Source organism: Ursus arctos, unplaced genomic scaffold (genome assembly GCF_023065955.2).
Source record: "Ursus arctos isolate Adak ecotype North America unplaced genomic scaffold, UrsArc2.0 scaffold_20, whole genome shotgun sequence".
In the NCBI taxonomy this organism is placed as follows: domain Eukaryota; kingdom Metazoa; phylum Chordata; class Mammalia; order Carnivora; family Ursidae; genus Ursus; species Ursus arctos.
In genome coordinates this window covers 23,370,549-23,514,727 of record NW_026622875.1, presented here as the reverse complement: position 1 = coordinate 23,514,727, position 144,179 = coordinate 23,370,549, and the positions used below count along the sequence as shown (strand labels likewise).

The 144,179-nt window shown below is 44.3% G+C and overlaps 2 protein-coding genes and 1 long non-coding RNA gene across 3 annotated transcripts; 1 reads left to right on the top strand and 2 right to left on the bottom strand.

The window, feature by feature from the left end:
- Positions 1-75,162: 75,162 nt before the first annotated feature.
- On the bottom strand, positions 75,163-86,300 carry LOC113253993 (uncharacterized). Its single transcript, XR_003315622.4, has 3 exons — positions 86,207-86,300; positions 83,913-84,196; positions 75,163-75,388 (listed from the first exon to the last, which is right to left on the bottom strand). It is a non-coding gene; the product is annotated as an uncharacterized LOC113253993 (long non-coding RNA).
- A 70-nt stretch (positions 86,301-86,370) lies between these two features.
- MRPS22 (mitochondrial ribosomal protein S22) lies at positions 86,371-109,929 on the top strand. Its single transcript, XM_026497135.4, has 8 exons — positions 86,371-86,571; positions 100,620-100,783; positions 101,856-102,020; positions 103,900-104,043; positions 104,357-104,440; positions 105,673-105,818; positions 108,683-108,791; positions 109,794-109,929. The coding sequence occupies exons 1-8, from the start codon at positions 86,400-86,402 to the stop codon at positions 109,887-109,889; spliced, it is 1,080 nt and encodes a 359-aa protein (XP_026352920.3). The 5' UTR covers positions 86,371-86,399; the 3' UTR covers positions 109,890-109,929.
- A 411-nt stretch (positions 109,930-110,340) lies between these two features.
- On the bottom strand, positions 110,341-141,820 carry COPB2 (COPI coat complex subunit beta 2). Its single transcript, XM_026497134.4, has 22 exons — positions 141,697-141,820; positions 134,723-134,860; positions 130,424-130,510; positions 129,918-130,044; positions 128,926-129,074; positions 127,228-127,374; positions 126,090-126,189; positions 125,312-125,454; positions 124,881-125,080; positions 122,937-123,047; positions 121,152-121,240; positions 120,961-121,067; positions 119,732-119,875; positions 118,754-118,884; positions 118,344-118,551; positions 114,379-114,489; positions 113,192-113,406; positions 111,684-111,776; positions 111,411-111,591; positions 111,180-111,248; positions 110,957-111,028; positions 110,341-110,714 (listed from the first exon to the last, which is right to left on the bottom strand). The coding sequence occupies exons 1-22, from the start codon at positions 141,697-141,699 to the stop codon at positions 110,619-110,621; spliced, it is 2,721 nt and encodes a 906-aa protein (XP_026352919.1). The 5' UTR covers positions 141,700-141,820; the 3' UTR covers positions 110,341-110,618.
- Positions 141,821-144,179: the final 2,359 nt, after the last annotated feature.

Genomic DNA, 144,179 nt, shown 5'->3' with positions numbered 1-144,179 from the left:
ATAGATGTGGTGGTGGAGGTAGTGGGGGCAAGGAGAGGGAGAGAGTAAGAGAGACAGAGGGACAGAAAGAGAGACAGACAGAGAGACAAAGATAAAGACAGAGACTGAGAAGTAGAGGGAGAGAGGTAGTTAGATAGTTAAGGATGATGCCATAAGAACTAGGAAGATCGGTAGGAGAAGAAAGGGAAGAAGAAAGGGGGGGTAAACAGAAGGGGGAATGAAGCATGAGAGACTGTGGACTCTGGGAAACAAACTGAGGGCTTCAGAGGGGAGGGGGAGGGGGATTGGGATAGGCCGGTGATGGGTAGTAAGGAGGGCACGTATTGCATGGTGCACTGGGTGTTATATGCAAGTAATGAATCATGGAACATTGCATCAAGAACTGGGGATGTACTGTATGGTGACTAACATAATATAATAAAAAAATATTATTATAAAAAAAAGGATGATGCCCAAATTTTCAATTTAGTAATTGAAAAGGTGGAGTTCACATTAAACCAGAGGGCAGGAGAAAGACTGTGGTAGGCATAGATTTGGGGAGAAATCAGGATTTCAGTTTTGGATATGCTAAATTTGAGGCACCTATCAGACCTCCAGTGGGAGGTGTTAGGTGGACAGTTGGAGATGGGTCTGGAGTTCAAGAGAGTGGTCTTGGCTGGGGTCATGGAGCAGGCTAGGAAGTCCCATACATTGCTGTGTGACCATGGTGCAGTCCCTTTCCCTCTCTGGGCCTCAATTTCCCCATAGGCAAATTAAGGTGGGCTAGAGCAGATGTGTTTTAAGCAACACCTTCCAGCTCTGGTATTTTCTGATTCTAATAGGAGAGTAATGGAGCCAGGAGCTGTAGGATGCTCACATCTCCTCCACAGACGTGTCTCCCTCCCTAGATGATTTTCTCTTAAGATCATCTACCCCAACAGATTGCCCGACCACTAACGCCAAGGGTTCAAATCTTGGAGAACACTATAGGGAAGGAGCAGAGCCATCCCCAACTCTACCCAGGTCTAGGGCACTCTAGGCTCCTTCAGAAAGACTATAGGTGAGACACCCAGTGGAGGCACATGGGTGAGCAGAGGCCAGCCAGGCAGTCAAGTGATTGGAGTGTGGGCTAAATTCTAACCACTCTCAGCTCCTGATCTTCACTTGTGACCAAGGACAAAATAGAATTCTTCCCAAATCAGTGACTGTAACTTTATTTAATTTTGTTTATTTGTCTCCATAATAAATGTAACAACAGCTAATAGTTATGATTGGTAACTGTGCTCTAGGCATCCTGCCAAGTGCTTAGCCCGTGTTTTCTTATTTAACCCTGACACCAGCGCTATGGAGGTATGTATATCCCTCTCCTCACTTTAGCATTTAGGAAGCAGAGGCTCAGGGAGGTTACTTAACTTTCTGTAGGTTACACAGCAGGAAAGTGTTAGATTTGAGATTTGTACTGAAATATACTTAATCCAAAAGAATTTAATTAAAATACATGAGAAAATTTGGGCTAAGGAAAAATTCAACAGGGTACAGAAAACCAGGCCCTATAGCATAAGGTCCTATACAGTTGCTGAGAGAAATGAATATTGACTGAGTTTCTTAGCAACCAAGGCAAAAAGGGAAATATGATCAGATATAGGATTCCTAATATCCACAATATTAAAAACTTGAGTACTCCTGGTGTTGGGACTGAGAGGACTTTTGGAAGTCAGCATCGTGGGGATGAGCTGTGGTATGAGAGATGATGCTGTCAGCAACAAGATCCTTTAACAGTGACAAAGGGAGTTTCATGAGGACGCTTGGCACAGTGCCCTTTGAAGGGGATCAATCAGTAAAAGTGACTGCAGGAAGAGATACACAGGGTGTCAGAATCAGACCCTTGGGAAGAGGCCATCTCAGCACCTCGGGCACTCAGAGGCGCCCCACCAGGCCTGAAATAGTGGATGGGGGTCCTTTATTGTAAACCTTCATAACCCCCTGAAACCACAAAAAGGCCAGTCTACCTTCTCTTTTAGCGCAGGGCTGGCGTCGTTTTCTGGGGACAGATATTACTGTGGGAATCCAGGTCTCTGTCCCTCCATTCAGCTTGGGGGGTGGGAAGTCCCAGGTCAGGATTCTGTTCCCAGCCCTGCCCACTGGTATGCAGCCTCCAGGATGTCAGGACCCACTGCTGCCTCCCAGGCACAGCTTCCCCGGGAGAGCCAGCGACCCTAGGAGCCCTCCACCAGGAAGATCCTGGCTGGGAGACAGGCAGTGACTTTGTCCTTCTAAAGCATGGAGAGCCACAGAGCCAGGTACCTCCTTGTGCAGAGTGCTGCTCCATCAATAGTTGTGGAAGAAAGGAAGGCATGAAAAGCCCATTGGAAGAGATTTTACATTTTGTCATGCTCTCTGGAAACTTCTCTGTGAGTATAGGCTTCTAACCTTCCCCTTCAGGCTCATGGCTCCCAGCAGGTGCACTGTCTCTGGGAAGGTGGGCCAGTAGCTTGGAAAGTGGGGCTGTCCCCTAGTCTGGGGCCAGGCAACCACACTTGTGGGACTGTGGGTGGGTGGGGCAAATGGTAGCAGGAGTAGGTCTGTGAAGTCAGCAGCTTTGACTTAGAATCTTACTCCATGTGTTGGCTGAGAGGCCGTGGATGGAGATGCTACTTCTCTGGTCCTTTGTTTTCTCTTCCATAAATTGGGGATAGCAGTACCTACTTCATGCGCTGTTGTGGGGATTCAAAGAGGTCCAGCCCCTGCCTGACACAGCGAAGGATCAATATAAGATCCTCCTTCTTTAAATTCTGGCTCAGCCATTACAAGATGTGTGAGCTTGAGATGTCACTTTACCTCTCTGAACCTCAGTTTCCTCATCCGTAAGATAGGAATAATAACACAGATAGTGTAAGACTATTAGGAGGACTGAAAGAAATAGCACTTAAAATAGCTTCTACCATAGAGCCCGGCACACGGTAGGTCAGTCAAAGGTGGTTATAGTTGCTGTTATGATTATCAGAGACTAAACTGTGTCTCATAGGGTGTATGTCCACGAAAGAGATAGGTACCCAAGGGCCCAGGCAGTCATAACACACGTCCTGGAGGAGGTGGCCTTGGTGCCCAGCCAGATCAGGTTGGGGTTACATGGATCTCAAGGAGAAGGCTGTCACCCCAGGGCACGGCCTAATGTGAGCCCAGGCAGAGGGCACGTGAAGGGGCTAGTGTCTGATCTGAAAGGGAAGAGAGCATTTTGGGAGAGAACACACGTCTTTTAGTCAGCTGTGGGAGCTCAGGAGGGCCCAGAAAGGCCAGCAGAGGAGAATAAGGGTCACTCTGGTAAGGCAAGAATCAGCCCCATTCTACAGATGTCAAAACTGAGGCCCATGGAGGACAGATGGAATACCTTGCTCAAAATGAGTGAAGAACTTGGCCCTGGAATGTAAATCCCCCGAGGGCTGGTGCTCAGACTGCGCGCTTTCCTGGGTTTTTAATTAACACAAAGACCTCCCGACACCGGGGTGGGGAGGGGCGTAGCTGACTGTGAAGAGCAGCACCGGGGAACAAGCAGGGGTGTGGAGCTCCGCTAGGCCGTTTGGAAATGAACACAGATGAGACTGAGTCTCTCTTGGGCTGTTATGGAGATTAATAGCCACAGACAAGGGCCCTCACGCATCACTAGGGAGAAGATTTCAAAGACCCTTAAAAATCATTGGGAAACATTTCAAAAGGAAACTGCTCGCAAAGCAGCCGGAGGCCCGCCAAATGCGCTGGCGTATAGCTCACCAGGCGATGCTTGTAATCTAATTGCCTATGAGCAAGAGTTTAAAACAATATTTACGATGTGGAAAAATAGCCCATGATTTGATTTGTACAGAAGAAACACGCCTAATGAGTAAATTAGATTTTGATCTTGCTGGCTCTGGTCCTGTGGGTGGAGCCTAGCCCTTTGGAAGGGCGAGGCTCTCTACAGTCCACCTCCCTCCGCACCCCTCACATCCTCAGCATGGTCCTGTGACAGCTCTGTACCCTGGTATGACGTGCGAGACCAGCACCGTTTCCCTGATGCCTGAGCGTAGCAGCCCAGAAACACATCCTCCCTTTTTCTTGGTCCTGCCAGTCCTTCAAACCCCGCCTCTGCCGCCGGGAAGCCTTCTGGACTGCTCTAGCCTGCTCTCTTTTCATCTCCAAGTCTGAGAGGCTGTGACACACAGTTGAGCTTCGATGAGACAGAGCTGGCTCTTGTTTAGACATTAACTAGCTTGAATCGTTTTTGCTTAGTGGGCTGTCTCATGAAGGCTGTTAGATGTTCCTTTGCAATCTGAACTTGTTCTATTTCTCACCTTATTTGATGAAGGCACTCAGGTAAGTATTAATTGCTTTTGCCGACCAGTGTCGATTCTCTTCCTTCTGGAAAGAGTATAACGATTTCCCCTGGGGAAAGTATCCACCCCCCCCCCTTCCCCACCGCCCCGCCCCGCCCCCAGAGCCAATCCAAGGTCCAGGTGGTCTGGGCAGGGCTGACCAGACTCCTCCCAGCTCTAGGCGCCTGTGGTGGGCACGTGACCCAGAGCTGGCCAATCAGAGCACCACTGCTCTTGGTTGCGGCGAGGTGTTCAGAGATGCGCGTGTGGCTCACACCAGGCTAATGAGACCTCCTTGGGGAGGCTGCCAGAGCTACCGCGAGAGAGGTACGTTCTGCGCTCTGGAATTGCTAAACTAGGAGAATCAAAGAGTGGGGGTCCTGGTGGTCATCTGGTCACTTCATGGGGGAAGCGCCTCCGAAAGCGAGGCCAGTACATGGGAAGTGCAACTGACGAACACAGAGCAATTCTTAGGTCTGTGGTCAAGCACACTTGAATCCAGTACTTTACCGGCTCTCGTCTGTTTCTCGTCTGTGTGAGTTGGGTTTCAGTCTTTCAGAGACCAGTAGTTCTGACTTACACAGAAGGCACAGGACTAGTGTCCAAGAGTGAGGTGTAGATTCTTCTAGAACTGAGGGAAAGGTAGAGACTATCCAAATCAAACACTCATGGACATAAATCTGTGACTGAGGCCAATTTGCCGGACTTCTCCTGACCGCCTGCTCTATGTTGGTTCTTCCTCTAGGTACTGGGGACACAGAGAAGAATTAGAGCAGACCCAGCCCAGAGGAGCCCACAAGCTTGGAGGGGAGGTAAGAGCAGCAGCTGCCAGCTGCAGCCAGGGGCTGAGAGGAAGTGCCATGTATGCTGTGGAGAATCACTCCAAGGGCTCTGGGAACACCTTGATGGAAGAGCAGACAAGAGATTGGGAGGGTGGGTAGGGCTTCACCAGGGAGGTGAGAAGGTCCCCCAGGAGAGGGGGAGAGGCTTGATTGTGAAATTGGTGGCAGTACCAGGACTGAGGCTCCTTGCCCCAGGCCCCTGGAAAAGAGGCCCCTAAACTGCTGTTTGGCACCTGACAGAGGTCTCCTGGCTGTGTCTCCTCCTGCCCACTCCACAGCAGCCCCCTAGGCTGGGAGATGAAGCAGGAGAGTGTGGTGGTTGTCTTGGGTCATGTGTGGGCATTGGGGGCCAGCTGACGGAGATGGGGCTTTCCAACCATATGGTGAGACGGGGACGCAGGTGCCAACACTTGTCTCGGTGAGCCAGTCACGTTCATCACGGCATTCATTATCCACGGCCTTTGTGGCATCAGCAACCATTCTATGACATTTGCTGGATATTTCCTTGTGGTAGGTAGGTACTATGCTGGGGGCTTGGCTCCCACCTGCCTTGGCTCCCACTTTTCTGAATGGTGCTTAGAAAGGCTTAAAGAACCGAGTGCAGGCCTGCCTCACCTGGGTCTGCTTGGCAACTATGGTGATACTATTACTATGAAGTAAATTGAGCTGAACTCAATCGTTTCAGTCACTAAGTGCCTACCATTTACTGAGCCTGCCTCCCTCTCCACTCAGCTGCCAAAAATAGAATAAGAAGCAGACAATAGCTAGAAATACAAGTCTACGGGGCGCCTGGGTGGCACAGCGGTTAAGCGTCTGCCTTCGGCTCAGGGCATGATCCCGGCGTTATGGGATCGAGCCCCACATCAGGCTCCTCTGCTGTGAGCCTGCTTCTTCCTCTCCCACTCCCCCTGCTTGTGTTCCCTCTCTCGCTGGGTGTTTCTATCTCTGTCAAATAAATAAATAAAATCTTAAAAAAAAAAAAGAAATACAAGTCTACCACCCTTTCTTTTCTTATTTTTTGGTTAAATTCAACTAGCCAAGGTATCATTAGTTTTTGATGTAATGTTCAATGATTCATTGGTTGAATATAACACCCAGTGCTAACCATATCACGTGCCCTCTTTAATTCCTATCACCCAGTTACCCCATCCCCCCACCCACCTCCCTTTCCACACGCCCCAGTTTGTTTCCCATCATCAAGAGTCTTATATGGTTTGTCTCCCTCAGTGATTTCCACCCAGTTTCCCCACTCTTCCTCTATTGTCCTCTGCGCTATCCTTACATAGCATGGGATGCATGCAGTGATGTGTGCGTGCATCCATCCGTGACAGTAACAGAAACGTGCAGAGAAGAGTGGGATTAGTTCAGGGTTGGAGATCAGGAAAGCATACTGCGGTGCTGACGGCCAAGCAAGACTTGGAGGCTGGGAAGGATTGTCCGTCAAACAGGAAGCGCTTTGTGCAGTGAGATCCTAATAGCAGGGTTGGCATTGAAGATAGCTCCCATATGTCATCTCCTGAGAGGTAGATTCCACTGCCCCATTTTACAGAGGAGGCTGTTGTGGCTTCATATGCCTAAGTAACTTGCCAAGGCAGAGCAGGGCCAGGATTCAAACCTGAACTCTGTAATGCAAAGTTAGGGTGGCTTTCTCTATGCCTTGCTCCCTTTGAGGTACCTGTGGCTTTTGTTACCCCATCACCGAGTCTGCAGAATGGAACCTCCCATCTGCTGGGCTGACACCATCCAACCCTCAGTAGATGCTGATGTCACAGTGCTGGGAGTGGTGGTGGAGTGTGCACCCCACCCCCACTTCACAGGTATAAGGGAGGCAGCCTGGGAGGAGAGCTGGGTTCCTGCCTCTCAGGCCTGGCTCCCCACACTGTCCCACTTCTCTGGTTGTGGGGATGGATGTCAGACTTCAAAGGGAGCAGTGCACTGTCCCTCCAACCTCCAGTCCATGAGAAAGCGCCTAAGTCCCAGAACAAAGGCCTTTCCAGACTCCCGTCACCTGCTCGGCACTTAGCATGGGGCTTAATTAAAGGAAACAGAGCTTCTTGGAGTGAGAGTGAGGAGTGAGTGAGAAAGTCGATAACACTAAAGACACCGCCATTAATAAAGCCAGACTCACTGCTAATATCCCACTTGAATTCAAAACAGGACAAATAATTGGAAATCTGAGCAGGGTGAGTGGTGGGGCCAGTGGTACAGATGACAGAGGTCTGGCAGCTGTGGGAGACCTTCTGTGTGGGGCATGTGGCCGGGCAAAAACTCCTGGAGGGAGTAATTCAGTCCTGGGGCTCAGTGCCCTCTTTTTGGCCAACAGCCGTAGGCTGACACCTGGATGTGGCAGAAGCTCGTGCTGAATAGCACTCGAAATGTGCCAGGTGCTGTTTTCCGTTCTTTACAAGGATCAATTTAATCCTTAAAAAATATAAATCCTTTCTAACTATACTAATTAGATGCTATTGTTGTCCCCATTTTACAGATGAGGAAACTAGTGCACAGAGGGGTAAGGTCATTTGTCCAGGCTGAGCTGGGGTTTTGAACCTCTGTGCTGTGACCTCCAGGTATATGTGCCTAGCGACCAGACTACCCTCCTCCGTTGAGTGAGCTGGCCTCTCATCCCTGGTTTACTGGAAAACTGGGCAAGGACTGCCATCCATTCGCTCAGCAAACATTTGTCAGGTGTAGTGCGATCTTAGCAATAACAGCAATAACCACTGTGTGTGGCTCCTATATGCAGGGCACTGAACACCTGACATGCGTTCTCTCTCAACCCCCGATCGCCCATACGGTGGGTGCTTCTGCCTCAGTTTTGCAGGGAGTGAATCTGAGCCTCGGAGAGGTTAGGTGACTCCCTGTGGTCCCATGTCTAGTTAGTACCAGAACCGAGATTCAACCCTACATCTTTTGGTTCAAAGTGCAGCCCCTAAACCACTGCTGGTGTCAGTGCGTATTACCAGAGGGTGCTCGTGTAGAGCCCGGGGAGGTGTACTCACGGGCGGTTGCCATGCTGGCTGGGGGATGCTGCACACCTGGACATGAGCATCCCCAGTGATGGGCAGGAGCCACGTATGGTCCACTGAGTGCCATTCCCTTAATGTCCTCAGGCCATAACCCAGGGACATTGCTGTATCCCCACCTAACCCCTTCTGTTCCTTATCTTTATCCTGCCTGCTCTCCCATGTGTTCATAGCCCTAAAGCTGGGGATGGCCACCTGGGGAATTCTGTGTATTCTGGACCCTGTGTTGGGGGATTGGGATGCATTCTTCCTAGGTACAGGGCTCCCTGCTGGTGGGTGACATAACCCACACTGATTCAAGAGGCAGTGCAATGGAATGAAAAGGGCATGGACATTGGAGTCAGGCAGACCTTAGTGTGACTCCTGATTTCTGAGCCTTAGTTTCTCCATCTGTGCAATGGGCCTGCAGTTCCAGCGAATGGGTGGAGAAGGCTGGCCTCTCCACTAAAACCTGAGGCAGCCTCACTGTGGAGAGAGAAGGGAGAGTAAGAAGAGGGTCAAAACCTGTGAATTCTGGAGAGCACAGGGAGAAGAACATGGACCCCTCCCCTTAGGTCATCATATTGGAACAAGGGGCTCCTTAGAACTGGAGGTGAGCATATGTAGGGGAAATGAGATGTGGGCATGGGGGAGGAGATAGGGCCTCACTGCTCTGAGAGTGCCGAAGGCCAGAAATGTCACGTAATCCAGGAGACTCGGGTCACCTCATGCATGGAGCCAGGGGATCAATGAGATGGCTCAGAGCACGGCTTCATCTTTAGGGTTGTTATCCTAGAGGACTTCAAGGCATGTAGCTTAGAGAGTGTCCCTCCCCTGTGAGCCTGTCTCCTTGCCTCTACTAAGTTAGAGAAAGGCTCACACTCAATCCTGATCTGAAATATCCTCACCTCATCTGCGTGGCAGTGTGGACAGGAACGCTTTGGGGTTTTTGGTGGGTGAAGGACAGAGAAGGGGAGAGTGGTCAATGCATAGATGGAAGGCTCTGAGACCACTGCCCTTGAGAGACCCTCCTCATTTGATACTGAGTCTAATGATTTTGACCTCTGAGTAGTCCAGATGTGATAGCCAACGACAGGGACTTTGTGTCAAGGACCAGAACTGGATTTACACTTCAGCCATAGTAGAAGTGAATTCAGTGTTCTACTGACAAATGGTTAACAACCAGCTTTCTGGGGTTGGAAAAAGTCCTGATCTACAGCATTTGACAATTTCTGTGGTATACATATTCCCACCATTGCTGAGCTTTTTTTTAATAATATATATTTTTTTAATAATACTTTTTATTACATTAGTCACCATACAGTACATCCCTAGTTTTTGATGTAAAGTTCCATGATTCATTACTTGCATATAACACCCAGTGCACCATGCAATACATGCCCTCCTTAATACCCATCACCAGCCTATCCCATTTCCCCACCCTCCTCCCCTCTGAAGCCCTCAGTTTGTTTCCCAGAGTCCATAGTCTCTCATGGTTCATTCCCCCTTCTCTTTACCCCCCTTTCTTCTTCCCTTTCTTCTCCTACCGATCTTCCTACTTCTTATGTTCCATAAATGAGTGAAACCATATGATAATTGTCTTTCTATGCTTGACTTATTTCGCCTAGCATTATCTCCTCCAGTCCCATCCATGTTGCAGCAAATGTTGAGAAATCCTTCTTTTTGATGGCTGAGTAATATTCCATTGTATATATGGACCACATCGTCTTAATCCAGTCATCTGTTGAAGGGCATCTCGGCTCCTTCCATGATTTAGCTATTGTGGACAATGCTGCTATGAACATTGGGGTGCATATGGCTGATCTTAAGTTACCAACCTGACATCACTGAACATTAAGTCGGGGAGAGGTGTTAAAGATTGTTTCTCATGAGCCCACACATGCTGGCTCCAGCATGCTTGTGCACAGATTCACCATGAGACAGAGGAGGCTCAGACTTCAGGGCTGCTCATTTGTAGGGCTCCTTCCAAGGCCTGTACAATGTGTTCACATGGGCATAATGTTTTTGTACAGTTTGGAAAAGTTAGATGTAGTAACTGCATTGGTTAAGATTCTTGCTTCTTTCCACTCCTTGTGCTGAAGGACTTGGAGTAGCTATGGGCACATTGTAATTTGTTGTGATTTCTTTTTTATTGTAAATATATATTATTTGTGTACCTAATTTTGATTTGTAATTTTATTTTCTTTTTCTTAAAGAGGGCCTCCAAACCTATATATACTTCCAGCTGCAAAGCATGGGTCTATCCTGGGAGTAAATTCAATTGCGACTCACCCTCCAGAAAATTTTGGTTATTGTTACTCTGTACCTTAGAGACACACTGGTGTATATAAATTCATTACTGGATATTTTGATCCAAACTAACTTCCTAGAATGCGACTTTTGTTATGCCAGAGCTCTGCTCAAAACACTCATGGCTCCCCTTGAGCCCTTAAATTGGCATTCAAGGATCTCCATAGATTGACCATCTCCTTCTGAAAATATCTTCTTTAGTCCCTCTTTATCCCCCCCCCAAAAAACTGTCTCCCTTGTGACTTTAATTAGGTTGTTTTCTCTGCCTGGATCACCTTTTCTGTCTCCTCTCTTTTGGGTTTGCCAGATGCTTTTTCTGTATCTATTGAGATGATCGTGTGTGTGTGTCCTTTTTTATATTAATATGGTGTATTACATTGATTTTCAGGTGTTAAACTGACCTCGCATTCCTGGCATAAATCCTACTTGGTCATAGTGTATAATCCTTTTTATATTTTGCTGAATTCAGTTTGCCAGTATTTTGTTGAGGATTTTTGCATATATGTTCGTAAGAATTATTGAACTTTAGCTTTCTTATGATGCCTTTGTCTGGTTTCAGTATCAAGGTAATTCCAGTCTCACATAATGAGTTGAGAAGTGTTCCCTTCTGTGTTTTGGAAGAGTTTGTGATGGTTTGGTACTAATTTTTCTTTAAATGTTTTGGTATAATTCAGTGAAATCCTCTGACATTGGGCTTTTATTTGTGGGAAGTTTTTAAATTACTAATTCTCTTTTCTTGTTATAGGTCCATTCAGATTTTTTATTTCTTCTTGAGTCAGTTTGGATAGTTTGCATCTTTCTAGGAATTTGTCCGTTTCAACTAAGTTATCTAATTTGTAGGGATATGGTTGTTTGAAGTATTCCCTTTTATGGGGTTATCTGCGAGATAGAGTGTGTTTTGTTCCAGACTACTGCAGTAAAGTGAATGTCACAGGCGAGTCAAATGAATTTTTTGGTTTCCTAGGGCATATAAAAATTACGTTTATGCTCTATATTAAGTGTGCAATAGCATGACTAAAAAACCAATGCACAGGTAATAATGAAAAAACTAGTTAAAAAATGAATGAATGATGAGGGGCGCCTGGGTGGCACAGCGGTTAAGCGTCTGCCTTCGGCTCAGGGCGTGATCCCGGTGATCTGGGATCAAGCCCCACATCAGGCTCCTCCGCTATGAGCCTGCTTCTTCCTCTCCCACTCCCCCTGCTTGTGTTCCCTCTCTCGCTGGCTGTCTCTATCTCTGTCGAATAAATAAATAAAATCTTTAAAAAAAATGAATGAATGATGAGAGACTGTGGACTCTGGGAAACAAACTGAGGGCTTCAGAGGGGAAGGGGAGTGGGGGACTGGGATAGGCCAGTGATGGGTATTAAGGAGGGCATATATTGCATGGTGCACTGGGTGTTGTACGCAAATAATGAATCATGGAACATTACATCAAAAACTAAGGATATACTGTGTTATGACTGACACAACAAAATAAAAATTATTATAAAAAAATGAATGAATAAATAAAAATACTTTATTACTAAAAAATGCTAACCATCATCTGAGCTTTCAGCAACTTGTAATCACTGATCACAGGTCACCATAACAAATATAATAATAATGAAAAGTTTGAAATATCACAAGAATTACCAAAATGTGACACAGAGACACAAAGTGAGCTAATGCTGTTAGAAAAATGGTGCCTATAGGCACTCAATGCAGGGTTGTCAAACCTTTAATTTATTAAAAAGTGCAATGTCTATGAATCTCAATAAAATGAAACCCACTGAAATGGGGTGTGCCGGTAAGCCTTTCTGTTTCTGTAAGATTGGTAGTGATGTCTTCTCTCTCATTTCTGATTTCAGTTATTTGAGCCTTCTTTTTGTTTTGACCAGTCTAGATCAAATTCAGTCAATTTTGTTGATCTTTTCAAAGAATGACTTTGTATTTTGTTGATTTTCTCTATTATTTTTCTAGTCTTTATTTCATTTTTCTCTAGTCTTTATTTCCTTTCTTCTGCTTGTTCTGGGTTTAGTTTGCTCTTCTTTTTCTAGGGGAAAGTACTGGGAAAGACCCTAAAAACTGTGTAACCCAATATCGATGTCTTAGGAGATTGGCTGAAGACCCAAAATTAAAAAAAAAACAACAACATTATAAAGATGCCAAACACATCTATGCAGATTACTGAAAGGTAGCAGAAATGGCCCAGTGACTACTCACCCCCATCATCTATCTCCAGTCTACATAGAAGAAAATAGAGTTTTGCAAGGAATTCAGTTGTCTTTGTGTCCTCCCATATCCCCTACTTCATGAGTAAGAAAGAGATGCTTCCCCCAGACACATTGACAGGACTTCAGAAGTACTTGCAGAGATTGGTAGTGGGCTGTCAGAAGAGGAGTTTGGTACTACCCCCTGGCAGGATATTTGCTGAGCTTCGGAAACCCATGGGCTGTCTTGCTGCATGGAGAGAGGGAAGGGCAGTGAGAGTGGTTATAACATACATCACCTGGAGTTTGGGAGTGGTTGTGAACATGGAGACTGCTGTCTGCTTTTTTCCAGGGACTTGGAAGGCTGGCTGGAGTGACCTGTGGTGACTAGGGGAGGGGCAAGGCCGGGGCAGTAGAGCAGCCTTGCATGAGCATTTCCTATATGTTATGTGGACAGACTAGGGCTCAGGCTGTCTTGACGAGACCTGCCTACTGGGAAGAGGGACTCTGAGCAGTAAAAGGCTATGAGGAGGACCACTTAGGAAAGTGCTGAGAAAGGGATCAAAGGGCCAGAGAGTGCACGACCATCAGTAGGAAGCTGTACTGTGCAGTGAGTAGGTGTCTATGAGAGCCTACAAATGCATTCCCAGTGGGTGGGTAGGGTGGTCAACATTTTGGCATCTGATGTTACAATGAGGGCAAACAGCCAGCCAGTAATGTCTTAGGGAGCTATGATCAGGAGTTAACTCCTCTGTTCTCCTATGTGCACTCCCTTCAGTATCTAGGTAGGTTATATGACCTAATCAGCAAGTCCTCTTAGGAGCTCTGTGTGACAAAGAACATCAGGCACATGGAGCTTGATTCCTGCCTTGCCTCATTTGCTATGCCTTATGCCACTGACCAGGAGTGATAAATAGGAGATCCTCAGGCCAGCCTCCCATTGCACAGACAGGGTAATTAGGGCCTAGAGAGGGGAGAGGCCTTGCCCAAGATAATACGTGCAGGCTCCTGAGAGGCTCCTGTATGAGAGGCTTCTGAGCCCTCCAACTCCTGGAAGCTGTGGCCCTTTCCTATCCATTCAACACAGACAACAGTCATTGTAAAAGGACACAAGTTGGGGAGGGAGAAGCAGGGAGGGAGAGGATAAAATGTAGATTCTCTGAATTTTATTTTCATCATCAGAGGTTTCTCAGGGAAAACGATAGTTCCATCCTAGACAGGGAAGTGGAAATGGCCTATGCTAATGTGTGCAAGTTGTGGAAAATGCTTTATTTTAACCCTGTTCCCCAGAAGTCATATTCATCTATTCGAAACTGCCAATCAACCTTCCAGCAAAGGAAAACACACGCACACCTCTGCACAAATGGCTTTGATTAGGCTTAGCTGTAGGTTTAAGAAAATTTAATCATCTTAACCTGTTTAGTCTTTTCCCTGATGAAAATCATCAGTCAGATTCCAGCATGAGCCTGTTAGAACTGAGCGGCTGTCAGCACCGTTGTTTATGTTAATACGTTATAGGCATGAAATGGAGGAGAGTGGAGTTATGAGAAGAAGTCCTGAGTGAATTAGGAGAGTAGGGGTCTGTGGCAGGCCCCCGAGGCTGACAGGCGGGGCTCGGGAAGGACTGTTTATTTATGCATCTCAAGCTACAGTCTCCTCTACCTGTTGGAAGGGATGTTGAGCAACTCCAAAGCGCATTTCTCTCTGTGGTCAGGGTCTGGAACCCTATAGATGCCATGTGCTAGCTGTGCGACCTCAGGTAAGTTACTTAACCTCTCTCAATGTCAGTTTCCTCATCTGAGAGATGGGGCTAACAGGAGTAACTAGCCCACTAGATGGCTTCATAGATTACTGGCACGTTGGATGAAGGCGTGGTACTGATTAGCAAATGCTCAGTCATACACTCCGTGGCATCAGCATTATCCCTCTTTCCTGATGCCAGCCAGCAACCTCATGGTGTTCTCTCCTAGTACCCTGGACTCTGTGGGCATCGGCCAGTGGCTGATTCCCACTCAGTGTGAAATGGTCTGCTGGGCACACATTGGAAAGGCCCTAAATCTGGAGTCTTGATCCATCTCTGTTATGAGGACCTAGGTGACTTTAGGGAAATCACTGCTTCTTTGGATTTGGTTTCTTGGTCTACCACATGAGACCTCTCTTTGTGCCCATCATCCACTTTCCCCTTCCTCCTAGAGAAAAATCCCAATGCCACCCAGCTGAAGAGTTGCATTTCTCAGCTTCCTTATAGTTAGGTGTGCCGGGTGACTACTTTTGGCCATTGAAATCCAAGAAGAAATGTTATGTGGAACTTCTAGAAAGTCTTCCAAAAGAGGGAGAAGAAATAAGTCAATGTCTATCAATATGTGAATAAACAATGGCCAAGCAATGAGATTCTGCTGATACACACAACATGGATATATCTCAGAAGTGTTATGCTGAGTGACAGAATCCAGACACAGAAGAGTAAATTCTAAATTATTGCACTTTATGTGAAGTTCTAGAATAGGAAAACTAATCTATAGTAATGTCAAAGGGGGGCATCGATGGCAAAGAAATATGAGAGAACTTTCTAGGGAGATGGAAATGTGCTGTATCTCAAATGTGGGTGTTTAAATTTGTCAAAAATTCATCAGGCTCTATACTTAAAATGTGTATTTTATTTTAGGTAAATTGTACCTCAATAAAAAATTTTTTAACTAAAAAAAATGACAAAGAGCTTCCGTGTCCACAGATGTGATGGCTGGAGCTCTAGCAGCCATCTTGGACATGAAAATGAGGATTAGGCCCCACTAATTGAAGAGCAGTGAACTAGAGGGAGCCTGGGTCCCTGTAGACTTTGTGGAGTCACCATACCAGGCCTAGACTGCCTGTCTCTGGATTTCTTTATGTGAGAGAGAAACATTTCATCTTGTTGAAGCCATTGTTAGCCGTTGCTATTGCTCTTGCTTATGTGCAGTTGAACCGAGTCCTGACAGAAGGAAGATGACTGTAGGGCAACAGGAAGGCCAAGAGAGAATGATTAGAATAGTCCTGAGCCTGTTATTACTACTGTGATTATTATTTGTCTCTTCTTTCTCTCCCTGGTATGCTGCTGAGGAGCGCACCAGCAGATGGCAGGTGAGGTGGGGACATGGCGCTGGGACAACTTTCCCCTGGGGCCATCTGACAGACTGAGCCCAGGGCAGGCCTAGCTTTATTCCTTACCTCCCCACCTCTTCTGCCTACTCCTTCTGCCTTTAAACCCCCATCACAGAGAAATGGACTGGAAACTAGAGTGGCCCTTAGAGAGCTTTATGCACATATCTTTGGGGTGGAGTTGCCTGACTCACGGAGGGGGGGGGCTGTCTCTTCCTCACAGGGTGGGTTCCCCTCTCACAGTGGAGAATTCTGAAGCCCAGAGATGGGCAGGAACTGGTCCAGGCTGCATTTGGCAGTCTAGTCCCATTGGTGGCAGGGCCCCCTCCAGTGCCCTTCCCCCTGTGTTACCCTGACCTCTGGTTATATGCAGCTCCAACAGGAGAGATAGGAGGTCCCAAGGATGCCCAGCAGGCCTGAGGTGGAAGTGGACTGACTGCCTTGAAGCTGGGCCTGGAGCTTGCCTCCTTTTTTCAGTGCTACGCCAGTCACGGGGCATGCCAACATGTGCCTGCATGGGGAGCTCATGCTGTGTGTCTGCTTCAGGCTGGAGTGCAAGAAGGGATGGGTCATGGGGTGCCCTTGAGAAATGAGGCAGCAGGGGTGGGGGTGCTGTTCCCCCAATCTCTGGATTGTAGAATAGGGACACTCCATCAGCTTAGGCCTCGTGAAGGAGAGGAGGTCCTGGTGTTTCTATAAACACATGCATATACACACTCACATGTGCATACACACATACAGGCTTGCACATACTTCCAGCAGGCACATGCATGGTTGTACACACACAGATGCACGCACATTTACGTATATGCAAGCACTCACCACACTGAACATCTAGGAGCCTACTTGCTTCCTCCCCTTCAGCTGCACAAACTCTTACTACTGCTTAAGTACCTCTTTTCCAGGGAGGCTTTGTCACATCTGTCTGCCAGAGACCCTCCCAGCCCCATGCAGCTCTACTCTGAGCCTTTACCACACTGTTCGTAATAATAGTTCTGATGTCTTTTCTGATAAACTGTGAACTTCATAAGGGCAGGATCTGTCCAGCTTGGCCACCCTGTATCCCAGCACTGGACCTGGCACTTAGTAGGTGCTTAAATAATGTGTGTTGAATGGATACATAAATATACACATTCATCCCTCTGTGTCTTTCTCCCATGTGACTGGGAGCTCCTTGAGAATGGGGTCTTATCTTGAATATCTCTGTAAAGGTGTTCAAGAGTGCTTGTTGAGTGGCTAAAGGAGGGGATAAATGCCTACTACACACACACACACAGAAATTCTGAAACCTTCCTGTTCACTCAAACTCCTGTGTAGTAAATTAAAGATGGCCCTACCTTTTATCTTACTATTCCAATTGAAAGTGTCATCTGATCACCTTTTCCTTGCATCTGGGTTGGCATTAGTGACTTAGAATGCAGCAGAAATGGGGTACCTGGCTTGCTCAGTCAGAAGAGCATGCGACTCTTGATCTTGGGGTTTTGAGTTTGAACCCCATGTTGGATGTAGAGATTACTTAAAAATAAATAAACAAACTTTGGAGTGTAGCAGAAATGATGTCCTGAGTTTCTGAAGCTAGATCATAAGAAGCCTCGCAGCGTCTGCTTGGGCATGTTGAAATATTTACTCTTAGGACCCAAGTGCCATGCTATGAGGAAGCCCAAGCTGACAGATGACACCAACTTTCTGGCCATGTCGTTATCTTGGCATATTGCCTCAGCTGATAAGCAAAGATGAGCTCCCCCTGCCCATTAAGCTCTACCCAAGGTGCATATTCATAAACAAAATTAACAGTGATTGTTATAAGCCACTACGTTTTGGGGTGGCTCATTATGCAGCAGTATATAACTAGAACACCATCTAGTCACATGTATGTGTGAGAGGAAGTGCTACCTGAGGTCTTTCAAGGGATGGCTGTCAGTCTGCACAGGTTACATCCCTGGACCCCTTCTCAGGGGAAGGAGCAGATAGGGCAGCTGTCCAGGACTCTGAGTCGGCTTGGGATGGGCAGGATGGAAGAGAGGGCAGCACCCCAAAGGATAGGCAGAAGGTGTTTGGGGCTCTCATCACTGTCTGGGCCAGCGGCTGTATGAGGATCTTGTATACTCTCTAAGGATTTCATATACACACATGTACTTGAAGCATTACTCAGAAGCTGGTGTTAGAAGCTCTCTGTACTAAGAACCTAGAATCCACTTATCTTCCTGCGTCCATCAGTGACTCCTCCTCCTCAAAGCCCCCCCTCCCCACCTTGCCTGGAGCAAGAGGATAAGAGATGCTGGTGAGAATTGGAGGACAGTAAGCCATGGGCTTGTAAAGAGCCATCTGATGTGAGCCCAGCACCCTCCATACTGGCAGTTTGGGCCAGATCTAATGTGCTAATGTGTACAAGTCCATGATGGTGAGGGGTCTGGGTCCGCACATGTGGTGTGGCTGGCCAGCTCACACCCGAACTTACTGACTCCTTGGCCCACCTTCTACTTCAAGGTGTCTAGAATACAGAGAGGCTCTCACAAATGCATCTGGCCTGTGGGCAATGGGAGGGATCTCTGACTGACAGAGATTCCCAGAATTTAAAATCAAAGAGTCACTCCTTCAGTCAAACTCTGTCATTTCCAGGATCCTTTCAGAATGTGAATTTTTAAGGAAGAGAAAACCTAAGAAGTTTCCCAATATGTAATATACTAAGTATTGTACGTAATCTACCAGGGGAAGGGGGGTAAGCTGTTGTTAGTTATTAATACTTTAACATGAATTAGTATACTCATTTCTTTGAATTGAGGGCAGAGTGCAACAATGAGAGTTAAGTACATTCATGGATGGGGGAGAATTACTGAAAAGAAGAAAGAGAAAGAAAAGTGATATTTTAGAAGAATATTTACCAGGAGCCCAGATTTGCTTAAGTCTAGCTTTGAGACAGAAAATGCCTGATATTTTTGCCCCAAATGTCTGTAGAAGGACTCCCATTTCTGAAGCAAGGATGCCTTCAATATCCTGGACAACCTTCTAAGTGAAAACAGTGTTAGGGCAGATAAAATATTTCTAAAATTATAATACACCACTGAGTTGACAAGAAAGTAGGGAATCCCAGAACCTGAAACTGGATGCTGGAACAGAACACAGTGATAGCTTTAATCCAGGATTTGCCAAACACTGTGACCAGAAGCCTCCATGTCGGTGCTGGGCTGGGAGTGGGAGAAAACAGATAAATCCTGGGGCCTGCCCATGTGAGCAGTTTATTTTGTTGATTGATTGATTGATTGAGAGGGAGGGAGAGAGAGAGAGAATCCCAAGCAGACTCCCCACTGTGTGTAGAGCCTGACATGGGGCTCCATCCCAGGATCCTGAGACCATGACCTAAGCTGAAATCAAGAGTCAGACACTTGAGACGCCTGGGTGGCTTAGTTGGTTAGGTCTCTACCTTTGGCTTAAGTCATGATTCCAGGGTCCTGGGATCAAGTCCCATGCCAGTCCCACACTGAGTTCCCTGCTCAGCGGGGAACCTGCTTCTTCCTCTGCCTGCTGCTCCCTCTGCTTGTGCTCTCTTAAAAATAAATAAATAAAGTCTTAAAAAAAATGCTTAACCAACTGAGCCACCAAGGTGCCCCCCATGTGTGCAGTTTAGTAAAGGACCCCTGCATAAAACTGGGACTCTAAGAGGTACACCTTTAATAGAAGAGTAACCAAGAAATGAACCCCACTCCACGGAAGAGAGAATAAGGACAACTTGACTCAGTGTGGATGGGGAAAAGAATGCCTGTTCTGAGAATACTTAACCAAAAGTTGATTCTGACATGGGTACATGTCCAAATTCATGTGTAACCTGAAATCCTTAAGCAGAGAGTCTAATTAAAAATGGTCCCTGGTCGGTGCTTCCTATAGGTGACTGGCAGGAACAAAGACACATTGTTTCTGCAGGAAGCCAAGGTCAGCACAGGCTCAGAGATTTTCCATAGATGTAGAGTTCCAAGGAACATTTCAGTTCAAGTCAAAAACCATAAAATCATAACAGGACATAAGACATCATGAATGAGAATTAGCAGAAACAGTGGGCTGCAGACTGAGACCAATAACTTCAGATACTGAAATGATCAGACATGGGAAATAGCTATGCCTAATGTGTTTTCAGAAATAAAAGAAAGGTTTGATAATATGAGCACAGCAAAGGACACTGTTTTTAAATTAATTAATTCTTTTTAATTTTTAAAAAAATTTAATTCCAGTAGAGTTAACATATAGCGTTATATTAGTTTCAGGTGTACAATATTCAGCAACTCTATGTGTGGCTCAGTGCTCATCATGAAAAGTGTACTCTTATTCCCCTTTACCTGTTTAACCCATCCCTCCACCCACCTCCTCTCTGGTAACCTCTCTGGTAACCAGTTTGTTCTCTGTAGTTAAGAGTCTGTTTTTTTGGTTTGTCTCTTTTACTCTTTATCCCTTTGTTTTGTTTTTTTAAATTCCACTTATGAGTGAAGTCATGTGGTATTTGTCTTTCTCTGACTTATTTTGCTTAGCATCATACTGCCTAACTCCATCCATGTTTTTTCAAATGGCAAGATTTCACTCTTTTTCATGGCTGAGTAATAATTCCATTAATTATAGCCCATGCTCTCTTCTAGGATTTTTAGGGCTTCAGATCTCACATTTAGGTCCTTAATCCATTTTGAGTTTATTTTTGTGTATGGTGTAAAAAAGTGGTCCAGTTTTATTCTTTTGCATGTCACTGTCCAGTTTTCCCAGGACCCTTTGTTGAAGAGATTGTCTTTTCCCATTGCATAGTCTCACCTCTTTTGTTGAAGATTAATTGATGATCATATAATAATGGGTTTATTTCTGGATTTTCTATTGGGTTCCATTGATCCATGTGTCTGTTTTGTGCCAATATCGTACTGTTTGATTACTACAACTTGTAGTATATCTTCAAATCTACGATTGTGATGCCTTCAGTTTTGTTCTTCTTTTTCAAGATTGCTTTGGCTATTTGAGGTCTTCTGTGGTTCCATGAAAGTTCTAGGATTATTTGTTCTAGTTCTGTGAAAAGTGTTGTTGATATTTTGGTAGGGATTGCATTAATGTGTAGATTGCTTTGGGCTGTAGAGATATTTTAACAATATATGTTCTTCAATCCATGAGCATGGAATGTCTTTTCATTTCTTTTTGTCATCTTCAATTTCTTTCATCAATGGTTTATAGTTTTCAGAGTGAACAGGTCTTTCACATCCTGGATTAAGTTTATTCCTATATATTTATTATTTTTGGTATAATTATAAATGGGATTGTTTTCTTAATTTCTCTTTCTGCTACTTATTAGTGTATAGAAATGTAATAGATTTCTGTATATTGATTTCTGTATATTGACTTACTGAATTCATTTATCAGTTCTAGCAGTTTTTTGGTGGAGTCTTTAGGGTTTTCCACATATCCTATCATGTTATCTGCCAATAGTGAAGGTTTTACTTCTTCCTGACCAATTTGGATGTCTTTTATTTCCTTTTGTTTTCTGATTGCTGTGGCGAGGACTTCTAGTGCCATGTTGAATATAAGTGGGGAGAGGGAACATCTGACCTTAGGGGAAAACCTCTCGGTTTTTCACCATTGAGTGTGATGTTAACTGTGGGTTTTTCATATATGGCCTTTATTATGTTTAAATATGTTCCCTCAAAACCTACTTTGTTGAGGGTTTTTATCATGAATGGATGTTGTACTCTGTCATAATGCTTTTTCTGCATCTTCTGAAATGATCATATGTTTTTTATCTTTTCTCTTGTCGATGTAATGTATCGTGTTGATTAATTTGCAAATATTGAACCACCCTTTCAACCCAGGAATAAATCGTTGTGAATGACTTTTCTAATGTATTTTTGGATTCAGTTTGCTAGTTTTTGAGGGTTTTTGCATCTACGTTCATCGGAGATATTGGCCTGTAGTTCTTCTTCTTTTATTGTAGTGCCTTTATCTGGTTTTGTTATAAGGGTAATGCTGCCCTCATGGAATGATTGGGAAGTTTTCCTTCCTTTTCTATTTTTTGGAATAGTTTGAGAAGAATAGGTAAATGTTTGGTAGAAGTCTCTTGTGAAGCCGTCTGGTCCTGGACTTTTGTTTGTTGGAAGTTTTTTGATTACTGAGTCAATTTCAGTGCTGGTAATTGGTCTCTTGAGATTTTCTGTTTCTTCCTGATCCACTTTTGGGAGGTTTTATGTTTCTGGAAATTTATCCGTTTCTTCTAGGTTGTCCAGTTTGTTGGCATATAATTTTTCACAATATTCTCTTAACAATTGTTTGTATTTCTGTGGTGCTGGTTATTTTTCCTCTTTCTCTTCTAATTTTGTTTATTTGATTTCTCTCTTTTTAAAGATTTTTGGATGAGTCTGGCTAAAGGTTTATCAATTTTATTGATCTTTTCAAAGAACCGGCTCCTAATTTCATTGATCTGTTCTACTATTGTGTTTTTTTAGTTTCTGTTTTATTTCCACTCATATCTTTATTATTTCCTTCTTTCTACTATTTTTGGGTTTTGTTTGTTCTTTTTCTAGCTCCTTCAGGACTAAGATTAGGTTTTTTATTTGATATTTTTCTTGCTTCTTGAGGTAGGCCTGTTTTGCTATAAACTTACCTTTTAGAACTGCTTTTGCTGCATTCCAAAGATTTTGTAATGTTGTGTTTTCATTTTCATTTGTCTCCATGTATTTTTTTATTTCCTCTTTGATTTCTTGGTTGACCCATTCATTGTTTAGTAGCACATCATTTAACCTGCATGTATTGTTTTCTTTCCAGATTTTTTCTTGTAGTTGCTTTCTAGTTTCATAGCATTGTGGTTGGAAAAGATGCATGGTATGACTTCGATCTTTGAATTTGTTGAGGCTCATTTTGTGGCCTAATATTTGATTCATTCTGGGGAATGTTCCATGTGCACTTGAAAAGAATGTGTATTCTGCTGTTTTACGATGGAATGTTCTAAATATATCTGTTAAGCCCATCTGGTCCAGTGTGTCATTCAAAGCCACTGTTTCCTTGTTGATCTTCTGTTTGGATGATCTATCCACTGACATAAGTGGAGTGTTGAAGCCCTCTACTGTTATTATATTACTGTTGTTTACCTTCTTTATGTTATTATTAGCTGCTTTATATATTTGGGTGTTCACATGTTGGGTGCATAAATATTTAAAATTGTTGTATCTTCTTATTGAATTGTCCCTTTTATGATTATGTAGTGTCGTTTGTTTTAAACAGTCTTTGTTTTAAAGTATTTTGTCTGATATAAGTATTGCTACCCTGGGTTTGTTTTAACATTGATTTGCATCATAAATGTTTCTCCATCCCCTCACTTTCAATCTGCATGTGTCTTTAGGTCTGAAATGAGTCTCTTACAGGCAGCACATATAAATGGATCTTGGTTTTTGTTTTGTTTTGAGAGAGAGAGAGTGTGTTGGGGGGAAGGGGCAGAGGGAGAGGGAGAGAGAGACTCCCAAGCAGGCTCCATGTCTAGCCCGGAGCCTGTCATGGGTCTTGATCCCACGTCCCTGAGATCGGGACCTGAGCCAAATCAAGAGTCAGATGCTTAATTGACCAAGTCACTCAGGTGCCCCAGGTATTGTTTTTTTTTTTTAATCCACTCTGTCACCTTATGTCTTTTGATTGGAGTGTTTAATGAATTTATATTCAAGTAATTATTGATAGATATGTATTTATTGCTATCTTGGTACTTGTTTTATGGTTGTTTTATAGTTTTTCTCTGATCCTTTCTTTTGTTCACTTTCATGGTTTTCTGACTTTTGTTAGTGATATACTTGGATTTCTTTCTCTTTATTCTTTGCATATCTATTACTGGTTTTTGATTACCATTAGCTTTATATATAATATCTTGAGCATTTAGCAGTCTATGTTAAATTGATGGTCACTTAAGTTTGAACCCATCCTTTATTCCTTTCCGCATCATACTAGGTTAGATATAGCTGAAGAGAAAAATTAATGAACTGATATAATTATTTTTTTGTTTGGTTTTTGGTTTGGGGTTTTTGTTTTTTGTTTTTTTGGATAAGATAATTCTCAAAAAGTTATCTAGTATCCAAAGTTATGGACAACAAAAAAGGAAGGTTAAGAGACATGAAGAATAGGGCATGAAGGTCTAATATATATTTACTTGGTGTTCCAGAAGGAGATGATTGTAGAAATAATGGGGAAGAGGCAGTCTTCAAAAAAAAAAAAATAGTGGCTGGAACTTACAAGAATTTCTTAAAGACCCCAAAACTTATATTTAAGAAGTACAACAAATTTCAACTAAGATAAATAGAAATTCACAGCCACGTATATATTTTGGTGAAACTACAGAACATCAAAGACACTTTACTTTTAAGTGTGTATATAACACACTCTTCTGTATGTTGAGTTGACTCTTGAACAACATGATTTCAAACTGCGCAGGTCCCCATATACACAGATTCTCTTTTTGATTAATACAGAGTGCTATAAATGTATTTTCTCTTTTTCTGATTTTCTTAATACTATTTTCTTTTCTTTAGCTTACTTTATTGTAAGAATACAATATATAATATACGTAATATACAAAACAATGTTTTTTGACTGTTTATGTTATTGGTAAGTCTTCTGGTCAACAGTAGGCTATTAGTAAAGTTTTTGGAGAGTCAAAAGTTAAATGCAGAGTTTTGACTGTGTGTGGGATTGGTACCCCTAATCCTGTGTGTTGTATTGTTCAAGGGCCAACTGTGTATTTCAGAATAAAAATTTTTTCAGTGGCTCTCAGCTTCTGGAAAGAACAGATGTGGCTAAAGGAAAGTGGCTAGAAGTGTCTCTGAATACAGCTCTGTAGCACTGGCTATAACTGGCATGTAACAGTGTATCAGTTTCAAATATACCATGGAATGATTTGATATGTGTATACATTGCAAAATGATCACCACAGTATATCCATCATCTCATAGTTACAAACATACTTTTCTTACGATGGGAACTTTTAAGATTTACTCTCTTAATTTTCAAATATTCAGTATAGTATTGTTAACTATAGTCACCATGCTGTACGTTACGGCCCCAGAATTTATTAATCTTGCAACTGGAAGTTTGTGCCTTTTGACCACTGTCACCCATTTACCCCACCCCTGCCTCCTGTCTCTGGCAACTAACTGTCTCTGTTCCCTTTATCTATGAGGGGTTTGTTTTGTTTTGCTTTGTTTTTTAGGTTCCACATCTAAATGAGATAATACAGTGTTTGTCTTTCTCTGTTGGACTTATTTCACTTACCCTAATGCCCTCAAGGTCCATCCATATTGCCACAAATGACAGGATTTCCTCCTTCTTTTATGCCTGAATAATATTCCCTTGTACGTGTATAATACCACATCCTCTTTATCCATTTGTCTGTTGATGGACATTTAGGTTATTTCATTGCCTTGGCTAATGCTATAATGAACATTGGGGGTATAGATACCTCTGAGGTGGTGATTTCATTTCTTTCATTTCCACTCAGAAGTGGAATTTCTGGATCATATGGTATTTCCATTTTTAATTTTTCAGGAACCACCATACTGTTTTCCACAGTGACTGTACCAATTTCCATTCCCACCAACAGTGTACTAGGGTCCCCTTCTCTCCACATCCTCACCAACACTCATTATTTCTTGTCTTTTTGATAGTAGCCATTCTAACAAGTGTGAGGTGATACCTCATGGTGGGTTTGACTTGTATTTCCCTAATGATTAGTGATGTTGAGCACCTTTTCATGTACCCGTTTGGCCATTGGAAATGTCCAGTGTCATCTTTGGAAAAATATCTACTCATTTACTTTGACCATTTTTTAATCAGATTTTTTTTTTTTGCTATTGAGTTGTATGAGTTCTTTCTATATTTTGGATATTAACCTCTATTGAGATATATAATTTATGAATATTTTCTCTCATTTGGCAGATTACCTTTTCATTTTGCTGATGGTTTCCTTTGCTGTTCAGAAACTTTTTAGTTTGATGTAGTCCTCTTGTTTATTTTTGCTTTTTTTGCTTTCATTTAGTATTAAAAAAATTATCACAAGCAATTGCACTACTGGGTATTTACCCCAAAGATACAGACGTAGTGAAGAGAAGGGCCATATGCACCCCAATGTTCATAGCAGCATTGTCCACAATAGCTAAATTGTGGAAGGAGGCGAGATGCCCTTCAAAAGATGACTGGATTAAGAAGATGTGGTCCATATATACAATGGAATATTACTCAGCTATCAGAAAGAACGATTTCTCAACATTTGCAGCAACATGGACAGGACTGAAGGAGATTATCCTGAGTGAAATAAGTCAAGCAGAGAAAGACAATTATCATGTGGTTTCACTCATTTATGGAACATAAGAAGTAGGAAGATCGGTAGGAGAAGGAAGGGAAGAATGAAGGAGGGGTAAACAGAAGGGGGAATGAACCATGAGAGACTGTGGACTCTGGGAAACAAACTGAGGGCTTCAGAGGGGAGTGGGGTGGGGGATTGGGATAGGCCAGTGATGGGTATTAAGGAGGGCACGTATTGCATGGTGCACTGGGTGTTATAAGCAAATAATCATGGAACATTACATCAAAAACTAAGGATATCTGTATGGTGACTAACATAACATAATAAAAAATCATATAAAAAAATGATCACAAAGACTGATGTCAAGGAGCTTACCACCTTTGTTTTCCTCTAGGAGTTTTATGGCTTCAGGTCTTAGGTTCGTCTTTAATCCATTTTGATTTTTTTTTTTTTTCCATGGTGTGGAATAGAAACTATCCTTTCTCTATTGTATATTCTTGGCACTTTTGTCATAAGTTAATCAATCATATAAGTGTAGGTTTATTTCTGGGGTTTCAGTTCTGGTCCATTGAGTTATGTGTCTTTTTATGCTGATACCGTACTATTTTGATTACTGTAGATTTGTAATATGGTTTGAAATCAGGAAATGTGATGCCTCCAGCTTTGTTCTTCTTTTGCAATATTGTTTTGGCTATTTGGGGTCTTTTTTCATTCCATACAAATTTAGGGATTTTTTTGTTCTATTCCTGTAAAACGCCATTGGAGTTTGAATTTCAGTACCATTGAATCTGTAGATTGCTTTCAGTGATATGGACATTTTAACATTATTAATTATTCCAATGTATGAGTATGGACTATCTTTCCATTTATTTGTGTCTTCATCAGTTTCTTTCATCACTATCTTATAATTTTCAGTGTACAGGTATTTCACATCTTGGTTAAATTTATTCCTAGGTATTTTTTTTAAGTATAGTTGGCACACAGTGTTACATTGGTTTCAGGTATACAACTCAGTGATTTGACAAGTTTATACCTTCCTAGGTATTTTTTTTGATGCAGTTATAAATGTAATTGTTTTCATAATTTCTCTTTTTGAAGTTCATTGTTAGTGGATAGAAATTCAACGGATTTTTTGTATATTGATTTTATATCATGCAACTTCACTGAATTTATTTATTCTAACAGTTTTTGGTGGGGTCTTTAGGGGTTTTTATATATAATATGTTATCTATAATTAGAGATAGTTTCATTCTTCCTTTCCAGTTTGGATGCCTTTTATTTATTTTTTCTTGACTAATTACTCTGGCTAGGACTTCCAGACTATGTTGAGTAAAAGTGGCAAGAATGGACATCCTTGTGTTGTTTCTGATCTTAAAGGAAAAGCTTTTAGCTTTCCACCATTGAGTATGATGTTAGCTGTGGCCTTGTCATATATGGCTCTTATTATGTTGAGGTACATTCCCTCTATACTCAATTTGTTGAGAGTCTATCATGAATGGATGTTGAATTTTGTCAAATGCTTTTTCTGCATCTATTGAGATGATCTTATGATTTTCATCCTTCATTTTGTCAGTGTGGTGTATACCATCCACTGATTTGTAGATGGTGAACCATCCTTGCATCCCTAAAGTAAATCCCACTTGATCATGGTATAGGATACTTTCAATGTGTTGTTGAATAGAGTTTGTTAATATTTTGCTGAGGATGTTGCATTGATATTCATCAGGGATGTTGGCCTGCAATTTTCTTTTCTTGCAATGTTCTTGTCTCATTTTGGTGTTAGAGTAATATCGGCCTCATAAAATGAGTTTGTAAGTATTTCCTCCCCTTCTATTTTTTGGAAGAGTTTGAGAAAGATTGGTATTCTTCTTTAAATATTTGGTAAAATCCACCAGTGAAGCCATAAGGTCCTGGACTTTTGTTTATTGGGAGTTTATTGATTATTGATTCAATCTCATTGCTAGTAGTCAGACTGTTCAGATTTTCTATTTCTTGGTAGGTTGTATGTTTCTGGGAATTTATCCATTTCTTCTAGATTGTCCAATTTATTGGTGTATTGTTCATAGTAGTCTCAGGATCTTTTGTACATCTGTGGTATTGGTTGTAATGTCTCCTCTTTCATTTCTGATTTTGAGTTCTCTCTTTTTTTCTTGGTGAGTATAACTAAGGCTTGTCTATTTTATTTATCCTTTCAAATATAAGCTCTTAGTGTCATTGATATTTTGTTATATTTTTAGTCTTTATGTCATTTATTTCTGCTCTAATCTTTGTTATTTCCTTTCTCCTACTAACTTTGGTGAAAGCTCCCACTTTTAACCACTCCTCAATCCTACCTTTCTAGCCAGGAGGCAGGAGGGCAGCTATTTATCAAAGACTGATTTCATTATCTTTAAGAAAAATCAGAAAGACTTTTTTTTTTTAATTGAGAGTTTTCTGTGTTGATTATATAAACCTCAGAGAACCCCAGAAAGCATGAAAAAGGTCATAGAAACGATGCTTGCCTCACTACATGGGAGCACAGCCTGGCATAGGGGAAGCCTGACTGGGGATAACCCTCTCAGGTTATAGGAGAGCAGTGTGGTTACCATTGGGGACTTCCCAGCAGAGGCCAGGCTCCATCAGTGTGAGACATAAGACATGTTCATATGACCCAAGTCCTGTGCTTGATGCATTTTCCAAGTGGGGCCTGCTGCTGGGGATGCTACAGAGAAGGGACATTGATTGGAGTAAACTTAGAGAGAGGATGTGTGGGATGAAGGTTGTCAGGGTAGTAAGGACAAAAGGGAAGAAATGTTGGGCAGGGGAAACCAAAAACCTCCTGGAGTGGTACAGGGTAGTGACTATGAATTTGCTGGGTCCCATGGTGGTGAGGGAGAGGCTGAGAGCAGGGGAGGCAGATCCAGAGGTGTCTTGCACCAGAACAGGAAGAACACCAAGTGACCACACGCACTTAGTGAACAGAGAACGGGAAGCACGCACACATGACAACAGTAGTCACAATGTGGCCAGAGGCCAATGGACAAAGGCTAGATAAGGGGCATCCAGGACCTGTACCGGCACTGGGCAGAGGCCAGTAGAGGGAGAGCTAGGGGTCCCTTCCTTTAACACCTGCAGCTTCCATTTCCCCTCTGGGGACAAAGAAGGTGGAGAAAGGGAAGGAGTGCTGGACTGACTGGGAATTGACTGAGAAAATCTGGTAGAGACTGGGTCTTCTGTGAAATTAATGCCAGCAGTGGACAAAGGGTTCAAGAGCTAAACAAGGTGGGGAAATAAAGAAAGGCACAAGTTTGTCCACTGGGGTCTGGGTGTGTAAATTCACACTCTCCTCTGCAGTGTGTTCAGCTTTACTGCTCCGTGGTAGGTCTCCTCCCTACTGCAGAGAGGGAGCTGAGGTGCAGGGGGTGAAGTTGCTTACCCAGGGCCCAGCAAGTGGCTGGGCTTGGACTTGAGCTCACATCTCTGTGATTTCAAAGTCCCCGTTTATTCCCTTGGTCTCATTGTCTGTGGTCTGCTCCTTGGGGATCCTGGGACAGCATATCCACTGTATCCCCAGCAAAAGACCCCCAAACCCAGAGAAGCACCCCTGGCCATGCCTGAGGCCTGGTTCCACAGCTGCTCAGCACCATGCCCTGTGGACAGAGCTGGATAACATGCCAAAGGAAGCAAGACTGCGTGAGCCCTTTCCTCCCCTTTTAGCATAGCACTGAGCCCTGATTGGAGAATATTTCTGGAGGCTGCTCAAGGGCCAGGCCCCGTGCACAAAACACCCGAATGATTTGTCATCTGAAGACCTGAAAACATGGTGGAGAAATCTTGATGAGCCTATCATGGAAGATGATGCAAATCCCCCAGCCTTTGGTGTAGACATCTCCAGCCGAAAGATACCACCTCCAGATGTGGTGCCCTCTAAAAATAGCAGGTAGAGTCATCTCCCCTGGCTAATTGCTCTAAGTGGTCCCTCAGTGCCATCTGGAAGTGGGTCTCGTCAATGTACCAGGACGTCACCCCAATTATGTGTGCGATGGCTCTTCAGCGCCGGCCCCACAACAGAGAGGCGGCAGCTGTCTCCACTCAGCCCCTCTCCCGCTGGCACCCGCTTTGCCTCCGATGTGCACTGCACACCCTCACCCCACAGGTCCTGCCAGAAGAAGCCATTCCCCCCTGGAGGAAGATCCTAAGAGCCTCCAGGAGGCAGAATTCTGGCAGAACGAGGCCATTTCTCTCTCCCAGGCTGCAGGAAGGCAATTAGAGCGGGTGAGGATGGAGTCTGCTTTCTCTTTTCTTCGCTCTGCGGGAAATGCGGGCCAGGTCACGCCACTGGCAGATGCTGCCGCGCTGAGTGTGCAGCACCCGCTCTGGACGGCTTTCCTGCCAGCGCCTCTGGCAGCCAGGATAGGAGAAGTGTGTGGGCCCAGCTCTCCCGTGGGTTGCGGGCATTTTAAGGGCAGCGCCTGTTGCAGGCAAGTCTGGGAGAGGCACTTGGCTGGGTACCTGGGCCCAGCTGGTTTAGGACTTTGGACAGGTTTTCTCCCCACCTCAGCCTCTGACCCAATTAGCTGGTCTCCTTTCTCTGTCCACTGGTCAGAGGAGTGAGAGATGGCAGAGTCCTCAGAGGTCACCTAGCTCTCGAAGAGGTGCTGGGAGTGGAAGTGCATTCTTGGAAGGGGCATGGTCAGAAGAGGTTAGATCTAAGTGAATGACTTTGAGCAGCATGGAAGAGAAGAGAGGAGAGGGAGCCCAGTCCCTGGCTTGTGACCCTTTAGCCCTCTGCCTACCTGCCCAGCCCTGCCTTGCAGCGACAAGGAGGGAAGAGGGCAGAACATCTTCCAGGGAAGCAGGTGGCACGGGATTCCAAGAATGGCCCATGGAATTAGAATCAGAATGCAGAATTAGAATTAGAATCAGAAACAGAATGCAGAATGTTGGAACTGGAAATGTTCTCTCAAGGTACCAGGTCATGGTACCAATTATATCTGGCAGAGTCTTTGATCAGAAAGGACCTTATTGTGATTTTTCAGAAATAGGATTCACAGAGGGAAAAACATATACATTGCCACCGAGAAAACTAGAAGAAGAGCTGAACATAGACCAAAGGGCTTGAGAAACCCAGCCCTGGCTGTTTCCGCCGGTCCCCCCAGCTGCTGCCCCTCTTCTCTGAAGGCCTGAGTTTCTAGGTGGAGCAAAGCTGTGAGCACCCTAGCCTGGAAATGTGCCCTCCTGCCCCGCCAAGAAGAACTGGCAGTAGTGAAGCAGTCGGGAAGCCTCTGTTCAGCTCACTGCAGCAAATATTCCTGAGCGATATGCATGGGCCAGGCCTCTTGCAGGTCCCAGGTGCAACCTGTCCTCAGAGGACTGTGATCGGGCAGGGGAGACTGTTACAGCAGAGTGGGCAGTGCTGTGGCAGGGGGAAGAGCCTTATGTGGTTCTGCTTTGTCTCTGTGACTTTGCACACGTTGTTCCCTTACTCCATCCCTTCTCTTCCTGGAGAACTCTGCTTGGTCTACAGAACTCAGCTCTAGCTTCACCACCTCCTCTGGGAAGCCTGCCTTCCTTCTCTTTCTGCTGTGTCCTCATTGCCCCTTCTCAACATGCATGCATATATACACACACCTGCCCGTTCACTGGCTTCCCTCTGTCAGGTCATACTGTGTGCCTCCTGGCTAGACTTTGAGCCGCTTGAAGTGAATGGTCATTTGACCAGTGTGATGTCTGTGACATGTAGCTACTTAGGAAATGTTTGTTGAACAAATATGTGGGAGCCAAAGAGGGAGGCAACACTGAGTAGCTACTCTGACTTTTCCCCACCATGATCTGGACAGTCTTAAACTATAACACAAGGCACACTCCCTGTGTTTCAAGGAGGGGCTTCCTGTTGGTGAAGGAGTGGGAATGACCCTGTGGCTGAGGTCACCTGGCCGAGGAGCCACAGGGAGCATGCTGTGTGTCAGACTCACCTGGGCTTTGGGGCAGGAAGTGAGTATGGTCCAGTTCCCAGCCTTAGGGAACATGCAGTCTGGTGGGGTGGATAGGAGCTGGTCTGACAGGGCCACCAGACGGTGGCTGGTGACCATCACAGATGGTTCTAAATGTCAGAGCAGCCTGAGTAGGGAGAGCTGGTGGTGGCTGTTTGGCCTGTGTTCCAGAGGAAGGGGCATTAGTAGAGTTTCAGCAAGCTTGATGAAAGGCAGGGGTAGTCTAAGTGGAAGGAACAGCAGGGACAGAGGCAGAGAAGTGGGAGCCTGCAGGGCACGTTAAGGTCAGGGAAGTTGTGTATGGGAGAGCCCAGCTAGATCTCGGAACTGAGGGGGAGAGGGATAAAGACGTTAGCCTGGCGTCTGCAGCTGCCAGAGCTGGAGGGACCCTCACACCCAGACTGTCCTCTGTGGAGGGGAGCATGGGCCAGAAAGGCTAACATTCCTGCCAGGATTCTGGGCCAGACTGGGGGTACTTTGAGTATCCCCATCCAACAAGTTTAGGCCCTACCCAGGGGATAGTATGCACCTTCATACGAAGCAGGAGTCCGGGCTGGACAAGCAGGAAGGCAGGTCCCCAGTGCAGTACCACTTAAAGTTGGCCTCTGTGAGAGAACAGACCACAGGACTTGGATTCCTAGATAGCCCCTACAAACTTGAAAAAGAATTTTCTGGGAGCTTTATGTACTGACATGGAACTCTAAGAAATGTTAAGTGAAAAAAAACAAGCCATAGAAGAACAACCTGTATAGTATGAAACATTTCTGTAAAAAGCAACACACACATAAAACAAGCGTAGAAGTGCTTGTAGATGTTAGTGCATAGAAAAGCTCTGGAAGGAGCCACAAGCAATCTGAGCACAGTGGTTACCTCCGGGGAGGGAGTGGTATTGCGGGGGGCGGGGGGTGGACACGGTATCTTATGCTGTATGGTGCACAGTGAAGTTTGCAATGTATTTAAAATAACGTTGGCTAACACCCTTAGGACAGAAGCATGCTCCCCACCCTGCCTTCTCACATCTCGGCACATGCGACCCCAGGGCACTGTCTCCTGGAGCTGGACTCCCCGCCCAGCTAACCCAGGCCAGTGGGGCTGAGCGAGGGAGGGCAGCTCCCTGAACCACCTTCTCCGTCTGAACATGGGAGCAGTGGTGACGACAGGCTCTCCTCACTGGCTCATCTTGGACATGAGGTCACATGTGGGCTTTGTGGGTGACCAGAGATCCAGTGCTCCCATGTGACACGCCAAGGACAAAGAGCAGGCATGCTGCTGCCCACAGAGGCTCTTCTGTCACCGTGGGACCACAACAGAGGCTGGTGGGGGACTGGAGCTTTGGGGCCAGATCTGGCTTCCATTCCTGGCACTGTCGCTCCCCAGTCACAGCATGTTGGGCCCCACACGGCTTCACGTTCCTCTTTGTGAATGGGGAAGGCAACACCTATGTCGAAAGAAGGCTCTGTGGGTTAAGCAAGATCATATATTAGACGTGCTTGGCACACAGTGGCGTCAATACATGGTTGTTTGATGGTTGAGGGGCAGGCCTGTTTCTCCTGGTAGTCCCATTCCGCAGGCCCACCAGCCATTGCCACACATGCTGGCTTTGGGGGAGAGCGCTAATGTGTTCTTCCCCCATGCCACCCACCATGCCCCTGCTTTAGTATAGAATGGAGCTCACCAACTTCACCCCCCCACTCATGTGCTCCTGAAGAGCACCCCTGTGCATAAATGGAAGGGGGGCCAGAGTCTAGGCATGGCCACGACCGCTCAGAGACTTGCGGAATGCTCAGGAAGTGCAAACGCAGACCTCTTCTAAAGCCCGGGAGGGTGGGCAGTGGCACAGGCAGCCCCCCGCTCTATGGACAGCAACACCTGTGCTGGACACCTGGGGCCCAGTGGACTCTGTTCTACTCCCATCCAGCTGTGTTACCTCCACCAAGCTGCCCATGGGTCAAGTTCAACCCCGGCCCAGCTCTGACTACAGGTGACTATTGAGAGGAAATGCAAGGGATCAGACAGAACAGATGCAGAGCAAGCTCTGCAGAGGTGGGGCGGGATGAGATCAGCTGGGGCCATACCTCTCTCAGGTTGCCTAACCAAAGTGTGGGGCTGAGCGATGGGAAGGGTGCCTCCAAAAATGTCTGCAGAAACAAGCCCCAGCCCCCTCTCCTCCCCTGGAGCTCCAGGCAGCCTCCCCCCACACACATTTTCTGGCCAAATTGTTCCTTGGTTTATCTCTGACCTCCACTGCAAACCAGGCTCACTCTGACAAGGCTTTGAAGTCAAGTGCCTGATCTCTCCCTCTGAGGCTGGGCCTTGCCCAGCTGGACACGGGCTGAGCTCAGGGCAGAGGTTGGGGTACACATGGCTGGAAGCAGGAGCAGGGATGTGGGCTGTGGAGGTGGGTGGGGAAGGGAGGTGCTAGGGGAGAGGGGAGCAGGGCTGGGGCCAGCAGGATGGGGGCAGGCGTGGTGACGGGGGGTGGGTCAGAGGGCTGCAGGGTGTGGAGACCAGGAGCTGGTGCTCAGGACCTACCCCCAGAGCCAAGTGGTGGGTATTTCTGGGCAGCAGTCATAAAACGCTACCACAAGGCAGGGTTTGGTAGCATGTACTGACCTTCAGCAGGGGTTCTCAGATTCTCAGCCTGCATCACAATCACCTGGAAGGCCTGGAACCCACCCCAGAATATCAGTTTCGGTGGGGCCTAGGATTTGCATTTCTAACAGTTCCCGGTGACGTAGCTCGTCTGGGGCCCATACTCTAGAACCACTCCTGCAGTCCTCGGCCTCCCCGCTCTTTGGGGGTAGGAAGAGCTGGAGCCAGACTGCGTACACGAAAGGAAATGAGGGGGCCTTGGGATTCATTCGATCACAGTTAACCATCGGAGTAGTGACATTTGTTGAGGTGTTTTTGGGTCTCAGTCCACCTGCATTATCTTATTGAATCTTTTACAAGGACATTGCCAAATGGGATTAGCACTCCCATTTTAGAGAAGGATAAACTGAGCCAGAGTTGAGTCACCTCTGCCCAGCAGCAGAATTAGGATTTGAAAACAGGCAGTCTCGCCCCAGAGACCATGTGCTGTCTTCTAATACTTTGGCGCCTCAAAACAGGGCAACAGCCAAGACCGTGGGATCAGTTTGGAGCCTAGAGAAGCTCTGTTCATGGAGGGGTCAGAGTAGGCTTAGGCATGCCCCCGGGGCAGTGCTCCCTCTGTCCCCCCGATGCTGTTGACTCAGCCAAACTGGCCTGAAATGGGAGTTAGACTAGTAGGGAAAAATAAGGGGTGAGCAGTGAGGAGGCGTGGGTTACCCTCAGAACTGCTGCTGGCCTGCTGGGCTCTGCTGACAAGCCCTGCCCCTCCCTGGGCCAGCCTCTGCATTTGTATAATGAGGGGACTGGAGAGGGCCCGTCTTCCCCTAATACCTAAGGGGCTTCACACAGAGGGTAACCACCTTAAACCTGGCCAGGTCCATGGTCCCCCATGGGTCTCCTTCTGAAGTCAGGTCCACTCCGCTCATGCTCAGGGGCCCCCGTGCCTTACAGGAAGCGGGGACAGAGACCAGGCCCTGACCTTCCCAGCCTGCCCCCTGCATCCCACACGGCTGGGCCCTGCCAGAGAAGAGGACCAGTGTCCCTCTGGAGAGAACAACTCTCTGAGGAACAGGGCTGAGCCCGTTGTTAGCTCAGTCCTATCTGATAGCATCAGGAGTGCTAAGATGTTGGCTTAGCTCCTTCTTTTTTTTTTTTCTTTTAAAGCTGTTTCTGAACCTCCTTAGCCTATATTTTATTTTTCAGTTGAAAGCACTCCTCCTGCCTCCTCCAATCTCCTTGGCTGTATAATGCCTGCAGTGAACGTGTTCTCAATGAGGTGGGCGTGTGTGTGCTTATCTGGGTGTGCACAGGGACCTGTGGATGCACGTGGGTGACTGTCTCTGCAGGGGAGGGCGGTGTCGTGGCGTGCCTGGGTATACACGCGTGAGGGTCTGAGCGCATGCCGTGTCTCTGTGCTTCCCGGATGGGCACTGGCTCCTAACTGTGAGCAGATGTGCCTCGCAGGGCCAGGCAGGGGTCGCAGCTGTTTGGCTGCCAGAAGGCGGCTAGTTCTGGGGGCCTAGGAAGGAGCCTGGAGCACCTTGACCCAGCAGAGGAACACCTCACCCTTGGTGGTGCTGCTGGCCAGGAGGCTGCCTCTCTCAGCCTGTGCGGCTGCGCATCGTGCGGGGGAGACAAGGCCGCCAAGCTATTTATCAAGCCCTTTGAAATGGCCGGGGGCTGCCGGCCAGGCCAGCAGCTGGGGGTGGGGGTGGGGGGTATAGCAGTGCTCTCTGGGCCTGCCTTGGTGGTGACCTGGCCTCTTGCTCCTCGTTGCTCTTCTCTGGCCATTCAGCTTTCTATCCCTACGATGCAGCTGCCTGAGAAAGGGGCTTCCCTCCTCCCCATTCATTCCCCAACGTCTGGGGGAAGGACTTGCTGCTGGAGGATGGAGACGGGCAGGGAGGGCCTCTGCATCCCAGGGCAAGGCGTGAGAGGGAGGAAAGGATGGTCTTTCAAAGGCCTGGCTTTGTCTGCTCCCCTCTGTGGTTATGAGGCAGCCCCGATTTCCCTCTTAGCCCAAGAAAGACCCCTAAAGGAAGACAGAAAGAGTAGGAGGATGTCCACTAGAACACCCCTATGTCTGCCCACCCTTTCATGCCCAGTGCCTGCAATAGCCCTTGGTACATAGCAGGCACTTACAAAATGTTTACGGACTATTTCATAAGTATTGCTGAATGAGGAGGGAAAGAGCCAGAAGCTTGGGGGTCAGGGTTGGTAGAGAAAAGGCAGATGAAGAAGCGCCGGAGAAATGCGCGCGAGAGAAGTAGGGAGCCCAGCTAGCTGTGAGGTGCCATCCAGGGAGGTCAGTGATGAGAAGGGAGAGAGGGAGAGAAGGGGGGAGGGGTAAAGGAAGCAGCCGGCAGTGAGGGTGGGGAGGGAAGATCGGCCCCCACGTTCCCCAGCTGCAGAAGCCTGGGAACCCAGGCCTACCCCACGCATGCCCAGCTGCCAGCGCCAGCAAGATCCCCTCCGGCCAGCAGGTTTTATCTCTGCTTTCCCTCAGCAGTGGGTGGCTTGAGAACAGGTGGTGGGAACGTCAAGCCTGGTCTGGAGGTCTGGATTCTTCTTGCGGGGGAGGAAGTGCAGGTTTGTCCTCTGTAGCTGCAGAGAAGGGCATCAGAATCAGCCCTGGTGGGCTGAGGGTGACGTGCGACATGGGGCGGAGCAGCCAGCTGGATGTGAAGGCAGTGCTTGCTCTTGGAAGTGCTTTCCCGAACAGGGTGCCCCATCACTTTGTCACCTCATCATGGTCACCACACGTCTGTTCTGGAGGCTCTGTCTGTCCATTCTGCAGCTAAAGAAACTGAGTCTGAGAGAGGCTAAGAGGTTCGTAGTAGGGGAGAGCCGGCAGAGATTGGGAAGGAAGGGACCCAGATGTGCCTGATGCCAGAGCCCAGGGGTCAGGACAGGGCAGGAAAGCTTCTTGGAGGAGGTGCAATTTGATCGGCTGAGACTTCAGCGACAGTAAATTGCATTATCTGTAAGAACCCGTTGGAGAGAAGAAACGCCCTGTGTTTTCTTAGTCGGGAGAGATGTCCTGTCTCGGGCTGCCACGGCTGCCACCCTGCATTAGGCTGCCTTGGGGCCCCCTGCATGGAGTAGGGAAATTAGAGCCAATCAAGGCGATTTCAAGGCAGCAGCTTCCTTCCCAGCAGCCTGTGGCCACGCCTGTTAACCAGCCTGCAGCCCCGCTAGCCCGATACCATGAGCAAACGGCCTCTAATGGGGACCAGACCTCCTCTGCCTTCCCACCTGCCTACTTGTGTGTCGGCATGCCTATGCATGGAGCTGAGAAAGCTGCCCTGGGGGAGCCCCTGTCCTGCCTGCAGGCCCCATGTCCCCTCACCCTTACTGGGCCAGAATGGGGCGGGGGAAGGAAGGGGTTGGAGCCCTGCAAGTGGCCCCTACTCTGCAGGGATCAGGGCAGCTGCAGCCAGTGGGGTGGGCATGGCAGGGCTCAGCTCCACCTCAGGCAGTTGTAACCGGGTCACCTGGCAACTCCAACCCCCAGGCCTTCCTCTGCCCAGCAGGGGGTCCAGGAATGCTCTCCCCACTCTTTACTAAAGGGGACCCAGAGAAGCTGGGTGCCAGGGTGCTGGAGAGACTCTGCAGTGTATGTTGCTCCTGTCCAGGTCCTCCTCTCAGACCCCATCTCCCTAGACTTGATTTGAGTTCTTATCAGCCCTCACCTGGGGTTCTTAAACTCACTCTTCATCCCTCTTCCTGCCTTTTTTTTTTTTTAAGATTTTATTTATTTGACAGAGAGAGAGAGACAGTCAGCAAGAGAGGGAACACAAGCAGGGGGAGTGGGAGAGGAAGGAGCAGGCTTCCCAGCAGAGAGCAGGGAGTCCAATGCAGGGCTCGATCCCAGGACCCTGGGATCACGCCCTGAGCCGAAGGCAGATGCTTAACGACTGAGCCACCCAGGCACCCCTCTTCCTGCTTCTGATCCCTCTGCCTCCTGGCTCCCTTCCACTCTGCTGTTGTTGGGAGATTTTCTAAAATACATTTGATGGCATTACTTCCCTGCTTAACCGTCCTCCGTGGCTCCCTACTGCCTTCAGGGGGAAAGACAAAGTTCTGAGCTGACAGACCCACTCCTGGGGCCCCTGTCTTGCCCACTTCCCGTCTCCCCTCTCGAATGAGTTGGGACTAGCGTGAGGAGTGAGACCTTCATCTTCAGTGCAAAATATAAGGTAATTGAGATAAATAATATTGTTTGTCTGTTTAAGTAGGCTCCATGCCCAGCGTGGAGCCCAGTGCAGGGCTCGAACTCAAAACCCTGAGATTAAGACCCAAGCTGAGATCAAGAGTCAGACGCTTCACCGACTGAGCCACCCAGGTGCCCCAAGATAAGTAATATTTTAATGCAGCCTGTTTTGGAATCAAAGTTAATGCAAAAAAATCCATGATATAATATCAAAAGTTTGAATGAAGACCTGGCCCTGTTGGTGAGGGAGGCGGTGAGTTGTGCAAGGCAGGGTCAGATGCTGCCTTTATGTGGGCCTTGAGCTGGCCCTGCGTCTGGATGAGCCCACCTCGTTCTCTGCCATCCAGCGGGGCCCGAGTAACTGCTCAGCATCCCCCAAGCACCACTTTCCAGTGCTGTCCCCTCCCCCTGGAATTGTCTCCCGACTTCCTTTTCTGTTGATCCTTTAGGATGCCTCTGAAACTCAGCTCAGGCAGTCCCTCTCCAACCCCAGGCCACGTGAGGAGACCTTCCGTGTCTCCCCCGCCCCCACCTGCACTGCCCGTCATTTGGCCTCTGCTCCTTCAGAGTGGAATGTGGACTCGTTCATCTCTGCATTCTTAAAGCCCATGATGGGGCTGACGCAAATTAGGCTTTGATCGGCGCTGGCTGACCCATGAACGAATGGACAAATGAGAGAGTAACAGGGCTCTGGGTCATATACCATTTCGACTAAAACTTTAATGACCAAAACCAAACAAAACCCCTGAAATTCCTCAGACCCGGATGGGTCCATGTCGACGCTGGCAGCACCGTAGAGTAACTGCTGCCATGTTTTGGCCCAATGAAGAGATTCTAGCAGTCTCTGAAACTCTTGGCAATGGAATTTGACCTATACTTTTTAAAAACACTTTTTTGTGTGTGTGAATAAAGTTCTTCCACTAAAAGATAACATAGGAAGAGGGAGACTGTGCTGTCCAGTCCTCTCCAAATAAGGCAAAACTCAACTTTCCTTTATTTTTAGCAATGGTTTTCTCATCTGCAAGGAGGCACGGTTCCATGAACCAGCCTTGCATTGTGGCCCAACAAACCCACCAACTTCCAGAAAAGTTTCAACAACTCCTAAAGATTCGAATGCCTATGATAACCTAGTCACCCGTTTGAGAGATGGGGCCCCCAGACAGAGCCTGAAACATGCATTGGGGCCCAGTCGCCCTGCCCCAGCCACACTGGCCAGTGAGGCCCCCTGAGCAAGCCTGGCTTTGCGGCACTGGGACAGCCCACCTCTCCTCAAACTCCTGGAAAGATTCAGTGTTGCGTTTCCCTGAAGTTTGGTGGGCCTGACACCAGAACATCCTTGAAAATTCCCATTTTTCTGGATGATGTGACCGAACACTAGGAGACTGTCCGTTAACTTCCTGGAGAGCCCAGCCCCCCGCAGAGGAGCTGGAGGAAGTTAAAGACCTCACCGTTACTATCCATACCCTCACTGTCCTCCTCTCCACAGACTGGCCTGGTACCCTGAAACCCGAGCAGGGGCCACCTAGCACCAGGATGGCTGGAGGGAAGTGCCTGGGCCCTCCTCTGGTCAAGTCAGGAGCACTCAGTGCCTGTCGACTGCTCTGGAAAATGGGGATAACGTCAGGATGAGCTCATCGATGTGAAAGCCAGAAAGCCCGCTCGCTGTCTTGCCATCTCTGTTTCCAATATGATTTTTATGGCCTCCAAGATGGTGTCTCCTTGTATTCTTTCTCTGCCACAGGCTCCTTTTTCTCCTCAAATTCCTCCGTGTTTGGCTAAGAACAATGTGTTTTTCCTACATTTGTCAAGTTGCTCAAGATTCCTAATGCTCATTCATGTTCTTTGCAAGGATTAGCAGAACAGCCCTTGCTCATCCTTCACCACACTCCCTCCGCACGTGGGGTAAGAATTATACTGGAGGAGAACCCTGGCTATCGATGCCCATAAAATGGAGACTTTGGCGAGACTCACTTGCATGGGGCAAAGTGGCAGTGAGGCTGGAAAGCAGGCTGAGCATCTTTAATGACGTGCAGAAAGAGGGGCCTCTGCCTGCACGGGCAGATGTGCGCAGCTGTTAATGGAGAAGCCCCTAATACTGCGGCCAGTGCAGAGTAACGGATACCCTCAAATGCTTCCTAGCGGAGTTAAGAATTTTTTGTTGATCGTGCCTTTGAACTAAGGTCATTTAAGTATACAACAGATGTTCCTCTGAGGGAAACAGACTTATAAAGTCAGGAACACAGAAGGGACCTAATGGTTTACGGGGGGTGGCGCATTAAGTTCATAGCAGTTTAACTCCTTTCAATGTTAAACAAAACAATGACGCAATTTTATGCACAATAAAAACCTGTCAAAACAATCATCCTGGGCAGTGGAGGTCCTTTCAGTCATTCTTCTTCTAAAGATGAACTGAGGGCACAAGTGACGGACATTTCTGGCTTCTCCGGGTGGTTAAGGCAGTCCGTGTGGCAGCCTCAGCAACTCAAGGCTGAACTGTCGGGAATGGTCAGAGTCTGAAGCTTGGGGGTAGAGGGAGGGGGGGCAGGCGTAACATTAAAAGGCAGAAAATTCATGGTCTGCGTGGCTTCCAGGCCTTGCCAGCCTTCCGCAGGTGGACTCCACAGTCATCCGGGATGCGAGGTTGGTGGGGAGCTGGGCGAATCCCGTACCCGGGACTGCCTCCACATGTCACACTCCGTCATGAGAGCTGTATCAGTCTGACCACAGATAGTTTTTGAGTGCCCGCTAAGCATCAGGCACCTTCACCGGGGTTCAGCATCGACCCCTGCAGGGTCCTCCATGGAAATGGGGTTCTCCCTGGGAGAAGTCTTGGAGCAGAGCGAGACAAGACTGGATTTGAATTCAGATCAGAGGCTGAATCCTAGTCCTGGCCTTTATTAGCTGTGTGACCTCGGGCAAGTTGCTTAACCTCTCTGAGCCTATATATCTCATTTATGAAACGGAAGTGGTCATATTCATGTCACAAGATTATTGTCAGGCTTGAGTGAAAGAAATGGATGAAAATTCCCAGTATGGTGCCTGGAACAGAGTGGAAGTTTCACTTCCCCTCTCAAGGAAGAGCTGGGCAGCATCCTGTCTTCAGGGAGCTTATAGTGTAGATGGGCAGACAAACTCCAGGTGCACGCAAGGCATTGATTCTGCTGGGCCTTAACGCCAGTGCTTTAGAAGCTGAGCAGAAGGCAGGCCACTTGGACTGGGGGACCAGGGAGGGCTCCCTGGAGGCAGAGGCCTTGAGCTGGGGCCGGTAGACTGTGGAAAGGAGAAGACAGGGCATGTCAGTCAGGCGAGTACAGGTACGCTGAGAACCCTGAAGGCATGTTGGAGGCCCACAGTGAGGCAGCCGGTCTGGCGGAAGCATGTGGTTCGATGGATTACAGGTGGGAATTAAGTTTGCTAGGGACGTGGGGTACAGATTGGGAAGGGCTTTGAATGCCAAGCTTGGCTTTTTCTGAGGCAGCCGGGACCACTGTGCCTCTTTGAACTAATGGACACTAATAACATTTGTATTCCAAGATGTGTCTAGTTCATGAATGGGGGAAACCTGGCACACTCCCCTCTCTCCTGTGTCCATAGCAAACGTTGCTAATTCATCTCAGCCTGGAGGCCAGGAGACAATTTGGGAGCTGCTGCGATGCTGTAATGGATGTGGGGATGGAGGTGTGCCCTGCATGAATTCGTTCAGTTACTTGAGAGCATGGGAGAAAGGGCTCACTGGGAGTGTACAGTGATCCTCTCTGCTGCTCCTGGGACCTGACTCAGGGTCTGGAACCTTCTCACCGGTTTCCCGGCTGCTAGGCGTTCACCATCCTGAGCAGTCTCTGGTGCCCCCTGTTGGATCCCAGATCAGCGTCTGACAGCTGCAGCTGCAGCCGGCGTCCAGCCGCAGAGCCCTGGCCGGCAGGGAGAGGGGGCTGGGGCTAGCAGCCCGGCCCAAGCACCCCTGGGTCCGAGGTTCAGCAGTAAGCGGTGAGTTGTGGTTTCCCGTCTGCACCCTCTTTGGCAGCAACACCCATCTGAAATGTCTGACTGACTGGGCAGGAGCTTGGCAGGCTTGCCCTACTTCGGAAGGGGGCGGAATTTTCCCAAAATGACAAACCATTTAAATCTTTCAGGACTTTCTACAGTTACCAAGGTGCCAGAAATAGGAGGCAAGTCTGCTTCACATTGTTGTAATTTCCTTCTTGATTTGCATTTCGAGCCAATTTTGATCTATGGAGATGGCAGCTCCCAGAGCCGAGCCACACACAGGAGATGTGTGGAGGCTGCTGGAGAGGAGAGGCCGCCCTTCTCCTTCAGCCAGGGCCTCGGACCCCCCAACCCGCTCCCCCCCCCCCCCGCCCCGGCCCGGCATCTGTGTGGGGCTGCTGCATTCCACCCGGCCCCTTCAGAAGGGAAGGGCAGCTGCCTTCTGCTACCTAGAGAAGACTTGAGCAGCCTGGGGACTGTGATGGCTGGTTTCACTCCTCCCTGAGCGTGGCAGCTCCAGCCGTGCTGCGGCCACTCTCTTCACCTCCGTGGTCACTGTCGTGTCTCCTGGAAGACTGGAACGGCCTCCTCAGTGGTCTCTCTGCCTGGTCTCTTGGTCTCCTGCCTCCCTGCTCCACCATTTCAGACAGCAGCCAGGCTGGTCTGTTAAAAAGCAGTGCTAGCAATAGGAGAGGCTGATTGGATGGTCTTCTAGGTGCTTTTCAGGCAGTAACCCGGGGAGGGTGGCATTACCCCTTTCCTCATGCCTGTTCTATAGAGAAGGAAACTGAAGCATGAGTGTGTAATAGCTCACTCGAGACTGCACAGCTATCCGTGGAAGAGCCGGGACCAGACCCCAGCTCCTCTGGGTCCGGAGTCCATGCCCATGTCCTGCTGGTTCTGCGGATGCCTCAGCTCTGCTTAAAGCTGATCTCTGGCTTCCCGTTGTGCTTAGAATAACAGCCGTCCCTTGTCAGGCCCTGCAGGACCTGCCCGGGGCCCACCTTTGATCTCTCTCAGGCCATTTCCATCTAGTTCATTCTGCTCTAGTGAGCCTGGAAGAGGGTTCCTGGGTAAAACAGAGTATGTCCAGTTAAATTTGGACTTCAGAGGAACCATGAGTACTTTTTCAGTAGAGGTATGTCTCATGATGGATTTGGGACATATTCATACTAAAGAAGTATTTGTTGCTCTCTGAAATTCAAATTTAGCCTTTGTGTGTGTACGTGTGTGTGCGTGTACGCACATGTGCCCTTACCTCTTACGGCTCTGGCTTTGGCTTTTTCCGTTCCTCCAGGTGCTGAGTGGGTGCCCCCCGGGGCCTTTGCTCACTTTTCCCTCTGCCGGCAGTGCTCTTCCCTCACTCTGCCTAGCGGGCTCCTCCGTGTCCTTCACTGTCCTTCACGTGTCAGCTTGGGTGTCACCTCCTCCAGGATGCCTTCCCTGACCACCAGTCTACAGCAGGACTCCCTCTTCTTCCGCTTCAGAGCATCCTCTGCTCTCCCCATGATTTGGAGTCACGTGTATAGCCTTCATGAAGCCTGCCTGCCCACCTGGGCTGTGAGCTCCCCGGGGAAGGGGTGATGCCCAGCGCCAGCAGCAGCCAGGCCCACGACCCTTGCTATGTCAGTAAATAGCTCTGCTTGTACCCATGTCGGGCCCTCCTCTGGAAGCCCTCTCTCTCTCCTCACCCTGTTCTCCATCTGTTCTTATTGTCCTTTGAATTTGGTTGATTCGGTGTTACTGATGAGACTAAGTGTGTCTGAGCCCAACTAGATGGGTCCTTGGGAGCTCAGTTCTTGCCCACAGGGAGCTCACGTGAGTGAAGGGGACACATGGGGACAGTGAGCTCTGGTGCAATGGGCTAAGTGCAGAGCTGATGGCCTGGGTGATGTGTCATCAGGGGAGTGTCCTCCTGGCACACTCCTGTGCTGACCACCACCTTCACCCTCGCCCTGGGAAGAGCCAGTCCTCCTGGCCCTGTCCTGGGAGAGCTTTGTATAGACCCCAGCCAGATGGCCTCCTGCTGACTCCCCTGCCCACCTCCTTGAGGGCGGACTTCCTGCTGGCTCCTCCCATCCCCCCAGCTCTTCCTAACAGCCCGAATCACCGCGAGTTGGTTTATAACTTAGAATGCTTTGGGCTGCAAGTGACAGAATGTATGACTCAGACTACTTAAGTCAATAAGGAAATGACTTGTTTCACACTACAAGGCATCCCAGAGGCAGGGTGCACAGATCCAGCCGCTCCCTGTCCCTCTGCTCCATTGTCCTTAGTGTGGGTGCCATGCTAGGGGTGGTTCCCTGAGGTCAAGGTGGCCACCAGTGGCCCTTGGGTCTGTGTGCCACTCTGTTGTCAGCCAGCAGGAGAGAGAATCGACCAACCATGGCACATTTGTCCCTATCCTCAGTCTCACAGGGACAGTGGCACACTCTGGACCATGGACAGGGATCAGGGAAGTTCCTTGTTCTTATTAGCTTAGGCCAGAGGTTTCCAAACTGCCTCGGTGACAGCACCCTTAGTGCCTCAGAAATTTTCAGGGCATCCTAGGCCAAAAGAAATATCTAACAGTTCTCCTTATTAAGTATTTAGGTACAAACTAATTAGGCACAAAATTAGTAGTAATTAAAAAAATAATGCACATAAATTGAAAAAAAATCTTTTTATAGTATCCTTAATTAACTATAGTCATTTATCAAAGGGATGTGTGTGTCTGTTGGGCACTACACAACTTCTCCAGAGTGGGAGGTAGACTGGACACCACCATTCTTTTTTTTTTTTTTTTTTTTTTTAAAGATTTTATTTATTTATTCGACAGAGATAGAGACAGCCAGCGAGAGAGGGAACACAAGCAGGGGGAGTGGGAGAGGAAGAAGCAGGCTCATAGCAGAAGAGCCTGATGTGGGGCTAGATCCCAGATCGCCAGGATCACGCCCTGAGCCGAAGGCAGACGCTTAACCGCTGTGCCACCCAGGCGCCCCACCACCATTCTTTTTTTCCTACTTCCATTGATTCTTGTGCAATACTTGATTTTTATGATAGCAACACTGAAAACCTGACTTTACAAAGATATGGGGTCATTAATGTTAAAACCACGAAGTACCCTTGCTAGTAGTTTTTGTGACTCTGACAGATGTCACTGTGTTTCTCTTGAAAAACCAAAATATCACTTGGTGCTACAGTGAATTCACTGACGCACCTTGGGGCACCTCGGTGTGTGGTTTGAGACCACGGGCTTAGGGTGATTATTGTGCCTCCCTGAGGCCGGCCCGAGGGGGATCAATATCTGAACGGAATTAGGGTTCTGTTTTGAAAGAGAAAGAGAGGGAGTGGGTGCCGGATAGGTAACAGAATGTGGACATTACGACCATTGCCTGAATGTTGAATTTCAAGCCATCAGGGAAAGGGAACTACCTTCTAGCAGCTCCGACTGACGCTCCCCACTGCGGTTGCTTCATTCCTGTTACATAGCGTCATTTCATAGCGTCATTGGTTTCCGTAGGTGACTCTGTTCAGCGCGTCAGTAACTGGCTCGGGGATTCCTCGCCTCTTTTGTGACAGGCTGGTGAAGCGTCTGAGCCCTTCCCAGAAGAATGAGATGGAGTTTATGTTCACGTACTGCTTGGCCCCTAATTCACTCTGTCGTTTCTAGGCACATTTTCTGACCACTCTCAACCTCGGTTTCTGGTTGACATCTATGAAATGCTGCTGGGCTCTCCCACGCAGTCTCCTCTAGGATGACATCCTGGCCTGGAATCAATGGTTCCTCTCACCGTGGGGCTAACTGGGGGCGCTGAGGACACCTGTTGACTAGAGCCGTGACCCCTTCCTCCTGAGAGCCTAGATGTCCCCTGAGCCAACCACCCATTCATCCTGGGCAGTTCTGGCTTGGCCCAGTGGCTCGCCCCGGGTCACAGGGCACATTTCTGATCATGGCCTCTTCTCTCCATCCTCAGCCCAGAGAGAGGATTCTGTCCTGATCTCACTGCCAGCCTCCGCCACCTGGAGCCAAGGATCGGGCTCCTGGCTCACCAGAGCCCCGGAGGAAATGTCTGCATGCTGAGTCAGCGAGGCCCGCAGGTACAGTTTCTCTTGGCTGCTACTCAGGCTTATCGGAGTGCAGTGTCCTTGTTCCCCCAGCGAGTGAGTTCAGACAATCTCTTTCCGGAGATTATGTTCCCAAGCCTCCGTGCAGCCCGGGGCTTTGATAACCACCTGGTGAAGCGGCCTTCACCTCGCCTCCTGGGGAAGCTTCGTGTCATGTTTCGGAGCTGCCTGCCTGAGGGGCGCTGCATGGCCAGAGCTGGGGGTCAGATGTCAGATGAGCCAGTGCTGGTCACCACCTGGGCCAGACAGAGACAGGGTAGGGCCATGAACGGCCGGATGACTCGCACCCCCGTGGGCCGGGAGCATCTGCTGTCTCTCCTTGCAGGCTGTGTCAGCCTCCGAGGACCTCCTCTGATCGTGTTGGCGTTTGCGCTCTACAGGAAGCAAAAGTGATCCATCCGTCAGACCTCTTGTGTACTATTGACTTGGTGTCAGGCAACCTTTTTCCGGTGTTGCAACATATAATTCTATTTAATCCTCATCATCACTTGATAGAGGTAATTTAATTTCCTTCATTCCCATTTTACAGATTCTAGGATTGGGACGGTTAAATAAGTTCCCAAGAACATGCTGTTGGCTAGTGGGAAAGTTGGGATAGGAGCTGAGGCCATCTGACACCCTCGTCCAGATCCCTGCCTCCTATCCCTCCAGCCTCTGCCCCAGGCTGGGGGCCTTTGTATCCAGTTCTAGGGCCCACCTGCCCGGGGAAGACCTGTGTTCACTCAGTTCACCGGTAGCAGAGATTCTGAGACCTGCCCTTCTAATCTTCTGGGCCCAGAGCTCTTTCCAAAGATGTTTAAATTTTTCCTTTTTTTTTTTTGGTGGGGAAGATGGCCTTTGAGGGGCGGGGTAGACGGGGGAATGTTTGGTGCTTAGAAACCCCAGAATTGATAGTGGTGGCAAGATAACCGGATTCGGAACAGCAAGGTCTGTGGTTGAGGGCTCCTCTCCCACTGGCACGGAGCACACGGTGGTGAATTCTCCGTTTATCAAGTGTAAACTGGTTCAGGCCTCCCAGAGAAGATTGGGTAACAGAGACCAAGAACCCTAAAAATGTTCCTACACTTTACCTCACAGGGCCATTTCTAGGAATCTGTCCCAGGGAAGTCTTTTGAAATACAGGCAAAGCTTTTCGTGTCATTACTTTTGCAATACCACAAATCAAACAAACCAAGGGAATACTCATATAAACCCTGGTTCAGTCCAGGAAAGGAAGACCACGCGGCCTTTAAAAATGGTGTTTACGAAGAGAGTTTGATGGAACAAGAGAAATCCTCCTGATTTAAGTTTAAGCCAAAGGTGGAGGCAGGGGAAGGTGAGCACAGAATGACAGAATGATAAATAGTTTAGCATCTCAGTTATTTGGAAAGACAAAAATGAATGAAGGGAAAAAAGACTGGAAGGAAAATCCTATAATATTGATTGCTCCTCTTGGCAATTTTCTGTCTGTATGGTTTTCTGTAGATTTAGCTCTGCCCGTATAGTTGGAAAAAATAACCAACCAACCAGCCATAACAATATAGAGACGTGAACATTCCGGGGGTTGGTGCCTCTCCAGACCCTCCAGTGAAGGGCAGGGGCAGCCCCAGCCTTCTCTGCTCCCACAGGGCCCAAGGGAGGGGCGGGCTCAGGGACCCTCAGAAGCACCACGCTGAACTGACCCAGAAGACTTGCTGCCCCAGTGTGGGGGGAGGGGGGTGCTCCAGCTCACTCTCCTGGAGGGAGGAGTGTGCACCTGGGTGGGTTGGGGTGGCTCCTTCCTGCAGCCGGCTGAGCAGACTTTGCCTGTTGCTTGGGGAGGGCCCAGGAAGGAGCAGACCTGTACTTGGGCTTCCTTTCATCCCTTCTGCAAAGCCAAACAAAATCCATGTTGCCATGGAAAGCGCTGCACGTTGCGTAGGTGTGGAGGAGCAGAGCCTTCAGGCCAGAAGCAGTCTGAGTTCAGGTCTGGTTTGAAGTCCAGAGAGAAAGCTGGGCAGGCCGGGGAAACCTTCCACGTGGTGCAGGACGCCCAGCAGGGTCCCAAGCTCCAGGCTGGGGTGGGTCCACCAAATCCAAGCCACAATTCCCCCTGGTTACCAACCTCCTCTGGAACTGAGGGTCCGAACGGCTTGCCCCCCAGACAGGCCACTGGCTTGGGGAATGAGTGGACAGAGCCTCCACGTAGGAGACTGTGGGCCTCAGCAGAACGCACTCCGAAAGGTCCTGCTGCCTCTTCTGTCTTTTGAGTGCTTGCCTTGCTGTGGCGCGCCCTGCCCTGGAAGCTACTCCGATGTCTACACGGGGGTCAGTCGGATGAACAGCTGGAGCAGCCTGGGACCCGCCCCCACCCTTGGTCTGCTGCCTGGGGGAATCCACCCTGAACAGCAGGGGCAGGGCGGAGAGGAGGAGTTGGCCCCCAGAAAAGCCACAGGGTGCTGAGGACTGAGGAGCCAGGGCAGCGACTCTCCACGTGGCAGTGTTGACAGTGAGGCTCTGCTGGGTGGAAATCTGAGCTCTCCATGGCTCTCCTCTGTTCATGTGATCCCTGTTCATGCTCATTCCCGAGCCTCCTCTCCACCCACCACAGACTCACGGCCAGAGCGGTGCCTCCGGCTCTGGCGCTGTGCAGATGTGCACATGGGCCCCACGCTGCCCCCCGCTCACCCTGGCTGCCTCGGTCTCCACGCTGGAGTCTGACTCCCCCCCCCCTCCCAGGGGCAGTCTCAGGTTTCCTTTGCTGGATCTCGTCGAGACTTCTCTCTCCGTGGTGGCTGGACTGGCCCGCTCAGCTATGCCTGGCATGTGCGTGGTCACGGGACAGTTACGGAGTTACTTGGTGCTGGTTATTTTGGTTTTGCGTTTTGTTTGTTACTGTTTCTTAATACTGCTTAGATGAGACAGAGATGTGGTTATGTAAAAAGAGTAAGAGCTTTTGGCCATCGGTGGCAAGGAAACTCACCAGTGCAGGGCTTCGGTCCTTCCATCTACTTGATGATAGTAGCTACTATGTGTTGAGTGCTTACTGTCTACTCCACATAGACATCATCGTGCTTCCCCTAGTTCTCAAAACAACCCTACAGAGTACGTGTTTTTGGATCACTCATTCACGCCACAACTCTTGAACTAGGCTTTACTGTTCGTCAGGCATTCTTACCACCCCTGTTGTAAGGTGCAGCGAGCTACGCTCAGAGAGGCTCAGTAACTTCCCGAAGCACTCAAGGCAAGGAATGAAGGGAGGTGAGGGAGGCCTGTGTGTGTAAGGCTGGAATTGGGGGATTGCTGCTGAGAATGGGACCTTGAGGAACATGACTTAGAACCAGCAGGGGTGTGTGTGTGTGTGTGTGTGTGTGTGTGTGTGTGTGTGTGTGTGTGTGGTGACTTATTGAGAAGGGGTGTGGCTCTGGAAGAGGACACAAGCTCTGATGGACGAGCTTGGGGTCTGCTGGAGATGTGCCCAGTTCATTTTACACATTCCCCAGACTTCCGTTGAACAGAATAAACACGGAAGGAAGAGCTGAGAACATCTGAACAACTGAGATTGAATTTGAAATCATGACATTTGTTTTATTAGATCTGAGTTTCTAAAGAGCTCCCTGTAAGGCTCAGATTACTTCCAGTGCCCATTTTGATCCAAAGTTCTGAGTGGACACGTACGAGGTGCTTGGGCTTGGGCCTGCCACTCTGGGGAGGGAGGGAGAGGGAGAGAGCAAGTGTGGAGACTGCGTGCAAAGAGTTACAGCCCAGGTGGAGGTAACAAGACCAACGTGTGTTTCCATGCGCCGCAGGCTGGAGAGCTCATAGCTGACTCCACGGATGAGTTGCCCCTGAGTTGGGCCTTTATTAAAAGTGGGGTAGGAGCTAGATTGGTGAGACAGAGGTAAGGACGCACAGGGAGAAAGCACAGCATGAGTAACGGAGGAGACCTTTTTAAGCATAATTGTTGCAGGCGGGGGTCTAGCTTGAATGGAGTGGAGGAGGGTGTGTGTTCTTTTTTCCTTTCCCATTACTGAGATGTAATTGACATATAGCCCCGTATAAATTTAAGGTGTACAGCATAATGAGTTGACTTACGTAGATTGTGAAATTATTACAATAAATTTAATGTTCGTCATCTCATATAGATACAAAAAAAAGAAGTAAAAGAAAAAAATTCTTTTTTCTTTGTGATGAGAACTCTTAACAACTCTCTGATATACCATACACCATACAGTCATCTATAGTCGTCTTGTTGTGCATTACCACAACTTATCTTCTAACTTACTTATCTTCTAACTAGAAGCTTTTCCCTTGTGCCCACTTCCCTGCAATGCCCCGCCCAGCGCTCCTGCCTCCTTCTAAGTCTGATCTCCTTTTCTATGACTTTGATTTTTCTTTTTTTAAGATTCCATATGTGAGATCATACAGTATTTATCTTTTTCTTATTTCACTGAGCATAATGCCCTCAAAGTCCATTCTGTTTTTGCAAATGGTAGGATTTCCTTCTTGTTTGTGGCTGAAAAATATTCCATTGTATGTATCTACCTCAGCTTCACTAGCCACTTGTCCTCGGACACTAGTGGTTTCCGTAGCTTAGCTGTTGTCAATAATGCTGCTGCGAGCGTGGGGTGCGGGTATCTCTTCGACATAGCGATTCCATTTCCTTTGGCTATGTTTCCAGAAGTGGAATTGCTGGATCATATTGGTAGTTCCATTTGTAAATTTTTGAGGAACCGCCATCCTGTTTTCCGTAGTGGCTACACCAGTTTGCACTCCCACCAGTAGTGCATGAGGGTTCTTGCTAACCCTCGTATCTTGTCTTTTTCTTGGCAGCCATTCTCACAGGGACGATCATTTTCCTAATTATTAGTGGTACTGAGCACCTTTTCATGTACCTCTTGGCCAATCATATATCTTTTTTAGGGGGGAAATTATCTATTTAGTTCTTTCCCTTTTTAAAAATTTGATTATTTGGGGTATATGTTCTTTGAAAGTTTTAATCTAGGATGTTCCTGCTGAGAAGGAAAAGCAGAGTCCCAGGTCTCATCTGGAGAGGAGAAAAAAATCTGTCTTGAATTTCTTGCCACGCACTCCCACCTGGAAAATCATACCGGAATCCCTTTCTGGTGAACTGCCCATGCTCTTCCAATCACCGGCAAAGATTAAGAGGCCGTATGACAGGGCCGCCTGGGTGGCTCAGTCAGTTAAGCATCTTCCTTCAGCTCAGGTCATGATCTCAGTGTCCTGGGATCAAGCTCGACATCGGGCTCCCTGCTCAGTGGGGAGCCTGCTTCTCCCTTTCCCTCTCTCCCTATTTGTGCTCTCTCTTTCTGTCTCACTCTCTTTCAAACAAATAAATAAAATCTTTCAAACAAAACAAGAGGTAGGACGACATAGTGGCTATGAGGTCAGTCTCCAGAGCAGAGAGACGTGGATTCTAGTCCTGGCTGAGCCACTTCTCAGTGCTGTGCCTTAGGCATATTGTTTAGACTCTCAGCGTCTTATTTTACTCAGCTGTTTAAAGGAGATGATGAGAACTTCCGTTTTTTTGTTGTGAAGATCGAGATATAATGCTAGAAGTTCCAGTGTCTCTCTGGCTCAGACCGTGCAGAGTCACATTCAAGAAAGCCCAGTTCGAGAGCCAGAAGTAACTTAAAAAGTTTGTCAGTCTTCATGCATGCCTTGAAGAACCTTATAGGAGAGCCGTTCTATAACTCTCCAGAGTGATTCCCAAAGTCACTCTCCTTTTCCCTCAATTCTCCTGCACCTGCTGCAAAACTCCTCACTCACCAAAGGGCTTTTCTGTTCTTTCCCTAGTGATTAGCTGAGCTGCAGCATAACATGGCAAGTGGAGGGAGAATGTGAGTGTTCATACTTTGTTGTTTTGTTTGTTTGTTTACAAAGCACTTAGCACAGAGCCTGGCTATTTAAGACCTCAGTGCATTCTGCTCTTAATAGGAAACACTGTGGGGGCGCCTGGGGGGCTCAGTCGGTTAAGCTCCTGCCTTCTGCTCAGGTCATGATCCCAGGGTCCTGGGATGGAGCTCTTGCCCAGCGGGGAGCCTGCTTCTCCCTCTCCCTCTGCCTGCCACTCCTCCTGCTTGTGCGCTCCTTCTCTCCTCCTCTCTCTCCCCCTCTGTCAAATAAATAAATTCAATCCTAAAAAAAAAAAAAAAGAAAACACTATGGAAGCACATAGAAATTGTTCAAAAATTGGAGCTCAAAAATGTAATCAGCTAATACAAATAGTATTTTTTCTTCTAAAAATATTAAATAATTGAACAGCATTATTTAAACCTTGAAACTTTTGTAAAGTAATGCCCCTGGTGTTTTAGTTCCATCGATCTGCTTCCTGAAAACGTGTCTGCGGATCAGCAAGGAAATTCTCTCCCCCGGCCAGCACCAGCAGCCTTTCTAGTTCCCTTTGCCAGTCCTTGTCCCCGAAACCACAGTGAGCACTGCTGAAATTCCAGGGCAATTCAGGGAGCTCTGGAGCTGGAAGGGATTCAGGACCCCTTGGCCTCCAGAACAAGAGGGGCCGCCAGAAAGGAATTCCAGGTGGGAGTGGGCAGGCAAGGAGTCCAAGTGACTTGCCACTTGTGCTTATTGGAGTTGGTTGGAGTCTTAACTGAAAAGAATTGTGTGAGGACAGAGGAGAGATGGACAGTAGAACAAGAGCCATTCATTCATTCATTCATTCACCAGCCCTTCATTGAGTAGCTGCTGGTAACTGGCAGACCGTCTTGTTCAAGGGTAGCCGCACATCATATTTATTCCACGCTACGTGCTTTTCTTACAGTGTGACTGTCACTCTTTCCACTGAGAAGTGAGTACCTATGTTCATTCCCTTTCAGTCTGGAAGGGTGTGTGTGGCTACCTTGATCAACAGAGTGCAGTGGAAGTCATGCTCTATGACTTACAATTTTAGGTCATAGAACGATACAGATTCCTCTTGTGTTTGTTGGTCTGACTCTCTGTCTCCTCTTGGATGCTGGCCCTGAGCACCCAGCCACCCAGCCACCCAGAGGAAGCCTGGGCCACGTGGAGGGGCCCAGCTAGTGCTTGGCCAGCACACAGCATCAACCACCAGCCATTGTGCATGGTCCTTCAGATGGCTCTAGACTCTAGCTAAGGCCCCACATGCTGTGGGTACTATGTCCATGCTGTGGTAAGTTCCCGACCTGTGGCAGTGCTGGACACAATAAGAAACTGTTGCTGTTTTGAGTCACTGGTTGTCAGGAGAGTTTGTTACGCAGCAGGAGATTGCTAATACATAGGCTCTGTGGGGAGGCAGGGCCCACAGAGTGGAAGCGCTCTCAGGGTGTCTGGGGAGATCTCTAAGTTAGCAGACAGCCATCCTCTTGCTTGCTAAGGCAGGATAGAGAGAAGCACTGAAGACGTTTGTCAGTCTCTGCTGGGGCCACAGGGATGAGGGCTCAGAAAGGCTTTTTGGAAGAGGTGACACTTGATCTTGGCCTGGAAGGGCAAGTAAGAGTTAGCCAGGGGGAGGATGGAAAATGGGAAGAGTGTGGGGAGAAATCCCTGGGAAATGGCTGTCAGGGAGTGATCTGGCTTTTTTCAGTCGGTGCATGCGTGACTGCCCGTAGCGTGGGGCCTCGCACCTGGCACAGCCCTGGTATCTGGCAGGGCGCATCAGGATGGCAGCTCCAAAACCCGGTCCCAAGCCAGGCTCTGGGCCCTGGCAAGGTGCCAGGCAGTGGTCCCCCCACAACAGTGGGGACTCCTCCTGGATTCTGAAGGGCCAGTTTCTGAAGGGACTGGAGACCGGCGCCGGTGGGGAGGGTCAGCAACCACAGCCAATGCAGTGGGCTAGCATTGGGAAGTTTCAAAATGGCGCCCTGCTCTGGGGGGCGGGGGAGGCGTTCTTAATATGAATCACAGCAGCATCAATGATCTGACTTCCTTCAGATGCTCCCAGCCACTCCTCATGGTCCAGCCACACTGCATGAACTACCCTTCTCTGAACATTGCTTCTCCCCAATTTTCTTGGGTTTGTCCTTCCTGCTATTTTCAACCTCATCCCTCACCTCAGGTGTCCCCCCCCCGCCCCCGGGAGGACCTTGGAGATGCTCCCAGTCTTCTTAGGACTGCACAGCCCCCTCTGTCACAGCCCCGAGATGTGGTGATGCCCTGACCTGCTCACCCGTGGGCCTCCCTGACCAGACTTAGGACAGTGGGGAATTAGAGTAGGTGGGCTTGGGGTGTCTGTAAGTGTCCTGTGGTTTGGTCCATATGTCCTCTCTAGGTACGTGTACTGACATATGTCTCTGCGTGTCCATGTGTGTCTAATCCCGGATGTGTCCATATGTATCTTCTGTGACTGCGTGCCTGTGTGTGTTGCGTGCCTGTGTGGGGATGCTCCCTCTGGGCTGAGAGCGGGGGGTAGAGACAGTCACCCGTCAGGAACCAGCCAGCTATGTCTTCATGGAGTCTTTTGCCTGCCAGCCTCCCAGGACAGCCAGCCCGCCCAGCCCAGCCCAGCCGAGCAAGACACTCTGTGCCCTCTCTTCCAAGTTAGGACATGTGACACAGACACAGCCATGGCCCTTCCCACCCTCCATCCCCCCTGCCTGGGTGGTGTGCGTGTAGACATGGCCAGCATCTCCCTGGTCTCCGTGCTGCTCAGTAAGGAACGGATTATAATTCCTGGGCAGGCTGCATCTGCAACCAACTTGAGGGAAATAATTGTTGAGCGAGTTGAAAGAAAAAAATCGTAGCAAGGAACTTCAATCCAGCCAGCCATCCGTGTCATTAAATTAGGCTAATCTAAATCCTCAGAGCCTAATTTAGCAGCCTCCAAGACCAACTGAAGCCTTACCCTACATGGCTCTCTGGAGTTCCCACTGCAGTGTCCCTGGCAGAGGGGAGCTTCGGGGAGCACAGTGGGCAGTGACCTCATGGCCTGAGGACACGCAAAGCTAAGATGGACACCAGCTGCTCCTCCGGGACCTGGCTGTGCAGGAGGAGGCCTGGGCTGGGGGGTGGGCGGGGTTCCTGTGCTGGCCCTGCCCTGCGCCAGGGCCCAGCCACCCCAGGCCTCATCTGAGCTCGCCCAGCTCACAGGGGCCATTAGCAACATGAACAGGGAGGGGCTGGCATGGGGCTGAGGCCGAATTCCCTCAAAGTTCCCTTAGTGTTGCTCCTCTGAGCTGAGAGCTGTGCCCTGTCAACACCAACCTACGGCTGAGTGGAAGAAAGAATGCAAGATGAATCCGTGCTATAAAATACAGCTTTTGTAATGACTATTGTGAAGCATTAATTCCTTCGCCCATTCAGATACTTAGGGACTCATTAATTCAACCATTGCTTCTCTCCGTTATTTGTTTTTTCTGAGACCCTCTCCCTCCCCCATTCTCTCTGATGTACTCATTCATTCACCAGCTCTTCCTATCCTCCCTCCCTCCCTCCCTCCCTCCCTCCCTCCCTCCTTCCCTTCTTTCTTCCCTCACTCCCTCCTTGTATTCCTACCTTGAGGAATTGCCTGGGAGATGCTCATCCCAGCGGCTGGCCAGAAATGAAAAGCACTTGAGGCCTTTTGCCTCGAGGACCTGTGTCTGGCCAGGCTCCTGAACTTGCTCCTCTTCCTGGATCTTTGCTCCTGGCTCCCCACTGTCCCCTTACTGGCATTTCCTCCCTGCTCCCCTCCCTGGGGGGTGGGGGCATGGGAGCTGATGGTGGGCTGTTGGGTGCGCCTTTGCCAGGGGCACTCAGGAGGAAAGGTGCCGAACTGACCTGATAAATGAACCAACAGGGATGTGTGGCCTGGCCCCCCTCCCCCTTTGATCAAAAGCCTCTGAACCCCTGATGACACCCCATGGCGTATTCCTCTATTAATCAGAAAAGCCTTGACAGATGTAAGCAATTTGTCTTGGGAGAGGCCTGGAGGGGGGTGTGGAGAGGGAGCCCGCTCCAGCCCCGTCAGCCTGGAGAAGATGCTGAGGGGAAGTCTTGAAATGGGGGCTGAATTCATGCATACTAAGAAGGCAGGAGAACCAAGAGCCAGGCAGATCAGAAAGAGAAGCGTTTTCATTTCAAAGCATATTTCTTCCTTGATTGAATAGGGCCCCCCCACTACCACCACCAAACCAGGATGCTGGAATGAGGCTGGGATCCAGGGGTTAATCCCACCCAGACCCCTCCAGGGCTCAGATGCTTGGAGCAACAGGGGCTGGCAGGTGGGGTTCAGGTGTGGGTTCCCTGACAGAGCAGCAGTCAGCATTCTCCTCGTGCCCTGGGGTTGCTTCGGTCCCTGCCTGCTGCTGCCGGGGAAGCTCGGCCCCCGCTGAAGCCACCGTGCAGCAGTCCAGAGCTGGCACTGGAGACGCAGAGAGGAAGTCATGTCCACTGTCAGAAACACCCAGCCTAGACCACCAGGCAGATACGTAACCCAGGAAATGAGTCTTGAGATGGGGGTGGGGAAGGGAGGGAGGGTACCTGGTGCAGTGTGGACAGAGACGGGATCACCAGCTCGACAAGGTGGGGCTATTCCCAGAGGAGGAAACAGAAGCTGGGTCTTCAAAGATGGGTAGATGTGCTCACATGGGAAGGGTCTTCCCTTCTTTGTCAGTTTGGAGAACTTCTCCTCATCCTTCAAGACCCAGCTGGGCCTCCTCCTCTCTTCGCCTCTTTGCCTCACTAATTCTGGAGGTTGGAAACTATGTCTGACTCATCTCTGTGTCCTAGTGCCTAGCCCAGGGCCTGGCATAGAGTAACAGCAAATGCTCCCTGAAGTGAGTGGAACAGAGTTGCAGACAGTGGGAACAGCGTGTACAAAGGCACAGAGGCAGGCAGGAATCAACGTGGGTGTATAAGAAAACTACAGGTTGTGTTTACATTGGCAGGGCTGTGTCCACACAGGGTCCTGTATCAGTAGGGAAGCTGAACACTGGTTTGCATTTCTCAGTTTTTATTCGGTTGTCTGGTACCCTACAAAGGCAGCCTAGGGATTTGGCTGCAGCCGAGGAGTATATACAATCTTATTTTCATTGTGGTTTAAAAAAAAAAAAAAGAGTGCTCCATGAATCTGTTCAGATGCTTCAAACATAGATTTTAAAACTCACTCTTGCAAATCTCAGAGACCAGAGCCACAGCCAGTGTTTTGATCATTTGCCTCCTTCCCTTTCCAATAAACACCTAACATACTTTGCCAAGCTTTCTGTGGTCGGGATTTACAGATCTGTGACTCACCCAAGTGAGCCAGGGAACATGAAAAGATGTCGCTGGGGAGAAATATGCAGGAAGGATGGGAGAGGTCAGCGCCTCCACCAAGCAGGACAGACTCCCACAGCTTTTCCTAATAAACAAGTTTCCAGGGCCCTTTGAATTCTTCCAGAGAGGAGAGGAACGTTAGCATTCACATGGAGGGGAGGAACATCATGGACAGTGACCACGTGGGCCTGGATCCTGAGAGAGGGGGTGTAAGCTCGGGCAGGAAACAGAACTGGGAGGTGGGCCGGTACCCGAGTCGCAGTTGCTGACAACCATCATTGAGCACCTGCTGTTTGCCCATCCCACAGAGAAGGTGGATTGTCTTGTCTGAGGTCTTGTGGCCTGTTATCAGGGAGCTGGGATCAAAACTGGGTTTGTTGATTCCAAAGAGCCTGTTGTTCTGTATTCCACTGTGATTTGGGCAGTGTTGGGCCTTTCGGTAGGGCTGGGTCCCGGGGCCTGGGCCTGAATTGCCTTGCCGGCAGATTGATGCTCCTTGAAACATGCTCGAGGACGCTCACTGTTACCGAGGTTCTCAAACTAGTTCCAGAGGAGTTTGGGCTAAGTGGATTTCAAATAGGATTCACCCTATTAGGGCTCAGGGTGTCCTCTGAATGCCCTCCAACCTGCGGGACGGACCCTCTGCCAACCAGGACTGCGTATGTGTAAGTTCCATTCCCCATGCCCACGCTGTATCCACCAACTGCCTGACCCCCTGCGAGGCCAGTGCGGCATCCCCCCCAACCCGTGCACAGCCCGCCTGGGCTCCTCTGGCCTCCGTTTATGTCCTGGTCTCCAAGCGCCTGACCATGATAATAAAAAGCTGTCCTGCTTACTCAGTGCTTCTGGGTTAACTCCCCAACCCCTCCAAGAGGTGGGTCCCAGTGTCTTCGTTTCTCTGATGAGACAGTGGAAACTCCGGGAGGTTAAGGAACTGGCCAGAGGTCACCCAGCTAGGAAGCGATGGCAGCCATCTGAATGTCGCATCTGTATGACTGAGGAGCCGGCGTCCCTAGTGCCTGTGCTCTTCTGTCTGCAGGCCACCTCACACAGGGTCACTGCCCTCCTCTGGGCTGCCACTGGCTTGGGCCCATCTCATCAGGTGAGAGGACTGGCCTCTCCTCTCCCAGTGCCATTTAAACCTAGCTTTTCACTCTGTGTTAGGCATTGTAGCATGATCAGACCTCAGTGAGTTCTGGAGGGTCGTTCTTTGCAGGGGTGAGCCTGTGGCCATGTGTATCTGTGCATGTGTATGAGACCACATGTGCATGTGACTGTGTGTGTGAGCCTATGTGTGCATTTGAGTGTGTTGGTGGGCAGGGATGGAAGACAAGACAGAGAAGAGTGGGAAGGAACTTAGGACAGAAGAGGTTTCCAGGAGATGAGAGGGGGCCTTGTGTTCCCAGGGCTCTCTGCTGTACATCGCAGGGGACCAGAGCAGAGTGAGCCTGGGGAGCCCTAATAGGGGTGCAGAGCCTGGGGCCCTGGGATGCACAAGGCCTCTGTGAGGCAGACACACTCCTTTATGACCTACTTGGCCATGGCTTCCAGGAGCCTGGCACAGACTCATATAGACCCACAGGGAAAAAAGATGAGCTTCCCACAAAAGTAGGACCTGCTTAATGATGAGGTGTGAAGAAATAGAGTAATAGCTGCCATTAGCTGAGCACGTCTTATATGCTAAATGTGTTATGTGCATGAATGTATGCAATCCTTATACCCTTGCAAGGGGTGCATTATGAATAAGGAAACTGGCCCAGAGAGGTTAAGAGGCTTGGCAAGTCCATGCAGCAGACTGCTGAATGTGGAAACATGAATCAGGACTAGGTTGGGTCTGATTTCCAGTGACTGAAGCTGAGAGTCCTCCTGGGGGGCTGCCAGGTCTAAGATGGTGGGGGGGCAGTGCCTCTGATCAAGGAGGACCCTTGTGTTTCCCACTGTTGGCACAGAGTATGTGTCAGCAATGTTGACAGAACTTTGGAGAGCTTTGTGTCTGAGTCTCGAAGGTCAAGTAAGGGTTCACTAGGGAGACCCCAGGGCAAGTGCATGTTCTCACGAAGCTCATCCTGCCTCTGAGTCATTGAGCTGGTCTTCCCCTTCCTTTCCTCCGTCTGGTTCGTATCCACTTGTAGAGGCTGAGTTCCAGGCCTACCTCCTCCAGGAAGCCTTGCTTATCTAGTCCAGCCATGTTGATCGTACCCCCAGGGCAGCCCCACCCTGGCCTGTGTGCACGATGGCTGGACCCAACCTGGGTGCTCCAACGTCGTGGAAACACCACAGCCCGGAGGCCCAGCAGAAGGCTGGCTGGCCAAAACGGAGAGGGAAGGGAGGCAATGAGCCATTGTCATCTGCTGAACAAACGCAGTGGTGGGGCCTCGCGTGTGGAAATAAATCCTAGTGAAAGAGCTGCAACTGAGCAGGTCCTCGCAGAGTGCAAATGTGAATATAACCGGCATACTATTTTAAAATGCCTCTGAACATACGTTCTAAAGTGAATAAGCTGGCTTTTTGCTCTGAAATCCCACCTACCCATGCAGGCAAAGCCATGGCGTTTGTGTTCTAGGGCAGGGGCCTAGAAGACGGTGCTCCCTAGGGCAGGGACGGAGGAGATGCCCAGAGGAGTCTGTCATGCTTCAAGGGAGAGGAAAACCTCTCTCAAGTCTTGGAAGGAAGAAGGAAAGAGGAAAAAGGCAGGGGAAGTGGTCCTGAGTGTGTCTTCCAGCTTCCCCTACAAGCCCTCCCCACCATGAAACCCAAGAAAGATGTGGTATGAGAAGATGCAGAGAAGTCTGGGGGTATTTCCGGTTTCAGGGCTTATTTATGGTTTGCGTGGAGGTAGACGGAACATTTTAATCCCTGTTAGAGAAGTCCTGCCTCCAACATGGTGCCACTGCCCAGAGGACAGTCAGCAGTGGCTGGACAGGGAACTCTGGGAATAGTGGACGGTCTTCTTTGGTCTTTCTCTAGAGGAATCTCGAATTGTCCACAAGTTCCCACTGGGAGATATAGGAAGAAGGGAGCAGAACGGCTGGGGGACCCAGAGTAGAGACCAGGATGGGGGAGGCTGAGACACAGGGCGTGCAGTATCACTGAGGATGGGACTGGGTGCTGAGGTGGGGGATCCCAGTGGGCACAGGCCATGCTGAAGGAAAGTCCACGAGTTCTCAGCCCCGAGCACCATCAGAGGACGTCAGGAGTTGAGGGAACAATTCCAAAGCTTGTCTCTCACTTTCCTGAGACCCCTCCCCCACCAAAAAAGGGCCACATAAGCTTCCCCTACTCTTAGATGCTGTTTTGGTAAGAAAAAGAGGAAAGCAGGAGAAAGACGGAATATTTACCTGAAAGGGACTGGGATTCCTTTCATCGTTAAACTCAGTGGCCGTCTGCTTCCCTCCACTATCCTGATAGAGGAGATAATTTATAGAAAATACTGTATGGCGACTAACATAGCATAATAAAATAAAATTTAAAAAAAAAGGAAAGGAAGTTTTAGTTTGGGGCTTAGTCCAGTGTATGAAATTTTTGATCGTGAAAACAAGATGAATGTCAGGTTTGGCCGTAACTTTATGCTGAGGGCACAGTATCTCACATGTGAGAAATCTTTTCTCTTTCTCAGATAATGTACCATTTATCATCTTAAGTACTATTATCTTTTATTATTTGAAATACCCAGAACCAGAGGTCTTTGAAGACCGCTATACCCCACTTCTTCCTCCCTTCAGATGGGAAAGTTCTTGCTGTACCCCCGTCCTCTTCCATCCCAGTCCCTGTGTATGCTCCAGTGTGCATCCCTTTTGTGGGGGAGAGAAGCGAGGGTGAGGATGTGCTTTCCAGCAGCCCAGCTTAGTTGGTATCCCACAGGGAGGGGACCTGGCCAGCTGGAGTGCACATTGCCAGAAGGAGTGACAGATCTAAGCTTTGTAGCCTGAAACCACATTTACTATCTTAGCTTTTGGCTGCAAGTAGCAACTGAACTAAGGGGGACTTAGAAAAGACAGATACTTAACAGGAAGACTGAAGAAAAGTGGCTCCAGAGTTAGTGCAGTGGCTTTAAGATGTCATCAAGTACCAAGGCTCTTTCCAGTTATTTTCCTATCCTTAGCACATCAGCATTTTGGCCCCCATGCATGTTGCCTCACAGTCACAATACAGCTGCCGTTACTCCAGACATCACTTTCTCATACAAGTATATTCAAATTTAGCTCATAGGCCTCTCTTTTCTGGTAGGAAGACTTCCTGACCAGGGTAGGGGGCTCATACACCCACACCCCAGACTAGGTTCTACACCCACCTGCCCTAGATCAAGACATCTGTTATCAGATAATCAAGGGTCTCTTAGAAAGGTTGTGATGTGTTTAGGCCAGAAAGCCAACAATGTTTGCCGGTGGTTCAAGTAAGGCCAGGCAAGGAGCAGAGCCAGGGCAGGAAGCCTCCTGAGGCAAAAGCTAAGAGGAGACAAAAAGAGGATTAGGGTGGATCACTGCTGAGCTGCCCTGTAGATGATGATGATGGTGGTGATAGGGCTGGAGCTGCATGTGCTGGGGTGCTTACCACATGGCACACTTGCTCTGCACTGAGCAGGGCACAGTTCGTCCTCACCGCAGTGCTGTTGTTTTACCCATAGGGGAGCTGAGGCCCACTCTGCGTGCTAGCAGTGGGGGGTGTCATTAGTGCGCCCCACCGTGGCTGCTGGTGTGGGATGCCAGCAGCATTTCAGAGCGGCTGCTGTGCGTAGATTCCTTCTTCCTTCTCCCACCACCTATTTAAAAATACTCAATGAGTCTCCTCCGCCAGACTCCTCAAAGGTCCTCACATTCTGGGAGACACTGGAGAACAAGACTGACGAGGTCCCTGCTCTCATGGAGCTACATTCCAGTGGGAAGCATGGGAGAGTCTCAGTCGATCAGTCAACAAGAAGGACACTGTGGTAAGGTCATGGTAACAAGTGGGTGCCACCAGGAGTGCCTGGAGAGAGAGCCCCGTGTGTCCTGGGTGGTTTGGTAAGGGCTCTCTGAGGGGAAGGTGGTTGGGTTGAAACTTCAGTGTGAGATGCTCCAGCCGCCTGACGATCTGGGGGAAGGGAATTCCAGGCATAGGAACAGCAAGGGCCAGGCTTGGGGGTTGTCCGTAGCATTTGAAGAACAAAAGAAAATCGCCCTGGCTGGAGCCTGGCTGGGCAGGGATGAGAGTGCTTGGAGAGGAGCCTGGGCATTTTTCCCAGGTGATACGGGACACACTAGAGCGTCCTCAGCGGGGGAATGCCTCATCTGAGGTATGCTGTTGGACGTGTACTCCTGCGCACAGAGCTCTCCCTTTGCTGTGGGGCACACTGACCCTCCTTGTCCAGTGGGCATCGGTCATGTCTCCCTCGGAGGGCTGCAAGTTCTTGGAGGTGAGAACAGAACGGTGCCTCCTCCTGCACCTGCGCGAAGCCATCAGCAGTGAACCAGTGACAGAGAAGCCGGTGGCATGAGTGCATACTGGAAGTTCCTGTGTTCACCTGAAGAGACCTGACGGCAGCTGTGCTAGGTGGTGAGTGCACATGAAGTTATCTGCTTCTCTCAAGTTCTGGGCTCGCCCATTTCACACAGCACAGCAGGCTTAGAAGGGAATATCTTTCTTCCCTGAGAGACGTTTCTCCAGGGGGTTGGGGTTCTTCTCGATCCGGCCTCCCCACGCAAGCTTGGAGGCAGCCCTGGGTCTCATTAGGAGGAGACTGTCAGATGATCTCAGCGTCCGGCAGATCATTCCCACAATGAGCTCTGATAGGTAGCAGACATGTGTGCTGGGGGTGACCTGGTGAGCAGCTACCCCTCCGCCCCCACCCGCCAGCCAGGGGGCCTCCCCCGCCCTCGCAAGGTGCTCTCAGAACTCGACTCTGAATACACGAAACATGAGGCCGTCCCCCTTAATCAGAGCTGACTTATGGGAAAATTAAACACAGAAGGACACGCCAGCTCCAGGGAAGGTTCCTTCCCTGCCTTCCTGGAGGCTCAGCCTGACTGTGAGCACCTTCGGGGGAAAGGCTGACCCTGCTGTCAGCCAGAGAGCTGTGACCCTGTGGTGGCAGTTGCATTGAGATGACGTGTTCCTATTGACTGGAACAGGGAGGCTAGTCACAAAAGACGAGTAAAAGGCAGAAATCTTTTTGTTTGGAATGTGCTGTCTACTTTGTAAGTCCTCGTGGCGGGATATCATTGATCTTTCAGAAGTACCGAACTGAAGTCTCATTAAGTTTTTCCAGGTGCGTCAGGTACAAATTATCTACCTCCTTCTGCAGCCATTAGAAGGAATGTAGCTTCTGCTTGAGGCAGTTTACAATAGAGAGCCAAGGGGGCCAGGGCAGAGGGACTGTCAGGAGGCCAGGCCTGGGAAACCTGGAGAAATGGTTCAGGATGTTGAACTCTGTGGAGGGGAGACAGAGCTAGGCTGTGACTGGACTCCACTGTCACCATTCAGATTGAAGGACAGGTCAAGAGTCTTCTCCTTTGAGCCACATTGAACTTGCATATGGGGCACCAGGGTGATCCAGAGCCAGGGGTCTTCTTCATACACCCTAATTTGTCCAGAGAGCCCTTTGAAGGCTGCTGTGGGCGCCCTCTCCACTTAAAAAGACCCTTTCTCATGAGGATTTAAAGCATATGCTTGCTTGGCCAAGGCTGTCAAAATGCATCACAGAGATGGTCCCAAACCAACCACTGAGTACCCCCCCCCGTCCTGATCAAAGCAGAAAAGGCAGACGTCCCGCTGCCCATGGATGCTGGAGCAGAATGTTGAGGGAGCCAGCTGGGACTGCAGGCTGACAGCCCCACTAGTCATGGGTTTGGGGGTGGGGAGCTGCTGTCCATGTGCTGCTGACCAGTTGGGCACCTGGACGAGCCCTGGACCCAAGGTATCTGAGGTGGATTAGTGACTACTCATGTCCAAAGCCAGAGCACAGCCACTTGGGCTAGACCAGGGAATCAGAGTCTGGCAGGGCTGGATGGGGAGGGTCATCCCTATAGGAGCTAGGTAGAAAAAAAACAGATGGTGCTTGTTCCCTGGAGGTGGGCGGAGGACCAGAGGAGATCCTGGAAGCCCCAAATCTGAAGCTAACTCTACAACAGGAACCTTCCTTGAGCACCCACCATACGCCTGGCATCATGCCAGAGCTGTCATGCTAAGCCTCATGCAGTCCTCCTACCAGGCCTTGGGGGTGGGCATACTAGTGCCTCTCAGTTTGACAGAGAGCACAATGAAGCACAGAGACTGAGTGCCGTGACCAACTTCACCCAGCTAGCTTGTGGCACAGTTAGGATTTGAACCCATGGCTGCGTGAGCCCAAAGTTGGAGCCCCTAATCCCCCACTGTATCACTGCCCAGAGATCAGACTGGACATAACCTCATCACAGAGGAAAGGTGATGGTCAGGGGGACTGAGAACTTGGGGGTACAAGGGCTTCCCAGTGGGAGGCTGGCATGGAGGAATTCCACGTGTGGAGAACCCCAGCTCGGCAGTTGTACACCCAGGGGAAGATAAGAAGAGGAGGATTAGAGCGATTTGGGGGGAGTGGCAGGGTCATAGGTCCCAGCCTGGATCTGCCTGGAGATGGCGGGGGGGGGGGGGTTGGCAGGGCCAGGGAAGAGCGACCCATATTCTCCATCTCATCACTCTTCCTGACACCCTTGAGTCTGGGGTGCGGCCCCATTCTCTGCAAACTTCTGAGAAAAAGGGACTCAGAGGTAAAGTGAGTGGTGGCTGGCTTATGGTCATTACAACAAAGAGGCTGGTTTCAGAAGAAAGCTGCAAATCAGCTTGGGAGGTGAACCATCTGGGATCTTAAAGGCCTGGCCTTGGGAAGACTTCAGGTGAAGAAGAGGCACTGTGTCTAGGAGAGAAGCAAGATTGCATAGCTTCCTGGACTCTGCTTTTCTGGTTCCCTGGCTCAGACAGCCCGTATGTCTCAGGACACTAGGCCACTCTCATCCTATATTTTCTGAAAGTGTCTATTGAAACCATTTGCCTATTTAAAAGAACTGGATTGCTATCTTAGTATTGAGGTGTAGGAATTCTTCACATATTCCTGGTGTCACTACCTCTTTTCAGTTCTATAATTCATGGTTAACAGTGCTTCTGTGAAATGGGCTCTGCCGAGAAGATGCTTTCCCTCTCCTGATGGAGACACCTGTTCATACCTGCGTCCCCACCTGTGCAGTGGGGAGAAAGACTCCAGGTCCAGGTGGTTGCGAGGACTCAGTGAGGAGATGCCCATGAGGAGCACCATGGTCTGAGACCTGGCACCCAGGAGGACTGGGGCGGGGGGCCCAGCCAGGGGCCCCCAGTGCAGCACCTTGTGTGTGTCTGTTTTAAGCAGAGGGGAGAAGCAGAATAGTTGAGTTTAAGAGGGACTTAATGAGAAATCATAAACTTCTGACCTCGCAAATGTGTTGTTAAACAGAAAGAAAGTTGTGTTATACACAACTAATGGATCGGTGAACACTACATCAAAAACTAATGATGTACTATATGTTGGCTAACTGAACATAATAAAAAGAAAGGAGCAGAAAGGCAAGCCACAGACTGGCAGATACTATATTCAATAAAAAGGATACTAACAGCTAAAAAAGGGCAAAGGATTAGAATAGCTACTTCCCAAAAGAAGACATCTGAATGGCCAGCCAGGCACGTGGAAGAGCGCTGAGTGTCATTTGTCAGAAATTCAGATTAAATCACAGTGAGATATCACTGCACCCCCACTAGGATGGCTGAAGTTAAAGAGACTGACAATACCAAGTGCTGGTGAGGGTGTGGGGTAACCAGAGCGCTGCTGCTTTGCTGGTGGGCTGAGAAAACATAGAGCCACTTTAGAAAACAGTGCATCAGGTCCTTCTAGAGGGGAGCAACACCCGCACAATGGTCCAGCGACGCCACCCACAGGTGTTGCCCTGAGACAAAGGAAAACAGATATCTCCACAAAGACTTGTATGCAAATCCTCAGAGAAGCTTTATTCATAATAGCAAAAGCCTAAAACAACCTCAAAGCCCATCAGCAAGTGAAGGAACAAATACATTTTGACATATTAGTGCAATGGGATACTAACTCAGCGTCGACGTCAGCGAACACCTGGTGAGCACAGTAGCATGGATAAACATCAAAATCCTGCAGAGGGAAAGAAATCAGGCACAAAAGAGTGCCTATTCTATTTTTCCATGTATATGAATCTCTAGAAAAGCCAAGTGGAATATATAATGATGGGAAACAGACCGGTGGTTGCTTAGAGCCTGAGGTGGAAGGGAGTCTCGACTAGGAAGGGGCCTGGAGTCCTTCAGAGAGGTGAGAATGTTCTCCACCTTGATCGTGGGGTGCTTACATGGGTTATATACATTGTCAAGACTCGTCAAAACACAGACTTAATATGGATGTATTTTACTGACTGGCTTTATATCTCAATAAAGTTGACTGCAGGGATATCACTCAGACATGAGGCAGAGTCTTGACAAGACCCTCAGATATGAGGCAGGGACCCATCACCAGAGAGAGCCCCCACGTGGAGCCCCCTTCGGATTATACCCCCTACACAGCCGCCTGTGCTGGGTATCTCTGTTTGCTCCCCCACCCTCCTTCCTGCTCTGTGTCCGAGAGGCTGACTGGAGTGGACTGTGTGGATGGTGCCCTGTGATCTTCCCGTCAGAATCACCAGCAGCAGGCACCAGCAGGAGATCCGAGGGCAGAGGACAGGGTGTTGCTGCAGGCCGCCCATGCCCCTGGACTGAAGGACGTAACCCCCTCAAGGCAGCCCTGTCTGGATGGCTCTCCCTTCTGGGTTCTGGTACCCCTCCCATCTTCCCACCGTTTCTGAGTCTGCATTGTCCCAAAGTGCCCTACACCTGCCCACACTGAGCCATCCGTTGGTTAAACCCCCTTCAAATTCTCCTAATTCGAATGTGCCGCCTCTTGCTTGAGGGGATCCCAGCGGACAGAGCACACAATCTGGTGAAACAAAACAGAGGCTCTGACCCTGGCAGGAGAATCTGGGGTGCAGGTGCGGGTGGCGGAAGCAGCCTCCCTGCTGACCCCCCAAACACCCAACCGCACACACTATACTAGTTTTGGAGTGTCTAAAACATTCATGTAGAGTTTATAGGATATATACAAAGTGACCACCCTTGTACATCGCCAGGATCTGAGAAACCCTGTGTGAGCAGCCACCCCTTATCCCTTGGACTAGGGTGTCTTAGGAGCAGCGCTGGGACACTTGGGGCAGGATAATTCTCAGGGCAGTGTGTGGGGGGCTGTCTTGTGCCTTGTGGGTATTCAACAGCGTCCTGGCCAGTAGCACACTCCTACCCACCATATTTGCGACAATCAAATTCTTCTCCAGACGCTGTCAAATCTCTCTTGGTGGGGGGCAAAATCACCCCAGTGGCGAAGCTCGCCCAGGGAGAAGACCACCATTGTGACTTGGTGACAGTCAGGACTTTGATTTTTAGAGTTGTAACACCCATGCACACATCCCTAAAGCAACATGGTTTTGTTTTGCTCGTTCTAAAATTTGGTAGACATGGACTCACACGTACACGCTCTCGAGTCTGAACAGGCTGCGTCCTGCCGCTGAGCGTAATCGCCTGCTGTGCGTTTTCATCGCTGTGCAGCATTTTGTCGTGTGAACACGCCAACCTGTGCTGTCCTGCACGCTAGCACCGCCAGCCCTGGGCTGCTTCGCTGGGGCTGTGCGGAGCGGGGCCGCTGGGCATGCGCGCCTGCCGCTCTCCTGGTGCGCACGTGTGTGCGCTTCTCCAGAGCGTATACCTGGGAGTGGAATTTCTCCTCGGGGTCACAGAGGATGGACATTGTGTTTTGAGTAGTTGCATTAAATCAGCCTCCCACTGGCAGGGTGTGAACATTCCTGTTGTTTCACATCGTTGCCAACAGTTGAGATGACCATTTTTCAAACACTCATCAACTGATGCGTGCGTACATGTTATGTTCTTCACACCCTATTTGTCTGCACACCCTTGGGAGCCTGCCCCCCGCCCCATGCTATCCCAAGTGATCGGAGCTTTCCTCTGACTTTGCTGTGTCTGCCCGCATTGTAGCTGCCTCATTTCAGTCCCCTGTTTCTCTTGCCTGGGAGCCTCACAAAAGCAGGGATGTGTCTGTGTCCCCCAGTCTGCTTGCAGACCCTGTGTTGGATGAATGAATAATTCTTTTGAGGGGGGAGATCTGCATATATGTTAGCCTCTCCTTCTGACAAGAGGAGAAATGGGGCCCATAGCTCCAAGGGGAGGCAGGCAGAGGCTTTGGAGTCTTAACCTGTGTTTCCCAGTGGGACCCAAGCCCCAGCCGTCTCCCACCCCCAGCTGCTACTTGGGCTGAAAGAACAAAAAGACCTTAGAGTCCTCCTCCTTCTTATTGTTCCCTACCCACCCCCACTCCCAAATACACTTTGTCCTGAAAGCCACTTGGGATCCCAAAAGGAAGACAGCAGGCAGGTTGGGGGGACCTGCCACACTTCCCGCGGTGGCTGGATTTCCGGAAGGTCTCAGCTGGGGAGAGGGCATATGCCAGTGCTGTGACTGGGGCACCGCTGCAGTGCGGGCTGTTTGTTTCTCAGCTGCGTTTGGGGAACAGTGACATTGACTGTCATTTCCCATCCAGGAAGGCTTGGGGAGGGCAGACAGAAGGGCACTAGGGAGCCAGAAGCTATAGAGGCCAGTAGCCTGGAGTCCTGAGAGTGTGGGAACACGGAGAGGCAGCAGTGAGGGAGTGCCTTCCCCACAGACAGAGTGCATGGGTGACGGCCAGCGGGCCAGCCTGGCCTGGTGGAGGACGGGCCCAACAGATGGTCGTGGTAACTAGCAGGTGCACTTACTCAGGGCCCCCTGTATGCCTGGCAGCCTATTAGGTACTTTACGGGCATTGTGCTGTTTTCCTGTCTTACATCCAGGGTCGGCATCATGGCCATTATACAGATGAGGAGCCCAAGGCTCAGAGACTGGGAGCAGCTTGTCTGCGGGCTGTGCTTCTGCAGCAGGCACACACTCCAGCCAGGGCTGTTGAGTGGACTCAGGACCCTCCCACTATGCTCATGCTCCTTGAAGGCAGAGCCACAACAAACCTTAGCCACATGAACCACGGAGGGCAGCACCCAGAGCAGAGAATGACTTCAGCAGCCTCCAGAGTCTGGAGGTAGGTGGGTTGGGGGAGGGGGGGCACGTGTGAGAGGAGGCGGGGCAGGGGGGCGGTTTGGAAGAGCAGGGGAGCCCTTGAGAGATGAAGAGATTCCACTAGAGGGGGGGCATTTGGTGGTTTAAAGTGAAGGACCATTTTGGTTGCTAAGGTTACTGTCTACCATCTTTCTAGAGTATCTCCCAGTGTGCATTTTCAAAGTGTGGACAGTTTTGAAACCCTTTCACCCAGATGACCCCTCATAAAGTCTGAGGGAGTAGAGTTGCCGGATAAAACACAAGATGCCCGGTTAAATTTGAATTTCAGATAAACATCAAATAATGTTTAATAGAAGTATGTCCCAAGTACTGCCTAGAATATACTTGCAGGAAAAGATTATTTGTTGATTATCTGAAAATCAAATCGATCTGGGCATCCTGTGTTTTCATTTTGCTAAATTTGGCAACCCTAAGAGGAGGCCTGGACTGGTGTCCCCATTTTACCTGGAAAGGAACAGAGGCCCAGAGAAATTGTGTGGGGTGTGGCCGGCACCGGCACTGCACCCCGATCCCAAGCCCGGGCCCTTTCCACTCCACACAGCTTCCACCTCTGAGAGCTAATTGCTGCACGGAGTTGCAACCTGACATCTGGGGCATGTGTCAGACCACAACAGAGCCTGTCTTCCCTTTCATCAGGCCCAGCCGGGGGAGCTGCCGGAGCCCTTGGAGGGAGGGAGAGCCGTAACTTCAAAGGCCGTGTCGCTGAGAATTCCAGCTACAGCCTTCCAGGTTTGCTTTTGGCTTCATTTCTTGGACTCACTTGGCTCTGGGAACTGAGGTTTTACTTCTATGTACTGAGAAGATACTGCTGCTTTTTTCCATTGGGGGGAAAATACCACCTTCGCTAAATGGTGCGTGGCCATTTTCCAAATTCCTTTACATGGATCCATTCATCCTCACATCAACCCCATGAAATGCCTTCATGTACTCTTGTTCCCATATTACAGATGGAATCATTGAACCTAAGGCATTCTGGGGGCTGTCCAGGGAGCACAGAACAGGGCTGGCTCTGCTTCAAAGGTCTTGCTGGGCCACCACAGTGAGGGGAAAATTATGTGATATGGGGAGTGGCTCCCAGATTCCAGAATATAAATCTCACCAAGCCAGAGCCCAACAAACCAAGTCCTCCCCGATTCTGCCTTCGTCCTCTGCCTTTTCTCTGAAGGAGGCAGTTTCAGGAGGCACGGAAGTAAACTAAGATTTGAACTTTTCCTCCGAAGAAGTGGTCCCCACATACATCTTTAGGACCGGTCAGTGCCTCCTCATGTCTTGCTCTCCTCCTCCTTCTGTGGGCTTTCTGTCGCTGGGGTGCAGCGTTAACATTCAAAACCACCAGCAATGATGCAAACTGTGTCCACTGATATTGCAGAAAGATTATCGGCCACGGGCAGAGAAAAGGAAGCAATCTGGGGTCCTGCTTTATTCCCTAACGGAAGAGCCCCTGCCCCATTCCTCTGGCCAGCCAAAGTCTCCTGGCCGACAGTCCCAAGGCTTGGTGATCAGGTCACCTTTGGGGGAGATGCCACGCTGCATGGGAGGGGCCTCCAGCCGCAGCACCCTCTCTTCTGGTGTGTGGCAGAGGGGTTCAGTCCCGTCAGCACACCATGTTGCCATGTGGTTTGCGCAGCTTTCCTTCAGAGCAGAGGTGGTCCTGGCCCCCATGCATTCCATTCCTTAAGTGTATCTGTGGGTGTGTGTGTTGGGGGTTCGTGCTGCCCTGGGTGCCGTAACCAGCTTCTCTCCTTGAGACAGCTCAGACGGGCCTTGGCTGGTCTCCTTGCCTTGCTGGGAAGTGGAGGGGGGGCTGAAGCCTCAGAAACACAGTTTGTGGTATCAGTGCAGATGGGAACACATTGTGTGTGTGTGTGTGTGTGTGTGTGTGCGCGCGCACGCGTGCACATGCACGCGTGCACATGCGCCATGAGCTAGACGGTCCTGTCATCCTTAGACAGAAAGGACAAGAGAGCCTCCACTCTCAAGCCCATTTCAACAGTCAGGACAAGTTAGAGAAAAAGTAGCCTTCCAGACTCACGGTTAAGAACAGGTGAATCGCCACAATGACAAGGCTACATGTACGTGTGTTGATCAACAGCTAAGCCCAGCTGCCTGGCCATCCCCTCCAGGGTGCCAGCATGTAAGTGAAGTCGTCTTGTATCCATGAGACCCAGCTTATGCGCCAGCTGAATACCACAAGGAATCTCCACTGATGCCATACAGAATAGAAGGATCACCCAGATGAGCCCTACTTGAATGCCTAACTCACAAAATTGTGAGAAGTAATTAAATAGTTGCTGTTTAAACATCTTAAAAAAAAAAAAACCAAACAGCAACAGGCTAAAATGCACACGGATTACGACAGCCTCCAGGCTGGCTTCTCACTGTGCCATTCCCACTGCTGTCAGAGGGATCTCTCCCAGGGCTGCCCCTGGTGGGTAGCAGTTCCCTGATGGCTGTGGTACTGGATTCAGATCCAGCAGCCAGCCACTTAAGTCCTCCTCCCCCATCTGCCTCTGTCCTCTCCTTCCAGCTTGTGCCCCAGGCTCCCCTGACCTCACGCTTTCCAGCCCCCGTGCTCCTGTGAACCCACTCCCCCTCCACCCATAATCCTGTTGGCCTGGCTCAAGGTCTGTCTCTCCCTTCCACCCTCCTCTAGGTTCCCTGGCCCTGCCCACATCCGCCATTTTGTAGATGTCCCAAGGCTGTCCAAGTTTGTTATCTTTTTGTGATAATCACATCTCACAGGTGCCTAGAACTTTCCAACAGACAAAGCATATTCACAAGATACACTCACGTATTCCTTATGGAACCCTACAAAGCAGGGGTCACTCGCCCCGCTTTGCAGATAAGCCTCAGAGAAGTTACCTGCAGACTCTGATTCTAAATCCCCCTGTTTGTGAAAGCTGGGCTTGCTTCCAGGTCTGACGTTTCCTGACTCATGCTCTGTCCTCTACCCACATTGAAAATTCCACAGTAAAGGCCTGCAGGCAAAAGTGGGGTTCCTAAGTACCAGATGGGAAGGGGTCTAGGCTTTCTGACTCTGTTAAACCCTTTTAGAAAAGCCAAGTCTCCTCAAAGACAGGGTTTGCAGAGCTTTATCATCAATTCCAGAATTAGAAAGAGGAGTTTGCATGCCTGGATGTGGGCTGTTGGCTTTTAGGATGTAGATGGGGTCTCTGCAGCAAGGTCACTCTCTCTCCCCCTATTGTCTGCCTTCTGCTCCCCACTGTCCCTGCATCCTATGATATCCCCTGCCTCTTTGGCTGTCAGCGGGGCCGGGGCCGGTGAAGAAGGAACCAAAAAGCTGCATGAAAGGGGAGGACACGCTCTGCCTTTCCAGAGATGCCGACCACGGAGGGGTTGGCGGGGGAGGGGAAAGGCACCCCAGGGCTTTGTGCTGGGGAGGACCAGATGCACCAGGGTCTGGGTCCCAACGGCGGTCCCACAGCGCCATCTAGTGGCATCCAGGAAGAACATGCGTGCCCTCATGTGGAGAGGGGCTCCGTGCAGGAGCCCAGAGTACCTCCTAAGCGCTAGAACCTGGGCCAGGAACTTCTGCACATTAAGTGGTCGGCTCACCTTGTTAATCCTCCCACCAGCTCTGCCTGGCGGGAGAAAGAGACTGGGCTTAGAGAGAGTAGGTGGCCCTAGAAGAACTTGGTTCCTCGCTGGGCCAAGTCAGAGCTGCTTCCAGCAGTGGCTCCTCATGTCCCCCTCCAGTGCCCTTAGCCCACAACCACCTGTTTCCCCCTGCCCCTGCTTCTCACTTGCCTCCTGGATGATTATCTGCGCTCTTCTCCTGTCAAGTCATTTCAGGGGCAAATATAAAATGTCTTCCGGAAGTAATAAGCGTCACTCGCTGAGTACCTGCTCTGTGCCTGAGGCTGCTTAGAAGCTTTTGAGTATTCTCACTAAGCCCCATAGTAGCAGGGATTATCAACCCCATTTTATAGAAGAGAAACCGAGTCTTGAAGAAGTGGAGTAAGGCATACAAATTCGCCCTGCCTGTACAAAACAGAACTGGGATTCACACCCTAAAGCCCTTAGGTCCCTGGTTTCCTGGGAGGACCCCTTGCTCTAATCATCATTGTCTTAGAGCAGCCTCTGCTGTGGTGGAAGAAAAACATTTGCAACAAGGAAACCCCATAAAACAGTAGTAAGTTTTCTACCAAATTCAGATCCATTTTCTCTTCATGGCTTATATAAAAATGGGCATCACTATTGTCACCATCATCAACATCACGTATTCCACAAAGATATAATGAACCCTGTCACTGTCACTGCAGGAGTCCAGCATGAATCATGGCCCCTGTCTGCCCTCAAGGTCACCATCACTGCCATTCTCTGGCTCTGATTAGGGTGGGCTCCTCTCATCTCTGCCTGGAGGCTGGACTCTTCTTGTCCTGCTTATAGTTATTCATGTGCTTATATGTTCATCTATTTAATGGATATTTGTTGAGCTCCTATTATGTGTCAGGCACTGTGACAAATAGTAAAGACACAGTGCCAAAAGACCCTGCCCTCACAGAGCCTGTAGTCTGGAAGATAAATAGATAATAACCAAGTAAATGAACAAGTATTTGATGACAGTCTTCATAAGCACTCTGAAGGCAGGACTGGGATACTATGACAGCATGTCATGGGACCCTGCCTTAGTCTGGGGGCTCCCCTCTCTGCAGCCTGCCTCACATCCTCCAGCCCACACTGATTGTGCACTAGAGGAAATTCTCTAGACACAGGTCCCTCCATCCTGGATACTCAGTGACATTTCCGGTTTCCAGGGATTTCATTGCTTTTTTTTTTTTTTTTTTTGAGTTGCCTTATAGTTTGTATTACTTTGTGAGTCTTCATGAATTGTAGTTTTTTAAATCAGAAGAAAAACATCCCTTGACAGTCTGGGTTCATAAAATTCATGTTCTGCAATCGTGAATCACTCCCTAATGGTATCATATAGATGTCTGTGTCCTTCAGACTCCTTTGAGGAGGACTCCACTTCCATTCAAGACAGAGGAACAGGGACTAGATTTACCTGAAAGAAATAAACAAAAAAATACAAAATATATAAAATGATGGTTTTCAAAATACTAGACACCAGGTGATGAAGGACAGTGATCCCTGAGATGGGAAACAAATGAGGTGAGTCCTACAATTTTCACTCTTATTGACGTGAGAAGTTCTCCAGGCTATAGTGTAGAGAAGGGGAACCCAGCTAGAGCCCAGAAAACTCCCTGAGTTCAGGGGGTGGAGCTGAGAGTCCAGGGAGACCACAGTGGCCAGAGTTTGCCAAATATAGTACCAAAGATGCAGAGGGCTACACGCACAACTCTGAAGATCCATAAGGAGTTCCCTTCAAGTGTTCAGCAGAGTACTGGTCAGAGCGTGTGTATGAAGATACTACCTGAAACAGGGGCAGGGGAAACATCAGAAAGGAATAGAGAACAGTGCACTCAAAGGGCTGGAAATAGTGACTGTTCTGACCAGCAAGAAAAGTTCACAAATTATGGGACATTGGGTAGAATATTTGGAAAGGTCTTGTCTGAGTCATGTGAAATAATTAGCCCTATGTGGAACACTCTTCTAGACCCACCTAACAAATCATAAAAGAATATTCAGAAAGATCAGATGTTTTCAATTCACTTAATTGGATCCCAAACCAAGGCACAAGAATCTGTATAGGAATACTGAAATATTTGACACCCAACAAAGTAAAATTCACAAAGTGTGGCAATCAAACAAATTAATGGGCATAAAAAGAAGCATGAAAACATGATTAATAACAAGAATAATCAATATAAACTGACCCAGAACTGACACAAATATTAGAATTAGAAGAAAAGGACATTGACAGTGATTATAACTGTATTTCAGCTATTCAGAAAATTAAGTAGAGACATTGAAGACAGAAAAAAAGGCCTAAATCAAACTTCTGGAGATGAAGACTACGATGTCTGAGATTAAAAGTACACTGGGTTAGGGGCGCCTGGGTGGCACAGTTGTTAAGCGTCTGCCTTTGGCTCAGGGCATAATCCCGGCGTTATGGGATCGAGCCCCACATCGGGCTCCTCAGCTATGAGCCTGCTTCTTCCTCTCCCACTCCCCCTGCTTGTGTTCCCTCTCTCACTGGCTGTCTCTATCTCTGTCAAATAAATAAATGAAATCTTAAAAAAAAAAAAAAAAGTACACTGGGTTAGATTAAAAGCAGATTAGACTCAGCAGAAGAAAAGATTAGTGAGCTTGAAGCCATAGCAATAGAAATTATTCATAATGAAGCACACATAGAAAAAAGATTTTTTAAAAAGAATAGAGGATCAGTAAACTAAGGAACAACTTTAAGTGGCCTTATATATATGTAATTGGAGTCCCTGAAGCACAGAAAAACATTTGTAGAAGTAATGGACAAAAATTTTCCACATTCACTGAAAACTATATACCTGCTAATCCAAGAAGCTCAACAGATCTAAAGCACAAGACACACGAATAAAGCTACTCCAAGGCACATGGTAATCAAAGTATTCAAAACCGAGGAAAATGAGAAAAATCTTAGCTGCCAGAGAAAAAAAGACATGTTATGTCCAGAGGACCAACAGCAACAAAAAGTAGTACCACAGATTTCTCGTCATTAAAATGTAATCAAGAATACATTGGAGCCACATCTTTAAAGTACTAAAAGAAAAAATTGACAATTTAAGATTTTATACCTAGCAAAAAATATCTTTCAAAAAACGAAGGTGAAATAAAGATTTTTTTTTCAGACAAAAGATGTAAAAATTTGGTATCGGGGAAATGAAGAATGCCTTTGATGGGCTCATTGGTAGTCTAGACATGGCTGAGGAAAGACCCCCTGAGCATCGGAAGACACATGTATATTAAAAATAAATGGATGGAGAAAAATGTACCATGCTGTCATTAATCAAAAGAAAGAGAGTCACTATATTCAGCCAGAGCAGACTTCAGAGCAGGGGATGTTATCAGGGATAGAGAGGGGCATTACACAATGACAAAGGGGTCAATTCTCCAGGAAGACGTAACAACCCTTATGTGTATGTACCTACCAAGCACATCGAATATGTGAAGCAAAACCTCTTGGAACTCCAAGGAGGACTAGATGAATCCACAATTATAGTTGAAGAATTCAGCAGCCCTCTATCAGAAATGGACAGACTTATCAGGCAGAAAATCAGTAAGGAGACAGTTGAACTCATTAGTACCATCAATCAACTGGATATCATTTGACATCTATCAACCACTTCATCCCACAACATCAGGATATATGTTCTTCTCAAGCTCGCATGGAACGTTCACCAAGATAGACGATGTTCTGGGTCATAAAACACACCTTGGCGAATTTAAAAAAACAGAAATCATACAGTGTCAGCCCTCAGATCACAGTGGAATTAAGCTAGAAATCAATAACAGGAAGATAGCCAGGTGCACACCGAGCATTTACTAAGTTTGACTGTACTTTGGGCCACAACACAAGTCTGTCAATTTAGAAAGCTTCAAGTCATACAAAATATGTTCTCTGACTGCAATGGAATTAAATTAGAGATTTATAACAAATATATCTGGAAAATCCTCAAATATGGAGAAACTAAATAATCCATGGGTTAAAAAAAGGAATAACAAAGAAAATGTAAAAGTATTTGATCCAAATGAAAATAAAAGCACAACATATAAAAATCTGTGGGCTGCTGCTAAAGCAATTCTTAAGGGGAAATTTATAGAATGAAACACCTACATTGGAGAAAAAAAAGATCCCAAAATAATGACCTCTGTTTCCACCTTAAGAAACTAGAAAAATAAGCGAACAAAGGGAATAAATAATAAAAATTAAAAAAGAAATCAATAGAGGGCGCCTGGGTGGCTCAGTCGTTAAGCATCTGCCTTTGGCTCAGGTCATGATCCCGGGGTCGGGAATGGAGCCGGACCGGGCTCCCTGCCCGGCGGGAAGCCTGCTTCTCCCTCTCCCACTCTGCCTGCTTGTGTTCCCTTTCTTGCTGTATCTCTCTCTGTCAAGTAAATAAAGTCTTAAAAAAAAAAAAAGAAAGAAAGAAATAGAAAACACAAGAACTAAGAAAAATATGAAAACAAAAACTGGTTCTTTGAGATGATCAACAGAATTGATAAACCTCTAGCTAGACTCATCAGAAAGAAAAATACACAAATTATTAATATCAGGAATAAGAGAAGTGATATCTTGATAGAATCTAAGGTTTTAAAGGCTAATTAGTTAATACTATAAACAATGTTATGCCAATGAATTTGACAGCTTAGATGAAATGAACAAATTCCTTCAAAGATACAGACTACCAGAGCTCGCTTAAAAAATAAAATAAAAAGGTATTGGAAGAGCCCTATATCTACTAAAGAAACTGGACTTTAGTTAACCTTCCCACAGTGAAAACTCAAGGCTCAGATGGCTTGATGGGTGAATTCTTCCAAACACTTATGGGAAAAGCAATACCAGTTCTACACAAACTCTTTCCGAAAATTGCAGAGGATGAAAGATATCCCAGCTGACTGTAGCCAGCAATACCTGATACTAAAACCAGACAAAGACTACAGGAAAAGTAACTACAGATCAGTCCTTCATGAAAATAGAATAAAAATTCTAAAAATGTTATCAAATCAGCCCAACGATATGTATTTAAAAAAAGGGACATCCTGGGGCGCCTGGGTGGCTCAGTTGTTGAGCATCTGCCTTCGGCTCAGGGCATGATCCCGGCGTTCTGGGATCGAGCCCTGCATTGGGCTCCTCTGCTGGGATCCTGCTTCTTCCTCTCTCACTCCTCCTGCTTGTGTTCCCTCTCTCGCTGGCTGTCTCTCTCTCTGTCAAATAAATAAATAAAATCTTAAAAAAAAAAAAAAGGGACATCCTTATCAAATGAGGTTTATTCCAGGAATGTGGGGTTGGTTTAACATATGAAAAGCAATCAGTGTAATTCCCCATATTAACACACTATAAAAGAAAAACCTTATCGTCATCTCAACAGATTCTAAAAAAGCATTTGATGAAAATTAGACATCCATCCCTGAGAGAAACTGTCAGCAAACTAGGAATAAAATGAATTTCTGCAACCTGACAAAGGACAGCTATGAAAAAACAGCATTACACTTAATGTGAATGTGACTGAATGCCTCTCCTCTAAGATCAGGAACAAGACAAGGATGTCTCTTCTCACCACTGCTCTCCAACATTGTACTGGAGGTTCTAGCAAGTATGATTAGGCAAGAAAAAGTCGGGATGGGGGGGGGGGAGTCATCCAGATTGAAGAAGTAAAAGCTATCTTTATTCACAGACAACCTGATTGTTATGTAAAACACCTGATGGACTCTACAAAGAAGCTACTAGAACTAAAAAGTGAGTTTAGCAAGTTTGCAGGATACAAGAGCAATACATAAAAATCGATTGTATCTCTAGACTAGCAAAAATCATACATTGAAACTAAAATAACATTTACAATAGCATCAAACATATGAAACACTTAGGGATAAATCTGACCAAAGATATGATCTGTACATTGACAACTACCAAACATTGCTTAGAGAAGCTAAAGAAGCCCTAAATAAATGGAAAGATAAGCATCGTTAATGGGTTAGAAGACTCAGGATTGTTAAGATACCAATTCTTTCCAAATGGATTTATTTGGAGAGAATCAATTTGATTTAGTTGGAGATCTTCAGTTTGTTCTGGGATTTGATATACTTTTCATCAAAACTCCAGCAGGATTTTTTTTTTAAGATTCATTTGAGAGAGAGAGAGAGAGAGAGTGAGTGAGCGCACGCACACGCCAGTGCAGGGAGGACTAGAGGGAGAGAATCCCTGATGAATGGGGAGCCCAACACTCGGTGGGCGGCCCCCCCCCGCCCTGAGATCGTGACCTGAGCCGAAACCAAGAGTCAGATGATTAACCGACTGAGCCACCCAGGTGCCCCTCCAGCAGGATTTTTGTAGAAACTGAAAACCAGATTCTAAAATTTATATGGAAATGCAAAGGACATAAAATAGCCAAAACAACTTTGGGGAAAAAAAAGAAAAGGAAAGGAGAACAAAATTGGAGAACTAACACCACCCAATTTCAAGATTTATTATAACACCACAGTAATAAAAGAACAGTGTGGTATTGGCATAAACATATAAAAATAGGTCACTGCATGGGGCATCTGGGTGGCTCAGTCGGTTAAGCGTCTGCCTTCAGCTCAGGTCATGAGCTCAGGGTCCTGGGATGGAGCCCTGTATCAGGCTCCCTGCTCAGCAGAGAGCCTACTTCTCCCTCTCTCTCTGCCCCTCCCACCCACTTGTGCTCTCTTTCGCAAATAAATAAATAAAATCTTTAAAAAATAAAGGTCATTGGAATAGAATAGAGACTTCAAAAGTACACCCACACAGATATGGACGGCTGATTTTTTTAAAAGGTGCAAAGGGCAAAGGCAATTCTGCGCAGAAAGGGTAGTCTTTTCAGGAAATGATTCTGGAACAATTGGCATACATATGCAAAAATATACTTCATACCTCACACTATATTAAAAAAATAACTCAAAATGTACCATACATCTAAATGTGCAGTGTAAATCTATGAGCCTTCTAAAAGAGAACACAGGAAAAAGCTTCGTTACCTTGGGTTAGGCAAAGCACGGCACATGAAAGAACACATTGATAAACTGAACTTCATCAAAATTAGAAAGTTCTCTCTTAAAGATGTTGTTAAAAGAATAAAGGGAAGCCACAAACCGGGAGAAAGTATTTGCGAACATATTTTTAATATAGGTCTTTTATCCAGAATATATAAGAATTCTTGAAATTCAATAATAAGAAAACAACCTAACTTTAAAAAATAGGCAAAAGATTTGAATAGAGAGCTCGACAGAGAAGATCCACGAATGGCAAATAAGCACATGGAAAGATGTTCAATATCATTAGTCATTAGGCCAATGAAAACTAAAAACCACAGTGAGATACCCCAACACATGTATTAGAAGGGCAAAAATTAAAAAGACTGACCAGCACCAAGGGTACTGAGGAAGCAACACTCTCAAAGGCTGCTAGAGGAGATTTAAAATGGTTCAACGACTTTGGAAAACACTTTGGAAGTTTCTTGAAAAGTTCAATGCACCTTTCATATGATTCAACCATCCCACTCCTAAACATTTTCCCAAGAGAAATGGAAACGTATGTCCAAAGACTTGTACATAAATGGTAATTGGAGTTTTATTTCTTAATAGCCAGGGACTGGAAACAACCCCAAAGTCCCTCAGCAGGTGACTGGATAACAAATTTTGGTACATCAATATAATGGAATATTACTCAGCAATAAAAAGGTACAGGCTATTGATACACATGACAACATGGGTGAACCCTAAAATAATTATGCTGAGTGGAAGAAGCCGGACAGAAAGAGTACGTACTTAGGATGCCTTTTTATCAAACTCTAGAAAATGCAAGCTCATGTGTAGGGGAGGAGCTCAGTGCTTGCCTGGGGGAAGGAAGGGATTCCCAAGGGGCATGAGGAAACTTTGGGGGTGATGGGCATGTTTGTAACCTTGATATGGTGATGGTTACATGGTGTGTACACAGGTCAAAACTTATCAAATTATATGCTTTAAATATGTGCCATTTAGTGTACGCCAATTACACCCGAGTAAGCCTGTTTGTTTACTTGTTTATTTGTTTTTAAAAAATCAGCTGCGGATGCAGAAGGTGGCCAGCCACCTTTGGATTACTTCATCTTCACAAGACATACCAGCATAGAAAGAAAACTCATCGAGCAAGGCTGCTTACTGGGGTCATGTAGCTGATGGGGAGATTGTGATGTACTGAGGTAGCCAAAGTCCCAGGGCCGGAGGGGAATCGGTCTGGCCACTCATGTCTCTGGACTGCTAGTTCGGGTCAGTTCATTTCCATTTGAAATGTTTGTCGCCCTGGATGGGTCTTAAAGGGGACAGGAGAAATCCTGCACAGCCATGGAACAAGATGAGATGAGACCAGAACGAGGCTGCTGTTGGCAGTAACGGTAGTAATGCTCTCTCTCACTGGCTGGGCACTGGCTGTCACCCAGAGCCCCAGAAATTCATGTCTGTTCACCCTCACTCTTGTCCTCTGTGGAAGCTGCTATCATGTCATCTTTGAGAGGAGGAAATGGAGGTGGGGAGTAGCAAGGGCTCAGACAGCTAATGAGTTGTGGAGCTAGAATTTTAACTCATATCTTACCTGATCCCCAAGCTCTTACCATGAAACTGCCCCCATTCCCAGGCCAGTATACACATGTGAACACATGCGTATTCACCTGTACACAAACAAGACCATACACACACACACACTTTACATATATGTGTGTGTGCATGCACACATGGATTTACGTTCGTGTACATACGTATTTGAACACATACACACATTCACGTGCATACAAAATGGCCACCGATGCATACACACATGCACCCATATATGTCCCCTGAAGCCACACACATATACGCACACACATATGCATGACACATATACAGAGGCACACATGCTGAGAACACCCTAAGAATTTATATTCTGCTCTTTTGGTGCTGGCTTCCCGTTAGCAGCAACCACGGCAACCCACTGCCAGCCTCTCCCAGTCCAGGCCCCAGGAATCTTCAGGACGCTGCAGTCCTGAGTCTAAAGTGAAATTATGCTCAGGCCCCTGATCTGGGGACTGCACGCAAGTCAGGGCAATCAGATGCATCCCATTTTCTCATGAAAGAAATTTCTGACAGGCTTATTAACCTTTGAAAATACCAGCTCTCTGTCCAAAGGACTTCCGGAGTCCAGATCGAACTGAAAAATAATCTTGTGACAGACCACCCGGTTCTGAGCTGATGGGAATTACTTTCAACCCAGGCCAGCATGTCCCTCCGACAAAATGTTCCACATACCAAATCTGACAGCAGCCGGCTATCGGGAGCAAGGGAGCCAAGTGTCAGCTATTATAGATCATATCCATGAAGGCTGTGACATAGGGTGATTGCTCTGGGCCTCCGTCATTGTGGGGGCATCGGGGATAGCAGGAAGGAGCTGGGCTAAGTGCCTTTGACACTTACGTCCCTGTGCTATAGGACAGAGAGTCTGCCTGTCATCACAGACAGATGTAGGCTTGGCCTCTGGCAATCATTTTCTCTTTTGAGTGTTCAGCTTGGAGTAGAATTATAGTTTGGTGGGTGCTGTCAGGAATAAAAAGACAGAGTGTCATGTGGAAAATTGGAGATAAATGGATTAACTCCAGGATTGGAGGAAGTGACTCATCCACGCCATTGTCTCATGGTGGAGGACAGTCTTCTTGTCTGCTCTTTTCGGGCCACCTTCTGGGGTCAGAAGACGGTCTGTATCATTTCTGGAAGTCTCAGTGTTTTTCCTTACCCCATGAAACACACGTGAAACAGTTTTTCTACCATAATAGCTGCCAGGGACCCCAAGTGTAGCCTTGTCTTTGCCTTGAATAAATTGGATGACCTTGGGCAACACCCTTAACTTTGGAGCCTCAGCTTATACATATAGAAGATGCTCGTATGGATGCCTGTCCTGTCTGCCTTACCAATTTGCCATGAAGACCAGCAGGACTGATGAAAAGACTGTACTCCAAGTGACAGGGACAGTGGCTGTGCTTTGTCACATCTTTCAGCATCCTCATCATTGCTCACGGTGTTTCTGCTCCAACGTCGACTTTCACAGGCTTCCAGGCAAAAAGTTTTCCATCTTCCTCTAGAACTATCTGGGAACCCTGGAGTTTCCATCCTTCAAGGCCTTCCTGTGGCTTGGCTGTTCAGTTTTCCCTTGAACTCTGTGGGATATTCAACATCTTTCTCATCGCTTCCATCCCTGTTTTAGGCAGGAAAAATCTCTGTCACTTAGAACCAGGTAATCTTAACTGATGAACATGTAACTCCCTAAAACTTTCCCTCTGACGATCTTCAGAAAGGCACAAGTACCTGCCACCCAACCGTCCTGCACCCACCCCATTTATGAAATACCAGGTATCAAATCCTGAAAGTCCTTTATCCTCAAAGTCTGCAAGGTAAGGGCTCTCATTATGTATCCATTTTGTAGGTGAGGAACTGAGACTCTGAAAGATGTGAGCATCTGTCCAAGATTACAGCTAGAACCAGGAATCTTGGTTGATACATTTCAGTAAAAACCCCACGTAAGGGAGATTAGTGAAAGGAACAGGGGAGGATCTCTGGCCAAGATAGCACCTTTCCCCATCTCTCACTTTCTCAAAGCACATAGTCTGCCATCTCTGCTTCTGTTCCATCTTCCTGCCTTTCTCTGTGGACTGGCTTTCTCTGCTTACTCATCAGGGAGTATATTGCTGGGAAAGGGAGCTCCAAACCTAACTTTAGTAATTAATTTCAAGGTTCTGCCATCAACTATGGTTTTTGTGTTTCTTAATTTGAATATTAAGAGAAAACCTGTTTGGTGCTTGGACAGCTGGGGTGAGCTGAAAAATGTCCTTCCTTCCCCAAAGATATCTATCTAACTCCTAGAACTTGTGACTGTTACCTTATATAGAAAGTCTTTACAGAAGTGATTAAGTTAAGGATTTTAAGATGGGGAGATTATCCTGGATTATAAGGGCAGGTTCCGAACGGAATCATACATATCTTTATCAGAGTGAGGCAAAGGGAGATTGGGCACAGACAGAAGAGGTTATGTGACAATGGAGGCAAAGCTGGGAGTGATGCAGCCATAAACCAAGTAATGCTTGCAGTTACCAGAAGCTGGAAGAGACAAGGAGCAGATTCTCCCCTAGAGCCTCTGAAGGGAGTGCAGCTCTGCTGATACTCTGCTTTTGGCAGTGATACTGATTTCAAATTACTGGTATCCAAGACTGAGAGAGAATAAATTTATGTTGTTTTAAGGCACCAGATTGTTCTAATTTGTTACAGTGGCTACAGGGGACTAATACAGCAGCCAATGGATTCATTCCTCCTGCATTGGGTGTCCACTCGTTGTCCAAACAGTATTATCCAGGGGGATGTTAATATGAAAAACATAGCCAGTGAGGCCTACCCATAGCAGTGCCTATGGGAAAGGAGTAGGTGACAATCTTTAGAGAAAGGGAGACACTTGCATGCATCTCACTACCACTCCCTGACACCTGCTATCATGTAGGTGTGAGAGGAAGTGTTGGGAAGCACAGGGCAGCAGCCATGCCTGAATGCAGTACCACGATGAGGGCGCTCTCCTTCTCCACCCAAACAGGGAGTGTGTTCAGAAACAGCTCTTAAGGGGCAGTAGTGGAAAACAGGAAACGTTAGAAAATGAGTCTGCCTGTCCAACTAATTCAAACAAGTGTTAACATCCTTCTTTAGCTAGGCCTTGGGATGAGTTCTTAGCATAGGCACCAAACTACAGGGAAGAGAAAGACCTACACATCCTGGACAGCTGGTAAGAAAATAACAGGATCATTAAATCATTCACTTAGTCATTTATTCAACCAGTGGTTGCTGTGCATAGAGATGGACCAGGTTAGGTGACAGTACAATAAAATATGTAGAGCAATCCTCTTCATGGGATGAGAAAAAGAAGCAAAATAATCATAAATTGAGAAAAGGGCTATGAAATAAAGGAGTAAGTTTCTGAGACAGAATGAGGTGTATGAGTGGGTGGGGATGAAGGTGGTGGTAGCAGTCAGGCCTTGGAATCAGGAGTTACATTTGGCGTGCGGGAGGGTGTGTGATAAGTTTGAATGGATAAGTCGAATGGGCAGTTGGATTTAAACCTGGGGCTGGGAGAAAAAGTTTGGGCAGGAAATGGAAATTTGTTAGAGCTAAGGAAATGAAGGAAAGGTCCAGGAAAAAGAGAATTTAGAGTTGGTGTAAGTTTTACCTTTGGGTCTGTGCATGCAGAGGACACGAACATCTCCCACGTGTGAAGAAAACGTTTACAAGAAAATTGAAAAGTTGCGTAGCCCGGCCTCCTTCCTCCCTCAACCAGACTACATTTCCCAGAATGCCGTGCGTACCTCGCGAGACTCGAAATCGCTCAGAGCCGCTTCCGGCGCCGATGGCCTCGGATAATCATGGCGACCCTCAGAGCATGTGTTTCGCAGTGGAGCCTTCTAACAGGTTCTCGGAGCACGGAGCGGGTCTGTTTCCGGGCCCGAAGTCGGCTCCAACTCGGCGCCCTGCTCCAGCCACTGCCCGGGCCCTGCGGTGCGGGCCTCCCATGCCGTCGGCTTGCCTCTGAGGCGGGTAAGTGACCTGCCAGACGTCCGCTGGCATATTCTCCTGGGAGACGTAGAGCCTGCTCCTGGCTGCCGAGAACCACGCGGATCCCATCCCCGCACCCTCGTCCCCTTCTCCTCTAGCAGTGCGCTCTAGGCTAGCCGGCTCCCTTCTGTACCTTGTACCTACGCCTTCTGTCATTGCCCGCCTTTGTCATTCGTTGACTCAACCGACAGTGCTTGAACTCGGTTCCTTGCAAAGCACAGTGCTAACGTTTGGGGAATACGGCCAACTGAACGGGTTTGTCTTTGAGGAACTCATGGCCCAGAGGGGAATTGGCAGTACAGTGTGACCCAGGTCGTGATAGGGGCACACACATAAAAGTGGCACTCAGACTTGGTGGGAATGTCAGGGAAGGGTTCCTGGAAAATAGGACCAGAGCTGAGACCTGGCTAACCATACTAGGGAGAAAACAGGAAACATTTCAAGCAGAGGAAACAGCATAAGCAAAGTCCAGAAATGAGACTGAACACAGGTAGTTTGGAAATGCATATTCGAGGTAGGATTGATAAGCTTGGTTATGGCTTTGGCTTTAAGTTTAAAAGGAGAAATCAGTGTTGCTTCTCAGGTTTCCGGCTTGAGCGTTGAGTGGAGAAGAGTAGTCCCAAGACAGAGAAGATTAATTGTAGGAACAGGTTTTTGTTTTGTTTTGTTTTGTTTTGTTTTGTTTTGTTTTTTGGCGGGGCGTGGAGGAGGGGAGATGAGGGAAGAAAAGGCAGTAGATACGATGAGATTGGAAGGGAGGCAGAAGTAAACGTCTGTTTGCACGCATTAAATTTGAGGTGCTTTTGAAATTCGAGTGCGGGTACGCAGTCGTAGCTAAAGTGAGAAACATCGGGTAAAAATGGTAACTCAAGCTGGGGTAATGGGTGAGATTGAGGAGAGAGTAGTGCTGAGCGCATATGGTCTGCCAGGCACTGTAACTGACCTGGGTGCCAGGGATGAGTACAAAAAGTAGAAGACCTGGTTCTGGCCTTTGGGGGAGCACATTGTTTAGTGGGGGACACAGTGAAGTAAGCAGACTACCTTAGTTTCTTTTCTAAATGAAGTTGGAAGCCATTGGTGAGTTTTAAGCATGAATCTTGATTACACTTAAAATTTTTCAGCTTTTTTGATATATAATTAACATACAGCACTGAATAAGTTTAAGGTGTGCAGCACAATGATTTGACTTCATATATCATGAAATTATTACCACAGTAAATTTAGTTTACCTCTTTAATGTAAATACAAAGAAAAAAAATTTCGCTGTGATAAGAACTCTTAGGATTTACTTTCTTAACAACCTTCATACATGCCATTCAGCAGTGTTAACTGTATTCATCATGTAGTATATTATATTCCTAGTTCTTTATCTCTTACCTGGAAGTTTGTACCTTTTGACCACCTTCATCCAATTGCCTCTCCTCCTGCCCCCTCCTCTGGTAACCATAAGACCACAAGTCTGATCTCTTTTTCTGTGAGTTCTTGTTTGTTTTAAGATTCCACATATCGTTGAATCATACAATATTTACCTTTCTCTGCTTGATTTATTTCACTTAACATAATGCCCTCATGGTCTGTCCATGTTGTCCCAAATGGCATGATTTCATCCTTTTTTATGGCTGAATAATATTCCATCACACACACACACACACACACACACACACACACACACTTATTATCCAGTGATGGGCACTTAGTTGTATCTTGGCTGTTATAAATAATGCTGCTGTGAACACGGGTGTGCAGATATCTCATTGACAGTGTTTTGATTTCTTTCAGGTATATTCCCAGAAGTAGGATTGCTGGATTATATGGTAGTTCTAGATTTAGTTTTTTGAGGAACCTCCATACTGTTTTCCACAGTGGGTGTACCAGTTTATAATCCCACCAACAGTACACACATCACCAGCATTTATTATCTCATGTCTTTTGGATGTTAGCCGTTCTAGCAAGCATGAGGTGATACCTCATTGTGGTTTTGACTTCCATTTCCCTAATGATTGGTGATGTTGAGCACATCTTGATGTACCGCTTCATCATTAGTGTATCTTCTTCGGACAAATGCCTATTCAGGTGCTTTGCCGATTTTTAAATTGGATTATTTGGTTTTTTGCTGTTGAGTTGTGTGAGTCTTTATATATTTTGGATATTAACCCTTTATAGATACATGTTTTGCAAATATTTTTTCTCATTCCATAGGTTGCTTTTTCATTTTGTTGAATGTTTCTTTTGCTCTGCAAAAGTGTTTTAGTTTGATGTAGTCCCACTTGTTTAGTTTTGCCTTTATTGTTTGTGCTTTGATTGTCCTACCCAAAAAATCACTGCCAGGACTCATGTCAAGGAGCTTTTTCAAACCCTATGTTTTCTTCTGGGAGTTTTATTGTTTCTGGTCTTACATTTAACTGTTTAATTCAGTTTGAGTTAATTTTTGTGAGTGGTGTAATATAAGGTTCTGGTTTTATTCTTTTATATGTGAACGTGTAAATTTCCCAGCACCATTTATTGAAAAGACTCTTTTCTCCATTGAGTATTGACTTCCTTGTCAAATATTAGTTGAACATATATGCAAAAGTTTATTTCTGGTCTCTCAATTCTGTTAGATTTGTCTGTGTGTTTATTTCTTTGCCAGTACCATACTGTTTTCATTACTATGACTTTATAATATAGCTTAAAATCAGGAAGTATGATGCCTCTCACTTTGTTCTTTTTTTTTTAAAGATTATTTGAGAGAGAGAGTGAGAGTGCGTATCAGGGGAGGGGGAGAAGCAGAAGGAGAGGGAGAGAGAATCTCCAGCAGATTTCCTGCTGGGCGCAAAGCCCAACGTGGAGCTCTATCTCATGACCTGAGCTGAAACCGAGTCAGCTGTTCAGCTGACTGAGCCACCCATGTGCCCCTCACTTTGTTCTTTCTCAGAATTGCTTTGGCTGTTTGAGGTCTTTTGTGGTTCCATACATATTTTAGTACTGTTTTTTTCTATTTCTGTAAAAAATGCCATTGGAATCTTGATAGGGATTACATTGAATCTGCAGATGACTTTGGATAGTATGGACATTTAACAATAATATTTCATCCAATCCATGAACGTTTATTGAGTCCTTTCCATTTATTTGTGTCTTCGTTAGTTGTTTTTTTTTTTCATTGAAGTATAGTTGACATACAATGTTATATTAGTTTCAGGTGTACAACATAGTGATTTGACAATTCCTTACACTGCTCAGAGTTTACAATGATAAGTGTAGTCACCGTTTGTCACCATATAATATCGACTATATTTCCTATAGGCTGTACTTTTCATCTCCGTGACCTATTTATACCTGGAAGTTTGTACCTCAGTATCCCTTTTACCTGTTTAACCCATCCCCCAACCCACTCCCCTCTGGCAGCCACCAGTTTGTGCTCATTATTTATGAGCCTATTTTTTTAATTTGTTTGTTTTGTTTTTTAGATTCCACATATAAGTGTAATCATATGGTATTTGTCTTTTTCTGTCTTATTTCACTCAGCATATTACACCGTAGGTCCATCTGCATTGTCCAAATTGCTATCTCTCTGTTTTTATTGAAATATAGTTAACACAATGTTACATTAGTTTCAGGTGTATGCACAGTAATTCAGTAATTCTATACTTTATGCTATGCCCACAAGTGTAGCTACCATCTGTCACCATACAATGCTATGACAGTTCCATTGAGTATATTCCCTATGCTGTACCCTTTATACCTGCGACTAATTCTTTCCATCACTGGAAGTCTGTATCTCCCACTCACCTTTGCCCATTTTGCCCATGCACCCATCTTCCCTCTGGCAACCGTCAGTTTGTTCTCTGTATTCATGGCTCTGGTTCTGCTTTTTCTTTTTTAATTCATTTGTTTTGATTTTTAGATTCTACATATAGTGAAAACATATGGCATTTGTCTTTCTCTGTCTGACTTATTTTACTTAGCATGATACCCTCAAGGTCCAATCATGTTGCAAATGGCCAACTCTCATTCCTTTTTTATGGCTGAATAATATTCCGTGGTGCATATACATATATACATATCTATCTATCTATATATATACATACACACCATGTCTTCTTTATTCATTCATCTATCAATGGGCACTTCGTTGCTTTTGTGTCTTGGCTATTGTAAATAATGCTGCAACAAGCATGGGTGAATATATCTTTTCGAATTAGTGTTTGTTTTGGGGGGGTAAATACCCAATATAGTGGAATTACTGAGTTATATGGTATTTCTGTTTTTAGTTTTTTGAGGAACCGCCATACTGGTTTTCACAGTGACTGCACCAATTTACATTCCCACTAGCAGTGCACTTGAGTTCCTTTTCCTCCACATCCTTGCTAACACTTGTTTCTTTTCTTTTTGAGTCTTGCCATTCTGACAGGTGGAAGGTGTTATCTCAGTGTGGTTTTGATTTGCATTTCTCTGATGATTACTGATATTGAGCATCTTATGTGTCTGTTGGCCAGCTGTATGTCTTCTTTGGAAGAATGTCTGTTTAGGTTTTTGACCCATTTTTAATGAGACTTTTTTCAGCATTGAGTTCTATTAAGTTCTCTATGTATTTTGGATACTTAATCCCTCATCTGATATGTCATTTGCAAATATCTTCTCCCATTTAGTACGTTGCCTTTTTGTTTGTTTTCTTTGCTGTGCAAAGCTTTTTATTTTGATGTAGTTCCAGTAGTTTATGTTTGCTTTTGTTTTCCTTTCTTGAGGAGATATATCTAGACAAACGTTGCCATGGCTGATGTCAGAGGAATTACTGCCTATTTTTCTTTTCTGGGAGTTTTATGGTTTCATATTCACCTTTAGGTCTTTAATCCATTTTGAGTTTATTTTTGTTTATCGAGTAAGAAAGTTGGCCCACTTTCATTCTTTTGCATGTGGGTGTCCAGTTTTCCTGGCACCATTTATTAAAGAGGCTGTTTTTTGGGGCACCTGGGTGGCTCAGTCGATAAGCGTCCACCTTTGGCTCAGGGCATGATCCTGGCGTTCTGGGATTGAGCCCCGCATCAGGCTCCTCACTGGGAGCCTACTTCTTCCTCTCCCACTCCCCCTACTTGTGTTCCCTCTCTCGCTGGCTGTCTCTCTCTCTGTCAAATAAATAAATAAAACCTTTAAAAAAAAATAAAGAGGCTGTATTTTCTCCATGGTATATTCTTGCCTCCTTTGTCTTAGATTAATTGACCATGTGAATGTGGGTTCATCAGGGATACTGGCCTGTGGTTGCTCTTTCTTTCTTTCTTTCTTTCTTTCTTTCTTTCTTTCTTTCTTTCCTGTCTTTCTTGTCTTTCTTGTCTTTCTGGTTTTGGTATCAGGGTAATACAGGCTTCACAGAATGTATTTGGAATCTTTTCTTCCTCTTCTGGTTTTTTTTGGAATAGTTTGAGAAGACTAGGTATTAGCTCTTCTTTACATGTTTGGTGGAATTTACTTGTGAATCCATCTAGTCTTTTGTTTGTTGGGAGTCTATTATTATTATTATTACTGATTTAACTTTATTACTGATTTAACTTTATTACTGATTTAACTTTATTACTGATTTAACTTTATTATTAGTAAGGGGTCTATTCAGATTTTTTCTTTCTTTCTGCTTCAGTTTTGGAAGACTGTATGTTTCTGGGAATTTATCCATTTCTTCTACATTGTCATACAATTTCTTATAGTAGTCTCTTATAATCCTTTATATTTCTGTGGTGTTGGTTGTTACCTCTCCTCGTTCATTTCTGATTTTATTTGAGTTCTCTTTTTTTCTTGATGCGTCTGGCTATAGGTTTATCAATTTTATCTTTTCAGCAAACCAGGTCTTGGTTTCAATGTTCTTTTCTGTTGTTTTTTTATTCTCTGTTTCATTTTTTTCTGCTCTAAACTTTATTATTTATTTCTTTTAATGTTGGGCTTTGTTCTTTATCTAGTTCCTTCAGATGTATGGTTAGATTGTTTGAGATTTTTCTTGTTTCTTTGGTAAGCCTGTATCGCTATAAATTTCCCTTTTAGAACTGCTTTTTGCTGTGCTCCAAAGATTTGGGGCTGTTGTGTTACCATTTTCATTTGTCTTCAAATATTTTTTTATTTCCTTTTTGATTTCTTTGTTGACCCATTGGTTGTTTAGTAACATGTTGCTTAGCCTCCATGTGTTTGTGTTTTTTCCATTTTTCCCCCTTGTAATTGATTTCTAGTTTTATTCTGTTATGGTTGGGAAAGGTGCATGATATGATTCAGTCTTCTTAAATTTGAGACTTGTTTTGTGGTCTAACATGTGATCTGTCCTGGAGATTGTTTCATGTGCACTTGAAAATAATGTGTGTTCTGTTGTTTTTGGATGGAATGTCTGTATGTATATCTACTAAGTTTATCTGGTCTAATGTGTCATTCAAAGACACTGTTTCTTTATTGATTTTCTGCCTGGATGGTCCATCCATTCATTTAAGAGGGGTATTAAAGGGCCCTGCTATTATTGTATTGCTGTCAGTTTCTCCCTTTATGTCTGCTAATATCAGCTTTATGTATTTAGGTGCCTCACCATTGGGTGCATAGAGATTTACAGTTGTTATATCTTCTTGTTGGATTGGTCCTTTTATCATCATGTAATGTCGTTCTTTGTTTCTGGCTACAGCCTTAGTTTTTTTTTTTTTTTTTTAAAGATTTTATTTATTTATTTGACAGAGATAGAGACAGCCAGCGAGAGAGGGAACACAGGCAGGGGGAGTGGGAGAGGAAGAAGCAGGCTCATAGCGGAGGAGCCTGATGTGGGGCTCGATCCCAGAACGCCAGGATCACACCCTGAGCCAAAGGCAGACGCTTAACCGCTGTGCCACCCAGGCGCCCCTACAGCCTTAGCTTTATTTATTTTTTATTTTTTATTTTTTTTAAGATTTTATTTATTTGAGAGGGGGGGAGCATGAGCAGTGGGAGGGGCAGAGGGAGAGAGAATCTGAAGCAGACTCCTCACTGAGCAGGAAGCCTGATGCAGGCCTTGATCCCAGGACTGTGAGAGCACCACCTGAGCCAAAACCAAGAGTCAGACACTCAACTGACTGAGTACCCAGATGCCCCTACAGTCTGATGGAACAGTCTTTTAAAGTCTGTTTTGTCTGATGGAAGTACTGCTACTCTGGCTTTTTTTTTTTTTCCTTCCATTTGCATGGAATATCTTTCCCATCATTTCACTTTGAGTGTCTGATGTCTTTAGTTCTGCAGTGAGTCTCTTGTAGGCAGCACATAGATGGGTCTTGGTTTTGTTTTTTAATCCATTCAGCCACCTTATATCTTTTGTTTGGAGCATTTGGTCCATTTACATCTGAAGTAATTATTGATAGGTGTTGTACTTACTGCTATTGCATCATTGTTTTCTGGTGGGTTTTGTAGTTCTTCTCTGTTACTTTCTTCTTTTCTTGCTCTCTTAACTTGTTTGGTGGCTTTCGTTAGTGCCATGTTTGGCTTTCTTTCTCTTTACTTTTTGTGTATCTTAGGTGTTTGACCTGTGGTTCCCATGGGCTTCATACACAGCACCCTATGTGTATGGCGGCCCCAGTAACTTGATGGTTAAGTTTGAACACATTCTAGAAGTTCTAAGTTCTCACTTCCTTTTTTCCATGTTTTATATATAGGATGTCATGTTTTATATATATTTACTTTGTATGTCCCCTAATTTTTGTAGATATAATTGATTTTATTGATTTTGTGTTTTAACTTCCTTACTGGCTTTATAAAGTGATTAACCTACTACCATTACTATGTGTTTGCTCTTACCAGTGAAAGGTTTTCCTTTCACAATTTTCTGACTTGTAGTTATTGTCTTTTTTTTTTTTTTTGACTTAAAGAATTCCCTTTAACATTTCTTGTAAGGATGATTTAGTGGTGATGAACTCCTTTAATTATTGTTCACCTGGGTAACTCTTTATCTCTCTAGTTCTGAATGAATGATAATCTTGCAGTATATTCTTTTTTTCTTTTAAGATTTTATTTATTTGAGAGAGCACGTGAGCTAGCAAGCAGAAGCTGGGGAGGGGCATGGGAGAGGGAGAACCAGACTCCCTGCTGAGCAGGGAGCCCAACACGGGTGCTCAATCCCAGGACCCTGAGATCATGACCTGAGCCAAAGGCATATCTGAACAGTCTGAGCCACGCAGGTGCCCCAAGAGTATTCTCGGTTGTAAGTTTTTTTCTTTCAGTACTTTGAATATGTCCTGCCATTCTTTCTGACCTGCAAACGTTTTGCTGAAAAATCAGGTGATAGCATTATGGGGTTTCCCTTGTATGTAACTGTTTGCTTTCCTCTTGCTACTTTTAATATTCTCCCTTTATCTTAAATTCTGTCGTGTTAAGTATTATGTGTCAGTGTGGACAATTTTTGGGTTCATCTTGTTTGTAGATTTTTGTGTTTCCTGAACCTTGAGGTCTTCCCAGACTAGGGAAATGTTCAGCTATTATTTCTTTAAATAAGTTTTCTCCTCCCTTATCTCTCTCTTTTTCTTCTGGGATCCTATAATACAATGTTCTTGTGCTCGATGATGTTATAGAGGTCCCTTAACCTGTGCTTACTTCTTGCTGTTCAGCTTGGTTGGTTTCCGTTATCCTGTGTTGCAGATCACTGGTCCATTCTTCTGCATTCTGTGATCCGTTCTTGATTCCCTCTGGCATATTTGTCCTCTCAGTTACTGTATTCTTCAGCTCTGAGTGGTTATTTTTTATATTTTCTATCTCTTTGTCGAAGTTGTAAATTCATCTGTTCTTACGTCCAGTTGAGTATCTTTATAATTGTTACTTTGATCTTTTTATTAAGCATATTCTTTATCTTTATTTTGTTTAGCCCTTTTTCTGTGATTTTGTCTCGTCTTTCATTGTGGACTTATTCTTCAGTCTCCTCATTTTGTTCTGACTTTGTTTGTTTCTCTGTGTTAGACGGGTATGTCTCCTGGTTCCGGAACTGGTGTCCTTGTGTAGAAAGGCCCTGTGGTGGCCTGTAGCACAGTCCCCCCGTCACCAGACCAGGTGCTCCTGTGCGGTCTGTGTGCTCTGTCGTGCTGTGGCTGAGCCACAGTTGCCGTGGGCGTGCTGGCGGGTGCGACTGGCCCTTAGCTCAGCGGGCTTAGTGTCCGGCTTTGTTTACTGCAGGCGCGCCGGGCAGCATTTGCCGTCTGTACTGTTGAGACGCCTGGCTGCAGCTGCTGTGGGCTTGCTGGTGGCTCGCCTGGCTGTCTGCAGTTAGCTGCTGAGACGGCTGTGGGCCCACCGAAGAGGGCAGGGTTTGCTCCCTGTGCAGGCAGGTAAGAGACCTGGCTGCGGGAATCGAGTGCGTGCTGGTGTGGGGGGTTATCTCCCCCCTCTCCCCACGGCAGGAGTTGCTTTGGCCCGGTGCTCGCCAAGGCAGGTGCGTTGGGTGGGACGGATCCACAGGGCAACACGGAGGAAAGGCACGCGGCGCTAGTAGGGTAGACGGAGAGCGTGGCTCCTGAGAGTGTCTGGCTATCTGGGCTTGGGGAGGGCAAGAAAAATGGTGCCCACCATCACTTTCATTCCTGAGGAAGTTTCCTGCAGATTCCTCTTTCTCTGGCAAATGTCCTCAGATGAGTCAGGAAATCTCTTTAACATATGCCCCAGGCACCCCCAGTGTGGGTCCCAGGGCTGGGGGAAGGGAGTCTAGTCTTGGGGTCCGATCTTCTTGCTCCTCTGCGCTTGTGATGTCCTTCTTGTTTTTGGTTAGTTGAGTCAGGGGTTTGGTTCCTGAATATGTTTCCACCCATCCTACCCTTTTTGATATGGCCTTCATTCTGCGACTAGCTGTGGAAAATCTGTACAGCCATCTTCGGTTTTTTTTCATAGTGGCCATACATGTAGTTGTTGCCTTGGTGTGCCATGGGACGAGGTGAGCTCAGGATCTTCCCACTCCCCCATCCTCCCTTCATTCCTCTTCTTTGATCTCTTTCGTCAGTGTCTTTTAGTTTTCAGTATAGGGATCTTTCACCTCTTTGGCTAAATTTATCCCTAAGCATTTTATTGTTTTTGATGCTATCGTCAGTGGGATTGCTTGCTTTCTTTTTCACATAATTTGTTATTATAGAAATGCTACCAATTTTTAAATGTTAATTTTGTATCCTGCAACTTTACTAAATATATTAATTAGATCTAATGGTTTTTTGATGGAGTTTTTAGGGTTTTTACATACAAAATCCTGTGGTCTGCAACTAATCAGAGACAAGTTTACTTCTTTCCAATTCTGGTACCTTTTACTTTTTCTTGCCTAATTGATTGGCTAGGACTTGCAGCATTATGTTGAATAGGAGACAACCTTGTGTTATTCCTGAGCTTAGAGGAAAGGCTTTTAGTCTTTTATGGTAGCTGTGGGTTTGGCATATATTATGTTGAGGTATGTTCCTTCCATACCTAATTTGTTAAGAGCTTTTATCAGGAGTTGAACTTTGTCAAATGCTTCTTCTGCATTGTTGAAATGATTATATATATGAATTTTTTCTGTCAGTTAATTGTGATGTATCACATTGATTTGTGTATGTCAAACTATCCTTGCATCCCAGGGATAAATTCCACTTGATCAAGGTGAATGATCTTTTTAATGTGCTGCTGGATTTAGTTTGCAAGTATTTTATTGAGAATTTTTACATCTGTAGTTATCAGGGATATTGGCCCCTATAGTTTTCTGGTAGTGTCCTTTTCTAGCTTTGGTAAGGGACTAGATTGGGTGCATTCAGGGTGGTATGGTTGTAGAGTCTGGCTTTGGTATCAGGATAATGCTGGTCTAGTAAATGAGTTTGGGAGTGTTCTCTCCTGTCCAGTTTTTTGGAGGAGTTTAAGAAGGATTGGCATTAATTCTTCTTCAAATGTTTGGTAAAATTCACCTGTGAAGCCATCTGCTGCTGGGCTTTTCTTTGTTGGGAGATTTATTGTTGCTGATTGACTCTCCTTAGTAGTAATTGGTGTGTTCAGATTTTCTGTTTCTTCCTCAGTCTTGGTAGGTTGCATGTTTTTAAGAAATTTCCCATTTTTATAGGCTGTCCAGTTTGTTGCCATATAATTATTCACATTGCCCTCCTAGAATCCTTTGTATTTCTGTGGTGTGAGTTGTAATGTCTCCTTTTTCATTTATAATTTTGTTGATTTGGGTCTTCTCTTTTCCTTGCTTAGTCTAGCCAAAGATTTGTCAGTTTTGTTATCTTTTCAAAGAACCATCTCTTAGTTTTGTTAATCTTTTCTATTGTTTTGACTACATTTTAAAGTGATTACTCTGGCTGTTCTATGGAGAATGGTCTATAGTGGCGTCAGAATACAGTCAGGGAGACTGGTTAGGAGGTTAGGGCAAGAGATGAGGATGGCCTTGATCAGAGTAGTGGCAGTGGGAAATGGAGGATTAAAGAGAGATTTATGAGGTATAATAGACAGTATGTTGTGTGATAGTGTCCTTTCTTTGTAAAATGGGGATAATCCTATTTCTGGGGTTGTTGTAAGGATTAAATGTGTTAAATATGTAAAATACTTAGGTCAGTAAGTACTGGCATATAGTAAATATCTAACAAATGTTACTTGTTATCATTGCTGTTACTGGTAACAGCTGCTGTTGGCTAGATGTGGAGGGTAAAGGAGAAGTCAGGAATGACTATAAGGTTTCTGGCCCACATGACCTGTTGGATGCTACTACGATAAGGAACAACAGGAACAGCAGGTTTGAGACAGGAGAAAATTGATGTGTTCTGCTTTGGCAATACTGAAGTGCATGTGAGATCATGGGGTAGGTGGATGGAAGGATCTCGACTGAAGATTCAGATTTTAGAGTCTCTAGCACATAGAAGTAAATTAAAATTATAGGTTGCTAGGATATCCTCCAGCAAGAATGTAAGAAGGGAGAAGAGAAGGGTATAGTTCAGAATTTTTAGGGTCACCAGCATTTATAGGACTAGCCGAGGAGCTGGGAAAAATGGTACTTTTTCCCCCTATTTCTTTTCCTAATGGAAATGGAAATAGAGGAAGTTAGGCAAAGGGATGGGCAAACTGTATAGGTGGTATCTGGGTCTCCTCACCTGTCCAAGGCTCTTCCATGACACCGCATGGCCTTTTCAGTCTCACATCCGGTGATCCAAACCTGTATTTCCTAGTTGCATCCCCTTAGCCTGGAATTTCCATCCTTTTCTTCTCTGTCCTGTTTGGGCCCCATGGGAAGCCTTCTTGATCCTGCTGCTTGGCCTTTTGTGCTTCAAGAGTATGTGTGTAGCCCTTGCACTGGGAAGCACCAGGATAGACTAGAGTTGATCTGATCTCTAGAAACAAACTTTGGTTTAAATCCTGACTCTGTCACTTAACAGCTAGTTGGTCTTTAGGTAGGCTCCAGTATCCTCATTTATAAAATTGAGATATCAGTATCTATTTTGTGGGTTGTTGTAAACATTCCTGAAAATGTATGTAATGCCTGGCATCTAGGAAACAGCTCTGTAAATTATTATTAGTAGTAGTAATACATTATTTATTTATTTTAAAGATTTATTTATTTGAGAGAGTGCGTGCGCATGCTCACGTGCACGTGCAAGTAGGGTGGGGGCAGAGGGAGACAGTCCTCAAGCAGACTCCCTGCCAAGATCGGAGCCCGTTGTGGGGGAGGGGGGGCTTGATCCCATGACGCATGAGATCATGACCTGAGCTGAAACAAAGTCAGACACTTAACCGACTGAGCCGCCCATGCACCCCTTATTTATTTTTAAGATTTTATTTTTAAGTAATCTCCATACCCAACATGGGGCTCAAACTTACAACCTCAAGATCAAGAGTCACATGCTGTACTGACTGAGCCAGCCAGGAGCCCCACATTAATTACCTTTTTTTAATTTTAAAAATAGACTATTTTTGGAGCAGTGTTAGGTTACAGCAAAATTGAGTAAAAGTACAGAGTTCCCATATTACCACCGCTTTAGCCCCATTCTCAGCTTGTGTCCCCATCAGTATCCTGTATCAGAGTCAAACATTTGTTGTAATTGATGAATATACATTAACATCTCATTATCACCCAAAGTCCATAGTTTACATTAGAGTTCACTCCTGGTGTTGTACATTCTATGAGGTCTTTTTTTTATTATGTTCAGGTAGCCAACATATACTACTCCATCGTTAGGTTTTGATGTCGTGTTCAGTGATTCATTAGTTGCGTATAACAGTCAGTGCTCATCACTCTATGAGTTTTAACAAATGTATGATAACACGTATCCACCATTGTAATATCATACAGAATAAATTCTCTGTGCTCAGGTATTTGTCCACTTTTCTTAACTCCCGGCAACCATGGGTCTTTCGACTGCTTCCATAGTTTTGCCTTTTATGAAATGTCATATAGTTAGAATTATACAGCATATAACTTCTTTCAGATTGGCTTTTTTCACTTATTAATATACTTTTAACATTCCTCCATGTCTTTTCATGACTTGATAGCTTATTTTTTTTAATTTATTTTAGAGAGAGAAAGAGCAAGAGCAGGAGGGGCACAGGGAGAGGGAGAGAGTCTCAAGCAGACTCTTCGTGGAGCCCTGTGCAGGGCTTGATCTCATGACCCTGAGATTGCACCATACTTTTTTTATTTTAATTTTTTACTTTTTTATTTTACTTTTTTATTTTTTTTAAAGATTTTATTTGAGAGAGAGAGAACGAGTGGGGAGAGGGACAGAGAGACAGAGAAGCAGGCTCCCTGCTGAGCAGGGACCCAGATGTGGGGCTCAATCCCAGCACCCCGAGATTATGACCCGAGCCAAAGGCAAACGCTGAACTGACTGAGCCACCCAGGTGCCCCTTAATTACTTTTTTGTTTCTTTCTCCACTAGATTTTGAATGCCATTTTGGCAATATTCTCCTGATCGCGTAAATGCTCAGTAAATTTTATCAAGGAATGAATGAATGGATTTCATAGGTATTAACATTATGCATATTGAGGTAGACATTTTATTAATCGTTTCTGTTAACTTTTCTGTTTAGAGGTCTTGTTGGCTTGTCATTTTTACCATCTTATTTACTAAAATCCATTTTAACAGAATCTGGTAGCTCAGAGAACAAGACACCTACATTTATGGATGAGGAAGTCCAAAACATACTCATCAAGATGACAGGCTTGAATTTGCAAAAGGTTTTTAAGCCATCTGTACAAGAACTGAAGCCACCAACCTGTAAGCTAATGACCCAGGCACAGCTGGAGGAGGTACGTGAATGCGGAAATACTGGGAGGATACCTTTCTTTAAAGGGTGAGACAAGATTCAGAGCCCCTCCAGATACCAATAGCTGCTCCTCCGTAGGCACTCATGAGGGGGAGTTCCAGGCGCAGACTGAGGAGAGAAATGGGAGCAGGCAGGCGGAGAGAAGCAGGGAGCATGGCCGAAATTAGGCGGACCGGGGCATTGGGTCAGGCCTAGGTGTCCAAGCAGAGACTGCTCCGCTCCCAGACCTGCCTGAGTAGCCTTCCTTTGTCCTGCCTGGTTTAGTTTCCTTTCTGAGAAACTTCTGTTGCGTTGAGGATGATGCTCTGGTGGGGTTATGAGATCCTGCTGAACCACACACTACTCTAGGCACCAGGGTCCTCCTGGAGACATGGGGATGAGTGCTTTGTGCAAAATGCTCTGAAGTATGAATATGTAAAGCATTATCGCTCCTTTTTCTAATTCAAAAGTAAGTTACAGTCATAGCAAAACATTCAGATATCCAATAGTATATCACATGAGGAGGAAGAGTACCATTTTCACTTCTCAGAGGTAATCACTGCTCACAGTATGGCATGGAGCAGTGTGGTCAGTGGTTAAGAGCATGGGCTCTGGAGTTGCCAGGGTTCAAATCCCAGTGCTGCAACTTTTTAGCAATTTACTTCACACGTGTGTGCCTCTATTTTCTCTTCTATGAAATAACAGTGTCACCTAGCTCCTGAGGCAGTTGTGGGCATTAAATGAGCCAAATACAGTCAGAGTATTTGAACAATATATGGTGCGTAATACACACACAATACAGGAAATCCTTTATTCCATTTCAAGCAGCTGTTGCGGCCCGGCTCGGGCTCGGAGCGTTCCTTTGCTGCGTTGAGAATGGCTGAGCCTGTAGGTGGTGCTCTCAGCCACACCACATCGCTGGCAAAAGGCCAGGGCCCAGGAGCCTTTTCACGCACTGATTCGGGGCTAGAGCTGCTTCTCTTTGTAGTTCTTGGCATTTTTTTTTTTTTAATCAGTAATCTGCTTTTGTCAGATGATCCTTCTGGCTTTCCTTAAGAAATATTTTATTTCATTAGGCTACAAGAAAAGCAATTGAGGCAGCTAAAATACGATTAAAAATGCCACCGGTTCTGGAAGAACGAGCACCAATAAATGATGTGTTAGCTGAAGATAAGATTTTGGAAGGAACAGAAACAGCCAAATATGTATTTACTGATATATCGTATAGCATACCACACCGGGTGAGTATATGTCTCATTGCAAAATGATCTTTATTTGAAATATGTGGAGATGGGTCTGAGGGATGAGGGTCAACATTATTGTGACCCAGCTGTCTCTGAATCTTCCAAACCAGAATTCCTGTGACTGGGTGAGACCTTCTGGAAGATCCAGCCCAGCAAAAGGAAGAAGAGAAATGCAGATCAGCCCCACATCATCATGTTACCATTTCCCTACAGGTTATGGGCACACTTTATTCCAGACTGACTGCAGAGAGAGAGACAGGTGTGCTGCAGGACAGAACTAGGAGTTTACAGACAAAGCCACCCCCAAACCACAAATAGGCAGAAATCTTCAAGGCAGTGGGAGAAGGGGATTCTTTCTGTCCAAGTTAGACTAACTCCCTTAGCTGAAACATTCTGAGAAAATGGTTTCTTTCCTGTAAATTCTTGAGGATGCCAAAAAAACCCAGACTTCCCAAAGGATTTTCACTTTTCAGAATTTGCAGCAAGAATGACAGGTTTCTGCAGATAATTTTCAGACACCACTTGCTGCTTCTGTTGTGGTTTTTATTCTCTAGCTCCTCTTCCCTTGATGGCCAGTTCCAAAAGAACACTCTGGTACTTGTAAACTGTATCAGTTTTGTGTTTGAGTCAAGAGTGAAACAAGCGATTTATAATTCAGCCCACAGAATGCAGAATACTATATAACACTGTGGTTGGGAGAAGGGCCACCCCACATTAATCTTTTTATCATCTATGATTATGGTCAGAAGACATGATTTGAACAATGTTCATGTCTGTGTATCAACGACCTGTACATCTGACATGATAAACAGGGATCACAGAGTTTCGTTTTAATTAAATTTTTTGCTCTGGGGTGCTTTACTCCATGTTTGCAGTGCTTTGAAGGGTGTTTATGGGAGCATTTTATAACCTGAAAGGAAGGAAGGAACTTAGAATTCAAATTGCCACAGTCCTTTTGAGGAATAATTGTGTTATTTAGACATCTGTTATTTTTTTCTATTTGCAATACTTAATGAAAGTTTTAATTATATTATCCTCAGAACACATTCAGAGACTCTTACACCTCTGAAAAGTAGAAAGTTAGTACCATCTGGTTAAGTTAAACATTAATCAAATGTGTATCAATTACCTGCTATGTGCCAAATTCTGTGTAAGTCACTGGGTATGGCAAAGAATTATAATCCACAGTTCCTGCCCCTTTTCAGCTGACAGTATCTGAGCAGTGTCAAGAATCTTGCGCATGATAAACTGCCAGTTGAATGGCACAAACCGTAGGTGGAATTCAGAGGAAGTGATCTCATGGCCTGCGATTTGGTAGTTGGAAGAGTGAAGAGACCAGAGGCAGGTGGACAGTCTCTGACCCATGTATGTCTCATGCCAGTTTGAGGAATTATAGTGGTGCAGAATTAATACTTCACATTCCTGGGTTTGTTCCTTTTATCCCAGGGACTTTAGAAGGAGATCACAAAGTAGTAAAGTCTGCTTCAGTGAGACTTTGGGATGGGGAAGTGAAGCGGTTTGAAAGGTCTCATAGCACTTCTTTCCTCTGAAATGGATTTAGATGAATTTCTGACCAGCTTTTAGTTGAACTATTTTATGTATTAAACCCACTTTAGGACCGTAGTTGGCACTTGGTAAAAACTTTCATTTTAGATTTCTGATTGTCAGAGGCACAGCGGTGATTAGTGAAGGATCAAGTCTTGCCAAGTCTTTGAGGTTTAGAATTATCATCGAAATCATATATGACTGCATTTTGCATCTCCCAGTTGCATTTTATGTTTTGATTGCAAATAATTCTTATAATGGTGCTTAGTGGAACACTGGAACTAGAACTATGTCTTCACAAGCCCATCCTTGATTATGTTTTCTATTATAGGAGCGTTTTATTGTTGTCAGAGAACCCAGTGGCAGGCTACGCAAAGCCTCCTGGGAAGAACGGGACAGGATGATACAAATTTATTTCCCAAAAGAAGGCCGTAGAGTTTTAACACCAATAATTTTCAAGGAAGAAAATCTTAAGGTAAGGTGACTTTGGTTTCCTAGAGTCAGTGGTTATGGTACCTTTGTGGAACAAGTTGGCTCTGGTGCTGCAGGGCATTCTGCTTTGATAAACACAGATGAATGTTCCTGATGACGACTCCTCCAGTGTTCTCTATCTTGCAATTGGCTTAGTTGGGATTTGAATCGAAGTGTGACAGTTACGAAGCCTGTATTATTTCTGCCTCCCACTTACTGGGCACAGAAGTGGGTGAGTACATCTGTCATGGCATCAGGACAGGTGTTGAACTTTCATGTTTTTCTCATCTAATTCCAACTGTGCTGTGCGGTTTTAGACCATGTACAGCCAGGACCGGCATGTCGATGTCCTCAATCTCTGCGTTGCCCAGTTTGAGCCAGATTCTGCTGATTATATCAAAGTGAGTATATTTTATAGTTTCTAAAGTATGGTTCTGAGTAAGATTTTTACACGGGGAAGAGAAATACCTGAACATCTATTAAGTACCTGATGTATGTCAAATATTTTGTCCTCAGAGTAGCCTTTGAGTTACGGTGGGAGAATTTAAGCTTGGAGAGTTCCGTAGCTGCTGCGAGTTGCACAGCTAGTAAGTGGTAGCGTGAAGGACCCAAACGTGATGGCAGAGCTGCTTCTCTTCATTTTATCATACAAGAACGGAGTCACTTACTAAAATTTGCCAAAATGTGTCTTTCAGTTCAATTTAATAAGTAATCATGTAGTGCTTTCTACATAGAAGATAGTAGCGTAGATAGTATAGGTGACGACATGAACTAGGATAGGGCAGCTGTGTCAAAGCTTGCAATCCAGAAATGATTGTGGGGAAGGGTGCTAGACAAGTATGCAGATATTATCACCTTGGGTTTGAGATGTCAGGTGCTAAGAGAAGATTACAGAGTGCTTTCAGGAAAGGTTTCATAGGGGCCTTGAACAGGGTTCTAGAATGGCAGGGAACAATGTGAACTTGGGTGAGAAGAGGTGTTTCAGGTAGGGAGAGGGAACAGTGTAAACAACAGGCAGGAAACAAAGTGTGCTTGCAAATGGCCAGTCATCTGGCTTGCTTGTCTATGTATGGGAGGTGTTCAAGGTTAAACTAGAAGAGTAAATGGGGCCATGTCACGGGTGACCTCAGATGCTAGGCTCTGACTTTAGTCAGCAGGCCTTTGAAAGCCTTTTGAACACAGGAATTCCTTTGTCACAATCCTCAGTTTGCAACATCAATCTGGAAGAACTGAAGGAACATTAGTTAATAAGGCGGAATGGGGTAGTTGATGGGATAGAGGAAAAACGAAGGAGTGATGAAAAAATATTCTTGATTTTTTAATCCCCTAGTGACCAAGGTAAGGGTGGTCCATTATTTCTAGTGGTCTACGTATATGTAACAGGTGCTTCATAAATAGTGCTTGGCTGCTGAAAGTAACTGATACGGCTGTAAATGTGTGGCAGACTTGTTCCGGGCTGCCACACACTTCTACAGTGCGGGTGGATCTAAACCGTACCTACTGGTTAATGAGAGTAGAGGCGGGTATAAACAGACCCCGTTACTGGTCCTTTCTTGGGCAACAGTCATGCAAGTAAACGTGTATCCAGTAATGCTTTTTCATGTTTCTGAAAAAAATTGTTTTATGTGAATAGATTCATCATCAGACCTATGAAGACATAGATAAACATGGAAAGTATGACCTTTTACGTTCAACAAGACACTTTGGTGGAATGGCTTGGTATTTTGTAAATAAGAAAAAGATTGATGGTTTACTGATTGACCAGATTCAGAGAGATTTGTAAGTACGATCTTAGTAAGAGAAATTCTTACTATTATAGTATATCTGTATTTAAGCTATTTTTTCCTCAGTGATGACAGTGGATTATCCAGTGATAAATACCTTTCACTTAACTCATTTATTTATGGGTTCTTCCAGCATAACCCACTTCGCTCAGTCTTTGCTTCTGTGCTATTTAAATAGGGCTACAGTCTTTGAAAGAGTAAGTGGCTGTGGGTCTGTATTATATACCTTGCATACTGACTTATCCTGGGCCTCGCCAGTGTTCCTGGGTATCCGCGAACTTTCCAGACACTCAAAGGGGATTAGATGGGAAATGTAAAGACATAAGCTCTGGCAGGTGCTCGTTTTTCGGTGGAACTAGGGCTTTTCAGTAAAAGTCATCATTTAACTTACGAAAATACTGTTGCTTTTGATATCCCTTGCTTTTGCAAGATTTCTAAGGCACTGAAAAATTTTTTTTCCAAAGTTGCACGAAACAAGGAATGTTTATTGTATTTTAACGGGTGTGCTCCCAGGTTTCTAGCTAAAACAACAGTGTACAGCAGGTGACGAAACTAAAAAGAAAATTGTTTTTGAGTATCTATCAGTTGGATTAGAAATGCCAAAATGACAAAGAAAAGAAACCATTGTGGCTGTAGTAAGAAAGTCAACTTTCTGCAAAAAGTCCTTGACTGACTCAGAAGTCTGAACTACAAGAGGGTTTAGTGATTACTGCCACCTTCAGATTATAAGGAGCTGTGACTTAGCATATCCTCCATTTTATGTGATCTAAGCCATTCACACAAAGGTCCGAAGACATTTGGAAATAGAAGGTTCCACAGGCATTATCTGAGAAATACATTCCATATTTGGAAACAGAGCACCATTTCTCATAGAAGCAGCATTCCTAATGGCACATATCTTGAGGCCCGCCACCAGCAAGTGTAGTATAGTCCAATTGAGAGGGCAGATATATACCTTTATCCCACATAAGTAGGGGGCTGGTTGATAGTCAAGGATCCTCAAAAAAGGAACCTATTTTCAGGTGTTTTAGCAGTGACATCTCCTGTGAATGAATTTTCTTATAAAGTTTTTTAGATGGACTCATTCTGAAATAATTTTATTGTAAGAACATGTAACATTTTTGTCAACAGAGTAAGAGATTTGTAACTGAACTTAAAGTTCTTTATCAAAGTGTACTAATATAGTAATATTACCACATGTAAGTTTTACATCTGAAATAGTTTGCTTGTATACTGGGAGGGCGTTTTGAGTACTTAATTTTTCTTGCCCTGCATTAAGTAAAACCATTCCTGTGGGATTTCTGACTAGGGCAGGGTGCTGCAAATCCCAGACTAGACAGTAGAGGGTGCACGTCCTCACTGAACGGAACCCAAGGCGCAACTGGGATTCTGCACATTTCAGACTCAAGCCCCATTGCTGGTTTTTAATTGAGAGTCTTTTAAAATCTTTTTGAACATGTACATTTATTTGCTCTTATTTTCAGATATGGGCTGGATGTTAACCTAACTTGTTCAGTAGGATGCAGGCATAAAGTAAGATACTTTCACATGAATGTAATGAAGCCCTAAACAGGAATCTAAATATAGAAGCCCAGTTAAGCTCTTTACAGGACCACATGCCTAAGCTCCAAAGGGAATTTTATTATTTTTTTTATTTGGGGAATTTTGTTGCCATGTGTATTAGACTTTGTTAGATTATAACAAGCACACGTAATGTGCTTGTTATGAACATGTTTCAGTATTTCTCCCTGAAAAACTTTACTATATGAACAGCCCTGGTTTCTCAGTTCTCCTAGAAGATGGCCTTGAGAGTGGATGGGCCTTGGGATAAGCTAGAGCATTTCCCTAAGGTCACCATGGCTTGAGAAATTCTTTACTCCCACTGTCACTCCACTTTTTATCGCCCAGCCCAGGTGTAATACGGAAACAGGGAAAATTAGTGAGATAGCTGGGGAAACACTGAATTAGGATGTCTTCACCCCTCCACCCCCCAGCTGGAAGCCAGTAACTCAGTATAGAGCACAACCTCAAAAGCACAAGCATTTTATAAAGGATATTTACTACCTCAGCTTTGAGGTGGCAAATGGTGGGCAAGTGTTGACTATGTGAGAGATTGTGATTGATTGGTTTGGGGAAGGCCGAGGAGGTTTTTATGCTGATAAAAGTTATTTAGAGGTTTCTAAAAAGGCAAGTACACAGCAGAAGAACTGAACTCTAAAGTAGAACCTGACGTTCCTTCTAACACAGGAGCAGATTTCATATTTGTTTCACTAGGATGCTCATTTTTAACTAATGGGTTACTATAGACAGACTAGTGGCCTGGGAGTCTTTCCTTGGACTCCTCCGAGGCCTCTTGTGGAGGCATTTATTCACTAATTCAGAGTCTTAATGAAGGAGAGGTCACTGCTAGTGAACTGGAAGGCAAGGCTTTGAGCATCCCCAGACCACCAGCTTCCAGCTTACGTGGGATGCAGGTAATATTCCTGCCCTCTGCGTTGGATTACATTGGTATCTGCCGGTGAAGTGGGCTGGCCTGGCAGCCATCTACCATTAAGAATGCGATTTCTGTGAGAAGTGATACTGTTTCCAAAAAGAATACAGTCACGTTTAGAATATATTCACTTTCGTAAACTGGGCAGTAAACAGGCACTGCCTGTACTGATTCCTGCCCTGCCTACTTCAGAGTGGATATGAAGCTTAAATTAGCCAATTTTCTGAAAATGCCTTTGAAAATATAAAACTAAAGGCTTAAAAAAATGTCTGGTCCAAGGAAAGCTGTAATTTAGTTTTAAGTTGGCACACATTTTTATGAAGCAAATGAAGAAAACCCACTGACAGCAGTAACTCCTTTTACTCTAGAGTTGATGATGCCACCAGCTTGATCCAGCTGTATCACATCCTCCATCCAGATGGCCAGTCCGCTCAGGAGGCCAAGGAGCAGGCTGCTGAGGGATTACATTTAGTTAAGGTAAAGGGACTCCCCACACTGGCCGTTGTACGGTGATAACTGAGTTGGGAAGAATTCTGAAGTGGGTCATATGTAATGGTAACTAAACAGATTCACGTATACAGAAAATTTGTGATCTTGAAATAGTAACTAGAGCCCCATATTTCTTCATCTGATAACAGAAACAGATGGGATGGGGCTGGGGGAGCTGCAGCAGGAGTCCAAGTAGTTCAGATAGATAGTAGGGCAACAGCCCCCTTGTTCTTTGAGGTGATCAAGTCACCAGCAGGGCAGGGTGGAGGACGAGGTAAAGCACATGTTCTCAGTGTACCTTCCGGTCCTGGAGTGTGGTCACATTCCTGTCCAGAAGGGGAGAAGGTGGTGCTTGTATATTACTCGGCCTTAGTCGCACTATCATTTTGGAACTGCATCCTCTCAAAACCATGGGTGTATACAGTTTTCTCTGTCATTGTATATTTTCATATCTTCTAATGCTCAGAACAGACATGGTTTTGTTGGTCTGGCTTCTCTCCCAGTCTTATTTTATGCATACTACAAAGCAAATAACCGGTGATGACCCCCCTTGGAGTAGAGAGAAACTATGGTACTAATTCTGGTATTCTGTGATAGGCCAGATAAAGCAAAATGCATTTGGGGAAAATACTCTTTAAAGTGAAAAATAAGTTTGTTTTTTTTGACTCTCATCCTCCAAATTTACCTTGAAACCTAATGATTTTCATTTTGATCTAGCAGGAGGTGCTGTGTCAGGTTTTAATTTTTTTCTGGAAATAAATAGGCTTAGGATTCTTCTGGTGTTTAGAATTACTGTGGCTTGAACTGTGTGAGATACTATTTTTTGGTCCATACAGTATGCTTATTGTTTTATAATCAGAAAAAAAAATTGTGAACCTTGGAAGAGTTTTTAAACTGGGACTTTGCTAATGCAGAAATGGAAAACTTTATAAATAGTAAATGTTATGTTCTATTGCTTAAAAGAGTTTTTCCTTTTTTAACTTTAAACAGGTCTTTGCAAAAACAGAAGCACAGAAGGGAGCATATATAGAATTAACACTACAAGCTTACCAAGAAACATTCATGAGCCATTCTGCAGCTTCCTGAAAACAGTTTTTAAAATAAATTTCATTTTATTAAATTATAACTTGCTTTCTCTGTTTGTTAATGTTTGTTTAAGAATGTCAAAATTAAAAGTACTGATGGGAGGCTACAAGGGGATGCTGAGTGCCTGGTTATAAATTTCTCTAATCAGACAGGTGCAGTGTAAAAGATCAGAAAAAGTAATTGTATCTTTCTGTATTACCAAACAAGTAGTTTAAACAGCCCAGCTTAACAAGGTCAGAAGAGCTGGGTTTCAGATTCTGATTTGAGAAGCAGGTAACTATTAGACAAAATCAGGGTGAGGCATAAAAACCCAAGTATATAAACCTGGGGGGGGGAGAGGGAACGTGATCAAGAAGGGTTAAGAGAATGATCCCTAGATGACGTGTAGTTTGGTTCAGCCTTCTAAAACTAGAAGCTTATTTTCATTATTTAGAAAGCAAACTTTCAAGTATTTTCATTAATTCCAAAGATTTTATGAGATACGGTCTAATGACAGTATGAAAAAAATCAAAGCCCACATTTGGTTTACTTAACAAGGAAACAGTGATTTAGATGCTGCGCATAAGCCACTCCTAAGATGAGACGAGCACTGTGCTCCCAGTGGGCCACACACAGCCTTTTCATATAAAAATCTAGGAGTTTCTCGGAGTCCAAAGCACTGTGGTCAGGGTGGCAGTCAATACCTGTCCGTAATAATGATCTGTGTAGTTGGGTTCTCAAGAAACATACTCAGTCATCCAAAATGTCTTCATCCAGGTTGATGTCTGTTGTGTCAATATCTTCTAATTCCAAATTATCCAGATCGACTTCCAGTTCGAATAAACTCTACAAAGAAAAGAGTTTTAGAGCACTTTGTTATCTCTGATAACCTTCTGAAGTTACCTCTGATTCATGATTCAAAGAGAACCAAAGCAGTAATCAAAGGGGGCATTTTCTCATTTCAAAGCCCCTGCTCTGAAAGTGATGACATCACTTGAAATGCAGAGGCCTGCCCATCCTGGAACAATTCATGGGGAGGAAGGAGTGAGCCTGGGGTTCCCACAGGAAGATGGGTATGATTTCTGTACCTTTTCTTCTTTGTTGGCTGTGTGGGAGGCCACAATAACTGGAGTAGGAGAAGCAGGTTTCCCATCAAGTTCCTGAAAGCCCAAGTGGAGACACAGATAAAGATGAAGGAATTTGTTCAGGTAATTTCCCCCGAAGGGAAGGCTGTTCAGGATTAGGAAGTGGGAGATGGTACTGAAAATGAACAAATCTTAACCAGATGATCTCATGCAATACTCTACTGACCTGCTGAGGTGCAGATCTTGAGGGCTGAAAGCCTTTTGCCTCTTCCATAACATTTCTTTCTTCATTTGGCTATCAGAATAAAGCAATGATAAAATATTCTGAAGTCACAATTCACCTATGAACTTGACTCAAATCCCAGATGTTAGCTCTTAATCCAACAATAATGTAAAGTATGAATGCACTTCTGCCCTCTAGTCACAATAAGTGAGGTCTGGATGCCTGGCGACTCACCGTGACAAGTGGGTATTGCTTGGCTGGCCACAGATCAGCATGTGTCTCCTTCACCCATTCTTCCACAACAAAGGCTTCTTTTAATCCAGGAAAAAGGTTTTCATACTCTGTTGGATCAGCAAGGGATTCTGCTGCTTTCTGATTAACTTTTGAAAGATTTTCTCTCCAGAGTTTCACCACCCTATTGTAGAGATCATGGAGCCAAAGGGAGACTGAGTGAGTGTGCTCTAGTTTTTATCTGCAACGTTTGTTCCTAAAACTAAAAGTCTGTACCTTGAAACCTGACTGGGTAAGTAAGTCCGGGCCAGGAAGGCAGCTTCTGGCAGTCGGCCAGTTCTAATCAAGAGTTCCAGGCAAGCATCAAGCCTAAACATTAGAAAGGAGAGGCACGATCAATTGCCGAGAATAGACAAATGTAGATTTAGTGTTGCAAAGTCAGTATTCTTTCCCCAACTTCCATACATACACTTCATTTCTGTCACTGAGCCATTTACTTGTCATCACCCGTGTGTTTACATAATCAATGGACTCCATGAGCATGAAGGGTAGCACAGGTTTGTGACCATTTTCAATGTCCTGATAACTTGTTTTAACAACTCCTAAGACTAAGGGGGGGTTTTCAAGACCAGCTAAAGCAGTTTAGACAAGCACATTTTAAAGGCTTTAAGGAGATACAGGACCAGAAACTCCGTTTCACAAGTGGGATCATTGAGGGCAGTGTCTCCAACGGGGGCTGTGCTGGACAATCCAGTGATGCCCAGCCAGAAAATGTCCTAGTGTCTGTTTTCTAAACTTCAGTTTTTTTCTTTTTTTTCTAAGTTTGATAAAGTAGATAATGTGTTTTAGAATTCACAGGTTCTTTGGGGGGAAAAAAAAACAGGGTTTTGGGTTTTAGAAAGGCAATGTAAATATAGTACATACACTACACATTACCTAACATCCTCGGCATCAAATAAAAGTCATAAACATTAATATTCTGCAATAACACATGAATACTAAATGTGATAAAAACTAGTGGCATAAAAGCAACTAGTGAAAGTACTTCTGAGTTCAGGTTTTGCTAATCTTTAGTTATAGGAGACTATTTTCAGGACATTTTTTGGCTTTTAGATTATGGACCTATTCCTACAAGTATACAAGTTTATAAATACATATATTACAGATACACACTGGGGTACACTAAGTTTTTATGATAAAGTGTGAGGTTTAAAAAAGTCACTAGGGGAAGATTATTAAACACTTTTGTGTTTTATTTCATATGGTCAATTAATGTTGAGATGATTTGGTTTGCACTAACTGCTAGACTTTCAGAAGTGTATTTTTATGCTCTACAATTAGACTCAATTCTAGAAGTACCTGACATCCTCAGCCCCATTTTTCCTTGCCAGGGATAGGTCAGAATTACCTAATTTGGGTAAAACTACCTGCCATTTGGGTACTATGGGAGCAGCACAACAGCTTCCTGCTGTGGTAAAATAAAATGGCTCAGCCAGGGAGAGGCAGGGCTTTTGAGAAAGGGGTTTAACATTTCTCTTAGTCCAAGCCTCTCAGAACAGCTCACTTTGCTCATTTAGACCACGTGTGAAGAACATCCTTGCTGAAGGGGAATGCCACCAAGGGAGCACTGTCCTCTGACTGCCCCCACTAGCCAGGGCCTAGGCCAGAACTCTGTCCTTTCTCTTTCCAGGTTCATTCTTCCTCTCAAAACCACCCTCAAAGTCGGTGTAGAAATCAGTGTTTTAAATTACTATGCCCACCTCTCTTAGACCTTGGATACTTACTTGCCCTGTAAAAAGTAGCTCATGAATGCCACGTTATTCTTGCCGTCTCTCTCCGCACCCTCTGCTAGTTTGTTCACCATACTAGCATTTCCGGAGGCAGTGGCCAAGAGCAACAGACCCCCATAATCCTGTGCGTGGTGCAGGCACTCCTGGGCAAGGCCAAACTGACATTTACTGATGGCAAGTTCGGCAAGTTGTTTCCACTTTTGTTCTGACTGTAAGAAAGTTTCCAAGTTAAAACATCTATGGAAATAAACATCTGAATTTTCAACATCAACACTCTTCTGTTAACCTGAGTATTACCGTGCCGACAATGGGAGATATTTCATACATATACCGAGCTGTGCCTATTAAGTTGGTTCTATCAATCAAAATAAGAATGGAATGACAAAATGTGTAATGAGAAAATGGAAGTTATTTGCATATACAAAATTAATTCAATCACAAATCAATTTTAATGATGCATGAATAATCATCAACCCATTATATTTTTATTTTGTAATTACACAGTAAAACTAAAAGTAATACTATCTGAGTTTTAAGGTAATTAGATTGCAGATATTTTTATGAGTGATTTAATACCATTTTTCGAAAGAGCAGAAAATTGTTTTTTATATCCTAAATATTTAACAATAACATTATCTGTCATTTGTAGCTTCTCAGAAATTAAAATGCTACACATTTGGATGATCTTAACAAAGCTGAAATTTATTTAGCACAGAATTATCAATAAATGCTAGACTTAAACCACAGCTGGGGACCCTCAATATAAAACAATTCATTAAAATGTCACTGAATTGTGTCAAAATATTAAAATCTTTCTTTAAAACCAACAATTTTCTCACTAGTTAGGCATACTGGCAAATTACTGCTCTGTCTACTCCTAGAGTTCCCAGACCACTACGTCTATTATCTTACACCTTCTCATACAAAACAGATCTCATCTAAGCTACTGAAAACACTTTTTCTTAAACAAAATACTAAGAATGTATCTCCAATATAAGCCATTTAATTTACATAAAGACTAACAAAATGCATTTTTAAATGATCAAAGAGAGGCAATAATCTCACCAAAGAGAGTTACTAATATGCATTTCAGAAAACTTTAATAAGAAACTTACACTAAACACAAAGAAGTATCTTCTAAACTTTGCATCAGTTATGAAAAATCATGACTTAGTACATACCTCTGCTTCTACTGCTAATTGGTATGCAATGTTCAGTTCTCCAAGCTGAAGAGCAAGTTCGAAGCGATGCTCTGGATCTGTGGATACTGTAAGAGCTTGCTGCTTAAAGCCCTAAACAGAATAGATGTAACCGTGTGTGTGTAGTCCGTATGTGTTTATATACAGTAAGCACACAAAGAAACCCCACTGCCTAAACCAAAGTAATAGATAACAAAATACTCTTTAATGAAAAGACAGAAAAATTAAGGAGTCATTAAATTAATTGGTAAGAAGCAACCAGTGACAAAATTCAGTCCCACAATACTGCTTTCTAAGCAGTAGGAGGTGACTGATGCTAGACACACTCATGTAAAACTAGTAAAAATCAGAAATGCAAAAGCAAACCAATGTCAAAAAGAAAACGATTTTGGAAAGCTGAGTGCACAAGAGCCATTTCAAAAAATGAAAGGCACAGTGGCGTAGACCTAGCTGTTCATAATCTACTCACTAAGCTGGGCTTAGAGATCATCTAGTCCAGTCCCTCAAAGAAAAGCAAGTCAAATGTAAAAGCTTCTTTCCAATTTTCCCTGATCTGAGGGTCAGTTAGCAAACATTTTGCTTGCAAGTCCTGACACGGATAGGGAACCATTACCCAGACTTTACTGTTGGTCTTATGTCCAGTTTATTCATCAGCAAGCATTCCGGAGGGCAGAAAATCTAAAACTGTCTTCCATGTTCCACTGGGCCATCAAAACAGGCTTTTAAACCAGCCGTTGTAATTATCAAATTACAGGGTACTGATGGGAGTCTGCACTATGGGCAAGTTCATCAGCTCTATGGATGTGGTGCGTTAGACAAAGCTCAGACTTCAAGAGACTTCACTGGAATGAGGGAGAATGCTCAGTTATGGGGTAGCCAAGATGGAGGAACTGGACAGCTTTCCAAGTTCTGTCCAGCTGGATCCTTCAGGAAGGCTGTATCATTAATGTTTAAAATGTTTTAACTTCCCAGACTATACAAGGTGCCCATTCTCAAATTCATCCATGAGTACAATGTAAACAAGGCATTCTGAATAATCTGCATTGCTCCTTTCCTCTCCTACCACTGGTGTAAATAATAAAAATCCAAGAACAGAGGATGTAAGATCTATGGAACATGTCAGACATAGGCAAGGGCAAAGCAGATGAAATTAGGTGGACTAAATACACTTTTGTTTCCCCCCAATTCCCACTGAAATGACATAAAAGGGACCCTTTTTTTAGGGCATAAATTCCCAAGGACACAGAAAGGCAGAGGAGACCTCTATAACAAAATTTTGGAAGCTGGAAAACTGGTAGAGACATATAAACAGTTAAAACACTAATCCTAAATCAGGAGTGAGGACAGCATAGAAACAACTTCATTTACACATAAGAATCCCCAATGGCGCCTCATGGAAGGCAGTGCTAAAGTAAACAAAATTGCCTGAAAGTCTATGTAACAAGCTGGAAAGAAACAGATACTCCAGGTCTCCCATTCCTCTCCCCGCACACCTCGGGACACACAGCAGACAGGAAGTTTATTGCTTGAAGAGGGTAAACTAGGAGGTCTCCAGTCTGAGAGATACCCTACACACCTTTCCAAAGGAAAATAGGAAATTATAAGAATAGAGATTGAAACTAAATGAAATACTAGATACTGAGACACCAAGCTGTTTTCTACTCAACCCCCAGAATGATGCTGATTTAAGCCTAGTCTTACCCCTTGGGGTAGAAACTCTAAACAGCCCAAGAGGTAACACTACGATGTCAACTCCCTGCGGGCCATATGCCAGCTAGCACAGTGCCTGGTGCAATGTTAAGTGCTCATTAAATTCGTGAGATGAACATATGGACACGGAGAATCCCCAATCAAATGGCCCAGCCACATCCATGTTATAAAGTCCATACCCAACAAGACCATCCACAAATTCAGATCTTTGGATCTGCTTCTTATTAGACCTCCACTCTTAAATGAGGGCCCAAGGATCATCAGATGCATGAAGAAAATCTCTAACAGGAAAGAAAGTGATCAAAATGAACAATTAACAGCAACTTGAAGGAAGCATACCATGAAGGGAAAAAACTCCCAAACAACAACAAAACCTATCATTCGGATTCTGAGAGAAATAAACTTTCATCCAAACACAAGAGTACGATTTTAAAAGTACAAATAACAAAAAGAGACTAGTGCAGGAGGCCTAACATTTGATCAATAGTTCCACAAAGACAGAATATAGAAAACGAAAGAAGGAAACCATCAGAGAAATGATTCAAGAAACTCTCTCAGAAACGAAGGACATGAGTGTCCAATTAAGAGAGTTCATCTAATACCCAACAAAATGAGTAACTGACCCCTACCCAGGCCCACCATCATCAATTTTAGTACAAGAGGGACAAGGTCCACAAAGCTTCCAGAGAGAAAAAACAGATCAGGTATCAAGAATGAGGAATATAAATGGCTTTGCATTTCAACAATAACTAGAAGCTAGAAGGCAATGGAACAATGCCTTCAAAATTTTGGGAGAAAATTACCTCCAACCTAGAATTCTGTATCTGTTAAATGGCCAAGGAAGGATGTTTTAGAGTAGAATGACGGCAATTTCAGATAATCAAGGTTACAAAAATTTTACTATTAATAACCCTTCTCTCAGAAAACTCCATGCTCCAGCAAAATGAGGGAGTAAAGTAGGAAAGAAGATAGGGGACGTAGGAAACAATGGATCCAACTCAGAGGCAAAGGGAAGCCCCAACATGAGGGTGAGGGGGGATATCCAGGAGAGCACAAACAGTACAGAAGCAGACTAAACATACTGAGAGATTTCAAGGAAATCTGGAGAGCCACCAGAATATAGGGAGAATTAATCATACGTACACAGAAAAATAAGCAAAGGAAAAAAGGACAATTATTAACTACAAGGAAAATGAACAACTGCAGGAAGGGAAAGCTGTAACATACTACATGGCTCAGCTGTAAGCAGTGTTTACACAGCCATAAAAATGTCAACACTGAAAACTGATCTAATCAAAATCATAATATAACTATACTGGGAGGATGAGGACAGGAAAGTAGCACGTATGCTGTAGAAGTAGGGGAGAAATAAAGGTAAACCGTCACCTCTATACAGTGGTAAGTCACAAGAGATGCCTAAAGCTAAGAAACAGCAATATGTTAGAGATGTAGAAATAAATACCAAGAGAATCAACCAAAAGAATAAAAGTGATTACCTCTAGGAAGTAAGTACAAGAGAGGTAAGGGAGTGCAGTCGTTTTTCTTAAGCTTTGCAGAACTTTACACTTTGTGCACATACAAATTTCATTTTATAACACTCCATTCAGAAAAAGGCATATCACTAGTGGTGATTTTATATTATGTATATAATGTATATATATAATGTATATATATTATTTATATTATGTATATTTTACCATTATAATAAAAAAAAGAAAAAAAGGCCTGCTAGCATAGAGAAGGAAAATGCAGGAGAGAAATGAAAATACTGACAATGGAAAGGAACTCTACAGAAAGAGAAGGCTGATGATTGCTTCAAACATTTAAAGAAGGTACTGAGTTGCAGCACTTTGGGTAGCTGAGTCAGTTGAGCATCTGGCTCTTGGTTTTGGCTCAGATCATAGTCTCAGGGTTGTGGGATTGAGCCCCACATCAGGCTCCGACTAAGTGTGGAGTCTGCTTAGGATTCTCTCTCTCCTCCCTCTCCCTCCCTATATGTGCACACTCTCTCTTTCAAATAAATAAATAAAATCTTAAGGAAATAAAGGTACTATGGGCATTAATGAGAAGGAAGAGTCTAATAAATGACTTAAGTTTATAGAAAAAATTCCATTGCCATTAAGTGGCAATAAAGACATCGTTTTCAAACCCATACCAATACTCTCTTTAAATTGGTTAAAAAAAAAAAAAAAAAAACCCAAAAAGAAAACAAACAAAAAAACCCAAAAATCTCTTACCTGCTTTTCTAGAAAGTGTGCAACTCTGGTCCTCTGTTCTTTTGGAATGGTAGGAAGAACCTTATCAGCCATGCTGAAGTCCCTTCTCATGACAGCTGTCTGGTATTCCAGCACTGAAACCAGCAGAGAATAGCTAACGATGTTCAGTTCTTTATCCCCCAGATAAAGCCTGTTGTCTTTAGGAATATAGCCCAGGAGATACATTGTCCTATAACAGAAATAGAAACTAATTTAGGAGTAGGCCCAAATCAGTAGGTAAACACACACACAAAACCTACAGCCAACCTACTGAAACTATACACTGAAAAATCAAGCCTATCACTGCTACAAGCCAGCAATAAGTTTTGTTTAAAAAGTGTTAATTCTAAATTTAGGATGCCTGAGACAAAAGCAAAGCAATACTGAGTTACCTATCCAAGTGGGCAATGGTGACTATTTCTCCTCCAACATAATAATTTAATCTGTTCACAGAACTTGTGTAAATGAAGCAATCGCCTACCCACAGCCCTGTTTTCACAATTTCCTGAATCTCACCAAGAACCTGCAGAGAGAAAATAGTCTATTATTACCTTATTGAGTATTAGAAATCCTGTCAATAACAAAAACAATACGACTGGGGCTGATAAGGTAGAATAAGGAACACAAAGTAAAATCCTACTTCAAGAAAGAAAATATTTCCTTGGAATTTCTTCTTTCTCCATCTAAAAACAGATTCCTGGCTGAGTATATTTAGAATGTAGACTCTTACTGCTGCATCAAAGCTGTGATCTAGGGGCGCCTGGGTGGCACAGCGGTTAAGCGTCTGCCTTCGGCTCAGGGCGTGATCCCGGCGTTACGGGATCGAGCCCCACATCAGGCTCCTCTGCTGGGAGCCTGCTTCTTCCTATCCCACTCCCCCTGCTTGTGTTCCCTCTCTCGCTGGCTGTCTCTATCTCTGTCAAATAAATAAATAAAATCTTTAAAAAAAAAAAAAAAGCTGTGATCTAAAAAGTGGTGATCTAAACTCACACACATGAAGATAGAAAAGGAAGTATTTCATATAATCTTCCAGGACCATCTCCACAATAGATGATTTAACTTTACCATTTGAGAGCTCATTTAAATCACTCTGGGTAAACTGTCTTAAGACCAAAACACCTTCTAATTTCCTTATTGAAAGATATCAAAGTGAATCTAAGATTTCCCAAAATCAAAGTACAAATTTCTTTTAAACATACATACTTTCAAACTGATCTTTCAGTCAACACTTTAATTTTCACATTTCACTGCAATTCCTTAAATGTTTACTTTCCCCAAACCTAACTTAATAAAATATTAAAATCAGTGAAGTTCCGTTATACAGATATAAATCATTTAAAAACAAAGCGGAAGCTGTGTTGGTCAATTACCTCAAAGGCATCTTCAATGCCGTCTTCAGTAACTCCCTCATGTGTTTCCTGTGCGGCCAAGACTTTTTCCGACAGATACTTGAGTATAAAAAATGACTCCTCGGTGGCAATACAGACCAGCTCTCCAGAATCAGACCAGAAAATCTACAACATACAAACAAAATGCAAAGTTCTGGATTTCTGAGTGGTATGACGAACTGCATACACTTTGTTTCTAACAAGATCTGTCTTCTTCTACTAGGATAATCAGTATGCATTTAACAATTTTACGTAGTGCATAGTGTGTATATACAGATATATATGTATTTGGAGGGTGGACAGGGCAGTGCCCACTATTTAGCCTAGAAATGGAAAGACCCAGGGAGACAGGAAGGAAAGCTGTCAGGAAACACTGCACGTGCTGTAACTTAGGAGCAGCAGCCTATTCCCTACTGCTCTGGAAAAGTGTTTTTCGGCCTTTTTTTTTTTTTTTTTTTTTTACATTATCACCTCCACCCAAACACCCAGGAACCTTTTTAGACATTTTTTTCCTCACCTCCCCTATAAAATTTTAATACCACAGATACTATATATATACACACACATATGTAACACATACACATATGGTGTACATATAGACATAACGTATATATACTTATAAATATGCTTTACAGATAAAGTGAATTTTCTTCACCCTCAGTAACCAACCTTTGCCCCGTTGGGGTGCTAGTGCCCAGTGCCCACGCTGTAAAAGACACCACCGGGACCCTAGGGAGGTGGATTTGTCTCCAAAGAATTTTGTGACAATGAAAGCTGTCAAAGAAGCAGGTAGTTCCAAAGGCAGAAAACTCTGTCACTGGAGACATTTATCTGAAGTTTAAATAGCCATCATCAGGTAGAGTATGAAAAGGCTTTCCGAATGGTATGGGAGCTCCTAGGCCTTTCCAAGTCCAGAGCTCCCCGACTTCCTGTCTTCAAAGCATGCTCTTTATACTTTTGTCAAACACCGTTTAAAATATGAATAGCACTTGGCATTTGTATAACTTTTGATGCTTTTCAAAACACCCAGTGTCTACTGCCTCATTCATATACCACAATTCTGATTTTCTAAGCAATCCTGAAGTAAATGGTACTGTGTCCAACACAATGGAACCAGGACAGCTGGATACAAGGACATTTCTTTGCCTCAGGGACCCAGAGCTCCTCACAAAGGTGCATGTTCCAAAAGTAACAATGGAGGGAAAACTCACATGTTTGGGCTGAATTTCAATTCTGCGTATGAGTTCTGTATTGTCCCAGTCATAGAAAGCTAAGCCATTTACAGATCTGACTCCCAATAAGAAGCCTCCGTAGATACCTAAAAAGAAAAAAAGATTTTGGTTTAGATGTTTCAGAGCCATTGCAAGTTTCTAAAATTGTGTCATAAATAAATAGCACTCACTTTCAGCTCCAAAATCTGGTTTAAATGACTTTTTTTCCTTAAAGTTCTTAAATATCTTTACAACACTGTTGCTCTCTCTTATTGCATATCTGGGGGGAAAGGAAGGAAAACATGGCATATTATATACCAATCCATACTTCCATCAAATGTTAGAAATATTTTCAAATATATTTGAGTAATGAATTATGGGTTCTACACTATTATACACGTTATTAGGGTTTACAAACTATTTTAGAACCTGAGAAAGACCCACCATCCCTCAAAAGGTGAGTGATTAAACCAACTACGGTATATTTGTGCAATGGAACACTACTCTGCAAAACAGGGGACCAATTACTGATTCACTCAACAACATGGATGAATCTCAGAAACATTATGCAAGCAAAAGAACCGGACACAAGAGTGGATACGGCAGGACTCCATTTATATTAAACTCTGAAGACAAATCTAATCCACATGGTGACAAAAAGCAAATCAGTGTTTGTCTGGGGCCACGGAAATGACTGTTAAGGGAAAACAAAGGGATTTTCTGGGGATGATAGAAATGTTCTATGTCTTGATCGTGCTGGTGGTTATAGACTGTATACATTTGCCTAAATTCACTGAAATATACATTTAAAATAGTGCATTTAATTTTGTATAAATTACAACTCAATAAATATGACTTAAAAATAAAAACTTTTATAAGTGGCTCAGCCATTTTTGGTAACAATTTAGAACACTGTGTATATTTAGGCCTCTTGAAAAGAGGGGCTGTGGCTGTTGCTGGATAATCAAGAGTATTTATGAAAATGATCTAAAGAGCATTCCTATCAAAATATGAAAGATGCTGAATAAGGTCTTAGCTGGATAAAGCTTAAAAAAAAAAAAAAGCAAATTATCAAAACAGAGGTGTGTTAAGAGAGGTAAGGCAATCCATAAACTATAATTTTTTTAAAGATGATATAAAAGTACGTTTTAATATTTGGAACTGTGGATGTATGAATTTACTTAGGAAATTTATGAAAAGATCCAAACAAATTCTTATCTCTCAGTATATCTTACTGTTAAAAAATTCAAAAACATGTACCTTATATGCAAAACTGAGGCTCAGGTTACTCACTGTCGAGGGCAGGGGCAATACAAAATATGGAAGAAACAAAACTAAGAAAACTAAAGATGTACAGCTGTGTGGTCAGAAGAAACCAAAGCCCTGATATTTATTACATGCATCAAAAAGGAACCAAGAAGGAAGCACTCGGTAACTAGTATCTAGTATAAATAATTATAAAGAATTATAAATAATTAGCATCTAGTATGATAATTCAGAGTTAAATGATTTTTCCTATATTTAATGAGAGTATTTTATGAATACTCTAAATTTAGATGAATTTAAGAATGGGGGTTGGGTAACATTACAGGAAATGAGTTTTAAAAAAAGATTCAGTGAAGTTTTCATCAAGATGACATCAGATCGCATTCTCTCCCAACTAGCTCAGGACCTAGCAGCACCTCAGGACACCACGTCACTGGGAGAGCCTACTTTGTCTTGAGCCCATAAGCACCAGGCCCTGCCACAGGGTCTATCAAGTAAATGGGTGCTGGGCCCCCAGTTTAATGGGATTATTGGATGAGCCTGAGTGAGTTTGCTGAATACTGAATACAGAAAGGGCAGTGCTAGTGAGAACTGTCCTTAACATGGAGAAGCACAGCCAACACTGAGCCTTTGGAACATGTTTCATACAGCTGCACACAGATTACCCATCTGCAAGCAGGGCCAGCTGGATAGCATAAACCAAAACTTACTCTGAAGAATCATGGGCCCATGCAAACTCCTGGGCAGACCCAAAGCTCTTGTTTCTCAATGCCATGGCTGTGTAGATGATATACTCACCATCACCACACACCACAACAAACCTGGAAATTATGCAAGCCAGGGAGAGAAGTAGGATCAATGACATGGAGAAGTCATGAAACAATGCTTCGTCTTCATAATAAAATACTTCTAATAACAAATGCTACTTCAGTTGACTGTTATAACTGAATCTAGTATCTTTTAAAGTTACACATTTCTTCAAATACAGAGCTAGACATAAATATTCTACCCAACAAATACAAAATCATATGATGAAGATGGGGTTTTGCTGAAAATCTTACTGCAATGACCTTCTCTTATAAACAAAGGAGACTTGGGGCAGGAAGAATGGCTGGAGATGTATAGGAGCCAGGACTCTAATAATTCAACTAATTTTTTTAAGAGGGGAAGAGGCAGAGGGAGAATTTTAAGCAGACTCCACACCCAGTGTGGAGCCCAACATGGGGCTCAGTCTCGTAACCCTGAGATCATGACCTGAGCCAAAATCAAGAGTCAAGACACTTAACTGACTGAGCTACCCAGGAGCCCCTCGACTGCTATTTGTTAAGCACCAAGATGCCTAGCACTTTGCTAATCACATTTACACCATAAGAAAGTGCTACTTTGGAGTCCAGGGACTGAGCCCCCGATCAAGCTCCCTGCTCAGTGGGGAGCCTATTTTTCCCTCTCCCTTTGCAGCTCCCCTTGCTTGTGCTCTCTCACTCTGTCAAATAAATAAATAAAAATCTTGGAAAAAAAAAGTGCTACTTTGTTGCAAGACTATCTTAATTTTTAAGTGGATCACTGAAAAGAATAGAAACACTCGTTTTTAATGACTGTTAAGTTTATCAAAATAAACAGAATATTTTAACATTTAAATTACTAAAAATAGAATGCTGCATAGTCAAGTAAAATTTTCTCAACAGATATAAAACAACTTTCTTTAAAATACTGGGACGCCTGGGTGGCTCAGCTGGTTAAACGTCTGCCCTCAGCTCAGGTCATGATCCCAGGGTCCTGGGACTGAGTCCTGCTTTGGGCTCCTTGCTCAGCAAGGATCCTGATTCTCCCTCTGCCTCTGTCTCTCCCTCTGCTTGTGCTCTCTCTCTCTGGCAAATAAATAATTAAAATCTTAAAAAAAGATACTATATTGGCTGCTATTAGATTGCCAATGGTAAAATGCAAAACTTAGAGCAAAAAAAAGTTTTATGATATTAAAGGAAAAAAATATATAATGCATTCTTAATCTTCCTAAGAAAATTATATTACAAGTAACTATGGATACCATTTACTGACCAAGTTAGCATACTTGATTTACACAGCTTGTCTTTTTCAATACTCAGCAAAGAATTACAAGATGCCCAGATCTACTGTAAAATAACTTTTAAAGGTGCACAGGTTTAAACTCATGCTTGAAACTCAAGATGCTTGGTGCTTTCTAAATCTTAAACAAAAATGATGGCTCAAATTACAGATAAGCAGCAGAATTATAACCAATCCCTCAATTTTTTCAAAGGACACATACTTAAGAGTCAGCTTTTCTTCCTAAGTTAGCAAGTATTTAGAGCACCTACTGAGTCTCAGGATAAGCCATGATACCTGCCCTCAAAGGAGCACAAGAACACAAACTCAGTACAATTAAAATGAATAAATACAGAACTATTTAATGGTTCAAAACTGTGTGGTGGGACAAAGCCAGAAAGGCAAATAGCTATCACTCTGCATGCGAACTCAATCAACCGGCATGCTGCCTGCAGCTGTGTTGAGGATTGTGAGACCAGGGCAGAAGCTCATGAGGAATGTCCACCAGAGAGTAAGAGTGGTATACGCTGTGGATATGCAAACTCTGTTCTAACATACACAGAAGCTCAGGAGAGATTCTGGTGATGGCTTACCGCCCGTTAGGATTGTGCTGGATAGTCTGGGGGTATATTTCACAACTGCCCATATCCTTGACGGCTAGTGGCAGTCTTTCTCCATCTTTAATTTCAGCATCTCCCATTGCTTTTAGGTTGGCCTGCTGGACTTCTGAATGCTTGGCCCAAATTATCTTTCCATTGGCATCCATGGACATGGCAGGTTCCTCCCGACCAAGCTGGAAGAATGACAAATGGCTTTTAGCAATAAAAAGGAAACAAAACCACAAAATAAACATTTTCTATTTTCATTTAACAGACAGGTCCTTTCTTCCACTTTAAATCTCCAGTGCTTAGTGAAAGAAGAGTCAGTTTAATAAAACCGGTGACTTAGAAGATGACTGTACTAAAACACAAGGAAAAGTGCTTCCACTCTGTTCATTTACTCAGAGAGTGTAATGAGAGATTACCTTAACAATGATGCTCCCTTCGTCATAGCCCAAAGCCACATTGTTGGACCCTCTCAGACTGGCCACACACCACACCCTCTCCATTCCATAATTCAAAGTGCTCTCAAGGCGATACGTGCTTGAATGCCAAATACGCACAGTTCCTAAAAAGAACAATGTGAATACTCCCTTTTAATTTGAACATCTAACAATGAACTGTGTCAGGTGAACGGGCCACAGGGAAGTCTTTTTTTTTATTAGCTTCCTGGCAGCTTAATTTTTTGATCTATAGTCTATAGGTGATTTTATAAAGCAACAAATAACACAAAATTATGAGAAACCAAGAAATGTAATTTCCATGTAAAATAATGAGTTTCCTCAGCACAGTGCCTACTGTGTACCCGTAGATGCTTTATACACATGATCTTTTCTTTTTCACTATAATCCTATGAGGTGAATATGTCTGTTCCCATTTCATAATCTGCCCAAACCACAAATGCAAGTGGCAGCGCCTGAATGTGACCCCAGGTTTTCAGACTCCAAAGCACTGACAGGCTTTTTCACGTTTTTCTCTAGGACTTCTGGGTGTCCTCTTATTTAAGTAATAGTCAAAACACATTAGGATGATGATGATGACGAAGATAACAATGCCCCTTCACTCTCTTACAGCTCAAGTATTCTACTCTAAAAAAAACAGCAAAATTCTCAGAAACTTCCAATTACAATGCAGGGCACTACCTGGCTTAAATGTCCACTTAGTAATTACAAACACAGGAATAAACATACATTTCAAACTTACCATCTTCTGAACCTGTGATGATGATTGGCAACTCTGGATGAAAACTGGCACAAGACACATTTTGGGCATGTCCCTCCAGTGTCTGTACACAGGTTTTATTCTGTAATCAAGACACAGAAAATATTTTTTTTAGTGAAAAACAAGTAACTCATCCTTAATTTTTCCAGTGCAGAGATAACATAAATGATATTGGTTATGACAATCTAAATAATTTTTGATACAGAAATTTTTGAAACACAATTATCCTATGTGCATATTTTCTCTAATTCTTTGACAACAGAGGGAAACGTAATTAATTGTAACCACTACATTTAAAGAAGAACACACACACCTCAAAAGATCTGGTTTTCATATGAGTATTTTCTCCCCCAAACTTCTAAGATAATATCTTTAATAATTTTATCCTGTACCTAAACACGAATCTGAATAAGGTTCTAAGTAACACTCGTTTTCTAGGCCTCATTTTATTAACTGCTTATGGAAATTTTGATGTGAGAAACAGAAAACAGAAACTCAAGCTGTCCCGAAAGACAAAAAGCAGAGTAACAAGAAGTCATAACTAGGTTTACAAAGTATTTGTGGCAAAATGTCTGTACCATGGCTATGTCATGATATTATTCATTTATCTTCTAGTTTTCAAATATAAACAGAAGTCTACCAGTGAGGTCGTCAAAATGTTTAAATTTCTAATTTCTATTATTGAGCGAAAAATAAACATGATGGCATTTTATTTTAAAATCTCGATAGGTTTTTTTTTTTCATTTTTATGGAGAACTCTGGGACTACTGTTTAGAGACAAATACTGAAGCCTTAAGTTATTATGCGCTGAACAGAGTTCAATAACCCAAGTTTTGGGGCGCCTGGGTGGCACAGCAGTTAAGCGTCTGCCTTCGGCTCAGGGCGTGACCCCGGCGTTATGGGATCGAGCCCCACATCAGGCTCCTGCGCTATGAGCCTGCTTCTTCCTCTCCCATTCCCCCTGCTTGTGTTCCCTCTCTCGCTGGCTGTCTCTATCTCTGTCAAATAAATAAATAAAATCTTTAAAAAAAAAAAAATAACCCAAGTTTTAACTGTCCTGTAAGAAACAGTGAAATCCATGTCTAACATATGGCAGAGTAAGATTATGAAAAAACTGTACCTGATAGTCCCATATTTTAACAAGACGGTCATCTGCACCTGAAATAAGGTATGGTTTGTCGCCACCACTGTAGTAATCGATGCAATTCACGCCTTTCTCATGTCCCTCCAGAGTGAAGTTTGGTGAGGAAGAACCCAACTGCCACACCTTTAGAGAGCAACAGTCAATAAGGGGCCTTACTTTTCAGAAAGCAGCTCCACCACACTTCTGACATATAATATAAAGTGCCAAAGCCCAGGAGAAGAAAACTAAAGAATGTACATTTTTTTCAGCCATTTATATCTGTTCTTTACAAATAATTATTAAGTGCCTCTTACAGAAGAGGCCCCCTGGGAAGTACAGAGATGCATAAACAAATGTTTACCACTGATTGTATACAACGAACTTCACTAGAGCCAAAGATAAGACAATGTATGTACTCAAGATATACCTTTTAGTGAAGAAAGTTCAAAACCAATTTCAAAGTTTCCAACCTAAGTCAAAAGCAAGGACAATCCAGCAAAAGGGAAAAAAAGTAAGGCCAAAACCCTAAGATATTTAGACAGATATCATTTAATACTAAATTATCAGACAAGTAACATGTAATATTTTATATAAATTAAACTAATAAAAATTTTATATAGATGTAAGCATACACATGTAACCGAAAGTTAAAGCAATGTAACATTTCAAATTTATGCACATAGAGACATTTTAAATATTGTAATGGAAAAAGCAATATGACTACACTCATTAGTTATTAGCATTAGTACAAGCAGGGCACCCTGTTGCTTGCTATTAAGTGTCTGTTTGAGGGAGTGGGGATGACACCCAGTTCCTTAGCCAAAAATCAACATTTTAGGGGATAAAGATTTCTGGAGACACATTAGTTATCATTCAAAATGAAGGCCATAACAGAGACAAAAAGGAATGGAAGGAATGGGATGAGCATGATTGGCTCTGTCTAGGGGTGAAATGGATATCTGAAGACAGGCTCTCAGAGTAAATAACTGTGCTAAGCCTTGAAAAATGAGTAGTTCTCCAGAGGGAAAAAAAGGGAGAATAAAGAGTATTGCAAGGAGAGGTAAGAGTTGAATAAGGTTCTGTGACATTCACGGCATCACTATAGAGAATGGTGGGTAGACCAGGGTTACAGGAGATATCTCATAATATTAGCTGTGGCTAGTGACCCTCGTGTTCAACAGTAAGGTAGTGGAACTTTATCCTTAGATTGGGAACGGAAAGGTGAAATCCATGTTTTAGAAAGATACCTGGCAGCAGTACAGAGAAATGCAGAAAGAAAAAGAGAATGGAGGAAGAGGAATTTTTAATATAAAACAGATTAATAATCAGATGTCAACAATGAATACACTAAAAGGAAATAAGAAATAGAGGAAATACACAAAGCAGAGGAAATAGAAGTAAGAGGACATAATGGCATCTTTCTTATTCTGGGTTTCCAGTAGTTTAAAAGTCTTATAATATATTGCTTTGACATGGAAAACAATTCCTCCCATTAAGAGCACCAAGTGGCCACAATATTTTTGTAAACAGAATATGTCCCTTTGGATCAAACTGAGAAGTCCTATTTTGATTTCAATATGGGCTTTTAAGAGAAACTTCTAAGTAGGAATAACTTTCTGGGCAGCCAGTAGTAAAATACTTTCTAAAACAACTATATTTTACCATCATAATGGATACAAATAGTGGACACCCTACCTTAATGGTCCTGTCCAAAGATGCACTGGCAAACTGATTGTTATCTTTAGGATTGATCACAATCTGCATAACATAATGGGTGTGTCCTTCAAACACTTGTGAGCAGGACCATTTTTTATCCCAGTCCCAGAGCTTAATAAGCATGTCATCTAGGCCAAAAGAAAGTCTCAAGTTAGTTGCCATTTATATTTCTTTCATTCACAACTAAGATACAGTCTTTGTGCCTTTTGAGGCAGCAAATCAAGAGAAATCATACATTCCATGACTTAAAGAAAGAGAATCAAAACACAGATTTTTCAAAATCCTTATTTATCCTAAGAATAAACTTAACTCTTTACAGAAGAGTGGAGATAAGGTAGAGAAATTACTACTAGCAAATATAATTTCATGAAAAATTTTAAGAAAGACTCAGTGGGCTTTACAGAAAGAAGAGTAACAAGTTTGATCAGAATCTATGTATGACTGAATAATTATGGCAGTGACCCTAGGGAATAAGCATTCCTCTTATAATGATGAAAACAAGCTTTGAATTACTTCTCAATTTTAACTTAAAAATGTTTCAAAGAGCTATTACCAAATCAGTGCAACTTGTTTTAATTACCCTCCAAAAGGCCACCGTTTTAGATATAATACCAAGGAGCAAACTAGCCTGAATATAAAGATAAAACTGACTAGGTTATGTAGCAATCTGGCAAAAACTCACCCACCAGCATGTAAATTAGCTTTCTGTTCAGCAGATGTTTAATCATCTAGACCTTCAGGCCTTCCCTGACGGGAACTGGAGCAATTGTTATACAAATTCTAAGTAGAGCTGATATTTCATTAAATACGAAAGCAAACAGCATTGATAGCATGGTAATGGATTCAAACAGTTGAAAGGCTGCTTGGAATTAGAACTCTACATGTAACAGCAGTGAAAGAATTGCATGTCTCACTGAATGAAAATGAATTACTCAAAGAGATGCATGTGACCAAAAGGAGTCATCTCTTACCACTGCTAGTCAGGATGAAAGGCTGGGTTGGATGAACAGCAATACAGCGAATGTAGTCTGAGTGTGCTTCGAACATATGAACTCTCTCCAGAGTGTTATAATTGAACACTCTAATCTGCATGTCATCCTGAAATGGAGATTTAGAAATCATCATTATTGTTATAAAGTAAACTGTGCAAATAGTGTAGGGGCGCCTGGGTGGTACAGTCTGTTAAGTTTCCAACTTTTGATTTCGGCTCAGGTCATGACCTCAGGGTCCTGGGATGGAGCCCCACATTGGCCTCCGCGCTCAGCAGGGAGTCTGCCTCTCTCCCTCTCCTCTGCCCCCACTGCTTTCTCTAAAAATAAATAAATAAATCTTTAAAAAAAAGTGTATTATAGGCTCAAGGTATAAAGTCCATGCTTCAAAACACTATGCTAATTAACAAATCAAGAATCAAAATCATTCACATAATCACTGACCAATTAAAAAATTGAAGGGATTAGAAATTCATATAATTACTTACCGCTCCTGTCACAACCCAATTCTTTCTTGCAACAAACTTTGCAGCTCGAACAGGAAGATCACACACTTCAAACGTTTTCACCAATGTCTTTAAAATTTAATAAGAATATACACGTTAAGTTATGAGAAAATAACTGAAAAATCTATTGTGTTATATTTAAAACATCCAATGATTTAGATCACTCCTAATTTAAAAATATTCTCAGGCTTCTCATGATTGGACTGAGGTTATGGACTTTGGGGAAGAATAAAATAGAGAGGAACTACCTTTCTCATTACATCATATCACAGAGTACAGAATATCAATATGTTTTACTACAGGTGGTGTTGACCATGATCACTTGGTTAATGTAGAGATCATGTGAAGACACATTGTTTGCCAGGTTTCTCTATGCTAAAGTTACTACTGCTCACTTTTTCTTAAGTGAATTATCAAATTAAGCCCACCAAAGGGAGGTGAAGTAATTTCCTCTTCATGGAGAGAGTAGTGTCAAATAATTTTGGAAATATCTTAATATCAATATAGTAATGAATAAATAAATGGTTGGGGGGAGATGCTTTGAAGTTATTCAAATATCCTGTTTCTTTTTAAAGTCTTTCACACTAATTCTAGGACTTATCAGCAGATCTTGTCTGCAACAATTATTAATGTGGTATTCCAATGATGATTTTCTATTTCCCTAATTCTTTCTAAATTTATCAACTGGAATTCTTATGTTAATGGAGTTGTCTCTTTTTCCTCATTTATTTAGTCACTTATTTCAGTATGGACTTATAGACACTGATTTTTGGGGTTGAATCCAATATTATCATTATTTATTTTCCTGCTCAAATTGCTCCAACTTTGGCAATTGGGAACTCTCTTAAGTTGGTTCATATGTCCATTTTGACATGCTCTTGTCCTATTTTCTGAAGATGATGCTTTGTTTTCCCTGTCCAGGCCTGTGATCACTCATTACTCTAAGGGACCCTTATTCATTACTAGAAAATGGTATTTAGAAACCAGGATACGGGTGCCAAAGAACTAATTTGTGGTTTTGTTTTTTTCCCTCCATCACTTTGTTGTTCTTCATTTCATTGACTTGTGTTCTCTGTTATTCATTATTCTGAATCTTTGTATTTTCTCTGGTGCTTTCTCACTTCCATCTTCTTGAATTAAATATTTAGATTTAAAAAAATAAATAAATAAATAAAAATATTCTCAGGCTAAAACACAAAAGCTCAACAATAAAATGAAAAAGACAGACCAATCATCTTTTAACAGTTTCAAAATTAAAATACTTACAAAGGATAAAAGAAAGCAAATGTCCACAGGATGGAATTCCAAATCTTCTGTGCTCTGGCCTGCCCTTCCCCATCTCCCTAGCCTCACCTTTGGCTACTCCCAGCCTTACCTTTGCTCCTTCTGTTCCCTCTGCCTGAAAACCCACCCACAGAACCTTACACTCCCCTTTCATAACATAGCACCTTCATAATTATGAGTTTAATGTCAATCTTTCCTACTAAGCTCCCCGAGGGCAAGCATCTTGTTCACCACTGTATTCCCAGAGCCAGAACAGTGGCTGGCAAACAACCAGTGTGTAATAACTATTTGTTGAATGAATTGGCTCTTAGGTTTTTCTTTTTAAAATTAAATCTATCAACTCACAAAATAAACTCATAAACAAGATACAAGTCTTTTGAACACTTCAGCAATATGTTTCCATACAAATGCTATTTACCTCTCTTTAGTGAAGCATGAGAACACAGTGATTTAGATGTCTCTTCGAGCTACTCAAAATGGAATAATATACACAGGATAAACGCAGAAAACTAAAAAACCCTCCTAGAAAGAACAGGGATGAATGCATCTCTTTGTCTTCCCACTTTGATGCCTCATTTTTTTAAAATTCTGAGAATCAAACTATCATTTTGCAATCTTTCTGTACCAAGAGTAATGAAAATCTTACTGATTAACCATGTGCACTAAAAACAGAAACGAGTACACCTGAAATTAATGTTATAGTATATGTCTACTAAAAAAAAAGTTATAAAAGAAAAAAAAAGAATAGAGACTGATTCATAAGAACAGTTGCGCCTACTCTGGCTTCTGAAGCCAGACTTCACAGATTCTTTACACAAAGACAATAAATGGGGACATCAGCTCCAATCTGTACAACTACCAGTTGACTACAGTACAGACACTGAGAGCAGACAGAACATACAATCTGTAAGATGACAAATCCACAAAAGCTCCTAAGGAGCCAACAAATCCAGGGATCTGCTGAGCAGTACAAACAAAGCAGCAGCAGAATAATCACGGTTCAGGTTCATGTTAAGTGCTGTGGCTGATACAAATGACACAAGAGATGGTCTCCACATTCTAGAAGCTAAACAATCTACAGAGAAGGAAATGCTACACACCTAATATACACTTAATGTAAGTTAGGAAAATAATGACTGACACTTGTACGGGACCTTACAGATCTTACAATATTATCTAGTTTGATTTAATCCTTTTGACAATCCTGTGATATAGGAAAGGCAACAATATCATCCTCATTCTAGATAAGTAAACTGAGCCTTAACACCGTTAAAAGGCTTGCCCACATCACTTAATTAGCAGGATGGCTTCAAATTCTAACATACTGATTTTTAACCATTGTACTCATCCCTTAAAGACTAATTTCAAATTCAAGTACATTTGAATTTACTTCCAAAAACTTTTTGCCTCTTTCAAGAATTTTGCTTTTAATATACATGAGTGGCAAGTAACTTCTGTTGGTGATAAAAGAAGGAGAACCAAAAACAGACCAACCATTCAACAAAGACTTACTCAGTATCTACTGTAAGCCTGACTGTCAGATATGCACTTGGGAGTAACAGTGGGAAATAAGACTAGGATAATCCCTGTCCATCCCAGGACCTCCATTCTTTAAGGAAAGAAGGAAATTAGAAGTTACCAACAAGATGAATTTTGAAAGTGGAAGCAGGCGGCCCTGCCATGGGGCACAGAAGGGCACAAAAGGGAAACGGGGGCAAAGTGGATGAACTAAATAGAGTTACGTTACAGTAAAACCCAGAGAAAGGTAAAGGAAGTACAGCTGGGATTTAGAACATACTACAGTGAAATGCCAGAGCTGAGAAATGGCTAAATGGAGTTGACAGAAGGGATCCCCAGGAAGAATTAGGTTGTGTGGTGGGGGTTGGGGGAGGCAGCAACATATCTGTTAAGCATAAAATCACAAAGATATTAAACCTGTGAAAGCAGAAGTAGATCAAAAAAAGCAGTTAGCATGCATACTAAAGATCTGAAATTGCAGAGGTTAGAAATCCCAATACAGTGAAACAGTGATAAATGGAATATTTATTATTCATTAGCTCAAAAAATAATTATTGAGTACTTACTATGTGTCAGACAATGTTATCAGCACTGGCATAAAACAGAGAACAAAGTGTTAATGTTTATAAAATGTCACTGATGGAGTCCTGGTTTAGTGTGCAGTCACTCTGTGCCATTACAGTGACATAAGACTGTAAGGGTGTTTTTAGGTTTATTCCTGACCCTGGTTCCCTAAGCCTATTTTTGCCATCTTAAATTACTCAAACTGAATTTTGTCTGGACGTTAAGAACTTAACCTTGGATGTTGAAGATAATGATTGTATAAGTAGACACATAACTGTATGGGATAGTGCTGACTACATGTTCTGTATTTTGAAGGAAAAAGATTAAGAACCATCAAGAAAGATTGGAAAATATGAGATAAACCAATTTGAAGGATAAATAATTCACTCAGATGAAAAAGAACAAAACAAGCATTTAAGGCAGATAATCTCCACGATGCATAGTCTCATATGTGTAATCAAAAGTGGACTACAAATATTTCTCTGACCTACTCTATAATTTGTACGGTTGATTGAAAGTTTTCTGCATGTCATTGTATCAATTATTTGGGGAAAAATAAATAAAATTAAAAATCCCATTCTTAAGATTAGAATATTCACTGAATAGAAAATTAAGTACTATTCAATACTTTATCTACAGCAAGTGACCTTATATTGGTGGCAGTTTCCTTCATTTCAAAAAAAAGATAATACTAACCTACATCAGAATTTAACATTGAAGTATTGTATATAACAAGACCCAAACATTTTCTCCCACGAGCTATAACCCCATAAATGTTAGTTCCTCTTTCCTGAAAATACTTTGTACTTATTTATTTGAGAAAGCAGTCTGCATACCTACTGGACTCTATGTTTTTTCTTGCGTTATAAACACAGTCTAACACACTGTTTCTAAAAAGTCCTTAAAAATTCCTACCTGTGTTTCATGATTCCAAACGCACACACTGCCATTGTAAAGACTTGCCAACATCCATGGCTCTGTAGGATGCAAATCCACACTCTTAACTCGATCCGATCGAGCAGTTAGCTTTCTCTTTATATCAAGTCGCAGAGGCTAAGGAGAAACAACATAAAAAATCCTCAAAATATTAAATTGCTATGCCAAATAAAACATGTTTGAGATCCTAACTAAAAACAGTGCATTAACAGGCCTTCAAAACAATTCAGTTTTCACTTTGCTAAACTGTAGACTCAGTCTCAAGTCTAAAGCACCTACTCCTTCACTCATACTAACATATGAGTATTTAAATTTTTTTAATTTACAGTAGTGGTTGTCAAACGTTTTGGTCTCAGGACCCCTTTCCACTCTTAAAAAAAATGTCCTAAAAGCTTTTACTTATGTAGGTTATATCTATTGATATTTACCATGTGAAACATTAAAACTGAAACAACTTAAAAATATTTATGTATTAATTCATTTTCAAACAACAAAAATAAGCCCATTACATGTTGACTTAAATAACATATTTTTATGAAAAATAACTATATTTTCAAAAGAAATTTAGTGAGAAGAGTGCTACTGTTTCACATTTTTGCAAAACTCTTTAACATTCTAATAGGTGACAGCTGGTTTCTCATATCTGCTTTGGCCTTCAATATGTTGCAATATGTTGTTCTAGCTGATGTATATGAAAAAAAACTTGGCCTCACAAAAATATGTAGTTGGAAAGAACGAAATATTTTTTTAAAGATTTTTTTAAGTTTATTTATTTGTGTGTGTGTGAGAGAGAGAGAACACATAAGCAGGGGGAGTGGCAGGCAGAGGGAGAAGCAGACTCCCTGCTGAGCAAGGAGCCCAATGCAGGACTTGATCCCAGCACCCAGGGATCATGACCCGAGCTGAAAGCAGACATTTAGCCAACTGAGCCACCCAGCTGCCCTAATAACTTTTTTTAAATAGTTGTGAATATTCCTCTTTCATACACACCAAAACTTCACAAGTGGTAGTTTCTTAAAGGTTAGTTGCAATGTGAAATCTGAAACCACATAAATGAACTTTTTATACTTTGTTACATAAAATCTCTTGGCCTATTATATATTTTGAATGGATCTCTCACCCATACATCTTTTGTAGCATCATGCATTGGTCATTTGGAAAATTCTGGTTCACTGAATCATGCAGGTCTTCCAAATTTTGACACACTTTATTATATAGTAACAAAAAGTCACATTCATCACCATCTACCTCAATGGATAAGTCTTCAACTATTAGAAATCTATCCAGTTCAATGATAGAAGTTTTCTAAAATTCTAATTTTCACTTGAAAGCACCAGTTTTATCATCAGGAACAAATACTGTCAGGGACAGCTAACTTCTTTCAGTTTTTAGAAAATGTCTACCAAATAATCAAGTCTGAACAAACATAGTATGTCAGTCACTGTTTCAAGTAAGCTTGCAACTTAACAGTATGCAACAGAAGTATCTTGTACATACTTCTCATGTCATTACACAGAATATTTAAAAGATGTAAGCTCAAGTATCAAGATGTAATAAAACTAATATTTTTTCCTGCTCCATCAATGACATTCTTGAGTGAAACTGGATTTAAAAAAAAAAAACAAAACTGTGTGGTAACAAAGAATATACTATTAGTAAAATTTGGTGACATCACACCAGCAGTTCAGTTTTACCTTCCATTACTTTTATAGCAACAGTGCAAATTATCAACCCAGTGAACTTCCTGGAACAGTATGGGGGTCTCCTAGGAGACTGCAGATCACACTTTGAGAATCCCTGGTTTATAGAATATCTCATAAGTAAATAGAAAATATCTACTAAATCACAATGTTGTGCCCATGTCACTAGTGTCTTATTAGAAAATATTCTGAAGAAGTATTACTCATGAAGTCTTAGTAATCCTAAACTATAATACCAATCAAAACAGTATGGTATTGGCATAAAAACACAAAGATCAATGGGACAGAACAGAGAACCCAGAAATAAACCCATGCATATATGGTCAATTAGCCTACAAAAAAGGATCCAAGAATATACAATGGGGAAAGGATGGTCTCTTCAATAAATGGTCTTGAGGAAACTGGACAATGATATGCAAATGAACGAAACAGAGAGGCGCCTGGGTGGCTCAGTCGGTTAAGTGTCTTGACTCTTGATTTCAGCTCATGTCATGATCTCAGAGTTGTGAGACTGAGCCCCGCATTGGGTTCTGCGCGGGGTGTGGAGCCTGCTTAAGATTCTCTCTTTCCTTCTGCCCCTCTCTGCGACACCTCTCCCGCGCTTAAAAAAAAAAAGAGAGAGACAGAGAACGAAACTGGACCACTATCTTATACCATAGTTAATTTTACAAAAATTAATTCAAAATGGATTAAAGACTTGAACGTAAAACCTGAAACCATAAAACTCCTAGAAGAAAACATAGGCAGTAAGCTCCTTGACACTGGTCTTGATGATTTTTTGGATTTGACACCAAAAGCAAAGGCAATAAAAGCAAAAAACCAAGTGGGTTTACATCAAATAAAAAGCTTCTGCAGAACAGAGGAAACTATCAACAAAATAAAAAGGCAACCTACTGAATGGGAGAAAATATCTGCAAAACGTATATCTGGATAAGGGATTAATACTCAAAATATATAAAGAACCCATACAACTCAATAGCAAAAAGTTAATTCAAGTAAAAAATAGGCAGAGGTTCTGAATAGACATTTTCCCAAAGAAGACTACAGATGACCAACAGGTACATGAAATATGTTCAATGTCACTAATCATCACAAGTCAAAACCACAATGAGACATCACCTTACACCGCTCAGAATGGGTATTATCAAAAAGACGAGAAATAACAAATGTCAGTGAAGATGTGGAGAAAAGGAAACCCATGTGCACTATTATTTGGAATATAAACTGGTGCAACTACTGTGGAAAACAGAATGGAGGTTCCCCTCAAAATTAAAAATAGAACTGGCCATGTGACCTAGCAATTCCACTTCTGGGTAATTATCCAAAGAAAAAAACAAAACATCATCTTGAAAAGATATCTGCATCTCCATGTTTACTGCAGCATTAGTTACAATAGCCAAGACATCAGAACAACCTAAGTGTCCACTGATAGATTAATGGATAAAGAAAATGTATATAATATATGCATATTATACCTATTTCATTGTACATACATTATGTATGTATATATGTAATAATACATATTATTTGTATATATATATTATTATATATACATTGGAAGTAGATGAATAAAAGCCTTGTGAGGTGTTTGCTTTGTCTCAGGAAATTATCTCTGCTGAAATTATCTAGTGATCTTCATTTTGTGTTGAAAAGTAACCTTAGTTTTCTATTCCATTCATGATCATCGTGGAAGATCACGAAAATAAAGATACACACACACAAACACACACAAACAAGCATATTATTCAGACATAAAAAAGAATGAAACCTTGCTATTTGTACAACATGAATGGACCTTGAGGGTATTATGCTGTGAAATAAGTTGGAGAAAGACATATACTATATGACCTCACTTATATGTAGAATCTTAAAACAGAACAAACAAAACAGCTCAAGCTCTTATATGCAGAAACAGACTGGTGGTTGCCAGAAGCAGAGGATAGGGGTGGGCAAAATGGATGAAAAGAGGTCAAAGAGAAAACTTCCAGTAATAAAATAATTAAGTCACTGGGATATAATGTATAGTTAACAATATTGTGTTGCATATTTGAAAGTTGCTAAGGATAGATCTTAAAAGTTATCACCAAAAAAATTACTGTAACCATGTATGGTGATAGATATTAACTAGACTCACTCTTGTGATCATTTCATAACATATACAAATACTACAACATCATGTTGTACACATGAAATTTAAATAACATTATGTCAATTATACCTCAATAAAAAAATTGATTTCTTCAGAGAAAAGTATTTTGGCAATAATATTAGTAAATGGTAGGTGAATGTGATGTGTGATCAATACGGGTTACATCCATGTCCATGAAGGCCTTTGGAGACAGACAGGAATGTTTATAGCATTTTAATGGATTTCAGCTACAGGAACCTAATGTAACTTAATTGGGAACTTGACTGTGAGTTACCTAGTAATTTAATACAAGAACCTAATTCTAACTTAATTAGAACAATTTTAAACAAAAATTAAAATACTCTTGAGTCAGAAGATGCTTATAGTTTAAAATCGTTTTTTTTTTCCAACCTGGATTCATCTAAATAGACAAGAAAATGATGTGGATAAGTATTTTCTCAATTCTCCCAAGGATATCATTCCAAGAGAAAAGTTAATTCATTATAAACAATGATGCCTTAGGTCAGTAGTCTTAATTCTCTCTTGGACACAGATTGGGGAAGACTGATTTAAAATGTTTCCCCTTCAAGAGATTTTAAACACAACCTAAAAGTTTACTCGGCAAGTTACCACTGAATCTTTATTTTTGTGATCTTCCACGATGATCATGAATGGAATAGAAAAGTAAGGTTACTTTTCAACACAAAATGAAGATCACTAGATAATTTCAGCAGAGATAATCTCCTGAGACAAAGCAAACACCTCACAAGGCTTTTTATTCATCTACTACTTTCAACCTTGCTATTACTTCTATACATGCCTCCCCCACTTTGAGCAATAACCTGGATCTTTTTACTTGAAAAGATCAGAGTTCTTTGGCTCTTCTCTACAATCACCAAAAAAAACCAAAAAACAAAAAACAAAACGTTTCCACTGCCATGCCTTCCTCTCCATCTCAAGCTTTCTACTTTCAAACTACCATCTCACATTCCTTGGCCATTCAGGGAAGCAGGACCCTTTACTTCATCCTTTTCTTAATTTTGTCTCATTAATGAGCACGACAAATTTCAACTCCTTTTACTGGTCTCTTTAGAGTGAACAAACATGAAGTGTGTTTTGTGTGCCAGGAACCACAGTGGGAGCTTTCACGTAAGCCAGCACATCTCATACTCTTCCTCTAGCAAATGAGGAAATCCATCACTTACAAATTGTGTATATTTTACCATATGGATGTTTAATGATTACTGACTAAAAGCGATGCTCTGGAAATGTGGGCTGGGGGACTAAGCAACCCTGGTTTACCTCCAAATACCCCCAATTCACAAATCCCAGTTTAAAAAGCACAGCCGAGATCTTTTGCTATATTTCTCCCAACATTTAAGTGATTACTTTGAATTAGATATTCTGAAATACAAAGATATTTATACTATACCCTTAATTCTAAATGTCTCCATTTTCCAAAAGCATTTAAGACTCCGCTTAAATGCTACTGACACCAATATCATCTTTTGGATTACCCTAGCCAGAACTATCCTTTCCTAAGGAATCTTAAAAAAGTTAATTTTAAACTTTAACATCTGTATACATGTCTCTTTTTGCTTTATAGAGTAGATGCTCCTTAGGGTGGAGTCATTGCTTACTCATATCTTTATCTCCACAGCATCCTATATATTTGGATATGGGGGTTTAAGGACAGATGGTATAATCAAGGTCTAGAGAATTATGCTGAATACAAATTGCATTTCCACCACTCATTTCAAATATGCAATGTTGGACAAGTTTACTCAACTTCTCTGAGGTCTGACAAAAGTAAAAGAGGGAATGTTAGTGTTATGAGAGTTAAATTCAATGTTAAGCAGTTAGAATAGTGTCTGGCCTATTATAACCACTCCATAAACATTATTTATAACTCATTCTCCCAGCTGTTGTGAGAAGGAGGCAAATGTTTGGCAAAGTGCATGGGCACATAGTAAACACTCCACGGTAAACAACTGAATAATAAATTCACGTTTTGTATCTTATACAAAAAAATTTAAATGCATTAAAGAACGAAGGATATTTCATTATAAAATGTCCATTACTGAAAGCAAAGCAGACTCCAGACCATAACAGATCACTAGTAACATGAGGCAGAATAATTAAAAGCCCTGAGCGAGATCTTGTTGAGGAGCTCTTAACCTGGGGAGATGTGGTGTCTATGAGTGAACCTACTGAAGTTTTTGCAACACTGTGTCCTCTACCATTTTTCTAGAAGGATCCATAACTTTCACCTGTTTCCCCAAGGATTCAACCTCCGTTGTAATTCCAACTCTGCCTCAATCAGCCTTGTACAAACTTAAAAGTTTTAAACTACAAGATACAGAACTTGGACTTATTAATCCCTAAGGTCTTCAAGCTCCAAAATCTTTGAACTTATGCTTCATAACAAGTAAAAAGAAGAGCGGGCAGGAAAACGTTTAAATATAAAATACTTTCTTCCATTTTTTCAGAAAGGATATTCTCATACTATTGTATTTTTTTCTTCTTCTTATAACACTCCTGAGCCAAAGTACTTTAGAGTATTTTGGGGGGGTGAGACTGACAATAAAAAAGTGCTGTCTGTCGTGACTGCCATTCTTACCAGCCACTTATATTTGCAAATGCAGAAAAACACGTCAAACAGTTTTAGAAGCAACGTCCTAACCCTTCCTTGACCCCTAGAAACTTAAAGTGGGATCCCAAAGCATTTGACATTCCACTTTTGACATATACACTGTACCTAATTTCAGAAGGAGTGCTTTTCTGCGTAAGACCGTAGTATGTGGTTAGCACACACCACTATAGCATGAGTTAAGATCAGCTGCCACCGTTTCAGGGCAGAATGAGGTAGGTTTGGCAAAGCCCCGGCACTGCCTCCCACACCACCTCAGATTCGCCCCGGCACTGCCTCTCCACACCACCTGAGATTCCCGGACCCCACCGCAGCCTCCCTCACAAAACTCAAACTGGACCAGGACCCCACAAGGCCTGAGGCGGCGGCCGCAGCGGGAGCACAGGCCGCTGCTTACCGCAGCCCCCAGTCCAAAAACCCAAGAACTGGCCTCAGACTAAGAGGCCCCGCTCCTTCCTGCAGGGTCTGGACCTACCATCGCTCCGTTGGTCCGAGCCCGGGAGCCCTCACTTGCCACCGGAGACGCAGTCCCTGAAAGACCCACCGACCCGCTGACCAGCCGACTGACTGACGTGGAACTTCCGGGAGGCGATTCTCGCGATAGTGGAAACCAGGATCCTAGCGCCTGCGCAAACGCGACGCAGGGGTGACGTTTCCAACTCACTCCCTAGTTTCCTAGGCAACGCGGCCTTCTAAACTGTTTGGAGTCGCCGTGGGGCAGCTTGGGAAGGGGGCGTGTGTGGTATTTACCGCCGAGCGAAATGCTCTGGGGCTCTTGAAAGAAGACGAGAGCTAGGCAACAAAGATAGAAAAAAATATATACATATATGAGAAAAACGAGATGCTTAGTACCCTTGGACGCTAACAGCAGGGGGAGCTCCCCCTCAGTGGAGTTGTGGCTTGAGGAGCTCCCTTGGCTTCCTTCCGACTCTGAAGGGAGGGTTGGGGAGAGAGGGTGAAGCAAGGCTCCAAGGCCTCAGTACTCGGATGGGCTAGAGAATGAGGCCCGGCGAGTTCTCTGCGAGGCCTGGACCGAGCGCCGAGGGAGGCTGGGAAGAAATGGCCGGACTCGGGGCCGAGCTTCAGGCCTGCGAGGTTGGAAGGAGGCTGAGAGCCTTCAGTCTGGAGCCCTCAGGAGATGGGGACTGCCCCACCATGCACGATCACTCTTTACTGAGCATCCACTGTTTTATTCATTTATTTAACATTTATCCATCTTCGGCTGTGTGCCGGAAGTATTTTCCTCTCAAATCCTCACATCAAATCTGAATTATCTCCATTTTACTAATGAGGAAACAGACTCAAAGAAGTTCCTTGGTCAAAGCCGCATAGTAAGTGCTGGAGTCGGGATTTCATCCCAGATTCCTATGTCCTCAAAGTCCCGTGCTCTTTCTACTACAGCAGGTACCTTAAGGTAGTTGAACTCTGGAATGAGGACCTGAGCCACAGGGGTTGGAAAAGACTGCAAGAACATTTGCCTACCACCATCGTCCTACACTCCTGCTTTTTATTTTGTTTGGTTTTAAAGCCCGTGGGCCAAAAAAAACTTGTTACATATGAACGAGTACCTCTGGCTTGAGAGAAGCCTTGGCTTTTTTAGACCTCTTTTCAGAAAATCTAAAATGGGGTCTCTGTGTGTAGAAAGTGTTATTCACAGGTAGACATGGACTCTGCATCAGGTAATTGGGCTTTTAGTGGGAAATTTGGGGCTAATGTGATCTTTTTGTGGGCCTCAGAGTTCCTCATATTGAAAAAAGTTAGGTTGGGGCGCGTGGGTGGCTTAGTTAAGCGTCTGCCTTCCGCCCAGGTCAGGATCCCAGGGTCCTGGGATCAAGCTGCACTTTGGGCTCTCTGCCCAGCGGGGACCCTGCTTCTCCCTTTCCCTCCTGCTCTGTTCTCTTCCTGTCAAATAAATAAAAATCTTTTTTAAAAATTGGGTTGAATATTTTCTAAAGATCCTTCCATTTCTACTATTCTGTGTTTCTGTAATATTTAATAGTAGAAAGAACAGCAGGTCTGGAACTGAATTTTAAAGCCAGCAGTTTTATCTTATGAAATGTAAATAGAGACTAATAATTGAATACTTTGCTTACTCTGTGGAGTTATTGAGGATCACAAGAGTTACAAATGCAAGCTCTATCTAATTGACTTAAATAGTGGAGCTTCCAATGTTTCTGATTCCTGGATCCCCTTGCAGTTGAGAACGTATCTTCAGACTTGGCACATTACCAAGTAATACAAAATAAAATGACATCATCTCTATTCTCAAGGCACTCAGTTGGGGATACTTAAATCCTTATGTACCACTGGGCACTCAAGGATTTATTTAGCTGGTATTGAGGAGAGCTGAGCCCTCAAATGTCACACTCACTTTGACTTTATCTTTTCTCATTTTTTCCACTGCAGTTAACCAACATTAAGTCCTGCAGTTGTATACTATAAATTCATTTTTCTTTCAGCCATTACATACTGAATTTGTACCATATCCAAAGCACTATACTAGGTGCTGCCTGAAAATTAGACCTATAAAAATTTAGTTTTGGATTTGGTTGAAAAAAAATTCCATTTTAAAGAAATAAGATTCTCAGGGCGCCTGGGTGACTCAGTCGTTAAAGCATCTGCCTTCGGCTCAGGGCGTGATCTCAGGTCCTGGAATCGAGCCCCGAATCGGGCTCCCTGCTCCACTGGGAGCCTGCTTCTTCCTCTCCCACTCCCCCTGCTTGTGTTCCCTCTCTCGCTGGCTGTCTCTCTGTCAAATAAATAAAATCTTTTAAAAAAATAAATAAGATTCTCACATATGAACTAATACATAACATTAAATATATGGGTATATTCCTATGTTTTCAACTGTGGGTTTAAAATCTTTTGTTTACTCTGTGGTTTAGAGGAGACTGGAAGGTTAGGAATATAGCTCTGAGGAAAAAAAGAGATATGGACAAGCTTAGCAAATTGGTAAAG

Bases quoted from the DNA above. Each gene is read 5' to 3' on its own strand.
- MRPS22 (XM_026497135.4), top strand. From the start codon at position 86,400: ATGGCGACCCTCAGAGCATGTGTTTCGCAGTGGAGCCTTCTAACAGGT. The intron at 102,021-103,899 runs GTGAGTATATGT...TTTCTATTATAG, and splicing joins CGTATAGCATACCACACCGG to GAGCGTTTTATTGTTGTCAG. The intron at 105,819-108,682 runs GTAAGTACGATC...CTTTTACTCTAG, and splicing joins GACCAGATTCAGAGAGATTT to AGTTGATGATGCCACCAGCT.
- COPB2 (XM_026497134.4), bottom strand. The intron at 130,511-134,722 runs GTAGGAATTTTT...TAAATTTTAAAG, and splicing joins TTTGGAATCATGAAACACAG to ACATTGGTGAAAACGTTTGA. The intron at 129,075-129,917 runs GTAAGAGATGAC...CTTTTGGCCTAG, and splicing joins TTTCATCCTGACTAGCAGTG to ATGACATGCTTATTAAGCTC.